Here is a 124,531-nt window from a genome sequence, read left to right as displayed (position 1 = left end):
AGTCCGAGAGTCCAAATGAGTGGGCTCACCAGAATTCAGAAGAGACAGGGAAGAAGATAGGAGAAACGGCTCAAGGAGGCGACCCCGGGTATTCGTCAGAACGTCACCCCAAAGAGAATGACGACAATTGAAGTCACCCAGCAGGAGCACAGGCTCCGGCAAGGAGTCTAGGAGGTGTTTCAAATCAGGAAGAGAGAGCGGGACACTCGGGGGGGATAAATGGAACAAACTGTGTACCATTTCCCCACAAAGATACGAGCTGCAGAACAATGGAGAGGCGAAGGAAAAAGTAAAGGAACAAAGGGAACATCTGCACGAATCAAGAGAGCAGAAGAATTAGAAGCCCCAGCAATGGCTGGGGGGGGGGGAGAGAAAGGAATAGCCACGAAAACGACCAGGACGAGCACCAAGCATTGGCTCCTGGAGACAGACACAAAGGGGCGAAAACCGCGAAATCAGAAGTTGGAGTTCGAGGAAATTGGCGTAATAACCTCGAACGTTCCATTGAAGAATGGACAACGACGAGAAGAGAAAGGACAAAAACAGAGAACAAGGAAGAAACAAAGGCGAAAGAGCAACAGAGCACGTTAAAGAATATCAGGGTCGGGATCAGGGTCAGCAAAGTCAGGGTTAGGGGGCATGGGTAAACTGAGCAAAGACGGAGGGAAGGAAACGGGAGAACAGATCAGAGGTGGGCGGGCGGGGTCCGGAGGAGGAGGAGGAAGGAGGAGGAGACAACGGAGAGGAGCAGGCAAGGACAGCAGTAGGAAGAGGCGGAGTAGAAAGAGGGGAGCGCACCCCAGCAAGAGCAGCAACCGAAAGGGAAGCAGGGGCCAAAGAAACCTCCATAGCAGGAACAGGGGGCGCAACCACTGAAATGGGAGGGGAAGGAGCAACAGAGCCAGAAGTAGGAGCTAAGGAAGAAAGCGAAGCCTTCTTACCCGCCGGGGAAGAGGAAGGAGAGGAGCCAGGCTTACGCTTCTGACTTAAAGAGACAGGTGTCCCAGCAACTACGTACCGGGCAACGGATTCCAGTGTCTCAACAGGAGAAGCCGAACGAGAGCACACACGACGGCCGTTAGGAGAGCGATGGACATCCGCCTGCACCGACAGGCGGCGGGGAGAGCCGATAGATGGAGGAAGAGGATGGGAAGGAGGATCGGAGGGGGACGAGGAAGAAGACACAGGAGACATGACAGACCGGGTTGAAAGAAGGGGAACCCCAGACAGAGGACCAGGAGGGGGACCCCTCGGGAAAGAACTCAAAGTAACAGAGGAGGGGGCAGTGGGCGTATCAGGGTCCAAGGTCCGGAAACGGTTGAGAGTCTGAGGAAGGGGGGAAGGACGAGGAGAGGAAGAGCGCAACACGTGAGCATAAGAGATGTTAGTATAAGGCGGGAGCCGGCGAACCTGGCGCCTCGCCTCAGGAAAAGACAAACGCTCCCGGTGCTTCAGGTTAAGGACGGCCGCCTCAAGCTTGTAATGGACACAGACACGGGAGAAGGTAGGATGGGCCTCACCGCAGTTGAGGCAGCGAGCTTGGGGAGAAGTGCACTCCGACTTAAGAGTTACCTTCACTCCCACACAAAGGACAGAGAGAGAGAGTCCCAGAGCAGCGGAGGGCACCATGCCCAAACCTCCAGCACTTGTTACAAAGTCGAGGAGAAGGAATACACTCCTTGACAAAGCACCTAGCACCAGCAAGAATGACAGAGGATGGAAGGGTCCTACCATCAAAGGTGATCTTCACAACGCGAAGGGGTTGACGGCGACGACCACGAGGGGGACGAGTAAACGAGTCAACCTGGAGGACAGAATAGCCTTGGGCATCAAGGATATGCCGTATATCATCGTGGCAATCCTGCAGATTCCGAACACCGGTTGCAACATGGGGTGGGAGGAGAATAGTGCCAACACTGGCATTTATCTGAACGTTCTTGGAGAGCCGAACAGGGATCTCGCCAAGGCAAGATAAGGCAGCCAAGCGGGAAGCCGCATCCTGAGAAGGAGCAGCAATGACACGTGTACCGAGACGAGTGGGGTTGAAAGTAACAGACGCATCCACGGAATCTAAAAGATGCCGATGGAGGGAGAAATCGTCAGGAGGCGCAGAATCAAGATGGAGGAGATCAAAGTATTTGGCCCATGAAGCAGGACCAAACAAGGCCTGATACGCATCAGCACGGGAAGGAATCGAGCAAGTGCGGTTGGGGCGCGAATGGCGGTGAGAACCCCTAGAGAGACAGGGGTCAAAAGGCGCAGTAGTCACAACGAAAGACTTGGCCACACCAGGGGACGAAGTGGTCACCACCGGGGGCTGGAGGCTCGACCCAACCACAGAGGAGGGAGGGGAGCTGGGGGAAGAAGTCAGGACGGTCAAAGGAGGAGCAAGGTCGGGGCCCAACGCAGCGGGAGCTACAGAGCCTGGTCTTCCAATACAGGCCGACTCGGGGGCTTGGTCGCCCACCCCACGAGCCTGAGAGGGTACAACGGAAACATTCAACGACAGAGACGAAAAGTGACAAATTCATCCACGAATGTGCCCCCATACCCACCATGGAGCCACAATTAGAGGCAGGACACCCAACAGGAAGCTATCGCCGATCATGCCGGGGCCCCCTAGGGGTGCGTCGTGAGTATACGCCCCACAAACGCCACCTTAAGAACCGTCAGTCCGTCGAGATCGGGTTCAGCGACGAAAGGGGGATTGACAATAAAAGGTTCCCCTCGCTCGAGACGTTGGGTACTACAGTTCTACGGGTGCAAGAGTATGCCTCCTCAAGCACCCGGGCGTCAAAATAGAAGTAGTCCAAAGAAAGAATCCAAAACAAGCAAAAGGTCAGCAGGAAACGACAAGCAGATAGGAGAAGAGGGGAGAGAAAAACGAAACATAAGGAAAAGGAAAAGCGATCCGGCACAATTGGAGAAGACAGCAGCAGGAGTGCAAGGCCAGAAAAGGACAGAGGACTGCCCAACGGAGCATCACACTCCGGCAGCCGTCCACCAAGCCCCCTCACGACGCCAACGGGCCGGATGGGGAGGGGGCAAGTGACCAGAAGACTGGCAAATGCTTTTTAATATATAAAAATGCAAGATCCTGCATGTAGGGCATAACATCCCAGCCACGACTACCAAATTAATAGCATTACAGAACAGCAGATTGATGAAGAAATGAACCTTAGAGTCAAAATCCATCACTCATTAATTGATGCACAACAGGTGGGTGCATCAGTTAGAAAAGCTTACCAAACACTTGGGATAATCAAGCGTACTTTTGACTACACGGAAAAGAAGGTAATGGTTCGGTTGTATAAATCTCTAGCGTGCCTCCATCTAGATTGCTGTATCCAAACATGGAGACCTCATTTCCAAATGGACATAGCTGCTGTTGGGGGTTTCAACCTCTCTATTATTCTCTACCCTTACTCTGGGGTGAGCAACAGTTATGCTCAAGATAACTCACCGTAGCCCTGCGGGTCTTCCCTCGATCCTCACGGCGCCACTGCACGCCAGGAGAATCTCCCAGTCAATCTTAACGGCCTCTAATTAAGAAAGAGTGAGAACACGACTCAGGTACTTGACTGTCGTGTGCCCTCCCCAACAATAGGGCTCTACGGTTAAACACAAGGTCGCCAACTGGTGTTTAAGGTGGCCAGTAACACCATCAGTGGACTGATGTATTCAGTGGTAGCCTTGGCAAGGTCACACTCAAAGATCAGGAATCAGGCAGGTACTTATTGTTATCACTATGTTTACCAGTATAATATAGCCACAAGATCAATGGAGGGGATGATATAAACACAAAGATAGTTTTGTATTTTACTTAAAATGTATGAAAGATGTCATAAAGGCCAAACAATAATTAATAAATCAACTGATCCTGACGCGGCCGATAATTCCCACGGTTAGTATGCGATCATGAGGCGGCAACATCTCCCTTCCTCATCAAGTGTCAAGAACAGCTGATCGCGTGCCATACGCGCGGAAGCTCTTTGCTTGTTTTCTGGATTCATGCGCGCTGTTTCTTTAAATTCTCCAATATTACTAGAAACTCGCACACTCGATATGGGCTACAATAGCACGCATCACTTGGTTACACTGTACTCCGGCTCAAACAGTCTTTTCTACAATCAATGCTATAATGATTCACTGTAATGGCTTTACATTGTTCTTCACTCAGCAATATATTATGAACTATTAACACTTGAGTTTTCAGTACTTTCTCTCCTTGGCGATAACGCAATAATTCACTGTACTCACAAATGATTATTCACTGAATGAACAGACATATATATGGTATATAAATCAATCATCAATACATGGAAAATAAATAGTTTCTGGGCACATAGCCTAACCTCCAAATACTGGCATAATCTTATATATAATTTACCACTATATGTTCATATCAAAATCTATAGAAAGATATACACAACACAGTAAATTTATCACTGGTTCCTGGTGCCTGTACACACCAATAATCAACATGAATATTACAAGTACTCTTGATAGTACTGTCTAGCACACTGGTGCTTTACCGTGACATGGGTGAGACTTGCTCACGACATATAAAATCCTCAGGCTAGATAATATAGCCAAATAATATAGCTAACTAAAGGGGAATGGGGAGGGAACTAGAAACACCTACTTCACCCTATCCTCCGATGAGAGTCGAGATGTAGCTCCTGGTCCTCGTGTCGGGAACGCCCCCACACTACCCGTCGTCGTGTCCTACCAGAGCCTCTCGTCGTCCCACCGTTTAGCGCGTCGTCTCCATGCCTCCTCACTGCAGGTCCGTCCTCCTTCTTGACTTCTTGAAGGTTGGAGTCGGTCTCCTGGCCGTCGTCTTCTCCCAGCAACGGCTGTCGCCTACGTCTCGGCTACAGTCGTCCGGTTTCCCCAAATAGTCCTCTCTTCCTCAGCTACCCAGTGGCTCTGTCTGCCACAACGCTGTCACGAACTGGTGAATTGCCATAGACGCCACATACGTCACTGCACGGCTTCACTGCTACTGGCACAGTACCTGACTGGAGCACTTGTTGCTCAAATAACCGTCAATTCCCTCTTCTGGTTCAACACATGAACTAGGGAAGACTTCTCAGAGTACTGGCGGACTTCAGGTGACGCGTAAATCCACGGGAGCGGGAACAACTGTCCTACTGACAGGACCAACCGTCGCACGTCCGACCTCTATGACGTGTCGTGTCTGACTGCTGGCGCCAGCCCGGCGCGCTGGCCGGACCCCCTTCCTTCGTGACGTCACTTTTGCTACGGGAAGTTTTCATTGGCTCCCGGTGCCACATTGCTGTCGGTGACCAATCCGGTGCCACTGACGTCACACGGTTTTGGCGGGAGATCAGGGAGGTAAGCGCCATCTTGGCTCCCTAAAGGGCCTAAACCACAGGCCAAAATATTACTATTTCACAAATTTCTCGGCTCTCCGAGAACACTTCACTCTCTCTCATATATCAAATTGTAGCCTGCAACGTAGAGAACGCTTGGGAAAAGTAGACATGACTCTTACTGCAGGCGTGGGAGAATTATAAGGGGGGGAACTCCGTCACACTGCTCTGGAGAAAGTGCAACACTGCCAACAAAATAATTCTAGAACCGAGTCATATCCCGTATCAGGAACACTTGAAGGCTACAGGGCTATCAACACTGCAAACCAGGCATGACAGGACTGATCTCAATTAAAATTTAAAAATACTGAAAAAGTTTGAGGATGTTGATCCAGATATTTTCTGCAGAAATTTAGATGTAACACAAACAAGGAGCAACGGTTTCGAGCTCAACAAGCCACAGTGTGGGGCTGAGAACAGGAGACGCTTTTTCACCCTCAAGGTTATTAACCCATGGAACTGCCTACCCGCTGAAGCCGTAACTGCCAAACTGTGTTGTTTTAAAATATTCTTAGCAAATATCAATACAAATGGGTGGGACCTTCGTTGGGCCGCCGGCCTCCTGTCTTCGTCGAGGCCACTAGGGTTAGTGACCCTCAGGTAAATCAGGTATACCCATCCTACAGATAGTAGTGAATTGTAGTGGACTCCATACCCACCCTGTAGGCGGTAGTGGACCCCATACCCATCCTGTAGGCGGTAGTGGACCCCAAACTCATCCTGCATACGGTACTGGGCCCCATACCCATCCTGTGGAAGGTGGTGGATCCCATACCCATCCTGTGGGCAGTAGTGGATCCGATACCCATCCTATGGGCAGTAGTGGACTCCATACCCATCCTGTGGGCAATAATGGACCCCATACCCATCCAAGAGGCGGCAGTGAACCAAATACTTGTCCATTTGGGTAATAGCCCGCCAAACATTTTCACGTTTTCTAAACATGCTAAAAATGCAAAATGAATTTCTAAAGACGAGTATAAAACGTGGGGGCATAACGTGTTAATAAAACGTGTTTTAGATATTATGGTATAACGTTGTGGAGCAAAGATTTTTAAAACGATAATTCTAATTATTATTATTGGATTACATTAGGTATAATTATCTTCATTGCATTTAGAAAGATAGAGACAGAGAGAGGAGAGAGAGAAGAGCGAGGAAAGAGGAGAGAGAGAGAGAGAGAAGACAGTGAGAAGAGAAAAAGAGAGGAGAGAGAAAGAGAGAGAGAGAGGGAGAGAGAAAGAAAGATAGGGAGACAGGGGGGAGAGGGAGAAAGAGTAAGAGAAGAAAAAGAGAATTAGAGAGAAGATGCGAGAAAGAAGCAGAATGAATGAGAAGAGAGAGAGAGAGAGAGGGTGAAGAAGAGGGAAAGAGAAGGAGAGAGACGAGGAAGAGGGGAAAAGAGAAGGAGAGAGACGAGGAAGAGAGGGAGAGAGAAGGGGAGAGAAGATGAAGAGAGAAGAAACAGATATATGAGAAGAAAAGAGAGAAGAAGCAGAGAGATACAAAAAGAAGAGTGAGAAGAGGAATGAAGAAAGAAGTGGAGAGAGAGGAGTGAAGAGAAGATAGAAGAAGAGAGTGAGAGAAGAGAAAGAAAAAGAAGAGTGAGAGAAGAGTGAGAGAAGATAGAGAGAGACAGAGAAGAGGAATGAGGAGAGAGAGAGAGGGAGAAGAGAGGGAGAAGAGAGGGAGAAGAGAGGGAGAAGAGAGGGAGAAGAAGAAGAGAAGAATCGAGAAAGAGAGAAGAGAGACAAGAGGAAGAGAGTGAGAGGAGAGAGAGAAGAAAAATAGATACAACGAGAGAAGAAGGGAGGGAAAGAAGAGAGATGGATAGAACGAGAGAGAGAGAGAAAGAGAGAGATGGCTGATGATGATATACCATGGTCAGGCTGGAGATACGATCCTGTGAGGCCTACAGCAGCCAGAGTGACACTGACTGCCAGCACAGCCTCGCCTTCCAACCGCTTGACCACAGACCTCGCAGTATCATATTACACTCCTGGCTGCAGGCACCATCTTATCCACACACAACACACAAAACAATGCTCACCTATAAGTACTTTTATTCCACACACACAAACACACACATTCACTCACACACACACACAAGGTATACCAGGTGAGTACTAGGTGAGTACACACACAACACACACACGCTTACACACCCACATACACGTACACACATATTGGACTAAAGAGCCAGAGCTCAACCCCCGCAAGCATAATTAGGCGAGTACACCCATACCATGTTAAGCACAGGACGAACCTTGAAAGAGATCAGAGGTATGCCACTAGGCTAGTCCCAGAACTAAGAGGCATGAGTTACGAGGAAAGTCTGCAGGAAGTGCACCTCACGACACTGGAAGACAGAAGAGTAAGGAATGACATGATCACTACCTATAAAATTCTCAGGGGAATTGACAGGGTAGAAAAGGATAAACTGTTTAACATGGGCGTTACACACGTAAGTAAGTAGTTATCAAAAAGAAGGTACCAAACTGGGAAGGCTATGTAGCACCATCATATGTGCGAGATAATCAGAGGGCGCTAAATATCACCAATACGAGAACAGAAACGCATAAGACGAACGATATCAAAAGTTTCAGAGTCACCAAGAATACTATCAAGAGACAAGCGACTGCGAGGGATGGTCGGAAAACAAGACACACGCTCGTCCTGGAAGGAAAGACATTCAACAAGGATATGCACGACCATAAGAGGGACAATGCAATTAGGACAATAAGGAACAGGGCGGCGCTCCTTCAAGTGACCATGTGTTAAGCGAGTACGGCCAATACGCAACCTCGCCAGAGCCGTTTCCGATCGCCGGTTACGGTGGTAGGAGGACGGCCACGAGGACACAACTTTCAAGAGAACGTAGTTTCTTACCAGTAACAGACAACCAACAAGCCTACCCACGGGTAAGGACGGAGGAATGGATAACTGCGCAAAAGTCGGAATAAGGAATACCTTTACGAGAGATGGGACAAGAGCGGACAGCTTCCCTCGTGGCAACATCTGCACACTCATTTAAAGAGACACCAATATGGATGGGAACCCAACAAAACTCAACCGACTTAAATTTATTGTGAACAAAAAACAGCCAATGCTGGATCTCGACATCCACTGGATGAACCGGATTAAAGGACCCGAGAGCCATGAGGGCACTATGAGAGTCAATAACAACTACAAAGGAAGATTGACAACGAGAGAGCAAGAGACGAAGAACATAGAGAATAGCATAAAGCTCTCCTGTGAAGATGCTAGTCTCCGGAGGTAAGCGACACATAAGTGCGATCAGGAAAAACAACAGAGTAGCCAACACCGTCCGCAGACTTAGACCCAGTGGTGAAGACGGAAACAGTGTGGGAGTGAGAAGAAAAGTGCTTAAGGAAAAGGCGTTTTAGAACCGTAGGAGGGGTAAAAGCTTTAGGGATGCGGGTCAAGGGTGTACAAAACTGCAGAAGCGGGACTTTCCATTGAGGAAAAGAAGGAACAACATGAGGAGAAATATTAGAAATACGAATGGAAAGAGAATCCTATAAGGGAGATAACTGGACAAATTGAGAGGTGGTGAAGAACAGGAACCGCAGGAGGGGTAAAAGTTAAAGCACGACAGAGACGAGAGGAAGGATTTTGCAAGGACCACGCAATCCAGCTGGGATCGCCCCATTGCCGACCAAGAAGCTGCGACTTTGCTAGAAGCTGCGACAACACCACATGACACTGCCCGACTTAGAGCTGTAGCAGCTCCTTATACAATGGATTTCCTATTAGCAACCCCAATGTCAGCAACCGGCACCCGTCTCACACCGCAGGCCCTCCGAATTGCTGTGGCTCTCCGCCTCGCTGCCCCAATCCACACCGAATACAGGTGTATTTGCAGCGAGGCAGAGGCTGACAGGTACGGACGGCATGGCCTTCTCTGCCAAAGGACAGGAAGATGGCATGCAAGACACGGCGAGGTGAATGACATTATTAAGAGAACCCTTACCACAGCCGGTTGTCCAGCAGAGAGAGAGCCCCGTTACCTAATGTCCCACAACTCTGATGAGCCTGTCGGTCGCCCTGACGGAATCACGGTGAACCCCTGGAAGAATGGTAGACAGTTGGTGTAGGACTGCACTTCTGTTTCAACTTTAGCCAATACCTATGTGTACTTCAGTGCTACACAAGCAGGAGAAACTGCCAATCACCAGGAAGCGGCCAAGTCACGTAAATACAGAGACCTTGAGCACCACTACAATTTTGTCTCCATTGCCTCAGACACACTTGGTGCCTGGGGTAAAAGTGCTTCTAGCTTTATGAAGGAGATGGGATCTAAGCTAATCGAAACTAGAGACCCTAGAGCTGCCAGTTTTCTTTTTCAGCGCTTTAGTGTGGCAATCCAAAGAGGAAACGCTCACTGCATCCATGGTTCCTGCCCGCCATCTGAGAAGCTGGAGGAGCTATTCAACTTGTGACAAGCAGTCGTGTACCCTGCATGTAATCAATATTGTAACTTTTTTATGTAATGACATTTTCAAATAAAGTTAGATAAATACACACACATACCAAAAGAATAGGGGTGGTAGGAGAAGAAAATATCAAAGTGTTCAGTGAGGATCCACAAGGTCTTCTCTGAGTACTCTATTTTCTTCTCCGAGGCTGTAGGTACCTACACTTGCACCAGAGGTGGCACCCCTTCTAGGGGTGGGTGAGTGTGGGTGTGGGTGTGGGTGTGTGTGTGTGTATGTATGTATGTATGTGTGTGTGTATGTATGTATATATATGTGTAATATATATATATATATATATTATATATATATACACACACACACACGTCGTACTTAGTAGCCAGAACGCACTTCTCAGCCTACTATGCAAGGCCCGATTTGCCTAATAAGCCAAGTTTTCATGAATTAATGTTTTTTCGACTACCTAACCTAACCTAACTTAACTTTTTCTACTACCTAACCCAACCTAACGTATAAAGATAGGTTAGGTTAGGTAGGGTTGGTTAGGTTTGGTCATATATCTACGTTAATTTTTACCCCATTAAAAAAAATTGACCTCATACATAATGAAATGGGTAGCTTTATCATTTCGTAAGAAAAAAAATAGAGAAAATATATTAATTCAGGAAAACTTGGCTTATTAGGCAAATCGGGGATTGCATAGTAGGCATAAAAGGGCGTTCTGGCTACTAGGTACGACATATATATATATATATATATATATATATATATATATATATATATATATATATATATATATATATATATATATATATATATATATATATATATATATATATATATATATATATGAGCTAGCTAGCTAGTATGCCAAAGAGATGTCATCCATAAGAGCACAAGGAATATTCTGAAGTGGATAGCTGGTCAGGCTCAGACGTCGATTCGTGTAGAGGGCGCTGAGGTGCTGTGTGCAGGTGCGCGGCTGGCGAGTCGCCAATCAGAGGCAGGCAAGCTGGTGAAGGGTAGGTAGCTGGTTTGATGAGCCGGCGCATGGAGGGTGTGTGGAGTTGGGGGATCTTGGATACGTTTTGCCTCCTGGTCAAAACGTTTTGTGCTACTGGTGACGTATCTTGAATGTAGCATCTTATACTTGTGTCTTTGGCGTAACTTAAATTAGGGAAGAGCAGGCTCAATCTCTCTTGAAAGAGATTATCGTCACAACTCCTCCCCCGAAGCCTGCAGTTCCGGTGAAGTTACGTCTTCAGGAGGTAGAGTGGTAGGAGGAGCAGCCTCTACCTCATTGACTGTGGAGAGGGTGTCTGCTATGATGATGTCAGACCCCTTGATGTAGAGATCTCCAGATTGAATTTCTGCAGATATCAAGCCCATCGTCGAAGCCGTCGATTGTTGAATTGGGCTTGCTACAGGAAGTGTAGGGTGTTGTGGTCCGCGTAGATGGTGATAGACCGAGCACTTTTCAGGTATGGTTCGAAGTGCTTCAAGTTCAGGACGATGAGTAACTCCCTGTCGATTGTGCGTTGGTTCCTTGTAGCTGTAGTCGCTAACAGGTAGATTCTCCTCGCCTCGTTGTTGCATTAGGTCACCCTCGATGCCAATACCACTGGCGTCGACATGGAGGATGAAAGGCTTCGTGATATCTGGCGAGGTGAGAATAGGATGAGAATATGGCAAAGGAGCACTATTATAGTCCTGTAAATTGGAATGAAGATCAGGTAGGATTTCCGATTTGGAAAGCACCAATTCAGTGTTAATGCTTTCGGGAGAAGCAGGGAAGGTTTCACTGTGGAGGTATGGACCTCTAGATGTAGAGATAGATGTCAGTACAGTAAGGGGAATACCTTGATACTGCTTCAGGAGGTTGACGTGGCACAACTGGGTCCTCCGCCGCCTATCTGGAGTCTCAAGAACGTAGTTGTTGTTCCTGCACTCCTTGATACGGTAGGGTCCTGAAAACTTGTTTTTCAATGGAGAACCTGGGATAGGAAGGTATGCCAATACGAAGTCTCCTGGTTTAAATTTCCTTAATTTGCTACTCTGGTCAAAATGAGTCTTCATCCTCTCCTGGGCTTTCACTAGGTTGTCATTAGCAAATTTACGGACTCTCTCTAGAATGTGTTTTAGGTTTTGAAGAAACCGAGGCACATTCTGATGGTCACTGAAGGTGGCATTACGTAGAGAGTCCTTGAAAGCTTTGAGAGGAGTATGGCACTTACGTCCGTAGAGCATCTCATAAGGAGATACTCCTAGTGACTCATTGGGGAGACTTCGAAAAATGCACATTATGAGATCAAGTTGTCTATCCCAGTCCTTCAAAGTCTCATTGCAGAATTTCTTTAGGAGTGCTTTAATTGTCTAATGACTACGTTCAAGAGAACCCTGTGAAGCAGGATGATAGGGGCTGGACAGTACCTGTGTGATGTTGAACTCCTCCAGAGTCTTCTTGAAAAGATCACTGGTGAAGTTGGTGCCACAGGCACTTTGAACCTCTTGGAAATCCATACTGAGTGAAGATCTTCAATAGGTGTTTCACCACAGTAGCAACCGTAATGTTCTTTACTGGAACTGCTATGGGAAACCTGGTGGTAGGACACATGATAGTTATTATATATGCGTTGCCAGAACTGGTCCGGGGTAAATGACCAACACAGTCTATGATGAGTCTGTGGAAAGGTTCCGCAGGCACCTGGATGGGTTTCAGAGGAGCCTGGGGAATAGAGATGTTAGGTTTACCTGCCATCTGACATATATGACACTCTTACGTATTTCTTTACGTCTTTTACCATACCTGGCCAGTAGTAGTCTTGTCTGATTCCGTGGTAGGTTTTGTTGAAGCCATAGTGAGAGAGCTCCGTGGGCCAGGTGTAGAATATCTGGCCGTATGCTGGTGGGAATCACTAGTTGTTCGACATTGGCCCAATCATCATCCTCCTTCAGCTTGCTGGGTCTGTATCTGCGGTAGAGCAATTCATTCTCAGGAAAACCCAGGGATTCTGTCAGGTTGAGTCTCTACCTGAAAGAATAATGGTGTTAATGCTTGATCTTCCCTCTGTAACTTACGGAACTCCAACTTGGTAAGATTTGGAGGTAGATTCTGAGGGTCTTGAGGGACAGCGGTAGCAGTAGAGTCAGCTGGTTGTGGTCGTGCAGCTTGTGCACGGGTGGTCACCAAAACCGGAGGAGAAACTTTATCACTCTCTTGAACCTCTGCTGGAACATATTCAAAGATGGGATTATCCATTACAGAAGTACACACCTGGGTTTTGTCCGTGATGATCATGTTGGGCGGTTGCAGATCTTCTGCCAAGTCGTTGCCAAGGAGAAGTTGCACTCCAGGCATGGGAAAAAGCTTTTCCCTGATGGCGACTTGGACTTCACCGGTCACGAAGGGACAATCCAGGTGGACTCTGGCGAGTGGATATGGAGTGGTAGCAGTGAGGTCAGTGATAAGGACGGTTTCCCCGGTGTAGGCGACGTTAGGCACAGCCGACTTTATGATAATGGATTGAAGAGCCGCTGTGTCCCTCAAGATCTTCAATTTGAAACTTCAATCCGAATCTGTACCGTTGGTAGAGACAGTTCCAGGATACAGGTGTTTACTGAAGAGAGAAAGATCATTAACATTAACACCAACATTCATTACAGGCTTACCGGACTTAGGAGGAGTCTGTTTGGGTTTAGTAGATTCATTGCTCTTGTATTGAGCCTTCACACATCTGTCTATGGTATGTCCATAGAGTTTGCAATACTTACAATACAATTGTGAGCTCGCTTGATCTGTACTCACTTTATCGTAACTGTACCAAGACTTCTTACTGGAAGGTGGTTCTGGTGTCAGCCGGTGGACGAGGCTGTAGGTGTCAGCCGACTTCGCACATTTGATGTAGTCTGTTTCTTCTTTATCTGCTAGATATAAACGGACGGAAGGGGGAACACGTCTCAAGAATTCCTCAACTAGCATGAGGTTGATGAGTTCTGCAAATGTAGAGACATGTGCTGCAAATGTATAGAAGGCCTTGGGGAGGCCTGACGGGGCTGGGGCAGAGGTCGACTGTGGTCGGTAGCGCTGTGACATGTGGTTTGGTGTCTTGGGGTCGGGGGGTCGGGGGTCGCAGTATCAGCTGATGACAGAATGATTGTCAGCCCACTGCTAACACGTTGCTTGATTTCAACTGCTGCAGAGATGAGGGCCTGTGTCACTTATCACTGATTGTGTAACCTGTGACTATAGGCGAAAAACACCATCTAATCTGTACCATAACATCTACGTTCCCTATACTGGAAAGAAAAGGAACTCTCAGGAGTAAGTGTCAAGTCATTATGACTATATAACTAATGAAAGAGAGATCACTATGTACACAAATATGACACTCACCACAGGGCGGGTATGGGGAGCATAATAATACAGTTGAGGGAGGCTGAGGCCACGAGTGGTTGGGTCCCTCCCCTCCCACCCCATGCGTCTCTATTACGTGCATCCACCATGGGCATCCCCCCCCCCCCTCATCCAACCATCCATCATCCAGCTCCGAGGATGGAGGCGAGTCTTTAGGGAACAGATTCACGCTTCGAGAGGGGGCAGGGCAACCGGAAAATCAATTCCCGCCTCATACACTCTTAGCATGTGATTAATCACGCTCATCCATCTTTCATCCATCTCAGCGATGGAGTGCTCGGTTTACTCCAGAATCACTCATCAAGAGGGGGACGGGTTAACCGGAAATCACGCCCGGGTAGCGAGATTATCACTCGCTCATCGATCAATCATCTGTCATCCATCTCACCGATGGAAGGGACAATCGTAGTCACATTTCTCCCTTCTACGATGCAATTGCTCCCTCACGCTCCCGCAGCTCCCCCACGCTCCTGCAGCTCCCTCACGCTCCTGCAGCTCCCTCACGCTCCTGCAGCTCCCTCACGTTCCTGCAGCTCCCTCACGCTCCTGCAGCTCCCTCACGCTCCTGCAGCTCCCTCACGCTCCTGCAACATATTGGCCCTTTTAAGTATGTTTTGAAAAAAATAACTAGTACATACAACTTTAAAATATCCATAAAAGAATTAGAATGCAGCTACCATCATCCCAAAAAATGTCTAAATATACTTAGGAAAGGAAATTGTCACTTTGGATCAACATGTATATTTTTTTCCATCTTGATATGTGTGAAACCTCACTCAAGGAAAGAAAATGCCATGACCTAAGCTGCCCATTCTTTCATGTGAAAGGCACAGAACGCTAAATAAAGAGTGAAACAATTTGGCTTCGCAGGAAAGGCATGTATATTTTTTTATAACCAGACGAAAGAGGTTTCAAAAGGTGGAACAGGATGTGTGTGTATGGAACTGGCTGAAAGACCCACATGCATACCAGAATCACACATACAATTACTCCATACAACTGTACTATTACAACAGGCAACAACCAGTAATTGTCAGAACAAAACCGACATGCCCATGCATAAAGGACGTGCCAGAAAAATCTTCATCAAATTACCCTAATAGAGCAACCTCATTCATCTTTGCCAAGATACAAGGACAGAAAACAGGAGCAAAGACAAAATACCATTCATAAATGGACTCCTCGCCGAGTCATGTGCAGTATTTGGAAAAGAAATCCATGCAGGTAACCCTTTGACAGCGAGATCGGCATACCAGAATATAATCTATATAGACATGATAGGGTAAATAGGTCACATGGAGGAGTAGGTTTGTTTATAAGAGAAGACCTTATGCTCTGAGTATCTTAACTCTACAAATGAGGTGGTAGTTAACTACCTGGAGTAAAAATATAAATACTTAGTTATTATTCGAATACACAAACTGCCAGATGCAAAGGCCTTGATAATCTGGTAAACCTAAAACCTGATATTGTCTTCCTAGGTGACTTCAACCAGCACCACTAATATGGAGAATATTATACAAAGAATAAACAAGATTTTAATATCAGGAAATCTATCCGGACATAAACCACAGATTAGAAAACTACTTAGATTGTGACGAAATTTCACTAAACCTGCAGATAAGAGTCAACTAGGAACGAAAATATTTAGATCTGAACTCCGCAAACAAAGAAGATATAATCAGGGACATTACAATCTCAGATTCCACATAATCAGATCACAAGCTCATTGAAGTGCAAACTAACTAATACAGTGGAACCTCGATTAATGAATTTAATCCTTTCTGGCACCGAACTCGGCATGTGAAACGCTAGTCTTTCAAAACAAATTTCCACATGTAAAATAATGGAAATAAAATTAATCCGTTCTATTGCCGGAAAACATCAATATGATATTCGATTTTTAAAATAATGGAGCAGCCTACCTGACACACACTGAACAAACCTTTATGGCTTTTTTTCATTTTTTTTTGTTTTTCCTTTTTATAGAAAAATGTTTGTTCAGTGTATGTCTGGTAGGCTGCTCCATTTTGTATAAATAAAAAAAAATGAAAAAAAGGAAAAATGTAAAAGGTTCGTTCAGTGTTTGTCAGGTAGGATGCTCCATATGACTTTCTATTTTTCATATTTGTTCAATTTGGTTTGTATTTTTCATTTGTTTATTAATATAACAACCTACCCTGGCACATACTGAACAAACCTTTATGACATTTTTCTTTTTTCCAAGTTTATTATTTGTTATTTTTCGTTTTTATTTTTTTTTTTATACAAAATGGAGCACCATTCCTGACACACTGAACGAACCTTTTGGACATTTATTCTTTTTTCAAATTTTTATTATTTTCTAATTTTGCCTAAAAACCAAAATCAATGCTTTGCAACATTACAGCAGTCACCCTTTTACATCCCAGCATCATAACAAAAAAAAAATGAGTTATTTGCATTGTCGGAGGTGTTTTTGCGAGAACCAACAGGAACTCTTGGAAGAACCATGTGCTTTTCTCGTTAATCAAGTGTAAGCTCGTGAATCAAGACGAATTTTCTCTGAGTGGGAAGCTCGTTATTCGAAATGAACTTAAAACTGTTTCCCCACTGAATGATTGTTAGTAGTAAAAATCCCACAAAAGAAATAGAACAACAGAGTTCCGAAGTATATAAAGTGCCCGAAATGTGTTCCTTTGTTAAAGGCCAAAAAGAGGACTAATGTAGAAAGCTAATGCATTCATCAATACAAAGTGAAAAAAATAAATGCTTAAGACACAACTATCCCTAAAACGAAGAAATAATTTAAACACGACGTTTGAAGAAATCTGGTAGAGACTGAAGCAGTCACATATATGATTGATGGAATGCACTAGAACAGTCATACATGATAGAAAAAACTAAAATATTTCTTTACACATGCAAAAAAAAAAAAATATCAAAAGCAAAAATCACTGTCAGTATTGGACCTATTCTTACAAGTGAATGGCCATACACAGGATGACAAAGAAATTAGGTGAATCCTAAAACAGCAGTTGGAGGACATATTTAGTACCCCATTAAACCCCATGAAAGTAGATGATCCGAAAAGTTTCTTTATGCATGATATCCAAACTTATAAATATAACCGATATCAACACGAATTTTGCAGATTTTGAAGGAAAAATTAATATGATGCCCATGCACTAAGCCCGGGGTCAAAACTTGTGTAATTCAGTATTTATAAATGATAAGTGCCAGCAGCAATGTGTGGAGAAAGAGCTTTGACACAGGAGATATACTATTGATTTAAGCGAATGTGGTATATCTATTCTTTACAAGGGAGGGAGCAAAGCATTGGCCAAGAATTATGGACCAGTTGCACTAACGTCCTACATAATAAAAGTAGTTGAGAGAGTGATCAGGAGTCAGGTCCTCTGTTTCATGGAGACCAGTGACCTCCACAACACAGGTCAGCATGGATTTAGAGCGAGATTATCATGCCTCTTGCAGCTACTTAACCACTACAGCAAAATCACTGAGGTATTGGAAGTAAAGCATTATTCAGGTGTGGTATTCATGGACTTCACAAAATCATTTCATAATTGTGATCATGGAGTGTGTAGTACACAAAATGAGGTTAATGGGAATATCAGGTGAAGTAGGATAGTGGATATTCAATTTTACTAAGCAAATAAGCAGGAAAAATGATTGGATCTATGAATTTGAATGTTCTCATAATTCATCCTATCAGAGTGAAGACTGTGTAGATTGTCTTGATAATGGTCCAGGACGGACCGAAGCTTTGTCATCATCTCATTTTCTGGTTTGTGGTTTAGTCTTCTTATCTTCAGCCACGTCATTGTGACTCTTCGTCTGCATCCCATCACAATTGTTGTACTATTCAAATCACTTCTGTTCTGTCTTGAGTACTGCTCTATACTCGCTTTCCCCTTCAGAGCTGATGAGATTAATGAAATAGAGGGAATACAAAGAATATATATGGCACACACACACTACAATGCATCTAAATAATTGGGATCGTCTCATAGCTCCCTAAAAGAAAATTCCTAGAAAGGAGACGAGTGAGGTATCAAATAACACACATGGAAAGTACTCCCATCCAGGTACATCCAGGCACAGTACTAAATTTGTAATATAAATAAAAGCTCTGGATTATGTAAATACGCTCTTGTCAAATTCTGTCATGTATTATTGTCTGGCTAGTAATTATTCTTTGAATAATGGCACACATACAATGACAATGTGTGCACTGCCTGAGGATTAGGGCAGAGATTGACAGGCTAATGAAGCAGGTGAAACCATAATGGAGGGGAAGGCATCTCCGCAAGGATGCAATGGAGAAGCTCCATTGAGATAACTCAATTTATCCACCACTCGCCAGCTAAGACGGCGAAAACGTCAAAGAAATCAAGAACACTAGTTAGAACGTTTAACCACTTCAGTTAAATGAGGGGAAGACCATTAGCGGTAACTAACCAGAGAAGCTGAGCATCACAACAAAAGCCTGGACATTTGATGGTGGCTTGGCACATACGCTGTTAGGCCAAACCTTCTGCTTCATAAATACAAGCGTTTAGGCATGTTCACCGCGGTCAAGGAATCAAGGTAATAAGAAATAGTGTGAAGCAATACTATCAAGTATTGATGACAAAGTAGTAAGACTGCAGACATTGTCTGCCTCTCGATAACAATATTCACCGAGCTAGAAGCAGAGAGGTATTTAAATAAAGTAACAATAACTTAAAAGTATTATTGAATAACTGGGAAGCTTGCATTAGCATGAAGATCATGTGAGTGACAAGATTCGCTTTTCATGGTTGGTGTGTGTGGCAGCTTCTGTAGACCGAGTTAAATGTGTAGGACTGTGGTAGGCACCACAGTAATAGTGATATGGTTATGACCAGTGGAAACTGCTGCTGCTGTTGTAGGCACCACAGTAAGAGGGATATGGTTATGACCAGTGGAAGCTGCGGCCGCTGTTGTAGGCACCACAGTAAGAGTGATATGGTTATGACCAGCGGAAACTGCGGCCACTGTGTAACACTGTAAAAGTGTTTGGTTTAGTTGTATTTAGTACATACATAGAGTACATGAGTCACAGACAGTAATTTGAGAAGGTGCCAGCTTGGTCGGCCTGAGTTTCACACTTCTAAGAGTTAATGACCCCAAGTGACCCGAGGTCAGATCATGCGAATTTCACCTTACTTCTACTAATCTTATAATTGGAGCCTGGTAGCCTTCAAGTAAGTAAGTAATTATCAAAAGAAGGCACCAAACCGGGAAGGCTATGTAGCACCATCAAATACGCAAAATAATCAGAGGGCGCTAAATATCACCAAGGATGCCAATACGAGAACAAAAACGCATAAGGCGAACGATATCAAAAGTATCCGAGGCACCAAGAATTCTATCGAGGGACAGGTGACCGCGAGGGGCGGTCGGAAAGCAAGACACACGCTCGTCCTGGAAGTCAGGACATTCAAGAAGGACATGCACGACCGTAAGAGGGACAATGCAACTAGGACAATAAGGAGCAGGGCGGCGCTCCATCAAGTGACCATGGGTTAAGCGAGTATGGCCAATACGCAACCTCGCTAGAGCTGTTTCCCACCGCCGGTTACGGTGGAAGGAGGACGGCCACGAGGAAACACAACATTTAAGAGTACGTAGCTTGTTACCAGTAACAGACAACCAAGAAGCCTGCCAACGGGTAAGGACTGAGGAATGGATAACCGGGTAAAAGTCGGAATACGGAATGCCTTTACGAGAGATGGGACAAGAGCGGACAGCTTCCTTAGCGGCAGCATCCGCACGCTCATTTAAAGACACGCCAATATGGCTGGGAACCCAACAAAACTCAACCGACTTAAATTTACTGTGAACGAGAAACAGCCAATGCTGGATCTCGACAACTACCGGATGAACTGGATTAAAGCACCCGAGAGCCATGAGGGCACTACGAGAGTCAACAACAACCACAAAGGAAGACTGACAACGAGAAAGCAGGAGACGAAGAGCATAGAGAATAGCATAAAGTTCCGCTGTAAAGATGCTAGTCTCCGGAGGCAAGCGACACATATAAGTGCGATCAGGAAAAACAACAGAGTAGCCAACACCGTCCGCTGACTTAGACCCATCGGTGAAGACAGAAACGGAGCGGGAGTGAGAAGAAAAGTGCTCGAGGAAAAGGCGTTTTAGAACTGTAGGAGGGGTAAAAGCTTTAGTGATACGAGTCAAGGATGTACAAAACCGCGGAAGAGGGACCCTCCACGGGGGCAAAGAAGGAACAACACGAGGAGAAACATCAGAAATACGAACTATAAGAGAATCCTGCAGGCGAGATAACCGGACAGAAAGAGGGAGGTGGTGAAGAGGAACAGGAACCGCAGGAGGGGTAAAAGTTAAAGCACGACAGAGACGAGAGGAAGGATGTTGCAAGGACCGCGCAAGATAGCGAAGACAGTAGCGATCACGGCGGTCCTGGAGAGACAGGAAGCCAGTGTCAACATACAAGCTAAGGACGGGAGTCGAACGAAAGGCACCAGAACTGAGGCGCAACCCAGTATGGTGCAAAGCATCAAGACGGCGAAGAGTAGAAGGAGAAGCAGACGAGTAAGCAGGGCAACCATAATCGAGCTTAGACAGGACGAGAGAGGAATGTAAAGCAAGGAGAGTGCGCCTATCTGCCCCCCAAGAAGTATGGGACAAGACCCGAAGGAGGGTAAGGGACTTGGAGCACTCAACACGGAGGTAAGAGATATGGGGAGACCAAGACAAACGAGTGTCAAGGAATAACCCCAAAAGCTTCGCGGAATCTTTGTATTCAAGGGGATGACCATAAAGTGACAAAGAGGGACGAAGAACAACCCGTTTCCGCGTAAAAGTCATGGCACAAGTCTTAGAAGTAGAGAACTTGAAGCCATGACCTGTGGCCCAAGACGACACGGCATCAATCGCAAGTTGAAGCCGGCGTTGAAGGAGAGGCGAATCATCACCCTGACAACAAAGGGTAAGATCATCGACATAGAGAGCGGAGAAGACACCAGAAGGAAGAGAGGAAAGAAGACCATTGAGGGCAACCAGAAAAAGAGTAGTGCTCAGAACACTACCCTGGGGCACAGCTTCGTATTGCTGAAAAGGGGGAGAGAGAGCGGTACCAAGGCGCACCCGAAAGGAACGACGAGAGAGGAAGCTGCGGAGAAAGAGAGGGAGATGACCACGAAGGCCAAAAGAATGAAGTTGAGATAGGATATGATAACGCCAAGTGGTGTCGTAAGCCTTTTCTAGGTCAAAAAGGACGGCAACAACGGAGGTCTTCGCAGCAAAAGCAGTACGTATATAGACCTCCAAGTTCACCAGGACATCTGTCGTGCTGCGGCACTTGCGGAAACCAAATTGAGAAGGGGAGAGGAGGTGATGGTGTTCCAGGAACCACATCAGACGAACGTTAACCATACGTTCAAAGAGTTTGCAGACACAACTTGTGAGAGCAATAGGGCGAAAGTCCTTAGGGGAAGTACCCAGAGACCCTGGTTTGCGAACAGGGAGGACAACGGCATCGAGCCAGTCCTCAGGGACTGACGACGACTCCCAGATCCGATTATACAGACTCAGTAAATACTGAGACGCGCTCGGAGGGAGATGGCGAAGCATCTCATAATGAATACCATCGGAGCCCGCCGCCTTAGAACCGCAGAGGGCCAGGGCTGAACGAAGTTCAGAGAGAGAGAAGGGATCATTATAGGGAAGCTGAAGATGAGTGCAGAAATCTAAAGGACGAGACTCAAGGACAGGTTTACGAAGAAGGAAAGATTGGGGAAGATGAAGACCAGAGCTAACAGAAGAAAAGTGGGAACCCAGTTCGGAAGCGACCTGCAACGGGTCCGCCACAAGAGTATCATGGAGGTGAAGGACCGGTGAAACATCGGGAACGAACTTACCCGCTGTCTTGCGGATACGCTTCCAGATCTGGGCCAGAGGGGTTTCGGACGTAATTGTCGAGACATAAGATGCCCAACATTCACGTTTAGCCGTACGGATGGCCCTACGGGCCACCGCACTCGCTTTCCGAAAGAAAAGAAAAGAATCGGTCGTCTGCCTACGGCGGTGCTTCTTCCAGGCTGCACGCTTACAGCGGACAGCCCGAGCACAGTCCGCATTCCACCAGGGAACGCACTTCCGTGGACCCCGAGAGGAAGAGCGAGGAATAGAGCGGAGGGCAGCGTCGAAGACAGTGTCATGAAAAAGGAGGAGAGCGCGAGAGAGGGGCAGAAGGGAGAGGTCAGAGAGAGTAGCACTGAGGGAAAACAGGGTCCAGTCCGCCTTAGCAAACTGCCACCTAGGGAAAGAGAGGGAAGGGCGAAAAGAGAAAAAGGAAACAAGGATGGGGAAATGATCACTTCCATGGAGGTCATCAAGAACCTGCCATGTGAAATCTAAGTAAAGAGAAGAAGAGCAGAGAGAAAGATCAAGACAAGAAAGGGTGCGAGTTCGAGAGTCCAAATGAGTGGGCTCACCAGAATTCAGAAGAGACAGGGAAGAAGAGAGGAGAAACGGCTCAAGGAGGCGACCCCGGGTATTCGTCAGAACGTCACCCCAAAGAGAATGACGACAATTGAAGTCACCCAGCAGGAGCACAGGCTCCGGCAAGGAGTCTAGGAGATGTTTCAAATCAGGAAGAGAGAGCGGGACACCCGGGGGGAGATAAATGGAACAAACTGTGTACCATTTCCCCACAAAGATACGAGCAGCAGAACAATGGAGAGGCGAAGGAAAAAGTAAAGGAACAAAGGGAACATCAGCCCGAATCAAGAGAGCAGATGAATTAGAAGCCCCAGCAATGGCTGGGGGGGGGGGAGAGAAAGGAATAGCCACGAAAACGACCAGGACGAGCACCAAGCATCGGCTCCTGGAGACAGACACAAAGGGGCGAAAACCGCGAAACCAGAAGTTGGAGTTCGAGGAAATTGGCGTAATAACCTCGAACGTTCCATTGAAGAATGGACAACGACGAGAAGAGAAAGGACAAAAACAGAGAACAAGGAAGAAACAAAGGCGAAAGACCAACAGAGCACGTTAAAGAATATCAGGGTCGGGATCAGGGTCAGCAAAGTCAGGGTTAGGGGGCATGGGTAAACTGAGCAAAGACGGAGGGAAGGAAACAGGAGAACAGATCAGAGGTGGGCGGGCAGGGTCCGGAGGAGGAGGAGGAGGAGGAGGAGACAACGGAGAGGAGCAGTCAAGGACAGCAGCAGGAAGAGGGGGAGTAGAAAGAGAGGAGCGCACCCCAGCAAGAGCAGCAACCGAAAGGGAAGCAGGGGCCAAAGAAACCTCCATAGCAGGAACAGGGGGCGCAAGCACTGAAACGGGAGTGGAAGGAGCAACAGAGCCAGGAGGAGGAGCTGAGGAAGAAAGCGAAGCCTTCTTACCCGCCGGGGAAGAGGAAGGAGAGGAGCCAGGCTTACGCTTCTGACTTAAAGAGACCGGTGTCCCAGCAACTACGTACCGGGCAACGGATTCCAGTGTCTCAACAGGAGAAGCCGAACGAGAGCACACACGACGGCCGTTAGGAGAGCGATGGACATCCGCCCGCACCGACAGGCGGCGGGGAGAGCCGATAGATGGAGGAAGAGGATGGGAAGGAGGATCGGAGGGGGACGAGGAAGGAGACACAGAAGACACGACAGACCGGGTAGAAGGAAGGGGAACCCCAGACAGAGGACCAGGAGGAGGATCCTTCGGGAGAGAACCCAAAGGGACAGAGGAGGGGGCAGTGGGCGCATCAGGGTCCAAGGCCTGGAAACGGTTGCGAGTCTGAGGAAGGCGGGAAGGACGAGGAGAGGAAGAGCGCAACACGCGAGCATAAGAGATATTAGCATAAGGCGGGAGCCGGCGAACCTGGCGCCTCGCCTCAGGAAAAGATAAACGCTCCCGGTGCTTCAAGTTGAGGACGGCTGCCTCAAGCTTGTAATGGACACACGCACGGGAGAAGGTAGGATGGGCCTCACCGCAGTTGAGGCAACGAGCCTGGGGAGAAGCGCACTCCGACTTAGAGTGACCCTCGCCACCACACAAAGGACAGAGAGAGACAGTCCCGGAGCAGCGGAGGGCACCATGCCCAAACCTCCAGCACTTGTTGCAGAGCCGAGGAGAAGGAATGTACTCCTGGACAGAGCACCTGGCACCAGCAAGAATGACAGAGGGTGGAAGGGTCCTACCATCAAAGGTAATCTTCACAACCCGGAGGGGTTGACGGCGACTACCACGAGGGGGACGAATAAACGTGTCCACCTGGAGAATAGAATGGCCCTGGGCAGCGAGGATATGTCGAATATCGTCGTGGCAGTCGCGTAGGTCCCGAACACCGGTCGCAACATGGGGCGGGAGCAAAATAGTGCCAACACTGGCATTCAACTGGACGTTCTTCGAGACCCGAACGGGGGTCTCGCCAAGGCAGGATAAGGCAGCCAAGCGGGAAGCAGCATCCTGAGAAGGAGCAGCAACGACACGCGTACCGAGACGAGTGGGGTTAAAAGTAATGGAGGCATCCACGGAATCAATGAGATGTCGATGAAGGGAGAAATCGTCAGGAGGCGCAGAATCAAGAGGGAGGAGATCAAAATATTTGGCCCACGAAGCGGGACCAAACAAGGCTTGATAGGTAGCAGAACTGGAAGGAATCGAGCGAGGGCGGCCGTGACGAGAACGGCGGTGAGAACCCCCAGAGAGAGAGGGGTTAAAAGGCGCAGTAGTAACAACTAGAGAAGGAGCCGCGCCAGGGGACGAGGTAGTCACCACTGGGGGCTTGGGGCTCGACCCAACCACAGAGGAGGGAGGGGAGCCAGGGGAAGGAGTCAGAGAGGCCAAAGGAGGAGCAAGGTCGGGGCCCAATGCAGCGGAGGCTACAGAGCCCGGTCTTCCAATACGGACCGACTCGGGGGCTTGGTCGCCCACCCCACGAGCCTGAAAAGGTAAGCCAGAAGCAGCCGAAACAGGGGTTATCATCTTGACGAAATTACGAATTCACTCACGAATGTGCCCCCACACCCACCATGGAGCCACAATTAGAGGCAGGACACCCAACAAGAAGCTATCGCCGATCTTGTCGGGGCCTCCTAGGGGTGCGTCGTGAGTATACGCCCCACAAACGCCACCTTAAGAAACCGACAGTCCGTCGAGATCGGGTTCAGTGACAAAGTGGGGATTGACAATAAAAGGTTCCCCTCGCTCTCGACGTCGGGTACTGCAGTTCTACGGGTGCAAGAGTATGCCTCCTCAAGCACCCGGGCGTCAAAGTAGAAGAAGTCCAAGGGAAGAACCAGAACGAGCAAAGGGTCGGCAGGAAACGGCAAGCAGATAGGAGAAGAGGGGGGAGAAAAACGAAACAGAAGGAAAAGGAAAAGATGCCCAGCAGAATTGGAGAGGACGGCAGCAGGAGCACAAGGCTAGAAAAGGACAGAGGACTGTCCCAAGGAGCATCACACTCCGGCAGCCGCCCACTAAGCCCCCAGACGGCGACAACGAGCTGAGCGGGGAGGGGGTGGTAGCCTTCAAACATGCCGACGTTTAAGGAGTGGCTTGGTAGAGAGCCGGAGGCTATCTACTTGTGGGCGGAGTTAGTTACTAGGTTCCCCAATATATACTCTGAGAACTATCGATTCGAGAGCATTAACGACAGAGAAGACAGAAGACCAGGCAGCAGAGCAGGACGACAACAGCCGAGACAGGCTGTTGGTCGGACGGGGGTGAAGCTGCCTGACAGCTGCAGACTCCCCCCCCCCCCTCTATCCAGCTATAGGCAGGCACTTGGTGAGTTGAACATTAAGGTGACTTGGTCGTGTTTTACAAGTGTTGTGTGATGATCAGGGGCAGTCAGTTGTGTTCAGATTCTTGGAGGATGACTCACTTTACATATATAGATCTTGAACATTGCTAAAATTATGATACTTAGTATGTGAAATATAATTGAATTTATTATTTAAATTGCCTTTGTGTCCCCTAGAGTTGAGTTGAGGTGAGAAAGCATCTGGGATTATTGGTTCCCTGATTTTACCGAGTACATGAAAGATGGGACATACTAACAATGACCTTGATAACATCTTTTGAGAATTGTGATACAGACAAGTTCCATTCCTTGTCTTGTATGTAATGATCATGAATGGATGGTGGCAGCTCTTCTACTTCTACTATCTACTCTTCTACTTCTACCTATCTACACCTCTCCCTCCACCCCTCTTGGAACTCTCACTCTCAACTAATGACCCTCCTTGCTCCTCCCCCCTCCCTACCTCTCACCCCAAACCCTCACTAATTACTTCACTATTCATTTCTTTCCTTTCGTTTTCTCTTAAACGTTTGTGGCAGTGAAATGTATTCCAGAGTTCTCTCTAGAGTTTCGGGTAGCTGATCCAGTTGCGGCGCCTTGTAGTCTTAGCACCTAGGTAGTCCAATACCTAGGTTACAAGGTGTTGAACGAGAGAGGCTGCCTTAGGAACTCTGGGAGTGCTCTAGAATAGTTAGCTAACTGGGGACGGGATAACGGACTAGAGAGAGCCGTTTCCCCCGGCCTCGTTAGTTAACTGGGGGGTGGAATAATGGACAAGATAGAGCTATTTCCCCCACCCCCCGTTATAACTGTTGAAGGCACCACAGTAACAGTGATATGGTTATGGCCAGTGGAAGCTGCGGCCGCAGTTGTAGGCGCTACAACGTGAATTATGTGGATGTACTGTTGCAATCCACAAGTTATGAGTAAAGTATTAGCTAGTGAATCAAACACAACAACACTTAACAAATGATGGTCGAAAGGATTGGTAGTACATGTGAGTAGCCGGACTGTTGTCACACTGAGGTAAGGTCTAGGAGATTAAGACAGCCTTAGCCCACCCAAGCCAATGTTACAGCCTTGAGGTCACAAAGGGTGATTCAATGTTCTTGGAAACGAGAAGATTTACATTTAAGATGATTATAACATCCTTGGGATGGTTGGTGTGGTGGTGAAGGCTATGACCGGCTAGACAGCAGTCTTGTGGAAGACGCCGTGTCATCAAGTACTCTACTTTACCTGCTTGTGGCAGCAACAGAGAGAAACCAGCCAACTCTGGGGACCCGATATGATCTTGTTGAGACGAGTCTGCAATGTGTATTATATGGGAGACTAACCGGGTAAGGAGTGTTTTAGTGATGTTTCGGGGTTAGGGACTTAAGTTGCGGTTATTAGTTGTATATGAGGGACAGCTAGGTCCAGTGCATTTATTGTCAATGGGTAGGCAATTTAACCCAAATTGGATGTTATATTAATTATTGTCAGTATTTTATATAATGAAATTAGAAAACCCGACGGCCTTTAATCACCTTCCATATGTTCTCATGTGATTTCCATTACAAACCTATTAGTATGCCTTAAGGATCTAGTTGGTGAAAATAATTTTTTTTATATATCAAAAACCAAGGTACAAAAACAGGGAATAAATGCAAAGCAACATAAAAACAAACCAATGGGCTTATACATGAAACAAAGCAAACACCATGAAACAGACATTAAATACATACAAGAGGTCACAGCATAGGACAGAGAACACAGACAACATAAATAAAGTACAAAGAAAATTACAAAAACGTACAAGAAAAAATGCACAAAATTACAACAAACTTATAGAAAACCAACCACCCTACAACAGAAAAGAGGAGTAAAGTAAAACAATCACGGACAGTCCGACTCCACACACAGAGGAGCATAACCGGACACAAATGAGGAGACCAACAACAAATAAACAGTAAATCCAAAAATTTCACAAGAACATAAATAACATAAAATACATACAAAGAATAAAGCAATGACAAGTATAAAATTACAAACACACACACACATTGGACCAACACACGGAACAGCAACACACACAACCACACCACATCCCCACACAACCACAGCACAAACACCCACACCGAACAAAGGCAAAGCACACAACAAATCGCAAATACAGCAAAACAGGCCACACAGGAGCCAAGAACAAACACCCACACCACTCGCACAAACAAGGACACCCACCAGTGCATGCAGGCACCGGGGAACAACCACACACAACACAGAAACCAACCACACAGATCACTTATACTTCTCCGGGTACTCCCGAGCCGGACATCATAAGCACTAAGCATCCCAAACAAGTTAGTCAGCGTCAGGAAGTGGACGTCCAGGATGCGCAGTAGGCCGAGGCATCAAATCCGGCACACCAATGATGAAACACCGCACCCGCGGAACCCAGATGGTAGAAGGGCACCAGGAAACAGGACACACACCCTCATCAATCTCAACCCACATAGGTATACCAGATCCGTCGCCCACCTCTCTGGACGGGAGGATGACAGGCAAGGGTTTCCCCCCTAGGAAGCCGGTCACAATGCCTCACATCGGGCTCCCCACTAGGGCGCGCACTTCGTTCCACGCCGGGCATCGCACCGAGCCCCGCGGAGGGCGGCATCACAGGTGCACCAGTGTCCCCACCACTCGCAACAGGAGCAGAGACCCCCGTCGCACATCCTTCGACAACACCACTACGATGTCGCAATCACCAGGGGCAACCGCCCACTGAGGAAAGGCACAAGCAGGGGGCACAGTGTCAGGCACCACAAGAGGCAACACAGCGACGTCCACAGCATCATCATCCACCTCCTCTGCCCACGTCTGGCGAGGCGACACATCCCGAGCAGAATGACGGCGCTTAGAAATAGGTTACTGATCGTCGGAACTGTCACCCCCTGCAAATGGTGTCCCAGAAAAACCATCGGCAAGCGGCCACAAAGCCGGGGCAGCACCATCACGAAGAACAACAGCCTAAACGACATGGGGCAAAAAGCCACCACCATTCAAAGAGACCGGAGTTGGAGAAGGAAAAGACAGAGCAGGCGGAAGGGAAGACTCCAGCACATGGGAGGAATCCTGCGAGGGCGACAGAACCGGCAGAGGAGAAGATGCACACGCCAATGAGGAAACTACCAGAGGCGACGAGGCAGAGGGCGTGGGCGGGGAGACACACCATCGCCCCGACAGCCCCGGGAAGCACATGTTCTTCAGCAGGAGATGCAGGCGCCACCCCTACAGCTCCATCCAAGGTCACCACGGAAGAAACCGGATGCGGATGCACCTCCACAACTACCGAACGGCGAAGGTCTGAAGCAGGCGCCCTAGGTCCTCAGAGCACACCGGTGGGGCAGACAGATGAGGCCCAGATGGAGCGACAGCCGGAACTGCTGCAGGAACTACACCAGGTCGAAAAAGTCTCCCATTCAAACTATCACTAATAGAGTAACCTCATTCATCTTTGCCAACATACAAGGACTGAAAACAAGAACAAACAACAAAGAACAGTTCATAAATGGCCTCCTCACGGAGTCAAATACAGTATTTGGAGCTTTCACAGAAACCCATGCAGGGGAATTGTTGGACAGTGAGATCTGGATTCCAGGATATAACCTATACAGGTGTGATAGGAAAATTAGGTCACATGGAGGAGTGGGTCTGTATATTAGGGAAGACCTTGTATGCTCGGAGCTCCTAAACGTTACAAATGAGGTGGTAGAGGTACTGGGATTAAAAATTGAGAAAATAAATTTAGTGATTATACTAATATACAAACCGCCAGATGCAACGGCTGAGGAATTCACAGAACATAAGCAAAATAGAGAATAGCCTTGATAATTTGGAGAACCCAATACCTGATATTATCTTCCTAGGTGACTTCAACTTGCCTAGTCTCAGGTGGAACATAGCAAACAATAATATTATACCAGGAAATCTATCAGGACCTAACCAACCACAGATTAGAGAACTACTTAAATTCTGTGACAAATTTTCACTCAATCAGCAGATATCGGAGCCAACGGGAAATGAAAATATTCTAGATCTGGTCTTTACGAACAATGAAGACATTATCAGAGACATTACGATATCAGATACCACATACTCAGATCACAAACTCATTGAAGTGCAAACGACCATCAATACTCAGAATAGACCTAAAACGTTGATAAAGCGAGAGGGGCTATTCAGTAAATTCAATTTTAATAATACAAGGATACTGGGAGATAATAAACAGGGAACTCACAAACATTCCATGGGGAACTGTTCTAAATAATACAAGTCCTACAGAAGGAATAGAAAAACTGACTTCAGAAGCGTATCAAGTCTGTCTGAAACATGTTCCTTTGAGGAAAGCCAGAAAGAGATCTAACTTAGAAAGAGAACGCAGACGACACTATAAACGCAGGAAAAAATAACGGAACTGCTTATGCAGACACGAATTTCCCGTCAAAGAAGGAATAATTTAAATAGGGAGATTGAAGAAATCGAGCGGAAATTGAAACACTCATATGAAACTGAAGAAAGGCAGTTAGAACAGAAAGCAATTCAGGAAATAAAGAAAAATCCAAAATATTTCTTCTCATATGCGAAATCAAAAGCAAAAACCACTGCCAGTATTGGACCTATTCGTACAAGTGAAGGCTCATACACGGAGGATGACAAAGAAATTAGTGAAATCCTAAAAAAGCAGTATGAGGACATGTTTAGCACTCCAATAAACAACATGAAGGTGGAAGATCCAGACAATTTCTTTATGCGGGATATTCAAACCCCTGTAAATATAACCGATATAAACACGAGCGCACTAAATTTTGAAAAAGAAATTGAAAACATGCCCATGCACTCGGCCCCAGGTCCAGACTCATGGAATTCAATATTTGTAAAGAAATGCAAAGTGCCGGTAGAACAGGCACTCAGTATAGTGTGGAGGAAGAGCTTGGACACGGGAGAGATACCAGGTGCACTTAAAGTAGCAGACATAGCCCCTCTACACAAGGGAGGGAGCAAAGCAATGGCAAAAAATTATAGACCAGTTGCACTAACATCGCACATCATAAAAGTATTTGAGAGAGTGATTAGGAGTCAGGTCACCAATTTCATGGAGACCAATGACCTTCTCAACCCAGGCCAACATGGATTTCGAGCGGGAAGATCGTGCTTCTCACAGCTACTTGAGCACTACGACAAAGTCACTGAGGCTTTAGAAGAGAAACAGAATGCTGATGTGATATACACGGACTTCGCAAAGGCTTTCGATAAATGTGACCATGGCGTGATAGCACACAAAATGAAGTCAATGGGAATAACCGGTAAAGTAGGACGCTGGATACTCAGTTTTCTGTCAAACAGGACTCAGCGAGTAACTGTCAACCATATAAAATCTAGTCCAAGTGCAGTGAAAAGCTCTGTACCTCAGGGTACAGTCCTTGCACCGCTGCTTTTCCTTATTCTCATATCAGATATAGACAAAAATACAAGTCACAGCTTCGTATCATCCTTTGCAGATGACACAAAAATCAGTATGAAAATTACCTCGGCTGAGGACATTGAAAAACTTCAAGCTGATATTAATAAAGTTTTCGACTGGGCATCAGAAAATAACATGATGTTTAACAGTGATAAATTCCAGGTACTCAGGTACGGTAAAAATGAGGACCTTAAACATAATACAGAGTACAAAACACAATCAAATGTACCCATTGTAGGAAAACAGCATGTAAAGGATTTGGGAATAATAATGTCTGACGACCTAACGTTTAAGGAGCATAACCAAGTAAATATTGCGACAGCCAGAAAAATGATAGGATGGATTACGAGAACTTTCAAATCCAGGGATCCCATCACAATGGTTGTACTCTTCAAGTCACTTGTGTTGTCCCGTCTTGATTACTGGTCAGTACTCACTTCCCCCTTCAGAGCAGGAGAGATTGCTGAAATAGAGGGAATACAGAGAACATATACGGCACGCATAGACGCAATAAAGCACCTAAATTATTGGGATCGTCTCAAAGCCCTCCAAATGTACTCACTAGAAAGAAGACGAAAGAGATATCAAATAATATACACCTGGAAGATACTGGAGGGCCAAGTACCAAATCTACACAGTAAAATAACAACGTACTGGAGTGAACGACATGGAAGAAAATGTAGAATAGAACCAGTGAAGAGCAGAGGTGCCATAAGCACAATCAGAGAACACTGTATAAACATCAGAGGTCCGCGGTTGTTCAACGTCCTCCCAGCAAGCATAAGAAATATTGCCAGAACAACCGTGGATATTTTCAAGAGGAAACTAGATTTATTCCTCCAAGGAGTGCCGGACCAACCGGGCTGTGGTGTGTATGTGGGCCTGCGGGCCGCTCCATGCAACAGCCTGGTGGACCAAACTCTCCCAAGTCGAGCCTGGCCTCGGGCCGGGCTTGGGGAGTAGAAGAATCTCCCAGAACCCCATCAACCAGGTATCAACCAGGTACCTGAAGAGCGAGGATACGCTGGGAAATCCCCATGCACAGAAACGGGGAAAATCGTCCAGGAAAATTGAAGGAGCCTCTGCACGAGGAGCGTCGCAACCGGCCGCTACGTGGCCCTCCACACCACACCAGACATGTGCGTGTTTGACCTTGATAAAACGTCCGCATAGAAAGGCCACGAAACGAAACCCTAGATGGTATCGGGCTCGTGAGCCGCATGACGAGTCTGCGTGTACCCAGCCGGACCCCCTTCAGGCAGCCCGCACTCAAAATGTTGAACCGGTGCTTCACCACCACACCAAACCGCGTAAACACTGACACAAGCTCTGCCTCAGGGAAGGTCACTGGCACACCGTGAACACTCACAAATGTCAAAGGCCCCCAGGGACCCGATATCTCCACAGTCACAGCCGAATCAGGAATAGGAAGCGAGTGTGCATCCCAGCACGCCACAAACTCCTGGTAAAGCAGCGACGTGGCAAACGATACCGCCACACGGGTAGGCGAGATCTTTTCAAGCCCCAGTAGTTCAGAGACGTCAACACGAAGCACGTCCAGGAGAGCAATCTCCACAATGGGCCAGTCCACTGCACCAGAAAAATCCAGCCAGACAGTATCAACCAACCTAACACGGGTACCTCCGGCTACCGCCATACTGCCAGCCAGCCCCCCCTGCTAGCGGGCGCTCCACACCTCAAACTGCACCCGCCCCCTCGCAACTCCAGGCAGCAACTGGCAGGTCAGGGGAGCACGCCCGACCCTCCTGGCGGCCAACGAGGCAATCCATGCATGAAAAATAGATTGGTTGTAGTAAACTATTTCATGAGGCTAATTATATACAGTGGGGTAAATTTTGTATTCAGAACTAATCTGGGTTTCTCCGTTCACGACCGTACACACAAAAGAGCAAACTACTACCAAACACCATTGTACGAGGAAAACACACAACAATTAACAATACAGTATTATAGGATACCAATTCTTTTACACAAATATTTTTCCGTCGAGGAGGGGGCAGTCGCAATACGTCAAAGTATTAGATGTAATGTGGGAGTGGGACTCAAAACTGAGCTACAAAAACTGTTTGGAGAGAATGTGGAAAATTATCTACCTAATGATAGGTGTTAAACATAATCCACTAAACTACGAAAGAAAACGGCTTTTATGAGAACTATTATCTATTGCTTCTAGGTCTAACACTGAACATTGTTACCAATTTTAGTACAATAAATTTTACTTGCCAAACAGGATTTTTTTGGTAATTTATGACCACTTTATTAAGCAAAATAATATTGTGCCAACACAGTAAGATAATATAGACTTGTTTAACAGGGAGACACTGATAAGTAGCATCTTAAAAGGGATGTACTACTTAGGGAACTGACCACAAGGAAATTACATTAAACAAGACTCAGACAAATTATTTGAGAGAAACGTAAGGTGCTAGATTATTCTCACATCAGATTCATATATTTTGGAGGTCTTTGGGAATTGTGGATTTGGCAGACTAACATGAAAGTTGGTCAGTTCTTGAGTCACTGGATCACAGGTGGTGGTCGCTGGATCACTATGTAATGTTTAAATTACAAATAAAGCTCGGGAACATGGTGCACTATAGATTGTTTAGATCAAATAGTAGTGACTCAGTTTGGGTAACCATGGCACTAAAGAACTTTATCAGAAAACAGAAGGCTTAATACAAACTAATTATGACAATTTTGATACATAACTTCCCGGCTTGGTGCCTTCTATTGATAATTATTATGACAAAATCTTTGTAAAAAATGAAACAACACACTATGTACACTTTTGCAGGGCAAGCAGAAAGCCTTCTGGGGTTTCACCAGATAGATGAAAGATTACAGACAACACCTGGACATTAACAAACAAGTCAAATAACAGATGACAAAGAAAATTTAAATTACTAAATTCTAAGAAAGTATCAAAGACCTTTATGAATATATCAGACCAAATCTATGTAGAATGTGAAGATGACCTTCTGACAAGTTTAGTGGTTACCAGAGAGGAAATTATTAAACAAATATAAAAGGATGCTATAGCCATCACAGAAGGAGGGGGGATAGAAAGCAGTCACAGCCACGAGGTCACTTCAAGGCAGCTAAATCCCAAGGGACATCAGAGTCAGACCTACCAGACATTTAAAATAATGTTTATAGGAAACCTACAAAACGTTTATAGGAAATTGTTAATTTTTACTATGATCATCAAAGTTAAGTAAGCAGTATTTATGGGAACGTTTCTTGCAGGCCTGAATTTTTGAACTCAAAACCATAATTTTAAAGACTGTCAATCGGCCATCAAAAAGTGTCTCAACTGTGAGGGAGCACACACCGCCGTCTCTATGGACTGTCCCATACAACTTTAAGAAATTACGAAATCGGCACCAGCCACACCAACAACCAATCAGCCGGCGAGCGTCAACACACAGGCAACGACGTTCCCTGTGCTACCCAACTCCTCTGCTACAACGACGTCCCCACCAGACCAGGCCGCTCACCCACTGGGGGACACTGCACTTCAATGCCACTGGCACCCCTTCCACTAATCATATCAAACATGCCAACACCAACAGCATCAAATTTCTCATTGCCTCAGAAGACGACCTTTTGCCTGTTTTAGGGAATCTGCTTTAAGTAAACTCGCCCAAGCTTCTCCGACTCCTGTCCGTACTATTGAACAAAAATCTAAATGCTCTGTCCTTGTACGAAATGTCGCCAGCTCTGTTCTATCAGCACCTAATACTATCAATCTCTCTCAGGACATTTCACACAGGAATGTTATTACTGTAATGGATATATACTCGGTGCCTAATACAAAACACCTTAAGATCCAAAGTTCTTCCTCTGCAGAAGCTCCAAAACTCTTGTATCAAGGTATCAAAATCTTCAATACCAGCACTCCTCCCTATCTCATTTGTTCAGTTGACTATCTTCCTTTGCTGCAATGTTTCAAATGTTACAAATGAAAATGTAAAAGCCCACAAATTTGCTCTAAATGCTCTACAGAAGGCCATTTTTATACTCGGTGCTCTGCCCCCACCCTAAAATGCACTAATTGCCAAGATGCTCATTCAGCAGTTTAAAAATCTTGCCCTCTGAGAAAAACTCTGAAAACTCTTCGTACTAACCACCCTCGCACTCATACACACCCTCATTCTTCTTTAATCACCCATAACCCATCCCATCACCAAACAGCATCTCCATATCCTATGCCAGTGTCCTTAATGCTTCCCCTCACCAGCAACATCACCACCCTACTAATGTACAACAAACTCAGTCCTCTCTACCTCTTTCCTCACCCACCACGTACACCCTACTCTCCTCTCCAGAACATGACATATGAGCGAGTCACAGCCTGCGTCCAAGCAGCATATCTGCAAGCTTAAGACTACGGCCGAGAGTTCGCCGACTACCTTCCCATCTTCCTCACTCACAATGGCCATCCTAGTATTTCTGTACCTCCTCCACACCTCTTGCACTCTTGTTCCTTTCTCCTCCCCACGGTGCATACTCCGACACAACATCTATATATTCGAACCTCTATTGGAATCAGACCCAACTATGGGATGGGTCAACCCAAGTATCGCATTTCCAAAAGGGTCGCCCTTGTTGGAATAGACGAACGCCGAAAGAATAGTGTTGAAAACATCTTGATAACTTATTAAACCAAAATTATTTATAAGTCAGAAAAAAGACAAATGGGATCTATATGCAAAACCTTTACCAGACAAACATTTTACGTGAAACTGAAGATATTTGTAGTTGTATAAAATTCGGTTTTCATCATTCGTCGAGCTCGAAACTCGCAGCATTCATCTCGGAACAATGCCTATTTCACGCAGATTCCTCAATAAACGTAAGAGTTTTATATGTCACAAGATAAAAAAATAAGCTTCATTTTAAATATCTTACTATGGGCATATTTAAATTTAAAAAGAGAAGATACGTGTACTTTTATAATAGCTGAGCTCCGACCCCGGACAGATCAATCGACGGAGCAGCTAACTTTCAGAACAATGTTTATTTCCTGTAAATTTGTAAATAATCGTAAATTTTTTATATGCCTCAAAAAAGATAGGAATATAAGGCTCATTTTAAACAGTTTATCATAGACATAATTAAAGTTCTAATGAAGATTCGCGTGTTTTAATAATTGCCGAGCTCCGACCCTCGCACAGACTGATCGAAAGAGCAACTCTCTCTCAGACCAATGTTTATTTCAAGTAAATTCGTTAATAAACACAAATGTTTTATATGTCTTAAGAAAGATAGAAATATAAGCTTCATTTTAAATACATTACAATGGACATATTTAAAGTTCACGTGAAAATACATGTTTTTATAGTGGCTTTCAGCAGCTCGTCGGGCATGGAGTGCAGACGCATACACACTTGCCGATATATTGTGTAATTAACACAGATACGCCAATAAAACAAAAAATCTTATATGCCTCCAGAAAGACTGAGCTATAATCGTTATTATGAGTGCACTAAAGGAAATATATCTTGGAGACCAAAGATAAAGTAATTTTAATTTATGTTTCGACTCTCGCCCGGGCGGGAGATGAGGCGACTCTCGCCCGGGCGGGAGATGAGGCGACTCTCGCCCGGGCGGGAGATGAGGCGACTCTCGCCCGGGCGGGAGATGAGGCGACTCTCGCCCGGGCGGGAGATGAGGCGACTCTCGCCCGGGCGGGAGATGAAGCGACTCTCGCCCGGGCGGGAGATGAAGCGACTCTCGCCCGGGCGGGAGATGAAGCGACTCTCGCCCGGGCGGGAGATGACGCGACTCTCGCCCGGGCGGGAGATGAGGCGACTCTCGCCCGGGCGGGAGATGAAGCGACTCTCGCCCGGGCGGGAGATGAGGCGACTCTCGCCCGGGCGGGAGATGAGGCGACTCTCGCCCGGGCGGGAGATGAGGCGACTCTCGCCCGGGCGGGAGATGAGGCGACTCTCGCCCGGGCGGGAGATGAGGCGACTCTCGCCCGGGCGGGAGATGAGGCGACTCTCGCCCGGGCGGGAGATGAGGCGACTCTCGCCCGGGCGGGAGATGAGGCGACTCTCGCCCGGGCGGGAGATGAGGCGACTCTCGCCCGGGCGGGAGATGAGGCGACTCTCGCCCGGGCGGGAGATGAGGCGACTCTCGCCCGGGCGGGAGATGAGGCGACTCTCGCCCGGGCGGGAGATGAGGCGACTCTCGCCCGGGCGGGAGATGAGGCGACTCTCGCCCGGGCGGGAGATGAGGCGACTCTCGCCCGGGCGGGAGATGAGGCGACTCTCGCCCGGGCGGGAGATGAGGCGACTCTCGCCCGGGCGGGAGATGAGGCGACTCTCGCCCGGGCGGGAGATGAGGCGACTCTCGCCCGGGCGGGAGATGAGGCGACTCTCGCCCGGGCGGGAGATGAGGCGACTCTCGCCCGGGCGGGAGATGAGGCGACTCTCGCCCGGGCGGGAGATGAGGCGACTCTCGCCCGGGCGGGAGATGAGGCGACTCTCGCCCGGGCGGGAGATGAGGCGACTCTCGCCCGGGCGGGAGATGAGGCGACTCTCGCCCGGGCGGGAGATGAGGCGACTCTCGCCCGGGCGGGAGATGAGGCGACTCTCGCCCGGGCGGGAGATGAGGCGACTCTCGCCCGGGCGGGAGATGAGGCGACTCTCGCCCGGGCGGGAGATGAGGCGACTCTCGCCCGGGCGGGAGATGAGGCGACTCTCGCCCGGGCGGGAGATGAGGCGACTCTCGCCCGGGCGGGAGATGAGGCGACTCTCGCCCGGGCGGGAGATGAGGCGACTCTCGCCCGGGCGGGAGATGAGGCGACTCTCGCCCGGGCGGGAGATGAGGCGACTCTCGCCCGGGCGGGAGATGAGGCGACTCTCGCCCGGGCGGGAGATGAGGCGACTCTCGCCCGGGCGGGAGATGAGGCGACTCTCGCCCGGGCGGGAGATGAGGCGACTCTCGCCCGGGCGGGAGATGAGGCGACTCTCGCCCGGGCGGGAGATGAGGCGACTCTCGCCCGGGCGGGAGATGAGGCGACTCTCGCCCGGGCGGGAGATGAGGCGACTCTCGCCCGGGCGGGAGATGAGGCGACTCTCGCCCGGGCGGGAGATGAGGCGACTCTCGCCCGGGCGGGAGATGAGGCGACTCTCGCCCGGGCGGGAGATGAGGCGACTCTCGCCCGGGCGGGAGATGAGGCGACTCTCGCCCGGGCGGGAGATGAGGCGACTCTCGCCCGGGCGGGAGATGAGGCGACTCTCGCCCGGGCGGGAGATGAGGCGACTCTCGCCCGGGCGGGAGATGAGGCGACTCTCGCCCGGGCGGGAGATGAGGCCCCATCTATTAGAGATTGTCCACCTAAAGACCCAAAGCTACTCAAACCCTCCTAGCATTATGTAGGTAATGAAGTAATATGGTATATATACTCACTATAATGTTGGTGCTTGATGCAGAACATGAGAAAACATAATTTTATTCTGAAAAAATATATCTTTTCATAACAAAATAAGATGTAAATATGTAATATCAAAGGAAGTCGATGGTCCAAGCAACAATGTCGTGAAGCGACTTATCCAAGATGTACTGTTGTCTGGAAAGTGCTGGCATATCAACCCTCTGTACACAGTGATCCAGTCGTCACACTTTTCTGCTCAAATTATCGCAAATTTAATTTATGATAAGTAGAATGCGTATTTTTAATCAAATCTAACAATCTTTAACGTTTTCTGGCTAGTTATTTAAAAATAAATAGCTGGAAGTTAAATCAACTCCATAGAACAATATTTTTGTTATAGATAATGACCGATATTTGTTGGTATGCGTTCGCTACATAAACTATCATGTACTGTACTTAAGTAAAATCTCCCCGTTTCTTCGCACATGGAACACACAACCTTACAGGCTCTCTGATTTACTGTTTAAGAGAGATTCACAAATAAAGCTTATAATTCTACATGTTATCAAAAAGGCAGTGACAAAGTCATTTTTGCGTTTTAATCACAGAGATTAGATCTTATTTAAATAGAAAAGATATTCATATTTTAAAGAAGGTTTCTTGACCGTCGCTCTCCCTATCGATAGGAACTAGTTTTTTGTTATTATTAACAAGCTTAGGTATACACAGCAATGTGCTGCTACCCTATTCTAAATGAAAGATTACACTGTGTGTATAAAAAACTAGCTATAAGTTCATCTAATATTCACATCTCACAGGATGGTTAGTTATACATGAAATCAGGGGATAAAATACCAGTCTCAATAAAAAAAAAAAATCAACTCTTACTAACAATCAGGTGGGAACATAAAATGTAAGGTTGATCTATTAGCCTCCATTAGCAAAATCTGGGTATAGCATAAGAATATCTTCCAATATTCCTACGTGTATGAAGTAATTACAGAGCTCAAAGTATCTCATACCATTTGATCTAAAGTCACTTATAACAGGGCAATCACAGATATAGTGTTGGTGAGTATGTCCCAGCTCTTGTTCACATAGTTTACAATTAGAATGTTCACCATTGGGGGCCATTCTTTACGTGCAGACACCTGCCATAGATATCGATATCCTAACCAAATTCTGGCAATTACAATGTCACACTATCTTTGTGACACTAGTGGATGTTTTATGCTGTCCGTTCATATAATTCTCGATTCTAAACATGTTTAGTTCCTTTATTATGCACCCCATACCCATCTTGTGGGCGGTAGTGGAAAGGGTTACAGAGGCACATAAACATGTCATAGCTCTTTATACTTTTGCTTTCTGGCTTTTGTTTGTCAGTGACTGCTCTTCTGTCTTCTCTAATTACCTAAAATATTGCGGCTTTTGCAGGAGAGATTGGAACACCTATATCCAACTCAATTTCAGGCTTATCATGTGCAGTTTTAGCTGCCTTGTTTGTGTCATCATGCTGGACAACAGTGACCAACAGTCAATTAAGGCAGTGTCTGGGATGCTTTTGGACGCAGGTTCGAATCCTCGTCACAGCCCTTGTGGGCTTGTTCATTTGATGCATCACGTTATTGTGATTTCCGTGTGTAACCTTGCATTCATATTCTCTACTCCAGCTGTTTTACACACTCTGCGAGTTAGAAAGGTTGCTATCATAATTCTGACATAAGGGCCCACTACGAATCCAGTAATCTATTGCTAGTATCATTATGTTCCATAGCCCCGGATGTCTCTTGGATTGCTAACTCCTTTACTGTTACAGATATGGGTATTTCCTCTTGTAAAATGTCACCAGCAGCAGCAACAGGCAATGATGATATGGCTGCTGAAACTGGATGATTGATAAACAGGAGTGGATGTAGATGTGGATGCTATATCTGAAGGAATGGTATGAGAGGCTGTCGTTGCACCTGTGTTGAGAGCCATGATGTTTATTTCGGAAGTTTTCCTATTTTCTTCTCATCAGAGCTCTCCCTCTTTTGTGCTCCATTCAGAACATTACGTTTAATTTTTGCTGAAAGGGTTATTCACTTGGAAATATATTTCTTAAATACTTAATCCAACACCAGGTTGTAGTGTTATACAAGTGTGCTTGCAACATGACCTTAATATTTTAACATCCTGCTTCCATAATGAACATGTCCTATGCTCGTGGCGCCCTCAGGCAAGTGCCCATCGGGCCCAGGCGGTAAGACGGCTCTGCTCTTCAGATACATATTTACATAAGAAAAAATTCATAACAAAATTACTAAGCCAATACTATTGTATTTAATTACGCATGTATTAGAGAAAACCTGCTCTCAAAATATACTAACAATTATATACATTCACATACACGGCAGGAGAGCTCGGGGAGAATGATCACTACCTACAAAATTCTAAGAATCGACAGGGAATAAAGATAAATTTTTAACACTGGTGGTATGTGAACAAGGGGACACAGGTAGAAGCCGAGTACCCAAATGAGTGACAAGGACGTCAGAAGGAACTTTTTCAGTGTCAGTAGTTAACAAATGGATTGCATCAGGCAGTGATGTGGTGGAGGCTGACTCCATACACAGTTACAAATGTAGATATGATAAGAGCCCAGTAAGCTCGGGAATTTGTACACTAGATGATTGTCAGTTGAGAGGCGGGACTAAATAACCAGAGCTCAACCCCCGCAAGCACAACTAGGCGAGTATACTGTTGAGGGTCCTCACACAGCTCTCGTACCCTTGTTGATGCCCCCGTTAAGAATTGTCATTATCTATTTCACACAAGGACAACAGGGACCCTAGCAAGTCCCCTGATGACTGCCGGAAACACTGTCCCCCGAGGGTGGAAGAGGTGAGGTGCAATGGGGCATGCATCCTCCATGATCACTACACACTGGGTTTTTATGCCTTTGGTTCTTGGTTGTTGGGGTACACATCTCTTCACCCAGTGCAACATTATACTCGCTCACCGCGGCTCCCCCCAGCTACTTCCTGTCGTTGCCGTCAAGCAAATTAGAGACTAGATTACCCCACAGTCCTACTCTGGATTAGGTTTCCCCTCAACAGCATCAACACTACTGCGAGCTTCTGGTTAACTATTGGCCTGAGTTTAGAACACACACAACCAGGCAGAAATGTCACGACTGTTTCTGATGAGTTTCGTCTTGAGCTGTAACTGTCAGGACGCTCGCCAACAGGTTCATCAAAATGGAGACCACAAGTAATGGAGGCACTGTCAGACTACTATCGTCACTAGGATCACCACCAGACAAACTGGCAATTATTGCTTTTGAGCTAGAGGGGTTGACTGATGCAGTCAAGGACGCAAAGGACGAGGCAGAACTACAAAACCACCTTAGAAGAGAAATGCCATCTGTCGAAAGGGTAGAATTAAAGCACAAACTGAAACGCACTATCTTGAGTTATCTTGAGATGATTTCGGGGCTTTTTAGTGTCCCCGCGGCCCGGTCCTCGACCAGGCCTCCACCCCCCAGGAAGCAGCCCGTGACAGCTGACTAACTCCCAGGTACCTATTTACTGCTAGGTAACAGAGGCATTCAGTGTGAAAGAAACTTTGCCCATTTGTTTCTGCCTCGTGCGGGAATCTTACCCGCGCCACAGAATTACGAGTCCTGCGCGCTATCCACCAGGCTACGAGGCCCCCACTAAGCACAAATTATTGCTCAAAACTAGAGCAGCTAACAAGTATGCCGTAGAACATGTTCCGTCTAGTGCAGATTCTAAACAATATATTTTCAATATGATTCATTGAGGAAGTTAAATAAATTTTTTGTTAGAAATTGTTAAAAATTGGTTAAAGTATGATTATAATTACATGTGTAATAAATAATAATTAAATGATAATTCATTAAAAAGAACACTGATCACAAGGTAACTTAGCCTGCATCTCCTCCTCCCTCTCGTGTGTTTTTAAAACATTGCTGCAGTGTTGGACATTCTTGAATAATTCTAATACTCAGTGGCGGCGCGAGTTCACCAACTCATAGCTGCTATGGTAAAGCATAATAGAGGCGAGAACGGAAAAAAATAACTAACATTTACCGAGAATAATAAATACAACACTGGTAGTACTAGCCTCATTTACCAAGTAGTAGTACTAGCCTCATTTACCAAGTATTTATTAGCCGCTCTCGGCCATGGTTCTCAGTTTTCACATTACAGAGATACTGGTAGTGACAAATAGTAATAATCCCCAATAATTACGAGATGTTGAGCCAAAATTTAATTTAATTTAAATTCTCTTGGTCAAAATTAAGCAGATGACCTAACCGCCACTAGGCTACAGCTCAAGTTTGATTATTATACCACATCAGTAATCAGCACACCTTAATATATGTAAATCAAAGCATATCCTGACAGTATTAGATTATAAAACTTGTTCTCTAAGGAGCTCCTTATCATAAGGGGATATTTCGGAAGCAGGGGGGGGGGGGTATTAACAGTTGACTAGTATCACTGAGGCGAAGAGCTGCTCCGGGCCCAAGTCTCGCCACTGCTTCAGATGCTGTCTCCAATGACGTCACTCCCTCACCAGTTATCCTCCGATGTTGGGTGCATCCTTGAATCCACTCCATATTTCTAATAGCCTCGGTGGGTATTCACTGGCTTCATATTGCAGCTTCCTCACATCCGAGCCCACCACTACTGGGCTTCCTCGTAAGTGTCACAGGTCGCGTTCCCGGGGGTCCTTCCTGAACCCTCTCGGGGCCCTTCCGGAACCCACTCGGGCTAAGCTGTTGAAAAAGCTCTTCGCTCTACTAGCCTACTCGCCATCCTCGTGTAGCTGTTGGGAAGTTGCTTCACACACTAACAAGTTACACCAGCGCAGAGAACCACATAACCACTGTCACTACTTGTTGGCCAATATTTAACACTAACCATCTCTGCTGACCAATAGTTTCTCGACTCGACAGCAAACTCCTCATTAATCACTGCCTTGCCGCATCAGTGTAATGTTTCCTGTCACTGCAATTTTCAGTCAAAAAATTGCAGTGACAGGAAACATTACACTGATGGAATTTTACATTACAATTTTTCAGTGAAAATTGTCACTGGCCACTTCCACACCGGCACTTCGTGTGCACTGACCAACTCCCTCACTTCTTCGGGACTGCGTTGAGGACCTGGAGGGTGACTACACTGCCTACAGTTACTCTTGGGGTTGTGGCTGATGTCCTTGGTCACTTCATTAAGCTGTGGAGCGACCCCTCACTAGGCCCTCCTGCACAGTCTCTTCCATCCCATATACCTCTTCAAAATGTCATCAGCCGCCCCTCACGTAAAGCAGAGGTCTATTGCTGGCTCTTTAAAGCTACACTTTACAGTACAAAGGTAATCCAGCAAAAATCTTTGAGCACTCACGTGTACGTCGTTCCTCGTCCTATGTCTGAGATAACAGTTACATCGTCAGGATCCTATGAGCTGTCTCGTAACTCGGCTCGCCCAAAACAATCGGAAGGTACAGCCCTGCACCTTTCCTATTGATTAGAGGAAGGTGCAGGGCTGTAGCCAATCACGTCTCTCGTTGCATCCCGGGTATGCCAGTGTCACCGCCCTAGATGGGAACCAACTCCCCTACAACTGTCACAGAAGCCAAATTTGGAGTACTAGGCTAATACCTTCCCTTGCGAATTCCTCAAAGCTGACGTTATAAACAAAATCGTGCGAACTCGCACATTCCCACAAACTTAAACATTCTCTGGGCCACCTAGCACATTTGTAGGGTGGATATCAATGACTGGGGGGAAGGCCTGAATGGGACAAATCAAAATATTCTACATGGTGCAATTTCAGAAGCTGTTTCATGTATCATTTTACCTCTGGCCTGCGTGTGCTGCTAAAGACCTTGTTTTCATAACCATATCTTTATATTTAAGTCATTGAAGGCTGGTGCAATCCCCGTTTTTCTATTACTCCCTTTCATCTAAGTAAGTGGCTCGTAGTTTTTTTTTTATTTATATTTTTACATGCAAGTATGCGATTTAAATTACAATAAAACATAAAATTAGAAACATAACAGAACAAAACAAGAAACCGCCGGCCAGAAGGACCGACAGAACAACAAGTACCAAAACTGGAAAGGGTACAAGAAATGCAGAATAAATACACAAAAGGTTACAAAATAGAGAACAAAACGGAAAACAATTCACAAACACGCATGCAATGCAAGCAAAACAAGAACTTAGCAACAAGTTAAATCATTTTAGTAGTACGAAACAAAACAATCCCCGGCCTGAAGGACCGACAACAAAGCACAACAGTATGAACAAATTGAAACAGTAATAAAAAATACAAGAAAATAACACACCACACAACCAGCCAATAACAAACAAAAAAATATAAAAAATATAAAAAAAGATACAAATAAAAGACAAACAATACATAAGCATAAAATAAAACACATAGGGCACGGGAATAACACAAACAAATACATGAAGACTAACACACACACACCAAAACACCCGCCTCGCCACAACCAAAGGGAGAGGCACGGGCACAAACTACCGAAAGGCAAACAAACAGCCAGAAGGGCACACAGCACAAAATTAAGCACAAAATTAGAAAATTATTAGACATACTTGCCCGGAAACACGTCCCGAGGGAATCGTACATGGAACGCCTCCCATCGTAACCACTGCCAAGGGCCCTGACCATCCACCGGGGACGCCATATCATCCGGGACATTGGCAACAAACACCCTCAAACAGGGCACCCAAATGGTATCACTCCTGATCCTAGTGACCGGCACACGCTCCCACACCAATGGAACTGCCCCACCCGTAAAGTCCAGCGCCTCCTCGCAGATCGGTAACAGAGCAATCCGCGCCCAGTGACCCAACGGCATCACAGACTCCGGTAACACAGTCCCCAAGTCCCCAACGGATATCCTCAGAGGAGGGAGCCGGACAGAAGGCACTACCACAGGGGCACCAGCGTCCACGGGCACACCACCGGACGACCGCCGGGATACCGAACTGCGCACATCCTTCCGCAAGGTCACCACCAGGCCACGCCCAACTCCTTCATCCCTGGCAGCGGAGGCCACCACTCCCCACCGCGGAGAGGCCCCCGGTGGAGAAGAAACATCAGGCACACCCGAGACACAGGCATCAACGTCAGCAGACACAATGACCTCCGCCACCACTAACTTCGGAGCCAACGACGCATCCGGAACCACTCCATCCATACCCGAAGACCCACAGTCACTAAATTCCCCAACATCAGTCCAGGCAGACGACGAACGCCGGGAACGTTTGGGCACCGGGCTGAGATCGTCAGAGCTGGAAGCTGACTCAGAAACACGGGCCCCACTAGCCGGACGAACTGACGCCCGCCGCAGAACAGCAGCAGCCTCGACCACAGGGGAAACTGGACCACACACATCAGGGGCCCCCACAGCCACCCCAGCACCCAGCACAGCCGGGACCCGAGGCGAGGATGCAGGGCCAGGCGCAGCAGCTGAAGTCGGGCGTGCACACGGCGATGCCTCACAGGGAGCAACAGGAAGGTCCACGGGCGCAACAGCGACAGGAGCAGGAGTAGCATCCGACGGCACTGCAACATCCGGAGGAGGGTCGGTGACAACCGGGGGAACGTCGGGCGACTCAGGGGGAGCCTCAGCAACGAACGGGACGCTTACCTCCTCACCCCCGAAGTCCTCGTCCAGAGGGAGCGGTGGGAAATCCTCTTCCCGGAACAAGTTGACCTGAGCAACCGGGGCCGCATCGCACCCGGCAGCCTGATGCCCCAACAGGCCACACCGGAAACAGGTACGAGGCTGCCGGGCAAAGTACACCCGGACGTAGTACCCCAGAAGCCGGACTGCAGATGGAATATCCGACCGCAGGCGCATCCCCAAGGTGCGAATGTTCGTTCGCCTACCTGCATACCTCCCAGAGAAGAGCTTGTTGACCAGCACACTGATGACTGCCCCAAACCGCTGAAAGTAACGCCGGAGAACGTCCTCGGGAAACTCCAGGGGCGCCCCATGCACACTGACATACGTCAGTGCACCACTACGGTCCGAGATGGTGACAGAGCCAGCACCACCTGGCAGCGACAACGAACGTCCCTCGTAACGACGGAGAAAACCACGGTACACCACCTCCGTCACGAACTTTATGACAACCCGGTGGGCAGTTACAAGCTCAACACCGTAAATGGCCATCACAGGGACATGGAGCATGTCGCACATGACCATTTCAATTGCCTCATATCCAGCACGACCAGTGAACTCCAGGCCCACGGAGTTCACGCGCTTAACAGGAGGAAGGGGACCACCCATGGCAAGCTCGCCACGTCAACACGCAGCCATCAACAACAGCAGGGGGGGGGGGGGGGGGGAGGCAGAGACGCCCACACCCCCTGGTGACGAAAACAGCAAACACCCCAAACTACCAGCGGCCAAACGACACGTCTGTACCTCACGACAGCTCCAGGTGGACTCCCAAATGGCTCGTAGTTGGTCAAATTCTTGAACCATCTCACCGATTCTGATGTTGCAGTTGCTGTGTTGTGGTCACTGTACGTCTTTGGCATTCCCCTCTCAATTATTTACTTAATCTGTGCTAAACTAGTATGTAAATGTCTAGATTTTTCTCTTTGTTGCAAGTTTGTTTAAGTATCCTACAATCTTAACTGTCGAGTGTTCACATTAATGCTATGACATTTGTAGTCAGATGGATGTTGCAATGTCTGTTCAACAAGAGCAGGTTCCAAAGCCTTTTGAATGGCCAACATTTTTGTAAGGTAGAACACCTGTTTGAGTCTCTCCAACTAGCTACAGAATTTACTGCCTTAACTGCAGCTCCGGATTCTTGTCCCTGCTGGTCTACTGATCCGTCAATGAAGTGAAGCTGTCAGGTAAGTTTGCTTCGTATTTATCTGTGCAATGAAACAACAGATCGGGATTAGGCCGATTATTTTTTTCTTAAAGAGCAATGATCTTAAAGTCTGCTGGTAGATGGATTACCAAGGAGCCTACATGAAGAAGTCTGCATGTATTTCGTCGACAACCCACTCAGCGATTGTATTTGTGACCTCTTATGTATGATGTGTTTATTGCACAATGGGTCCACGTGCTGGAGTCTGAAGCTCTTCGGTTCCGAGTTGGTGCTCCAGTGATTATAATTTCAAGTGAACCGATTATTTGTCTATTCATTATCTTGGTCATGTATGCATCAAGCCCATTTACCGTTATTTCAACCGATGTTAGTTTAAATTCTAGTCTTGGTGTTAATATTTTCGTTCATCTAGGCGCTCCTGTTATGTCTCACATTACATCGTTTTGAACAACCTCAACCTGTGCCCATTGGCCCAACCCGTCCTCGACTAAAGTCCATTACATCCAGCGGTCGACCCCATAGATGCACTCCAAAATTTTTACATGCTGTTCATTCAAAACGGAAATTCTCAAAGATAAATTAATATAATATAATAGCAAATTGTGCATATATAGGCATAGGTTAGGTTAGGTGTTTAGGTTCTGATTGATTGATGATTGATAAAGATTAAGCCACCCAAGAGGTGGCACGGGCATGAATAGCCCGTAAGTGGTACAATTTTTTTTTTTTTTTTCCAGTGTTCTGAGGTTGCATTTAACCATCAAGCTGTTATCGTGGGGGAGGATACTGCTTCACAGTCTTTATGAGGGTGTCCAGCTGCTGGACACCTTTGTTGACCAGGAGAGTGGCTGTGTTGATGGCTTCAGGGTGGCCACTGCATGATTCAGGAACTCTTAAAGCTCTTCTAAGGTCATTGGTTGCTTCACATTCCAGAAGATAGTGAAGTAATGGCTTTTCTGTGACAGTTTGGCAGAAGATGCACTCTCTCTGTCGGGGTTCACCAATCTCCCAGTTGCATCTGTAACCTAGACGTAGTCTATATAGCCTAACTGCTATTTCCCTGTGGATTCCTTTTGGGATATTTAACCTTTCTAATTTGGTTGCCTGAAGATACCATGTTGCAGATGGCGAACCTTCAGCTATTCTCTGGTGTAGTTAGGCTTTGTTGAGATGAGAGAGTTTTTTGGTGATGATGTTTTTTATGTTCTCTAGGCTGGGTTGAATTGTTTTATGTATCACTGGATGACGAGTTGCCAATTTACCAATTTCATCAGCTTTTTCAATTAATGGGATTCCAATATGGGATGGGATCCAGTTTAAAGTTATGTTGAGGCCTTTGCCTTTAGCGACTGCTCCTTGATACAAAATGGTAATTATTTCCACATTATCTTTCCACTGTTTTGTCCTAGTATTTGAAGTGCAGCTTTTGAGTCTGTGTGTATGATTGCATTTTGAGTGTTTTGTGCAATCTGTTTAGGTTCTGTTGATTATTTGTATATGTAGTACGTTGGTGAAGCATTTCAACCCGTCCTCGACTCAAGTCCATTACACCCAGCGGTCAACCCAACAGACGCATTCATAAATTTTAACATACTGTTCATTCAACACGGAAATTTTCTCAAGTATAAATTAATATTATAATATATTAGCATATTGTGTATATATAGGCATAGGATAGGTTAGGTTAGGTGTTTAGGTTCTGTTGGCGATTATTTGTATTTGTAGTACGTGGGTGAAGCATTTATAGCGTTGTGGTTCGAACAAAACTCGTCAGTGAAGCACTTGTTCCGGAAGTGTTCGAACGAAATCAGTTGTGAGTCGTGTGTAAACCGCTTTTCATTCATAAACAGGGGGTTTGGCGGGTGGATGGAATCACTTTTGGATCTTTGTTTGGAGGACGGGCTGAGCATTTACAGCGTTGTGGTTCGAACAAAATTCGTCAGTGAAGCACTTGTTCCGGAAGTGTTCGAATGAAATCGGTTGCGATTCGTGTGTATTCCGTTTTTCATTCATAAACAGAGGGGTTTGGCAGGTGCATGGAATCACTTTTGGGTCTGTTTGGAGGATCGGCTGATTGGCCAGGAGGAAGAATGATTAAGGAAAATGCTGCATAATCAACTAGGGAACGAACGACGCGTTTGTAAAACATTAATACTGTCCAGCTCCTAGACTGTGCCATGTGATTGCTCTTATTGTGGTGATAATGCTCAGTCGCCATGTACCATGTGATAATTGCTCAGTCGCAATTACGCCTTCTGATATTGAATTTACTGGCTGAATGTCATTTTAGAATTAATCCCCCGAAGATACCAGAGTTGTGTAACCCACTGAAGGTTAATGTCGGGAATGCGTAGGTGCCTGTCTGGAGTGTTGTCACCTTGTTTCATTGCCTTAGGTTTCTGTGCAGATATGTTTAGCCCTAAAATGCTGCATTCGGCCGTTACTTTATCTAGTGCTACTTGTGCTTTATTCGCGAGTGAAGGACCTTTGGCGACTAATGCTGTATCAGCATAGCTTTCTAATTTAACTCCTGCAAATGCCATGGTAACTTTTTATCATTATTAACATATTTAGGTACATCTGCATTTGTGCAGCTATTGTAGACAATATGAAGGAAGAGTACAGTGTGTCAAAAATTAGCTACGTGATGGTTAAATCCCCATCACACAGGATGGCTAGTTATTTGGGGCCACATGTGCAGTAGCCTGCACTGGCAAATTTTGGGTGCATTATTAGGATATCCTCAAGAACACGAGTGTGAATAAAGTTATTGCAAATCTCCAGGTACCTCATGCCAAAGGATCTGAATGGTCTGATAACGGGGCATTCGGTGATGTGTGCAAGATCATACCCCCAGTTCCTACTCACAGTTTGCATCTGGAGTGCTCAGGATTGGGAGATCTGTCACCTGTAGCCACCTGCCACAGTTAACCAACCCAACCTGATCCTGGCAACCACTGTGTCGCACAGTCTGGTGGATGTTTATTACTGCCCATAAGCATAGGTTTCAGTTTCAGATCTGAACAAATAACTTTTTATACTGGTGCTTTCAGGTTGTTGGGAGTAATTTCTCTCCTATCAGACCCGAGTGTTTGGAACAATATAGTTTTGACAGCAGAGATGGGGATACCCAGGTCTAATTTAACTTCATCTTTGTTACACGCTATTTTGGCTGCCATGTCATTATGATGGCTTATATTTATGTGAGCATTATGATGGCTTATATTTGTGTGATGGTATCCATGCAAAGTAGATTCGAAACCCTTTACTCTGTGCAGCGATTAGGTCATTTAAAAGTGGTAGTATGAGGCTCTTGCCGTCGACCTTCCAAAAGTTTTTGATTGCTGGAAGACCAGACTTTGAATCACTAAATATGTTTTTCCTCCTATGTTTTTTAATGTACTGGTAGCTAGTTCAAGTGCTGCTAGTTCTGCTTGTGTGGAGTACAGCCAGTTGTTTAACCGGACACCGACAGTCTGTGTGCATGTGTTATTTCTATAAAAGATTTATGCTGCGGCAATCCGTCCAGTAGAAGATTGGACAGTACCGTCGGGGTAGACAGTGCTCGTGAGATCTTAAGTTTTTTATGAAGGAGGAAATTGTTTCAAGTGTAACTTTTTTGAGAAGAGCAAGTTTCGCATTACCCTTCTTGGTGACTGGTGTGTATGACACCAGAATGGTGAGGTACAGATGAAGAGGAATATCGGAGACAAGTAGATTGAATGTAAAAGGAATGTCGAGTTTGATGAGATTGTAGGCATTTATGCTCAGCCATTAATCACAAAAGGCGTGAGTCTGTAAGTTGGCACCAGTCATTAGGGTGTTAACACTGAATAATGTCAGAGTAATGCAGGAGATGCAGGGTTTCTCATGACTAAGGCGAAAGTTAGGATGGCAAAAGGCCAAGGGCTGAGGAGGACTCCTCGAAGAGTTCCACTCATACAAGTGTTGCCTCGCACTTTGCCTTACAGCTTTACTAAAGCATGTGCGCCTGTGCCTAAGAGTCAATGTCTACAAAATAATTATAATTATTATATAATCAATGCAGTCCGATTCGCAATGTCTACTAGCGAAGGGGAGAATATGGAAGTCGATTCCATAGATAAGTTCTACTAAGACAGGTAACACCAACAGAAATTGATTATGCCGGTTTCTGGTGTTGTCTGAATGCATCTCTGCCATCCAGTATTTCGTTGTTGCTACATATCAAACTGCATCGATTGTTCATGTCTGTCTCTCTTGAATTACAAGATATCATTGATTCTGAGTGGCTACTGCTTCCTGCAGCTGCTTTTGTGGATCGTTATGGTCTGATGTCTTTACTACCAGACTCTTATTGGTAGTTTGTCCATGTCGTATTTGTCCTCTTGTGCTCCGTCTTTTCTCATACTGTTCCTTATGTAACTGTGGTCTAATGCACGACCGTGTCTATTATTACACGTGATTTATCGAGTCTTGTTGGTAGAGTCTGCGTTATCTGTAAGCACTTAATAATGGTCTTTAGCCATGATCTTCACAATGTTTCTCAGCTGGACCTCTGTAAAACTGTAAATCTTGTGTTGACTCAAAGTAAGCGTATTTTGACCAATCCACACTAGAAAATGAAGGAACGACGACGTTTCGGTCCGTTTTGGATCATTCTCAAGTCGATTGTCTTAACAATCGACTTGAGAATGGTCCAAAACAGACCTGAGTGTCGTCGTCCCTTCATTTTCTTGTGTATGGATTGGTCAAAATACTTCATTCCCGTTATTGTGAATCATCGCCTGCTAATTGTATTTTTTTACCATGTATTTCTGCAGTGTTTGTTTATTATCCTATTTGGAGTTGATTGAGTCGGGAGTCATGATTGAGTCATGTGTTCCGAGTACGCGTTTCTGTCGTGGCTGTGCACGAGTGTTCCAGACGTTGGTGTTTGTGTATGTTGTGCAACCCGTTCTCACACAAGACAGTACATATATGACTAGTGCTTAAAGTCAATATGTGGAATGTGATTTAGTACATATGTGATATATTCCCAGTTAACTTTTTTACCAAGGCTCAAACTCTTCCTCACGTACCAATTTACGTCTCACAGTACTCGTCCATCAACGTAGATAGCTGAATAGTCGTGATTGGTTCAATTATAACGAAAATTGTAATTTTCAGGTCCCACATGGGTTGTGAAATTCACCTACTATTGTCCATGCTCTTATAATATTACAGATCAGCTACATCCTATTGAAGGCTCGTAGTTTTGTTTTGAGAAATATTAGTTGTTCTTAGTAAATTATAATAAGCACAATAAATTATTACATAGAATAAGTGCTTCACCAATCAATATTATATACCATAGTTTGTGCTTTAGAAATCTTTAAAGAATGTTTTGTAGGAACGCTAACAGAAAACGATGTTATGTTGGAATGTATATAGGGTAAACTACTGCAAACAGGATGGTATGGTGTGGATTATTGGAAACTATAGGATTAGTATAGGGTCCACTACCACCTGTTAGGTGGGTAAGGGGTCCAATAACACCCGCAGGATGAGTATGGGGGTCACATCCACCCACAGGAATGGTATGGGGATCACTTCCACCCACAGGAAGGGTATGGGATCCAATACCATCCACTGGATGTGTATTGCGTCCACTACCACCGACAGGATGGGTATGGGCTCACAACCACCCACAGGATAGGTATGGGGTCCAATACCACCCACAGGATGAGTATGGGGTCCACTATAACCCACAGGATGGGTATGGGGCTCCAACCACCCACAGAATAAGTATGGGGTACAATAACACCCACTGGATATGTATGGCATCCATTGCCCCCACAGGATGACTATAGGGTACAGTATCGCCCACAGGATTAGTATATAGGGTTCACTGCCGCCCACAGAGTCGGTATGGGGTCCACCGCCACCCACAGGGTCGGTATGGGGTCCACTACCGCCCACAGGGTCGCTATGAAGTCAACTACCGTCCACAGGGTCGGTAGGGGTCCACTACCGCCCACAGGGTCGGCAGGGGGTCCACTGCCACCCACTGGGTCGGTAGGGGGTCCACTGCCGCCCACAGGATCGATAGGGGGTCCACTGCCGCCCACAGGGTCGATATGGGGGGGGTCCACTACCGCCCACAGGATCGATAGGGGGTCCACTGCCGCCCACAGGGTCGGTAGGGGGTCCACTGCCGCCCACACGTTCGGTAGGGGTCCACTGCCGCCCACAGGGTCGGTAGGGGGTCCACTGCCGCCCACAGGATCGATAGGGGGTCCACTGCCGCCCACAGGGTCGATAGGGGGTCCCTTACCGCCCACAGGGTCTCTATGAAGTCAACTACCGCCCATAGTGTTTGTATAGTGTCCACTATCGCCCATAGTGTTATTATGGGGTCCACTACCCCTCATAGGGTCGGTATGGGGGTCCATTACTACCCACAGGGTGTGTCTGGGGTCTATTTTGGCAATACTGCTTTTCCAATCTCATTTGTTGTTCAATGTAAAATATTTGTTGCTCGACTTGCAACAATTTATATATATATATATATATATATATATATATATAGTATAGTGCCTTTGCAATAATGTACCAATGTGTGTATTTTCATAACTCGTTTTAAATTGTTGAAAAATAAATAACTACATTGTGAATGCAAGTCAATGTTTACATGCTAAATCAGAGTTGCCAGATTCCGCTTAAAATAGCAAATTGTGCTTATTTTCAAAGCTTGAGAATTTAGCTTTAAAGTAGTTAAAAAACTACGAATTTCGCAATTTGCTATGTACTTTAGTGTACTATTTTAAAATAAGGTTGGTTTTTAAGCTGCAAGTCATATGAATCTCAAAAAAAGTATATTATTAACAATCTTATCTCCATAGTTCACTAGTTTCTGTAAATCAGATCTGGTAACTGTAGGCCAAGTACTGGAAGACTCAAGACACAATGTGTTGAAGCTATTCTCTTTGAAGAAGTCATCTCGACAGGATCTTCCAGCTCCAGCTATAAAACTTCACCAAACATGGATCTACCTAGTACATCAAATGGTAAGGAATTACTAAACTGTACAAAGTTTTATGCTAGAACATTTGTTACAGTCCCCTGTTCTATGTGTACTCCATCACATAGTGACGGAGTATGTGGGAATAATTTTGTTAACACTGTCCATTTGACATGGTGGTGGTGTATGGTGCTGGTGGTGTATGGTGCTGGTGGAGTATGATGCTGATGGTGTATGATGCTGATGGTGTATGATGCTGGTGTATGATGCTGGTGTATGGTGCTGGTGGTGTATGATGCTGGTGGTGTATGATTCTGGTGGAGTATGATGCTGATGGTGTATGATGCTGATGGTGTATGATGCTGATGGTGTATGATGCTGATGGTGTATGATGCTGGTGGTGTATGGTGCTGGTGGTGTATGATGCTGGTGGTGTATGGTGCTGGTGGTGTATGATGCTGGTGGTGTATGGTGCTGGTGGTGTATGGTGCTGGTGGTGTATGGTGTATGATGCTGGTGGTGTATTATGCTGATGGTGTATGATGCTGGTGATGTATGATGCTGATGGTGTATGATGCTGGTGGTGTATGATGCTGGTGGTGTATGATGCTGGTGGTGTATGATGCTGGTGGTGTATGGTGCTGTTGGTGTATGATGCTGGTGGTGTATGGTGCTGGTGGTGTTTGATGGTGGTGGTGAATCTGACACTGTCATATATATATATATATATATATATATATATATATATATATATATATATATATATATATATATATATATATATATATATATATATATATATATATATATATATATATATATGAGGGGTACCACCTCTGGTGCAAGTGTAGGGACCCATAGCCTCGGAGAAGAAAATAAAGAGTACTCAGAGAAGACCTTGTGGATCCTCACTGAACACTTTCATATTTTCTTCTCCTACCACCCTTATTCTTTTGGTATGTGTGTATATTTATCTAACTTTATTTGAAAACGTCATTACACAAAAAAAGTTACAATATTGATTAATATATATATATATATAATTTTTTTTTCTTCCAATAATATAGTATTCGCTTGAAATTAACAGCCTGGTCAATCAGGCTGTTGGATTCAACTCCTCTCAGTTTTGTTATACGAGTTACAGCATGGTTAATCACATCCAAAATTAAAGTTATTTCCAGATGCAGTCCTAAAATTTTTAACATTGCTCTCACTAGTGTTAATGTAGATTATTTCATAATTTAAATAATATATTTAATTACTGTAGTACATTTTAACAACAATTTAACTTATAATTTTTGCAGCATAGGTCATTTGAATATAAGTATTTTATTAGAAACTATTTCCTTCAGGTCTTCAGGGAAAATTCTTGAGGAGATGCACAAACTGCAAACAATGTGTGCATGTCCGAAGCAATGTTTGCAAGTTCTGCCAGTGTGACTTCCGAAACAGTAGAGAATTAATGAAGAAAGAAGAGGAAGCCCGTTTTCTACTTAAAGGCAAGAAGGCTTTAGAACGAAATACAGCAAGCCGGGTTCTACGAAGGATTGAAAATCAGGTATTGAAGTTTGTCTACATCTGTTGTATTCATTTGTATTCTTCTTATGCTGAACTTGCTTGATAAGGTATAGAATCAACATGAATAATGCTGTACAGTACTTACATACTATTTGTTTATTTATTTATATACAAGTTAGCACACTGGGATTATGAGAGTACATAGCATTGATGTTTTTACATTCTTGTAAAGCCACTAGCACACAGTGTTTTGGGCAGGTCCTTAATCTAACAGATAATTTTAAATAGGCAATTTAAAGCTTAAATGGAAAAAAATTGGCTGGTACATTGTAAGAAAGTATCACAAAGATTACTATGTACATTAAAGTAAAATTTGAGGGTTATCAACATATAAATTGTAGCATAATTTGAGGAATATTTCAAGGTATAATATAGTAAGATATGCATTCAATATAACAATCATGATATAAGGTGATAGCAATGATTACAATGGAAAAGTTGTATGGTTTAGGCACATATATTCTGGCATTGGATTTCATAAGATACAGTGCGAGTTTAATACACTAGTTAGGAAACTATCAAGAAAAAATTTAGGTACTTTTTGGTTTTATTTTTTAAAATGGCAGAAGTTGGACAGTTTTTAAATTTGTTAGCGAGTGAGTTCCATAGACAAGGTCCCTTTATTTGCATAGTGTATTTACACAGAATAACTTTGACTCTGGGGATATCAAAGATATTTATATATATATATATATATATATATATATATGTCGTACCTAGTAGCCAGAACGCACTTCTCAGCCTACTATGCAAGGCCCGATTTGCCTAATAAGCCAAGTTTTCATGAAATAATTGTTTTTCGATTACCTAACCTACCTAACCTAACCTAACCTAACTTTTTCGGCTACCTAACCCAACCTAACCTATAGAGATAGGTTAGGTTAGGTAGGGTTGGTTAGGTTCGGTCATATATCTACGTTAATTTTTACTCCAATAAAAAAAAATTGACCTCATACATAATGAAATGGGTAGCTTTATCATTTCATAAGAAAAAAATTAGAGAAAATATATTAATTCAGGAAAACTTGGCTTATTAGGCAAATCGGGCCTTGCATAGTAGGCCGAGAAGTGCGTTCTGGCTACTAGGTACGACATATATATATATATATATATATATATATATATATATATATATATATATATAATTTCAATTCAATCATCTCTGTCATTGATGTATATGGCAAAAAGTGTGTGGCCCAATACAGCACTATGTCTTAACGTAATGGGTCCAAGGGCCCATAAGGTCTCGACAGCATTAAGGGCCCTTTAGCAAACCAGTGTGCTGGGGCCCCTATGACACCCATGACGTCTTTGTATCATTTCAAGTTTGTACATGTACTTCTTAAGATATGGGCACCATACAACTGCTGCATATTCTAGCTTTTGTCTAAAAAAATCATGAACAATTTATTTATTATTTATCCATGAATGCCAGAACTAAACCCTGTGGTACTCCACTCGTGACATTTCTCCAGTCCAATACATTGCCTCTGATTACTGCCCTCATTTTTCTATCAGTTTGAAATTTTTTAATCCATGTTAGAAGCTTACCTGTCACCCCTCCAATATGTTCCAGTTTCCAGAACAAACTCTTATGTGGAATTCTGTTGAATGCCTCTTTTATGTCCAGATAGATGCAGTCAACCCAACCATATCTTTCCTGTAAAATTTCTGCGGCTCGATCATAGTAACTGATTAAATTTGTTACACAGGATCTTCCATTTCAAAATTTTTTATTTTTTATTTTTATTTTTTTTCCAGCACGCACAAGGAAGCTTGATGCAGATAAACTTACATTAGGATCAGAAGGTGATAGCGATAATGCCTTGGAAAAAAATCCTGACGAGCTACAAGTGCAGCAGGTGCATAAAGTCCAAAAAGTACCGCAGGTGCAAGAAATTCAACAAGTACAAAAAGTTCCGCAGGTGGAACATTTACAAAAAGTTCCGCAGGTGCAACAAGGGCTACCATTAGCAATCATTCAGAAACAGCAAGAAGTACAAGTAGTAAAATTTGAACCACAGGGAACTACACCAGGAAAACAGTGTAGTAACAACGGAATGGGAATTTTAAAATACCTGAGGAAACAGGTAAAAAAGGACAAACAATAGAAATGGTTCCTTACACCTTATTATTTGGTAGTTTATAGGTATTTTACTTATAATACTTTATATTATGTCTACAGTTTATAATTTAGTTTACAGTTAATTTACTTTTCAACTTCCATATCTTACATGAAGGATTTTTACTGTTTTTCATTTTTAAAACCTTATTAGTATCATTTATAGTTTAGTGTCAATTCACTTATAATACAATATATGGAATAATTTACTAAATTCATTTAACTATAATAAATTTAAATAAACATTTTTACCCCAGGATGAGTTTCAGTCACCCTACCCAAAAAATTAATGTTTCTTTATTACTAATCTTGTGAGAGGTAGCTTATTGTGCAGCCCATACTCATTCTGTGAGTGTTAGTTTATTGTGCACCCCATAGTCATCATGTCACCCAAGCCTGCTGCAGCTGCACCTGAGGGGTGGTGTAGGGAACCATTAGTGTACTATTATGATTTGAGAGAGAGAATGCTCTGTGGACAGAGCATCAATATGGCTTAAGGCATTGAGCTTTGCCTCAAGATGAAGCTTAGGCTGATCTCTGATTTGCTTCTTGGGAGTCTTCATTTACGTGCACCCCATACTCAACCACTTTGTAGTAATTAATTGTGCAACCCATACTCATCCTGTTACCAGTAGTTTGTGCAACCCATACTTATCCTGTGATCCCTATCCCTCTACTTCAAGTCCCTCAAGGGGCGCACGAATTCAGTTTGGCATACTGCATCCTGCCTTCCCATCCCTAGCTACTGACCCATCACAATATTTTATTTTATTTTATTTATATATATACAAGTAGGTACATTGGGGTTGTGAGAATACATTGAATAGTACAGTATTTACAATCTTGTAAAGCCACTAGTATGCGCAGCGTTTCAGGCAGGTCCTTAATCTAACAGATAATTTTAAGTAGGTAATTTCTATCAGAATTGATAAATGATAATAAATACATTGTTTACATACATACATTACAAATACATACATATAAGCTCAAAAGCTTCATTGAAGGTTGTAACAGAACCCATGAGCACCACACCAGAAATAAATACAGTTTTGATATTCCAAGAGTACGACTTAATCAAACTAGAAATGCTCTACAAATCAAGGGACCCAGAATGTGGAATGATCTTCCCAACCATGTTAAAGACTGTACCTCTCTCAACCAGTTTAAGATAAAAATTAAACACTACCTAATAAATTCACTAACCTACCTTACCCCTCTATTGTCAACCCATGTCTGTTATTTTTTTTTTTTTTTTAATCAACACTGTTTGTCAACCTATTGTATTTGTGCTGCTTTTTCAGTCATGTTCCCTCTTTTTTTTATCTTTATTTGTATTTGTTCTCAACACATTTTATTCTTTATGCTCAATTAGTATTAAGTTCTAGATATTAATGTTTTTCCTGCCCGAAACGCGTTGCGTAATAGTGGCTTTAGGCATTGTATGTACTAGCTCTATATATCGATCCATTAATGTAACATTACTTGTATGTATGTACCTTACCTGAATAAACATATTTATTTATTTATTTATTTATTTATACAAGTTTAACTCTGGGGATATGAAAGAGATATTTATTTCTGGTGTGGTGATAATGGGTCCTATTACATCTGTCCAGGAAGAGTTTCAGAGCAGGATTTGCATTTAAGAACAGAGTTTTGTAAATGTAGTTGACACAAGAGAATTTATGGAGTGAGATTATGTTTAGCATGTTTAGGGAGTTAAACAAGGGGGCTGAGTGTTGTCTGAAAGCAGAATTTGATATTATTCTGATAGCAGATTTTTGCTGGGTGATGATGGACTTGAGGTGGTTTGCAGTGGTTGAACCCCATGCACAGATACCATAGTTGAGATAGGGATAGATTAGTGTATAATATAGAGAGATGAGAGCAGGGTTAGGTACATAATATCTGATTTTGGAGAGTATACCAACTGTTTTAGAGACTTTCTTAGTTATGTGTTGTATGTGGGTACTGAAGTTGAGTCTCTTGTCTAAGAATAGACCAAGAAACTTTCCATCATTGTTATTGCTAATGTTTACATTGTCATCTGAAGCTGAATTGCATTTGTAGATTTGCTTCCAAATAAGATGTAGTAGGTCTTTTCTATGTTAAGTGTTAGTTTGTTGGTTGACATCCATAAGTGGACTTTTTTTAGTTCATTATTAACAACATTACAGTATTTAGTGTATGTGGGTTGGGGTTGGAGTAGATGAGTGTAGTATCATCAGCAAACAATATAGGTTTCAGAATGTTAAGAACATATACATCCTGCCTTCCCATCCCTAGCTACTGACCCATCACAATATACATCCTGCCTTCCCATCCCTAGCTACTGACCCATCACAATATACATGTAGTAGAGTGTTTTCTGTAGGCAATTTTCTAATTATACAATCATATGTTGCCCTCAGCTCTCCTATTTCATACATACTTTTTTCTTTTGCAAGGGAGTAATTACTACATCTACATTACAATCCTCCCATGGTGGTGTAAATTTTCTCTTGGGCACAGCAATACACTCTGAAATAACATCATACTTAATAACATTAGAACATAAGGTATTCATATATGCTCTTTTCTTCATCATACATTGTTCAGTACTTCCCACCTTTTGAACTGAGAGGACCAATTCATTAGCTCCCCCACCTCTCATTAATCTAATGGCAGAAGCTACATTTATCTCTGCAATTCTATCCCCAATACTCTGCAGATTCAACTCCATCCTGATTTTCTCAATCATAGCATTTCTTGGGCATCCTAAGATAATTCTCATGGCTTCATTTTGTACCTGTGGGAGGTTGGTGCTGGGGTTACTGTGGGAGGTGTACTGTGTGAGGTTGGTGTTGGGGTTACCTGTAGGAGGTGTACTGTGGGAGGTTGGTGCTGGGGTTACCTGTGGGAGGTGTACTGTGGGAGGTGTACTGTGGGAGGTTGGTGTTGTGTACTGTGGGAGGTTGGTGTTGGGGTTACTGTGGGAGGTGTACTGTGGGAGGTTGGTGTTGTGTACTGTGGGAGGTTGGTGCTGGGGTTACCTGTGGGATGTGTACTGTGGGAGGTTGGTGTTGTGTACTGTGGGAGGTTGGTGTTGGGGTTACTGTGGGAGGTTGGTGCTGGGGTTACCTGTGGGAGGTGTACTGTGGGAGGTTGGTGCTGGGGTTACCTGTGGGAGGTGTACTGTGGGAGGTTGGTGTTGGGGTTACCTGTGGGAGGTTGGTGTTGGGGTTACTGTGGGAGGTGTACTGTAGGAGGTTGGTGTTGGGGTATTCACCTAGTATATCTTGTTTCTGGGTGTACTAACCTAGTATATGTTGCGTGTGTGTGTGTATACTCACCTAGTCTCACCTAGAATATCTTGTGTGTAAGTACTCAACTAGTACTCACCTAGTATACCTTGTATGTGTGTATTCACCTAGTATATCTTGTTTCTGGGTGAACTAACTTAGTATATGTTGCGTGTGTGTGTATACTCACCTAGTCTCACCTAGAATATCTTGTGTGTAAGTACTCAACTAGTACTCACCTAGTATACCTTGTATGTGTGTATTCACCTAGTATATCTTGTTTCTGGGTGGGTCCGTGGGTTTATTACACTGTGAGTGAAAACAATCGCCTATTCTCTATTTTATATTGCGGCTTGTAGAGCTAGAAGCTGTTGCCTCTTGTGTGCGTTGCACAAGGGGATTAATATCTGGATTAATAGCTTTCAATATTTCCAGTATTTTTTAAGGTAACGCTTAAATACCGAAGATACTGCTATTGGACACCGCTTAATTGACAATGTCTCAACAACGCAGGCTAAAGATGTGCGTGGCTCCTGCTATTGCAATGATGCTCATTTGTTTTTCAATGATGGGCCTTAGTTGCCCCCTCTCTAACTTACCGTTCTAAATACCCCTTCTCCATCTTCCGCAAACATTTCCCCTCATACATCTCCCCCCTTTCCTCCTGTCCCCCTTGTCCATCTTTGTCCCCCTGTCCATCTTTGTCTCCTGTCCCTCACTTTGTCCCCTTGCCCACATTTTCTGTCCTCTGTCCCAGATCCCTTTCCCCCTCTCTGTCCCCCTCTCTGTCCCCCTGTCCCCCCTTTCCATCTCTCTGTCCCCCTGTCCCTCTCTATCCCATTGTCCCTGTCTCTGTCCCCCCTGTCTCTCTCTGTCCCCCTGTTCTTCTCTGTCCTCCTGTTCCTCTCTCTGTCCCCCTGTCACTCTCTGTCCCCCTGTTCCTCTATGTCCCCCTGTCCATCTCTGTCCCCTGTACCTCTCTGTCCCCCTGCTCACTCTTTCTGTCCGCTGTCCATCATCTGTCCCCCTCCCTTTCCTCCAGTCCCCCTATCCATCTCTGTCCCCTTGTCCCTGTCTCTCCTCTGTCCCCTCTCTCTTGGTCTCCTGCCCCCCTCTCCTCCCTCTGTCCCCCGGTCCCCCTCTCTGACCCTGTCCCTCTGTCTCTGTCTCTGTCCATGCCCCCCTCTCTGTCCCTGTCTCCCTCCCTGTCCCACTGCTCCCCCTCTGTTCCCCCGTCCCTCCTCTGGCCCTGTCCGTCTGTCCCTGTCCCTCAGCCTCTGCCTCTCCTCGTTTCTGACATTCTCTGTGTCAGCCTATCTCTCTGTCTCTTTCCTCGCTCTATCTCTGTCATTCTCTCACTGACTTTGCATATCCTTATCTATACGTCTCTGTGTCTAACATTCTCTCCCTGACTCTGTCTATATCTATTTCTCTGTCTCGATCTTCATCTCTTTCTCTCTCTCTCTCTCTCTCTCTCTCTCTCTCTCTCTCTCTCTCTCTCTCTCTCTCTCTCTCTCTCTCTCTCTCTCTCCTTACATACATACATACATACATACATACATACATACATACATACATACATACATACATACATACATACATACGTACATACATACATACATTTATTTAACACATGTGGTACACGCACAAGGGGACACAGGTGGAAGCTGAGTACCCAAATGAGCCACAGAGAGATTATAGAAAGAACTTTTCAGTGTCAGATTAGTTAATAAATGGAATGCTTTAGGCAGTAATGTGATGGAGGCTGATTCCATACACAGTTTCAAGTGTATGGAAAGTGTATGTATTCAAGTGGCGGGACCAAAGAGCCAAAGTTCAACCCTTGCAACCACAACTAGGTTAGTACATACATACATACATAAGATATAAAACAGTGGAGGATTCCCAGGTAGAACAATCAACCACAATGCCCATTACCCCTTTACCCTGATGTCCTTAACTACACAACTATACAAGAGTCATTAACACGTGTAATGGCTGATCCCCCATCACGATAGCATAAAGACCAATTGCTTGACCCGCAGTCTGTCTTGCTCCTCAAATAATTTTCGGGTTAACATGAAAACGTCTCTCGAGTTTATCTTTCTAATGTTGTTTTCCCATCTTTCATTTTATCAGCTTAGTTCCTTTATTATGCCCCAATTACTCATCCCTTGAGCGGTAGTTAAACTGAACCCAAATTTAAAAAAAGTTCCTTTTGCTAAGCAAGCTACAGTCTTGATAAGTCAGATATATTGTTTGTTAACACATTTCTCAACAATGAACAGTCAGTTTTATCAAGCTAACATATCCTAACACAACGAGTGAGAGTATTAACTGGTCTAATTATTTTATTAGACCAGTATATATTATTAGATTATACTGGTATAATTATATATATATATATATATATATATATATATATATATATATATATATATATATATATATATATATATATATATATATGTATATGCGAACAAGCCTGAATGGTCCCCAGGACTATATGCGAATATAGTCCTGGGGTGTGAGTTTTCATTCTCATATTCATATATGTATATATATACATATATATAGATATATATATATATGGGTGAGTTTTCATTCTCATATTCATATATGTATATATATAGATATATATAGATATATATATATATATATATATATATATATATATATATATATATATATATATATATATATATATATATATATATATATGTATGTATGAGTGTGTGTGTACATGTGTATACAACATTAATAATTTTGTAACTAGCGTCAAACATTGTTATTTGCTTAGCTAAACGAACTAGAGGGTTCAGGTCCTGAACCGATTATGTGCCTCTGTAATCCTTTACACCACGGCCCACGGGATGGGTATGGGGTGCGTAATAAAGAAAGCAATAGAAGAAATTGAAATTGCATAATACGGTTATTGACATTCAATAATAGTAAGATAAAGCAATGAGGACCAAATGGGAGACCAGTGATCAGTGTCTTGTATCCCCTGCAATACCTCAAATCCTACGTACCTCACTGACAGGCTCCAGTATGTTTCTGTGAATAATTCAATTTCTCCCACCCTACCCATCAACATTGGTGTTCCTCAGGGCAGCATACTTGGCATACTTGGGTATCCTTTGGAGGTGCTTATCCAGTTCTCACTTGAACACTGTGAGGGGATTGCCAGTTATGCCATGCAGTTATGCAATGTATGAATCTATCTATAAGTCCACCAATCTTTGTAAAAATTTCTTGTATGGATGTACCTTACCTAAATAAACATTTATTTATTTATTATTTATATTTAGGATTCATCAACTGCCAAAGATATTCACATGTCAGTATAATTCTGGCGAGAGAGAGGTTTGGGAAAAGCCGTTATACCAACTAGTCAGCAATAAGGGTGATATTTGTGGGGCACAGGCACGCTCGGCCTGGCCCATTAACCCCCAACTGACACTATAACTACTAGCTACTAGGTACATGAACATAATTACATAATTTACGTACATAATTTAAGGTACATAATTACTAGGTACATGAGGACTGGCCATTGTACTATATAGACCTGAAAAAGTGTAACTTAGCGACAACAAGAAAATATTGAATCACGAGACCACCGACGACCATTCCCTTACCCTGCCATAAACACTGAAATTTGACACCCTACCTCTGGAGCCACCCTGACCACAGGTCCACCAACTACATTTCCCTCCCTCCAACTCTGCCTCCACTTACATTGTACACACACATATTGTACACCACGCAAGTGTGGACTAGTGTGTAAATCTTACTGATACCACACTTAACCTTTATTCTTTCTCAATGTGTTGTATAAAAGGATCTGATTATACCGTTTCATTTCTAACTCCTTTTCTTGGAAGAATGCCACATATGATCGTACACACACACAAGGTCTGTATAGAGTATAGGCAAGGTCTGACAAGGTATACTAGGTGAGTACTAGTTGAGTACTTACACACAAGATATTCTAGGTGAGACTAGGTGAGTATACACACACACGCAACATATACTAAGTTAGTACACCCAGAAACAAGATATACTAGGTGAATACACACATACAAGGTATACTAGGTGAGTACTAGTTGAGTACTTACACACAAGATATTCTAGGTGAGACTAGGTGAGTATACACACACACACGCAACATATACTAGGTTAGTACACCCAGAAACAAGATATACTAGGTGAATACACACATACAAGATATACTAGGTGAGTACTAGTTGAGTACTTACACACAAGATATTCTAGGTGAGACTAGGTGAGTATACACACACACACGCAACATATACTAGGTTAGTACACCCAGAAACAAGATATACTAGGTGAATACACACATACAAGATATACTAGGTGAGTACTAGTTGAGTACTTACACACAAGATATTCTAGGTGAGACTAGGTGAGTATACACACACACGCAACATATACTAAGTTAGTTCACCCAGAAACAAGATATACTAGGTGAATACACACATACAAGGTATACTAGGTGAGTACTAGTTGAGTACTTACACACAAGATATTCTAGGTGAGACTAGGTGAGTATACACACACACACGCAACATATACTAGGTTAGTACACCCAGAAACAAGATATACTAGGTGAATACCCCAACACCAACCTCCTACAGTACACCTCCCACAGTAACCCCAACACCAACCTCCCACAGGTAACCCCAACACCAACCTCCCACAGTACACCTCCCACAGGTAACCCCAGCACCAACCTCCCACAGTACACCTCCCACAGGTAACCCCAGCACCAACCTCCCACAGTACACCTCCCACAGGTAACCCCAGCACCAACCTCCCACAGTAACCCCAACACCAACCTCCCACAGTACACAACACCAACCTCCCACAGTACACATCCCACAGGTAACCCCAGCACCAACCTCCCACAGTACACAACACCAACCTCCCACAGTACACCTCCCACAGTAACCCCAACACCAACCTCCCACAGTACACAACACCAACCTCCCACAGTACACCTCCCACAGTACACCTCCCACAGGTAACCCCAGCACCAACCTCCCACAGTACACCTCCTACAGGTAACCCCAACACCAACCTCACACAGTACACCTCCCACAGTAACCCCAGCACCAACCTCCCACAGGTACAAAATGAAGCCATGAGAATTATCTTAGGATGCCCAAGAAATGCTATGATTGAGAAAATCAGGATGGAGTTGAATCTGCAGAGTATTGGGGATAGAATTGCAGAGATAAATGTAGCTTCTGCCATTAGATTAATGAGAGGTGGGGGAGCTAATGAATTGGTCCTCTCAGTTCAAAAGGTGGGAAGTACTGAACAATGTATGATGAAGAAAAGAGCATATATGAATACCTTATGTTCTAATGTTATTAAGTATGATGTTATTTCAGAGTGTATTGCTGTGCCCAAGAGAAAATTTACACCACCATGGGAGGATTGTAATGTAGATGTAGTAATTACTCCCTTGCAAAAGAAAAAAAGTATGTATGAAATAGGAGAGCTGAGGGCAACATATGATTGTATAATTAGAAAATTGCCTACAGAAAACACTCTACTACATGTATATTGTGATGGGTCAGTAGCTAGGGATGGGAAGGCAGGATGTATATTGTGATGGGTCAGTAGCTAGGGATGGGAAGGCAGGATGTATATGTTCTTAACATTCTGAAACCTATATTGTTTGCTGATGATACTACACTCATCTACTCCAACCCCAACCCACATACACTAAATACTGTAATGTTGTTAATAATGAACTAAAAAAAGTCCACTTATGGATGTCAACCAACAAACTAACACTTAACATAGAAAAGACCTACTACATCTTATTTGGAAGCAAATCTACAAATGCAATTCAGCTTCAGATGACAATGTAAACATTAGCAATAACAATGATGGAAAGTTTCTTGGTCTATTCTTAGACAAGAGACTCAACTTCAGTACCCACATACAACACATAACTAAGAAAGTCTCTAAAACAGTTGGTATACTCTCCAAAATCAGATATTATGTACCTAACCCTGCTCTCATCTCTCTATATTATACACTAATCTATCCCTATCTCAACTATGGTATCTGTGCATGGGGTTCAACCACTGCAAACCACCTCAAGTCCATCATCACCCAGCAAAAATCTGCTATCAGAATAATATCAAATTCTGCTTTCAGACAACACTCAGCCCCCTTGTTTAACTCCCTAAACATGCTAAACATAATCTCACTCCATAAATTCTCTTGTGTCAACTACATTTACAAAACTCTGTTCTTAAATGCAAATCCTGCTCTGAAACTCTTCCTGGACAGATGTAATAGGACCCATTATCACCACACCAGAAATAAATATCTCTTTCATATCCCCAGAGTTAAACTTGTATAAATAAATAAATAAATAAATAAATATGTTTATTCAGGTAAGGTACATACATACAAGTAATGTTACATTAATGGATCGATATATAGAGCTAGTACATACAATGCCTAAAGCCACTATTACGCAACGCGTTTCGGGCAGGAAAAACATTAATATCTAGAACTTAATACTAATTGAGCATAAAGAATAAAATGTGTTGAGAACAAATACAAATAAAGATAAAAAAAAGAGGGAACATGACTGAAAAAGCAGCACAAATACAATAGGTTGACAAACAGTGTTGATTAAAAAAAAAAAAAAAATAACAGACATGGGTTGACAATAGAGGGGTAAGGTAGGTTAGTGAATTTATTAGGTAGTGTTTAATTTTTATCTTAAACTGGTTGAGAGAGGTACAGTCTTTAACATGGTTGGGAAGATCATTCCACATTCTGGGTCCCTTGATTTGTAGAGCATTTCTAGTTTGATTAAGTCGTACTCTTGGAATATCAAAACTGTATTTATTTCTGGTGTGGTGCTCATGGGTTCTGTTACAACCTTCAATGAAGCTTTTGAGCTTATATGTATGTATTTGTAATGTATGTATGTAAACAATGTATTTATTATCATTTATCAATTCTGATAGAAATTACCTACTTAAAATTATCTGTTAGATTAAGGACCTGCCTGAAACGCTGCGCATACTAGTGGCTTTACAAGATTGTAAATACTGTACTATTCAATGTATTCTCACAACCCCAATGTACCTACTTGTATATATATAAATAAAATAAAATAAAATATTGTGATGGGTCAGTAGCTAGGGATGGGAAGGCAGGATGCAGTATGCCAAACTGAATTCGTGCGCCCCTTGAGGGACTTGAAGTAGAGGGATAGGGATCACAGGATAAGTATGGGTTGCACAAACTACTGGTAACAGGATGAGTATGGGTTGCACAATTAATTACTACAAAGTGGTTGAGTATGGGGTGCACGTAAATGAAGACTCCCAAGAAGCAAATCAGAGATCAGCCTAAGCTTCATCTTGAGGCAAAGCTCAATGCCTTAAGCCATATTGATGCTCTGTCCACAGAGCATTCTCTCTCTCAAATCATAATAGTACACTAATGGTTCCCTACACCACCCCTCAGGTGCAGCTGCAGCAGGCTTGGGTGACATGATGACTATGGGGTGCACAATAAACTAACACTCACAGAATGAGTATGGGCTGCACAATAAGCTACCTCTCACAAGATTAGTAATAAAGAAACATTAATTTTTTGGGTAGGGTGACTGAAACTCATCCTGGGGTAAAAATGTTTATTTAAATTTATTATAGTTAAATGAATTTAGTAAATTATTCCATATATTGTATTATAAGTGAATTGACACTAAACTATAAATGATACTAATAAGGTTTTAAAAATGAAAAACAGTAAAAATCCTTCATGTAAGATATGGAAGTTGAAAAGTAAATTAACTGTAAACTAAATTATAAACTGTAGACATAATATAAAGTATTATAAGTAAAATACCTATAAACTACCAAATAATAAGGTGTAAGGAACCATTTCTATTGTTTGTCCTTTTTTACCTGTTTCCTCAGGTATTTTAAAATTCCCATTCCGTTGTTACTACACTGTTTTCCTGGTGTAGTTCCCTGTGGTTCAAATTTTACTACTTGTACTTCTTGCTGTTTCTGAATGATTGCTAATGGTAGCCCTTGTTGCACCTGCGGAACTTTTTGTAAATGTTCCACCTGCGGAACTTTTTGTACTTGTTGAATTTCTTGCACCTGCGGTACTTTTTGGACTTTATGCACCTGCTGCACTTGTAGCTCGTCAGGATTTTTTTCCAAGGCATTATCGCTATCACCTTCTGATCCTAATGTAAGTTTATCTGCATCAAGCTTCCTTGTGCGTGCTGGAAAAAAAATAAAAATAAAAAATAAAAAATTTTGAAATGGAAGATCCTGTGTAACAAATTTAATCAGTTACTATGATCGAGCCGCAGAAATTTTACAGGAAAGATATGGTTGGGTTGACTGCATCTATCTGGACCTAAAAGAGGCATTCAACAGAATTCCACATAAGAGTTTGTTCTGGAAACTGGAACATATTGGAGGGGTGACAGGTAAGCTTCTAACATGGATTAAAAAATTTCAAACTGATAGAAAAATGAGGGCAGTAATCAGAGGCAATGTATTGGACTGGAGAAATGTCACGAGTGGAGTACCACAGGGTTTAGTTCTGGCATTCATGGATAAATAATAAATAAATTGTTCATGATTTTTTTAGACAAAAGCTAGAATATGCAGCAGTTGTATGGTGCCCATATCTTAAGAAGTACATGTACAAACTTGAAATGATACAAAGACGTCATGGGTGTCATAGGGGCCCCAGCACACTGGTTTGCTAAAGGGCCCTTAATGCTGTCGAGACCTTATGGGCCCTTGGACCCATTACGTTAAGACATAGTGCTGTATTGGGCCACACACTTTTTGCCATATACATCAATGACAGAGATGATTGAATTGAAATTATATATATATATATATATATATATATATATATATATATATATATATATATATATATATATATATATATATATATATATATATATATAAATATCTTTGATATCCCCAGAGTCAAAGTTATTCTGTGTAAATACACTATGCAAATAAAGGGACCTTGTCTATGGAACTCACTCGCTAACAAATTTAAAAACTGTCCAACTTCTGCCATTTTAAAAAATAAAACCAAAAAGTACCTAAATTTTTTCTTGATAGTTTCCTAACTAGTGTATTAAACTCGCACTGTATCTTATGAAATCCAATGCCAGAATATATGTGCCTAAACCATACAACTTTTCCATTGTAATCATTGCTATCACCTTATATCATGATTGTTATATTGAATGCATATCTTACTATATTATACCTTGAAATATTCCTCAAATTATGCTACAATTTATATGTTGATAACCCTCAAATTTTACTTTAATGTACATAGTAATCTTTGTGATACTTTCTTACAATGTACCAGCCAATTTTTTTCCATTTAAGCTTTAAATTGCCTATTTAAAATTATCTGTTAGATTAAGGACCTGCCCAAAACACTGTGTGCTAGTGGCTTTACAAGAATGTAAAAACATCAATGCTATGTACTCTCATAATCCCAGTGTGCTAACTTGTATATAAATAAATAAACAAATAGTATGTAAGTACTGTACAGCATTATTCATGTTGATTCTATACCTTATCAAGCAAGTTCAGCATAAGAAGAATACAAATGAATACAACAGATGTAGACAAACTTCAATACCTGATTTTCAATCCTTCGTAGAACCCGGCTTGCTGTATTTCGTTCTAAAGCCTTCTTGCCTTTAAGTAGAAAACGGGCTTCCTCTTCTTTCTTCATTAATTCTCTACTGTTTCGGAAGTCACACTGGCAGAACTTGCAAACATTGCTTCGGACATGCACACATTGTTTGCAGTTTGTGCATCTCCTCAAGAATTTTCCCTGAAGACCTGAAGGAAATAGTTTCTAATAAAATACTTATATTCAAATGACCTATGCTGCAAAAATTATAAGTTAAATTGTTGTTAAAATGTACTACAGTAATTAAATATATTATTTAAATTATGAAATAATCTACATTAACACTAGTGAGAGCAATGTTAAAAATTTTAGGACTGCATCTGGAAATAACTTTAATTTTGGATGTGATTAACCATGCTGTAACTCGTATAACAAAACTGAGAGGAGTTGAATCCAACAGCCTGATTGACCAGGCTGTTAATTTCAAGCGAATACTATATTATTGGAAGAAAAAAAAATTATATATATATATATATTAATCAATATTGTAACTTTTTTTGTGTAATGACGTTTTCAAATAAAGTTAGATAAATATACACACATACCAAAAGAATAAGGGTGGTAGGAGAAGAAAATATGAAAGTGTTCAGTGAGGATCCACAAGGTCTTCTCTGAGTACTCTTTATTTTCTTCTCCGAGGCTATGGGTCCCTACACTTGCACCAGAGGTGGTACCCCTCATATATATATATATATATATATATATATATATATATATATATATATATATATATATATATATATATATATATATATATATATATATATATATGACAGTGTCAGATTCACCACCACCATCAAACACCACCAGCACCATACACCACCAGCATCATACACCAACAGCACCATACACCACCAGCATCATACACCACCAGCATCATACACCACCAGCATCATACACCATCAGCATCATACATCACCAGCATCATACACCATCAGCATAATACACCACCAGCATCATACACCATACACCACCAGCACCATACACCACCAGCACCATACACCACCAGCACCATACACCACCAGCATCATACACCACCAGCACCATACACCACCAGCACCATACACCACCAGCATCATACACCATCAGCATCATACACCATCAGCATCATACTCCACCAGAATCATACACCACCAGCATCATACACCACCAGCATCATACACCATCAGCATCATACACCATCAGCATCATACACCATCAGCATCATACACCATCAGCATCATACTCCACCAGCACCATACACCACCAGCACCATACACCACCACCATGTCAAATGGACAGTGTTAACAAAATTATTCCCACATACTCCGTCACTATGTGATGGAGTACACATAGAACAGGGGACTGTAACAAATGTTCTAGCATAAAACTTTGTACAGTTTAGTAATTCCTTACCATTTGATGTACTAGGTAGATCCATGTTTGGTGAAGTTTTATAGCTGGAGCTGGAAGATCCTGTCGAGATGACTTCTTCAAAGAGAATAGCTTCAACACATTGTGTCTTGAGTCTTCCAGTACTTGGCCTACAGTTACCAGATCTGATTTACAGAAACTAGTGAACTATGGAGATAAGATTGTTAATAATATACTTTTTTTGAGATTCATATGACTTGCAGCTTAAAAACCAACCTTATTTTAAAATAGTACACTAAAGTACATAGCAAATTGCGAAATTCGTAGTTTTTTAACTACTTTAAAGCTAAATTCTCAAGCTTTGAAAATAAGCACAATTTGCTATTTTAAGCGGAATCTGGCAACTCTGATTTAGCATGTAAACATTGACTTGCATTCACAATGTAGTTATTTATTTTTCAACAATTTAAAACGAGTTATGAAAATACACACATTGGTACATTATTGCAAAGGCACTATACTATATATATATATATATATATATATATATATATATATATAAATTGTTGCAAGTCGAGCAACAAATATTTTACATTGAACAACAAATGAGATTGGAAAAGCAGTATTGCCAAAATAGACCCCAGACACACCCTGTGGGTAGTAATGGACCCCCATACCGACCCTATGAGGGGTAGTGGACCCCATAATAACACTATGGGCGATAGTGGACACTATACAAACACTATGGGCGGTAGTTGACTTCATAGAGACCCTGTGGGCGGTAAGGGACCCCCTATCGACCCTGTGGGCGGCAGTGGACCCCCTATCGATCCTGTGGGCGGCAGTGGACCCCCTACCGACCCTGTGGGCGGCAGTGGACCCCTACCGAACGTGTGGGCGGCAGTGGACCCCCTACCGACCCTGTGGGCGGCAGTGGACCCCCTATCGATCCTGTGGGCGGTAGTGGACCCCCCCCATATCGACCCTGTGGGCGGCAGTGGACCCCCTATCGATCCTGTGGGCGGCAGTGGACCCCCTACCGACCCAGTGGGTGGCAGTGGACCCCCTGCCGACCCTGTGGGCGGTAGTGGACCCCTACCGACCCTGTGGACGGTAGTTGACTTCATAACGACCCTGTGGGCGGTAGTGGACCCCATACCGACCCTGTGGGTGGCGGTGGACCCCATACCGACTCTGTGGGCGGCAGTGAACCCTATATACTAATCCTGTGGGCGATACTGTACCCTATAGTCATCCTGTGGGGGCAATGGATGCCATACATATCCAGTGGGTGTTATTGTACCCCATACTTATTCTGTGGGTGGTTGGAGCCCCATACCCATCCTGTGGGTTATAGTGGACCCCATACTCATCCTGTGGGTGGTATTGGACCCCATACCTATCCTGTGGGTGGTTGTGAGCCCATACCCATCCTGTCGGTGGTAGTGGACGCAATACACATCCAGTGGATGGTATTGGATCCCATACCCTTCCTGTGGGTGGAAGTGATCCCCATACCATTCCTGTGGGTGGATGTGACCCCCATACTCATCCTGCGGGTGTTATTGGACCCCTTACCCACCTAACAGGTGGTAGTGGACCCTATACTAATCCTATAGTTTCCAATAATCCACACCATACCATCCTGTTTGCAGTAGTTTACCCTATATACATTCCAACATAACATCGTTTTCTGTTAGCGTTCCTACAAAACATTCTTTAAAGATTTCTAAAGCACAAACTATGGTATATAATATTGATTGGTGAAGCACTTATTCTATGTAATAATTTATTGTGCTTATTATAATTTACTAAGAACAACTAATATTTCTCAAAACAAAACTACGAGCCTTCAATAGGATGTAGCTGATCTGTAATATTATAAGAGCATGGACAATAGTAGGTGAATTTCACAACCCATGTGGGACCTGAAAACTACAATTTTCGTTATAATTGAACCAATCACGACTATTCAGCTATCTACGTTGATGGACGAGTACTGTGAGACGTAAATTGGTACGTGAGGAAGAGTTTGAGCCTTGGTAAAAAAGTTAACTGGGAATATATCACATATGTACTAAATCACATTCCACATATTGACTTTAAGCACTAGTCATATATGTACTGTCTTGTGTGAGAACGGGTTGATGTTGTGCTGGTCTGATTATCCTGACCTCAGCCGTCTGTACTTTTTCTTTCCGTGTGGCTCAGGTTGTCCTCCATACACGATGTTTGCCACCATAACTTGGACATTTGGCTGCTGTGGTCTGGGTTGCCTTGTGCTTTGCTATAATGTCTTTGGTTGGATGCCTCAGGCTGTACACTCCACATCTCTCCTCCTCGGTGCAGCGTGTTTGATGTAGGCCGTATTTCTGACATCTGAAGCCGCGCAGGGGTTCCGAGACGTATGGTCTCTGTACATTCTCCAACTTCCATGACCGAATGTTTCTGGCACATATCCCATGACGGTCACAAGAACCTGACGTGTAGCTGCTTTTGTATATTTTTGTGAGCCATCATTCTGCATTCCAGATTTGCTTGTGTTTTAGTATTGGATCTAGTGTTACGTCGACTGGGTATCCCAACAGCACGACTCGTGCGCGTCTTTCTGAAGGGTCCAGCTTGAGCAAGCACACAGATTTTCCTTGCAGGAATATTACCATTTCTAGATAAATTGCAGTCTTTTGGTCTGGTTGTGTCATTATAATTTATCCTTTTAGGTTGACTGAGATGGGAATTTTGAGCTTTGGTTGCCTCTTCCATTGCCGTTACTACTCCACATGTTATAGAAAAGTTAACTGTGCATTATCTTGAATTTGGGAAAATGTGCCGAGTCTGACAGTGGATGGTGTATGACTGGTGTTATCCTCTCTAGGTTCATTATATCTGGTGTCTTGCTGGTAGAAATACTTTGTGTAGCCTTGATAGCAGTTTCCTTCTCTACTTGCTGTACCTCGGTGCACTGTCCCTCGTTACCAGGAAAAGGCTTCCATTTCCCCTTTCTCCTGAACTTCTCCATGTCGTTTCCCCATAGTGAGGACAGATTCACTGCCCACCCTAATCTCAAAGTCACTCGTAGGTCTGGAGAAATTCATTTCACTCCAATGGAGGTCTAAAGTGATTTTAACATTGTAATCAGGGATACCTAACACCTAATTGAGCTGTTTGGTCTACCTTTCACAGGCAAGCTCAGTGCACCTTGTAAAATGCCCCTTTGTGGCACTACCCACAGGGTATTGCCTCGCCCTTCAGGGTATGACTAAGTGACCTGGTCAGTGGTAATGCCCTCACACAAAATAATAGGTCATGGGAGCTGAGCTACCAGACCACTGTGGTAACTGTGGGTCTCCTGCATAAGGTGCAAACAGCAAATAGTCAACAACTGTATTTATAAAAGAATTGCAGACGAAATCTTCAACGTTCCTTCCAAACAAGATATGATCAGAGTTTGGGTACTAATTGGTTGTTCCTCACAAAACAGCGAGGATTTGATCTCATAACTGCTCAAAGTCTGAAGTTTTCCATAGAACAAACCCGTGTGTGTCCTCTGCTGTACCAGTGGCGAGTCTCACGGCTTGTGATAGGCTCATCCTAGTAATGTAGGTCATTATGAGCTTTAGCCACAGCCTATAGTTCTTAGTTACCTCTATCTCTCGCCTGATGCTTCACTACTCGTAATTTGTATTATAGCTGCACTCAATTCTTAATGGATAGACCAAGTTATGGTATACTTTTATTAGCGTCTTGGCCTTGACACATACCAAACATCCATGATCCCTCCCAATTATTAAAGATTCTAGAACATCACGCACTTCCGGCGGCACGCCCTCCGGGACCCACGCACTCCGGGAGGCCCGACACACATGCAGTCAACATGTTACATCAACAGCTGTGCAAGTTCACTTCCTCGTATCACTGGAGATTGCTGCGAACCCAAAATGTTTCGTCTGAGAACATTTAATACAAGAACATTAAGTCCAACAGGTGCTATGTAGTGATTGTCTACAAGAAGACCTCATCCAGCAGACGACCCCGTCGTCATAACCTCTGAGAGCTCAAGAGGTTCCTGCTCATGCTAACACCGCCAGGTGATGAACATTCCTTGACATGAGCGCTATGTGATGAGCATTCCTTCACATGAGCGCTATGTGATGAGCAACTGCAGCCGTCGTGTTGGGTTTGAGTGTTGTGAGTGGTGAGCGGGACTACGGTGCTCGGTGCTCACATGGCCACGTGTGCTCTTCGCCCCACAACCAACAACACTGCTCAAATAATGGAGAGAAAAAGGCCTCCAGAGACAACCTATTCTCCCTTGCCAAGCTCTCCAGTAATTCACTAAAAATGCCTAAATGACCACAGAAGAAAAATTATCGACTGTGTGCTCACTTCAACCCAATTACCGGACTGGAATTGGAATTACAATGGACCTGAGTCCATACTTTCCCCAAGTACTTGTCTGCAGACAGTACCAAGAAGGTGGAATTTGCTGACATTGGATATAGCTATGGAGGAGTGTTGGTTGTCCTTGCCCAGATTTTTCCTGACACGCTTATGTTAGGCATGGAAATACGGGTGAAGGTGCCAGACTTTGTTGTTGACCGCATTCATGGCTTGAGAGATGATAAGAAGGATGTGCCTGGCGGATATCAAAATGTAGCTTGTATTCGTACTAATGCAATGAAGTACCTTCCAAATTTCTTTGAGAAAGGCCATTTAAGCAAAATGTTCCTGTTTCGTCATCCACACTTCAAAGGAGCCAAGTACAAATGGAGAATTATCAATGCATCACTTCTGGCAGTATATGGGTACGTTCTGCGTGAACGGGGGCCTTGTGTACACTGTGACGGATGTGAAGGACCATAATGAGTGGATGGTTCATCTTTTTACAGAACATCCTTTATTTATTCGTGTGGATGAGAATAATTTGGCTAATGATCCAGTGGCACAGTGCCTATTTGAGAGCACCAAGGAGGGTCAGAAGGTATCCCGCAATAGTGGAGACAAGTTCCTGGCTGTTTTGTCGCAGCATGTCAGATCCAAGACAACTTAGCATTTTGGAAGTGTGTGTACAGTAACAACCTGTATCAGACGACAGACGAGTGGGCGCCTGACAGCTGAGTGGACAGCGCTTCGGATTCGTAGTCCTGAGGTTCCGGGTTCGATCCCCGGGGCGGCGGAGACATATGGGCAAAAAGTTTTTCACTCTGATGTCCCCTGTTACCTAGCAGTAAATAGGTACCTGGGAGGAAGACAGCTGCTACGGGCTGCTTCATGGGTGTGTGTAACAAAAAGGAGGCCTGGTCGAGGACCGGGCCGCGGGGACGCTAAGCCCCAAAATCATCTCAAGATAACCTCAAGAGAAGAGTAGCGAGGGCAGCCAAGTAACATTCTTACACATGTCCCCCACTGTGTACACTACCAACAATCTCTTGCAGCTTCACGCTCCAGTACTACAGGTACACATGTCCACCACTGTGTACACCACCAACAATCTCTTGCAGCTTCACGCCTCAGTACTACAGGTACACATGTCCACCACTGTGTACACCACCAACAATCTCTTGCAGCTTCACGCCTCAGTACTACAGGTACACATGTCCCCCACTGTGTACACCACCAACAATCTCTAGCAGCTTCACGCCTCAGTACTACAGGTACACATGTCCCCCACTGTGTACACCACCAACAATCTCTAGCAGCTTCACGTCTCAGTACTACAGGTACACATGTCCACCACTGTGTACACCACCAAAAATCTCTAGCAGCTTCACGCCTCAGTACTACAGGTACACATGTCCACCACTGTGTACACCACCAACAATCTCTAGCAGCTTCACGTCTCAGTACTACAGGTACACATGTCCACCACTGTGTACACCACCAACAATCTCTAGCAGCTTCACGCCCCAGTACTACAGGTACACATGTCCACCACTGTGTACACCACCAACAATCTCTAGCAGCTTCACGTCTCAGTACTACAGGTACACATGTCCACCACTGTGTACACCACCAACAATCTCTAGCAGCTTCACGCCTCAGTACTACAGGTACACATGTCCACCACTGTGTACACCACCAACAATCTCTAGCAGCTTCACGTCCCAGTACTACAGGTACACATGTCCCCTACTGTGTACACTACCAACAATCTCTTGCAGCTTCACGCCTCAGTACTACAGGTACACATGTCCACCACTGTGTACACCACCAACAATCTCTAGCAGCTTCACGTCCCAGTACTACAGGTACACATGTCCACCACTGTGTACACTACCAACAATCTCTTGCAGCTTCACGCCTCAGTACTACAGGTACACATGTCCACCACTGTGTACACCACCAACAATCTCTAGCAGCTTCACGTCCCAGTACTACAGGTACACATGTCCCCTACTGTGTACACTACCAACAATCTCTAGCGCTTCACGCCTCAGTACTACAGGTATAAACGTTACCATCATCCTCCTGGTGGTTCCTGAACCTCAAGCAGCTGTAAGTGCTTGACCACAGTGGTCACCCATCTGTGGTCACAGCCACCATCTTGTGTAAATAAGGTCACCTGGGTGTGGTCACAGCCACCATCTTGTGCAAATAAGGTCACCTAGGTGTGGTCACAGCCACCATCTTGTGTAAATAAGGTCACCTGGATGTGGATTTGATTTTCACGAACTTATTATTTGTGTGTTGAATTGTCTTCCACTGACGTGTCCATGTCCACAGCCATTAGCCTGTCAGTGCCAGAACAGGTGAAGGCCGAGTCTTGGAGACGAAGATTACCTGACCATCCCTGGCGTGTCCAGCACTGGGCGAGGTGTCCTCAGGTGAGTGGGTAAGTATAGCGGAAATATCTTATTTAACAACTCACTTTTCAACACTTTGTAGAGATTATTTAATGTATCAACTATGCATAACAAAGAACAATTATCTTGATTGGAACGTGTCTAAACCTTTTAAATTTGGGGAGAGTAGCCATATTTGTGAGGCAGGTCAAAGGGTTAAGGAAAGATTTCCCTCGAGAGGGTTGAGTACCCATCCAGTTGTATTGTTATGTGCCTCAGATATACAGAGCAATCGCAGCATATTGCATTATGCTTAATACACTGGATGACGAACACATCACAGTTATGTTAGGTTGATTAACGATCCAACACAACCTTGCAGGTTAGGTTGGGTTGGTTCGTTATTGCAAGATTCTCAACTAATTAAAAAATAAACATTGGGGCTATCACTATAGGTCAGTGTTAGAGGAGCTGGTAGGCGGTGGACAATGGTGTGACCCGTTAGATGAATGGTGGATTAACAAGGAGATGGTTCACTGGTAGATGAATGGTGAATAAACAGGACGATGGATCACTGGTAGATGAATGGTGCATTAATAGGACGATGGATCACTGGTAGATGAATGGTGGATTAACAGGACGATGGTTCACTGGTAGATGAATGGTGCATTAATAGGACGATGGATCACTGGTAGATGATTGGTGGATTAACAGGACGATGGTTCACTGGTAGATGATTGGTGGATTAACAGGACGATGGATCACTGGTAGATGAATGGTGCATTAATAGGACAATGGATCACTGGTAGATGAATGGTGGAATAACAATACTGTTAGATCAATGAGCTTTAAGAGGGGGCACCGAGGGATGATGGTGTTTATATCACACACTTCGTTCCTGTACACAATAAGACTATTTAGGTTAGGTCAGGACAGTTAGTGATGCATCGACATTATTTACACGTTAAATGTGTAGTGGGAGGAGGCGGTTCAGACAGTCGGGACTGTCAGCCGACGAACGGAAGGGCAGACAGTCGGGACTGTCAGCCGACGAACGGAAGGGCAGACAGTCGGGACTGTCGGCCGACGAACGGAAGGGCAGACAGTCGGGACTGTCGGCCGACGAACGGAAGGGCAGACAGTCACCACAGTCGGCCGACGAACGGAAGGGCAGACAGTCACCACAGTCGGCCGACGAACGGAAGGGCAGACAGTCACCACAGTCGGCCGACGAACGGAAGGGCAGACAGTCACCACAGTCGGCCGACGAACGGAAGGGCAGACAGTCGGGACAGCCAGCCGACGAACGGCAGGGCAGACAGTCGGGACAGCCAGCCGACGAACGGAAGGGCAGACAGTCGGGACAGTCAGCCGACGAACGGAAGGGCAGACAGTCACCACAGTCAGCCGACGAACGGAAGGGCAGACAGTCACCACAGTCAGCCGACGAACGGAAGGGCAGACAGTCACCACAGTCAGCCGACGAACGGAAGGGCAGACAGTCACGACTGGGTGTTACTCTTGTATGGGAAGTAATCATTGCTAACAGGTATTGTATCTCACACCCCCTAAACCTTCCTTCATGCTGACACTAACCTGGTAATGCTTATCTCCTCACTCTAAACCTTAATGGCATCACACAATCTACTTTAAATGTTCCTTGAAGCGACCTTGAAAAATGTTTTTTTCCTCTGTGAATCCTTATTTGCCTAATTGCTGCAAAGGGACCTGACGGCTGAGTGGACAGCTTTTATTATTCCTAGTCTTAAGGTTCCGAGTTCAATCCCCGCCGGAGGCGGAAACAAATGGGTAGCGTTTCTTTCACCCTGATTATCCTGTCTTTGATTACCCAGAGCCGAGATTCGAATCCTGCTCACAAGCACCTAATTTTCTCATTGATACATCACAATGTGATTTCTTGGAGCCTTCAGACCCATCTCTGACATCCTGTAAGTTTAAAGTTCTTGAAAACATTATACACGACAGGCGAATGATTCAAATTAGATTCCAACTTGCTACTAACCTGTATGGTTTACTTCCTGAAAGAAGCATTCAGACTTGCTTTACTGAATATTTTATTTGACAGGGACCATGTTCTCGGGCGACATTTATTGACCTCCAAACTGCTTTTGATTCATCAAAAAGGGGAATTAATCTTAGAACAATTAACCTCTTTTGGAGATAATGTTATACTTGACATACCTCAAGGGGTACCCTTGTATCACAACTGCCTCAGTTCTTTCAAGGGGGCTCATAAGTAAACTTTCTGCACCATTTGAGTCGAGTTCGTCGCAAGGAGGCGTGCTTAGCCCATCATTGTTCAATGTGCTAAAAAAACAAATAACTGATAATTCCACACTAGCTGATGAAGCTGTCATCTGTTATGTCTGACATTTGTATTGTTTCGAATACCCAAACGTGACTGCAAGCTCTACGCGATTCACTCGCTGCTAAAAGCATCGAATTCAGTTTTGTATATAATTTAATCCATCGCTCTTTTCCCTAAAATGAATCAATGTCCCTCAAGCTTTCAAAGTCAACAACCAAAACAAATATAGGCAGCACAAATATCTTTGAGTAGGTATCAGTGACAATGTAAACGACCTTCAACTTAGGTTAAAAGACAAATCACTGAAAATACTTTCTGGTAAGAAAATTGGTATTAATGTTAAATATGGTAAACTATTCAACACTTGTTAGTTGATTGCATTTATCTTCCTCGCCTGTTTGAACAAATTGGAAGTAATACATAATGAAGCCATGAGGGTAATTCTTGGTACCCCAAGATGCACATGAATCATTAACTTGAGGGAAGAACTGAAGCTTCCAACTATACTAGAGAATCATACAAGTCAACTCAACCTTTTCCCTTAAAGTCATGAGACCCTACATCTCCAGCCTTGCTCGGCGACAAAGTATTCTGTACCGTTAACACCGTATTAAGTGGTGCAACATACCAACTCACTCCTTGTATGATAAATGACCGAGTAAAATCCCAACAATCTAATCAAACTGAACATTCCTTTTAAATGCAATATACCTGCAACTGATATTCCTCTTCATCTGTTCCCACAATTCAAGTACCATATACACTTGCCACTAAGGAAGATAATGAGAATCTGCTCTTTCCAAAGTTGTCACACTAAATAATTGCCTCTCGTCATAACTTTCAAGATCCCATGAGTACTGTCTACACCGATGACCCAGTCCAATCATCTACAGGACGGACTGCAGCAGTATGCAGGTACAGGAACAATACTTCCACACAGTAAGTGCCAGGTTAAACAACTGGCTGACCTCTGTACAAACTGCTGCTGCACTACAACTAGCTCTCAGTATATATAAAGTCACAGGAGGTGGTGACAATTGTGTTTCAAAGTCTGCTCTTCAAAACTTTTCCAGCATGATCGACAGTAAGAGCTTCATAATTGCACTTATAAATAGTCGCAGAATAAAGGGTTCAGAATCTCATGTATGGATACCATCTCACAAATATAACCCACCATAATGACTGACTGTAGCCAAATTTGCGTGTAACAAGGAGAAGTTGAATTAGACCTAGGTGTCCATCTCTTGTCAAGACTATATTGTTTAACACTGGTAAAAGAGAAATTACCGACTCCCAACGGTCTGAAAACACCAGCATATAAACCTGTGATTTATTTAGATCAGAAACCTATGTATATGGGCAGCACAAAACGTTCCCAAGACTGGGCGACGCTACTGAAAATCCGAGTCAGGCCAAACCGACCTGCATAAGACATTAACATACTGAGAAGCTGCACATTTACCACACAATATATCATAACACTTGACTGACTGAAAAAGCCATCGACACACTGGCTTTACTACTAGATGTAAAATATGAATGACCTTCCACGTCCGATAAAATACTTCTTTGACAACTACAAAATAAAAGATTCCTCCAACAATACACTGACTATTTGGACCCTAATGCTGGAGTGCCACAAGGCTGTGTACTCGCGCCAACATTACACCTCACACTACAGAGGGAAGGAAGGAGAGGAGTCGCGGCCCTGCTGATAAAGGATTAGGGTTTCAGGAGATTGATATCCCAGGCTGCGAGGAGTTCAAAGACTACATAACAGTCACCATGACGATGGCAGGACCAAAGACAGTAGCTGTGATATATACCCCCCATTAAATGACAACCATTGCAGTTCCTACCATAACTGAAAGGGCAGACTGTCGCCTGTTAAAAATCGATTCCGACTTCCAATCATAGGGACTCCACCCATTGAAAGATACAAGAACCATATGGTGGCACAGCGAGCGAGCTAAACTATTGGACATGACAAACGTTTTAATCCAACATGTAATCAACACGTAATGATTAACCAGCTTGACTTTACCTCGAATTCACTGAACGATTCACATGCATGGGAAATAAAGTTCGAAGACCCATGGGAATGAGTGAACACTGTCTTTACGTTTAAATATATGGTGAAAGAAGGGATAATTTGCTCAGGGAAGGGACCAGAAAGCCAAAGCCTGCAATATCTAAATTGAAATTACAAGGAAACAAAATTTATAATATATAATCACAGGTAGCAAAGCTCAAAAAGTAAGACTGCACAGACATTATTGATTACATCACCCAGAAGAGCAAGGAGGTGGCACAAGTTTGTCCTGGTATGAGAGAAAGGATTTTCACTTGTGTTAAGTTGAGTGAGTGAGTATGACCAGATGTATATCAGCGTGGAATCTACAGGAGTGCACATCCATCCGTGCACTCCTGTATTCTCTGGTCTGGGACCAAGGTCTGCCTTTGCTGGGTATCTATGGGCTGGACTCTGGCTGGGCTGGCTAAGGATATTGCAAGAGTTGTTGCACGCCCAGATCACCAGAGGAGACTATGCAAGTCATCGGTGGCACTCAGTTGTTCCAATCATAGGTAGAGAACGTAGAGGGTTAGTTTTGTGCACCCAGGTCTGAAGGGTTCACTCACACTAAGGCAGGTCTAACCTTCCTTGTTACTAGTCCACGACACCATGAAACCTTGACATTACTTTATGGAATTGTCATTTGTCACGGTAAAATCTCTAGGAACAGATTCGGCCTACTCCATTATCACCTATTCTACTCATTCATATCTATTTAATCAAGAACTGCAGCCAAGAACAACTACTACTTCCAGACGTCTAGACAATACCACCAGTCTACCTACCCCATCGACCCTCACCCCACCTTGCACCTGGGTTGCTGGGAGACCACGCCTTCCGAAACAAGCAGTTTAACAGCCGGTTAATAGTTAAAGAAGTCACCAGCGCCATCTGCCCGGCTGATATTCTGTATAAATTGGGCGTTCTTGCTCAACATGAGTTAGATTACTCCTGTGTGCTCAACTGAGTAGACCTGTTAACATTGTGTGGTAACGGATTTAGTCAGTCTAGCCCATAGTATTCTGCACCATATTTTGCACCTTAACGTAACGTAAATTTGATTGTTCATCCTGTTTTGCACACTTTGTATTAGAGCCAAGCCTGGATATTTTTGTAATTTGTTTAAAAATAAATTAAAGTAAATTATTTTTTAAATGTTTTTTTTTCCCTCTGCTTTATCCTACAGTTTACCTAACTGTGAAGACACCTTTGCAGTTTATTTTTTTTTTTAATATTTTGTGACTGGTATTAGAGACTGCACGACCACCAACGTTTCCCGTCACATTCGTTTACGCATTTGTCTGCTATTTGTCTATTAGGTCACTAGATAATTAGGCAAAGCGAAACTAGACCAAATTATGGATTTTTCTTTCACAGCCAGGATTGTGCAGCAAGCACTACTGACAGAACTCATCAATGGCATCAACTGAGAGAAAACATGAAACCAGGAAGTCTGTTCTATCCTTGTTTGTATGTGATAATGATGGAACTAGTACTCTGAGCAGACCTAGATGAATTGTGGACTTTGACTAAGGATTTCAAAGAGTACACAGGACTATGATTCCTACAGCAGGCACCCAGAACACGGCAGAAAAATTATATTTCTGTCGATTGAAAGAATAAAAGATTGAATAAAAGATTCTGTCGATTGAACAGAAATAATTCATATGGCAAACAAGCTGGAGACAACGATAGGCACAGACAAAGAGGCTAAGAAGAGGAGACGCCTGGTCACCAGGACCAGTTACACTACAAAGCAGCTATAGCTGTAACAGACCATGTAATGTCCTGCGGGTACTTGGTAAAAGGGGCCACCCCCTCCCCCAGAGAAGGCTGTGGTTCTCCCCCCAGAATAGGAACCAGGTCAACTGATTCAATAATGTTTGACAACCCATGGAATGACCGCCAATTGTAACATTGGCCTCAGAGGGCCATTACATTTTTGAAGACTCACTACGAATAAAGGAATTAGAGATACGAGAGCTACACAAGAGACAACGACTATGGGTACAACGGAGAAGAGATATTGGTACAACAAAATGAGGTATAGTCCCATACAAAAGATTTGGTTCCTTAGAAGATTCTCTGGTGCAAGTGTTACAACCTGGTTGGTCTATGTGATAAGCAGTATATAATAAGAAATACATAAAAAATATTGTTATACAATTAGTAAACGGTACATATTTAGGCATTGGTTAGGTTAGGTGTTTATTATGTTGGCGATTATTTGTATTTGTAGTACGTGGGTGAAGCATTTACAGCATTGTGGTTCAAACAAAAGTCGTCAACGAATCAGTGTTAAAGATATGTTTGAACGTCATCAGTTGTGACCTATCTGATCAACCAGGTTGTGATACCAGATCAACCAAGCTGTGATTCGTACGTCAAGACTGCGAGCAGCCGCGTCCAAGGGGCTGGTTGACGAGTCCAGCCACCAGGAGGCCTGGTCGATGACCGGGCCGCGGTGATGCTAAGCCCCGAAAACACCTCAAGGCGAGACATTTAAAAACAGGTTTTTCATTCATAAACCTTCGGGGGCAGGGGGTTAGCAGGTGTATGGAATGTACTTTAGCCTTTGTTTACGAGGACGAGCTTTTACACTTGACTCAATAGATCGTGTGCAAACTTCTCAGTGCTTAGCTGGCGACCTCTATTAGAATTCGAAAGCTCTTTCACTTCACGTACTAATAATATATAAGTAATAGCCAACAGAATCTTAACACCTAATCCCCCCTCCCCGCTCAGCTCGTTGTCGCCGTGTGGGGGCTTCGTGGGCGGCTGCCGGAGTGTGATGCTCCTTAGGACAGTCCTCTGTCCTTTTCTAGCCTTGTGCTCCTGCTGCCGTCCTCTCCAATTCTGCTGGGCACCTTTTCCTTTTCCTTCTGTTTCGTTTTTCTCCCCCCTCTTCTCCTATCTGCTTGCCGTTTCCTGCCGACCTTTTGCTCGTTCTGGTTCTTCCATGGACTTCTTCTATTTTGACGCCCGGGTGCTTGAGGAGGCATACTCATGCACCCGTAGAACTGCAGCACCCGACGTCGAGAGCGAGGGGAACCTTTTATTGTCAATCCCCACTTCGTCACTGAACCCGATCTCGACGGACTGTCGGTTTCTTAAGGTGGCGTTTGTGGGGCGTATACTCACGACGCACCCCTAGGAGGCCCCGACAAGATCGGCGATAGCTTTTTGTTGGGTGTCCTGCCTCTAATTGTGGCTCCATGGTGGGTGTGGGGGCACATTCGTTAGTGAATTCTTCTTTTCGTCAAGATGATAACCCCTGTTTCGGCTGCTTCTGGCTTACCTTCTCAGGCTCGTGGGGTGGGCGACCAAGCCCCCGAGTCGGTCCGTATTGGAAGACCGGGCTCTGTAGCCTCCGCTGCATTGGGCCCCGACCTTGCTCCTCCTTTGGCCTCTCTGACTCCTTCCTCTGGCTCCCCTCCCTCCTCTGTGGTTGGGTCGAGCCCCAAGCCCCTAGTGGTGACTACCTCGTCCCCTGGCGCGGCTCCTTCTCTAGTTGTAACTACTGCGCCTTTTAACCCCTCTCTCTCTGGGGGTTCTCACCGCCGTCCTCGTCACGGCCGCCCTCGCTCGATTCCTTCCAGTTCTGCTACCTATCAAGCCTTGTTTGGTCCCGCTTCGTGGGCCAAATATTTTGATCTCCTCCCTCTTGATTCTGCGCCTCCTGACGATTTCTCCCTTCATCGACATCTCATTGATTACGTGGATGCCTCCATTACTTTCAACCCCACTCGTCTCGGTACACGTGTCGTTGCTGCTCCTTCTCAGGATGCTGCTTCCCGCTTGGCTGCCTTATCCTGCCTTGGCGAGACCCCCGTTCGGGTCTCGAAGAACGATCAGTTGAATGCCAGTGTTGGCACTATTTTGCTCCCGCCCCATGTTGCAACCGGTGTTCGGGACCTGCGCGACTGCCACGACGATATTCGACATATACTCGCTGCCCAGGGCCATTCTATTCTCCAGGTGGACACGTTTACTCGTCCCCCTCGTGGTGGTCGCCGTCAACCCCTCCGGGTTGTGAAGATTACCTTTGATGGTAGGACCCTTCCACCCTCTGTCATTCTGGCTGGTGCCAGGTGCTCTGTCCAGGAGTACATTCCTTCTCCTCGGCTCTGCAACAAGTGCTGGAGGTTTGGGCATGGTGCCCTCCGCTGCTCCGGGACTGTCTTTCTCTGTCCTTTGTGTGGTGGCGAAGGTCACTCTAAGTCGGAGTGCACTTCTCCCCAGGCTCGTTGCCTCAACTGCGGTGAGGCCCATCCTACCTTCTCCCGTGCGTGTGTCCATTACAAGCTTGAGGCAGCCGTCCTCAACCTGAAGCACCGGGAGCGTTTATCTTTTCCTGAGGCGAGGCGCCAGGTTCGCCGGCTCCCGCCTTATGCTAATATCTCTTATGCTCGCGTGTTGCGCTCTTCCTCTCCTCGTCCTTCCCGCCTTCCTCAGACTCACAACCGTTTCCGGGCCTTGGACCCTGATGCGCCCACTGCCCCCTCCTCTGTCCCTTTGGGTTCTCTCCTGAAGGATCCTCCTCCTGGTCCTCTGTCTGGGGTTCCCCTTCCTTCTACCCGGTCTGTCGTGTCTTCTGTGTCTTCTTCCTCGTCCCCCTCCGATCCTCCTTCCCATCCTCTTCCTCCATCTATCGGCTCTCCCCACCGCCTGTCGGTGCGGGCGGATGTCCATCGCTCTCCTAACGGCCGTCGTGTGTGCTCTCGTTCGGCTTCTCCTGTTGAGACACTGGAATCCGTTGCCCGGTACGTAGTTGCTGGGACACCGGTCTCTTCAAGTCAGAAGCGTAAGCCTGGCTCCTCTCCTTCCTCTTCCCCGGCGGGTAAGAAGGCTTCGCTTTCTTCCTCAGCTCCTCCTTCTGGCTCTGTTGCTCCTTCCCCTCCCGTTTCAGTGCTTGCGCCCCCTGTTCCTGCTATGGAGGTTTCTTTGGCCCCTGCTTCCCTTTCGGTTGCTGCTCTTGCTGGGGTGCACTCCCCTCTTTCTACTCCCCCTCCTCCTGCTGCTGTCCTTGCCGGCTCCTCTCCGTTGTCTCCTCCCCTTCCTCCTCCTCCTCCGGACCCTGCCCGCCCACCTCTGATCTGTTCTCCCGTTTCCTTCCCTCCGTCTTTGCTCAATTTACCCATGCCCCCTAACCCTGACTTTGCTGACCCTGATCCCGACCCTGATATTCTTTAACGTGCTCTGTTGCTCTTTCGCCTTTGTTTCTTCCTTGTTCTCTGTTTTTGTCCTTTCTCTTCTCGTCGTTGTCCATTCTTCAATGGAACGTTCGAGGTTATTACGCCAATTTCCTCGAACTCCAACTTCTGATTTCGCGGTTTTCGCCCCTTTGTGTCTGTCTCCAGGAGCCAATGCTTGGTGCTCGTCCCCCCCTCCCAGCTCAGCTCGTTGTCGCCGTGTGGGGGCTTAGTGGGCGGCTGCCGGAGTGTGATGCTCCTTGGGACAGTCCTCTGTCCTTTTCTAGCCTTGTGCTCCTGCTGCCGTCCTCTCCAATTCTGCTGGGCATCTTTTCCTTTTCCTTCTGTTTCTTTTTTCTCCCCCCTCTTCTCCTATCTGCTTGCCGTTTCCTGCCGACCTTTTGCTCGTTCTGGTTCTTCCCTTGGCCTTCTTCTATTTTGACGCCCGGGTGCTTGAGGAGGCATACTCTTGCACCCGTAGAACTGCAGTACCCGACGTCAAGAGCGAGGGGAACCTTTTATTGTCAATCCCCACTTCGTCACTGAACCCGATCTCGACGGACTGTCGGTTTCTTAAGGTGGCGTTTGTGGGGCGTATACTCACGACGCACCCCTAGGAGGCCCCGACAAGATCGGCGATAGCTTCTTGTTGGGTGTCCTGCCTCTAATTGTGGCTCCATGGTGGGTGTGGGGGCACATTCGTGAGTGAATTCTTCTTTCGTCAAGATGATTACCCCTGCTTCGGCTTCTTCTGGTTTACCTTCTCAGGCTCGTGGGGTGGGCGACCAAGCCCCCGAGTCGGTCCGTATTGGAAGACCGGGCTCTGTAGCCTCCGCTGCATTGGGCCCAGACCTTGCTCCTCCTTTGGCCTCTCTGACTCGTTCCTCTGGCTCCCCTCCCTCCTCTGTGGTTGGGTCGAGCCCCAAGCCCCCAGTGGTGACTACCTCGTCCCCTGGCGCGGCTCCTTCTCTGGTTGTAACTACTGCACCTTTTAACCCCTCTCTCTCTGGGGGTTCTCACCGCCGTCCTCGTCACGGCCGCCCTCGCTCGATTCCTTCCAGTTCTGCTACCTATCAAGCCTTGTTTGGTCCCCATTCGTGGGCCAAATATTTTGATCTCCTCCCTCTTGATTCTGCGCCTCCTGACGATTTCTCCCTCCATCGACATCTCATTGATTCCGTGGATGCCTCCATTACTTTCAACCCCACTCGTCTCGGTACACGTGTCGTTGCTGCTCCTTCTCAGGATGCTGCTTCCCGCTTGGCTGCCTTATCCTGCCTTGGCGAGACCCCCGTTCGGGTCTCGAAGAACGCTCAGTTGAATGCCAGTGTTGGCACTATTTTGCTCCCGCCCCATGTTGCAACCGGTGTTCGGGACCTGCGCGACTGCCACGACGATATTCGACATATACTCGCTGCCCAGGGCCATTCTATTCTCCAGGTGGACACGTTTACTCGTCCCCCTCGTGGTGGTCGCCGTCAACCCCTCCGGGTTGTGAAGATTACCTTTGATGGTAGGACCCTTCCACCCTCTGTCATTCTGGCTGGTGCCAGGTGCTCTGTCCAGGAGTACATTCCTTCTCCTCGGCTCTGCAACAAGTGCTGGAGGTTTGGGCATGGTGCCCTCCGCTGCTCCGGGACTGTCTCTCTCTGTCCTTTGTGTGGTGGCGAAGGTCACTCTAAGTCGGAGTGCACTTCTCCCTAGGCTCGTTGCCTCAACTGCGGTGAGGCCCATCCTACCTTCTCCCGTGCGTGTGTCCATTACAAGCTTGAGGCAGCCGTCCTCAACCTGAAGCACCGGGAGCGTTTATCTTTTCCTGAGGCGAGGCGCCAGGTTCGCCGGCTCCCGCCTTATGCTAATATCTCTTATGCTCGCGTGTTGCGCTCTTCCTCTCCTCGTCCTTCCCGCCTTCCTCAGACTCACAACCGTTTCCGGGCCTTGGACCCTGATGCGCCCACTGCCCCCTCCTCTGTTCCTTTGGGTTCTCTCCCGAAGGATCCTCCTCCTGGTCCTCTGTCTGGGGTTCCCCTTCCTTCTACCCGGTCTGTCGTGTCTTCTGTGTCTTCTTCCTCGTCCCCCTCCGATCCTCCTTCCCATCCTCTTCCTCCATCTATCGGCTCTCCCCACCGCCTGTCGGTGCGGGCGGATGTCCATCGCTCTCCTAACGGCCGTCGTGTGTGCTCTCGTTCGGCTTCTCCTGTTGAGACACTGGAATCCGTTGCCCGGTACGTAGTTGCTGGGACACCGGTCTCTTCAAGTCAGAAGCGTAAGCCTGGCTCCTCTCCTTCCTCTTCCCCGGCGGGTAAGAAGGCTTCGCTTTCTTCCTCAGCTCCTCCTTCTGGCTCTGTTGCTCCTTCCCCTCCCGTTTCAGTGCTTGCGCCCCCTGTTCCTGCTATGGAGGTTTCTTTGGCCCCTGCTTCCCTTTCGGTTGCTGCTCTTGCTGGGGTGCACTCCCCTCTTTCTACTCCCCCTCCTCCTGCTGCTGTCCTTGCCGGCTCCTCTCCGTTGTCTCCTCCCCTTCCTCCTCCTCCTCTGGACCCTGCCCGCCCACCTCTGATCTGTTCTCCCGTTTCCTTCCCTCCGTCTTTGCTCAGTTTACCCATGCCCCCTAACCCTGACTTTGCTGACCCTGATCCCGACCCTGATATTCTTTAACGTGCTCTGTTGCTCTTTCGCCTTTGTTTCTTCCTTGTTCTCTGTTTTTGTCCTTTCTCTTCTCGTCGTTGTCCATTCTTCAATGGAACGTTCGAGGTTATTACGCCAATTTCCTCGAACTCCAACTTCTGATTTCGCGGTTTTCGCCCCTTTGTGTCTGTCTCCAGGAGCCAATGCTTGGTGCTCGTCCCCCCCTCCCAGCTCAGCTCGTTGTCGCCGTGTGGGGGCTTAGTGGGCGGCTGCCGGAGTGTGATGCTCCTTGGGACAGTCCTCTGTCCTTTTCTAGCCTTGTGCTCCTGCTGCCGTCCTCTCCAATTCTGCTGGGCATCTTTTCCTTTTCCTTCTGTTTCTTTTTTCTCCCCCCTCTTCTCCTATCTGCTTGCCGTTTCCTGCCGACCTTTTGCTCGTTCTGGTTCTTCCCTTGGCCTTCTTCTATTTTGACGCCCGGGTGCTTGAGGAGGCATACTCTTGCACCCGTAGAACTGCAGTACCCGACGTCAAGAGCGAGGGGAACCTTTTATTGTCAATCCCCACTTCGTCACTGAACCCGATCTCGACGGACTGTCGGTTTCTTAAGGTGGCGTTTGTGGGGCGTATACTCACGACGCACCCCTAGGAGGCCCCGACAAGATCGGCGATAGCTTCTTGTTGGGTGTCCTGCCTCTAATTGTGGCTCCATGGTGGGTGTGGGGGCACATTCGTGAGTGAATTCTTCTTTCGTCAAGATGATTACCCCTGCTTCGGCTTCTTCTGGTTTACCTTCTCAGGCTCGTGGGGTGGGCGACCAAGCCCCCGAGTCGGTCCGTATTGGAAGACCGGGCTCTGTAGCCTCCGCTGCATTGGGCCCAGACCTTGCTCCTCCTTTGGCCTCTCTGACTCGTTCCTCTGGCTCCCCTCCCTCCTCTGTGGTTGGGTCGAGCCCCAAGCCCCCAGTGGTGACTACCTCGTCCCCTGGCGCGGCTCCTTCTCTGGTTGTAACTACTGCACCTTTTAACCCCTCTCTCTCTGGGGGTTCTCACCGCCGTCCTCGTCACGGCCGCCCTCGCTCGATTCCTTCCAGTTCTGCTACCTATCAAGCCTTGTTTGGTCCCCATTCGTGGGCCAAATATTTTGATCTCCTCCCTCTTGATTCTGCGCCTCCTGACGATTTCTCCCTCCATCGACATCTCATTGATTCCGTGGATGCCTCCATTACTTTCAACCCCACTCGTCTCGGTACACGTGTCGTTGCTGCTCCTTCTCAGGATGCTGCTTCCCGCTTGGCTGCCTTATCCTGCCTTGGCGAGACCCCCGTTCGGGTCTCGAAGAACGCTTAGTTGAATGCCAGTGTTGGCACTATTTTGCTCCCGCCCCATGTTGCGACCGGTGTTCGGGACCTGCGCGACTGCCACGACGATATTCGACATATACTCGCTGCCCAGGGCCATTCTATTCTCCAGGTGGACACGTTTACTCGTCCCCCTCGTGGTGGTCGCCGTCAACCCCTCCGGGTTGTGAAGATTACCTTTGATGGTAGGACCCTTCCACCCTCTGTCATTCTGGCTGGTGCCAGGTGCTCTGTCCAGGAGTACATTCCTTCTCCTCGGCTCTGCAACAAGTGCTGGAGGTTTGGGCATGGTGCCCTCCGCTGCTCCGGGACTGTCTCTCTCTGTCCTTTGTGTGGTGGCGAAGGTCACTCTAAGTCGGAGTGCACTTCTCCCCAGGCTCGTTGCCTCAACTGCGGTGAGGCCCATCCTACCTTCTCCCGTGCGTGTGTCCATTACAAGCTTGAGGCAGCCGTCCTCAACCTGAAGCACCGGGAGCGTTTATCTTTTCCTGAGGCGAGGCGCCAGGTTCGCCGGCTCCCGCCTTATGCTAATATCTCTTATGCTCGCGTGTTGCGCTCTTCCTCTCCTCGTCCTTCCCGCCTTCCTCAGACTCACAACCGTTTCCGGGCCTTGGACCCTGATGCGCCCACTGCCCCCTCCTCTGTTCCTTTGGGTTCTCTCCCGAAGGATCCTCCTCCTGGTCCTCTGTCTGGGGTTCCCCTTCCTTCTACCCGGTCTGTCGTGTCTTCTGTGTCTTCTTCCTCGTCCCCCTCCGATCCTCCTTCCCATCCTCTTCCTCCATCTATCGGCTCTCCCCACCGCCTGTCGGTGCGGGTGGATGTCCATCGCTCTCCTAACGGCCGTCGTGTGTGCTCTCGTTCGGCTTCTCCTGTTGAGACACTGGAATCCGTTGCCCGGTACATAGTTGCTGGGACACCGGTCTCTTCAAGTCAGAAGCGTAAGCCTGGCTCCTCTCCTTCCTCTTCCCCGGCGGGTAAGAAGGCTTCGCTTTCTTCCTCAGCTCCTCCTTCTGGCTCTGTTGCTCCTTCCCCTCCCGTTTCAGTGCTTGCGCCCCCTGTTCCTGCTATGGAGGTTTCTTTGGCCCCTGCTTCCCTTTCGGTTGCTGCTCTTGCTGGGGTGCACTCCCCTCTTTCTACTCCCCCTCCTCCTGCTGCTGTCCTTGCCGGCTCCTCTCCGTTGTCTCCTCCCCTTCCTCCTCCTCCTCCGGACCCTGCCCGCCCACCTCTGATCTGTTCTCCCGTTTCCTTCCCTCCGTCTTTGCTCAGTTTACCCATGCCCCCTAACCCTGACTTTGCTGACCCTGATCCCGACCCTGATATTCTTTAACGTGCTCTGTTGCTCTTTCGCCTTTGTTTCTTCCTTGTTCTCTGTTTTTGTCCTTTCTCTTCTCGTCGTTGTCCATTCTTCAATGGAACGTTCGAGGTTATTACGCCAATTTCCTCGAACTCCATCTTCTGATTTCGCGGTTTTCGCCCCTTTGTGTCTGTCTCCAGGAGCCAATGCTTGGTGCTCGTCCCCCCCCTCCCAGCTCAGCTCGTTGTCGCCGTGTGGGGGCTTAGTGGGCGGCTGCCGGAGTGTGATGCTCCTTGGGACAGTCCTCTGTCCTTTTCTAGCCTTGTGCTCCTGCTGCCGTCCTCTCCAATTCTGCTGGGCATCTTTTCCTTTTCCTTCTGTTTCTTTTTTCTCCCCCCTCTTCTCCTATCTGCTTGCCGTTTCCTGCCGACCTTTTGCTCGTTCTGGTTCTTCCCTTGGCCTTCTTCTATTTTGACGCCCGGGTGCTTGAGGAGGCATACTCTTGCACCCGTAGAACTGCAGTACCCGACGTCAAGAGCGAGGGGAACCTTTTATTGTCAATCCCCACTTCGTCACTGAACCCGATCTCGACGGACTGTCGGTTTCTTAAGGTGGCGTTTGTGGGGCGTATACTCACGACGCACCCCTAGGAGGCCCCGACAAGATCGGCGATAGCTTCTTGTTGGGTGTCCTGCCTCTAATTGTGGCTCCATGGTGGGTGTGGGGGCACATTCGTGAGTGAATTCTTCTTTCGTCAAGATGATTACCCCTGCTTCGGCTTCTTCTGGTTTACCTTCTCAGGCTCGTGGGGTGGGCGACCAAGCCCCCGAGTCGGTCCGTATTGGAAGACCGGGCTCTGTAGCCTCCGCTGCATTGGGCCCAGACCTTGCTCCTCCTTTGGCCTCTCTGACTCGTTCCTCTGGCTCCCCTCCCTCCTCTGTGGTTGGGTCGAGCCCCAAGCCCCCAGTGGTGACTACCTCGTCCCCTGGCGCGGCTCCTTCTCTGGTTGTAACTACTGCACCTTTTAACCCCTCTCTCTCTGGGGGTTCTCACCGCCGTCCTCGTCACGGCCGCCCTCGCTCGATTCCTTCCAGTTCTGCTACCTATCAAGCCTTGTTTGGTCCCCATTCGTGGGCCAAATATTTTGATCTCCTCCCTCTTGATTCTGCGCCTCCTGACGATTTCTCCCTCCATCGACATCTCATTGATTCCGTGGATGCCTCCATTACTTTCAACCCCACTCGTCTCGGTACACGTGTCGTTGCTGCTCCTTCTCAGGATGCTGCTTCCCGCTTGGCTGCCTTATCCTGCCTTGGCGAGACCCCCGTTCGGGTCTCGAAGAACGCTTAGTTGAATGCCAGTGTTGGCACTATTTTGCTCCCGCCCCATGTTGCGACCGGTGTTCGGGACCTGCGCGACTGCCACGACGATATTCGCCATATCCTCGCTGCCCAGGGCCATTCTATTCTCCAGGTGGACACGTTTACTCGTCCCCCTCGTGGTAGTCGCCGTCAACCCCTCCGGGTTGTGAAGATTACCTTTGATGGTAGGACCCTTCCACCCTCTTTCATTCTTGCTGGTGCCAGGTGCTCTGTCCAGGAGTACATTCCTTCTCCTCGGCTCTGCAACAAGTGCTGGAGGTTTGGGCATGGTGCCCTCCGCTGCTCCGGGACTGTCTCTCTCTGTCCTTTGTGTGGTGGCGAAGGTCACTCTAAGTCGGAGTGCGCTTCTCCCCAGGCTCGTTGCCTCAACTGCGGTGAGGCCCATCCTACCTTCTCCCGTGCGTGTGTCCATTACAAGCTTGAGGCAGCTGTCCTCAACTTGAAGCACCGGGAGAGTTTATCTTTTCCTGAGGCGAGGCGCCAGGTTCGCCGGCTCCCGCCTTATGCTAATATCTCTTATGCTCGCGTGTTGCGCTCTTCCTCTCCTCGTCCTTCCCGCCTTCCACAGACTCACAACCGTTTCCGGGCCTTGGACCCTGATGCGCCCACTGCCCCCTCCTCTGTCCCTTTGGGTTCTCTCCTGAAGGATCCTCCTCCTGGTCCTCTGTCTGGGGTGCCCCTTCCTTCTACCCGGTCTGTCGTGTCTTCTGTGTCTTCTTCCTCGTCCCCCTCCGATCCTCCTTCCCATCCTCTTCCTCCATCTATCGGCTCTCCCCACCGCCTGTCGGTGCGGGCGGATGTCCATCGCTCTCCTAACGGCCGTCGTGTGTGCTCTCGTTCGGCTTCTCCTGTTGAGACACTGGAATCCGTTGCCCGGTACGTAGTTGCTGGGACACCGGTCTCTTGAAGTCAGAAGCGTAAGCCTGGCTTCTCTCCTTCCTCTTCCCCGGCGGGTAAGAAGGCTTCGCTTTCTTCCTCAGCTCCTCCTTCTGGCTCTGTTGCTCCTTCCCCTCCCGTTTCAGTGCTTGCGCCCCCTGTTCCTGCTATGGAGGTTTCTTTGGCCCCTGCTTCCCTTTCGGTTGCTGCTCTTGCTGGGGTGCGCTCCCCTCTTTCTACTCCCCCTCTTCCTGCTGCTGTCCTTGACTGCTCCTCTCCGTTGTCTCCTCCTCTTCCTCCTCCTCCTCCTCCTCCTCCTCCGGACCCTGCCCGCCCACCTCTGATCTGTTCTCCCGTTTCCTTCCCTCCGTCTTTGCTCAGTTTACCCATGCCCCCTAACCCTGACTTTGCTGACCCTGATCCCGACCCTGATATTCTTTAACGCGCTCTGTTGCTCTTTCGCCTTTGTTTCTTCCTTGTTCTCTGTTTTTGTCCTTTCTCTTCTCGTCGTTGTCCATTCTTCAATGGAACGTTCGAGGTTATTACGCCAATTTCCTCGAACTCCAACTTCTGATTTCGCGGTTTTCGCCCCTTTGTGTCTGTCTCCAGGAGCCAATGCTTGGTGCTCGTCCTGGTCGTTTTCGTGGCTATTCCTTTCTCTCCCCCCCCCCAGCCATTGCTGGGGCTTCTAATTCTTCTGCTCTCTTGATTCGGGCTGATGTTCCCTTTGTTCCTTTACTTTTCCCTTCGCCTCTCCATTGTTCTGCTGCTCGTATCTTTGTGGGGAAATGGTACACAGTTTGTTCCATTTATCTCCCCCCGAGTGTCCCGCTCTCTCTTCCTGATTTGAAACACCTCCTAGACTCCTTGCCGGAGCCTGTGCTCCTGCTGGGTAACTTCAATTGTCGTCATTCTCTTTGGGGTGACGTTCTGACGAATACCCGGGGTCGCCTCCTTGAACCGTTTCTCCTCTCTTCTTCCCTGTCTCTTCTGAATTCTGGTGAGCCCACTCATTTGGACTCTCGAACTCGCACCCTTTCTTGTCTTGATCTTTCTCTCTGCTCTTCTTCTCTTTACTTAAATTTCACGTGGCAGGTTCTTGATGACCTCCATGGAAGTGATCATTTCCCCATCCTTGTTTCCTTTTTCTCTTTTCGCCCTTCCCTCTCTTTCCCTAGGTGGCAGTTTGCTAAGGCGGACTGGACCCTATTTTCCCTCAGTGCTACTCTCTCTGACCTCTCCCTTCTGCCCCTCTCTCGCGCTCTCCTCCTTTTTCATGACACTGTCTTCAACGCTGCCCTCCGCTCTATTCCTCGCTCTTCCTCTCGGGGTCCACGGAAGTGCGTTCCCTGGTGGAATGCGGACTGTGCTCGGGCTGTCCGCTGTAAGCGTGCAGCCTGGAAGAGGCACCGCCGTAGGCAGACGACCGATTCTTTTCTTTTCTTTCGGAAAGCGAGTGCGGTGGCCCGTAGGGCCATCCGTACGGCTAAGCGTGAATGTTGGGCATCTTATGTCTCAACAATTACGTCCGAAACCCCTCTGGCCCAGATCTGGAAGCGTATCCGCAAGATAGCGGGTAAATTCGTTCCCGATGTTTCTCCGGTCTTTCACCTCCATGATACTCTTGTGGCGGACCCGTTGCAGGTCGCTTCCGACCTGGGTTCCCACTTTTCTTCTGTTAGCTCTGGTCTTCATCTTCCCCAATCTTTCCTTCTTCGTAAACCTGTCCTTGAGTCTCGTCCTTTAGATTTCTGCACTCATCTTCAGCTTCCCTATAATGATCCCTTCTCTCTCTCTGAACTTCGTTCTGCCCTGGCCCTCTGCGGTTCTACGGCGGCGGGCTCCGATGGTATTCATTATGAGATGCTTCGCCATCTCCCTCCGAGCACGTCTCAGTATTTACTGAGTCTGTATAATCGGATCTGGGAGTCGTCGTCAGTCCCTGAGGACTGGCTCGATGCCGTTGTCCTCCCTGTTCGCAAACCGGGGTCTCTGGGTACTTCCCCTAAGGACTTTCGCCCTATTGCTCTCACAAGTTGTGTCTGCAAACTCTTTGAACGAATGGTTAACGTTCGTCTGATGTGGTTCCTGGAACACCATCACCTCCTCTCCCCTTCTCAATTTGGTTTCCACAAGTGCCGCAGCACGACAGATGTCCTGGTGAACTTGGAGGTCTATATTCGTACTTCTTTTGCTGCGAAGACCTCCGTTGTTGCCGTCCTTTTTGACCTAGAAAAGGCTTATGACACCACTTGGCGTTATCATATCCTATCTCAACTCCATTCTTTTGGCCTTCGTGGTCATCTCCCTCTCTTTCTCCGCAGCTTCCTCTCTCGTCGTTCCTTTCGGGTGCGCCTTGGTACCGCTCTCTCTCCCTCTTTTCAGCAATACGAAGGTGTGCCCCAGGGTAGTGTTCTGAGCACTACTCTTTTTCTGGTTGCCCTCAATGGTCTTCTTTCCTCTCTTCCTTCTGGTGTCTTCTCCGCTCTCTATGTCGATGATCTTACCCTTTGTTGTCAGAGTGATGATTCGCCTCTCCTTCAACGCCGGCTTCAACTTGCCATTGATGCCGTGTCGTCTTGGGCCACAGGTCATGGCTTCAAGTTCTCTACTTCTAAGACTTGTGCCATGACTTTTACGCGGAAACGGGTTGTTCTTCGTCCCTCTTTGTCACTTTATGGTCATCCCCTTGAATACAAAGATTCCGCGAAGCTTTTGGGGTTATTTCTTGACACTCGTTTGTCTTGGTCTCCCCATATCTCTTACTTCCGTGTTGAGTGCTCTAAGGCCCTTACCCTCCTTCGGGTCTTGTCCCATACTTCTTGGGGGGCAGATAGGCGCACTCTCCTTGCTTTACATTCCTCTCTCGTCCTGTCTAAGCTCGATTATGGTTGCCCCGCTTACTCGTCTGCTTCTCCTTCTACTCTTCGCCGTCTTGATGCTTTGCACCATACTGGGTTGCGCCTCAGTTCTGGTGCCTTTCGTTCGACTCCCATCCTTAGCTTATATGTTGACACTGGCTTCCTGTCTCTCCAGGACCGCCGTGATCGCTACTGTCTTCGCTATCTTGCGCGGTCCTTGCAACATCCTTCCTCTCGCCTCTGTCGTGCTTTAACTTTTACCCCTCCTGCGGTTCCTGTTCCTCTTCACCACCTCCCTCTTTCTGTCCGGTTATCTCGCCTACAGGATTCTCTCTCCGTTCGTATTTCTGATGTTTCTCCTCGTGTTGTTCCTTCTTTGCCCCCGTGGAGGGTCCCTCTTCCGCGGTTTTGTACTTCCTTGACCCGTATCACTAAAGCTTTTACTCCTCCTACGGTTCTAAAACGCCTTTTCCTCGAGCACTTTTCTTCTCACTCCCGCTCCGTTTCTGTCTTCACCGATGGGTCTAAGTCAGCGGACGGTGTTGGCTACTATGTTGTTTTTCCTGATCGCACTTATATGTGTCGCTTGCCTCCGGAGACTAGCATCTTTACAGCGGAACTTTATGCTATTCTCTATGCTCTTCGTCTCCTCCTTTCTCGTTGTCAGTCTTCCTTTGTGGTTGTTGTTGACTCTCGTAGTGCCCTCATGGCTCTCGGGTCCTTTAATCCGGTTCATCCAGTAGTTGTCGAGATCCAGCATTGGCTGTTTCTCGTTCACAGTAAATTTAAGTCGGTTGAGTTTTGTTGGGTTCCCAGCCATATTGGTGTGTCTTTAAATGAGCGTGCGGATGCTGCCGCTAAGGAAGCTGTCCGCTCTTGTCCCATCTCTCGTAAAGGCATTCCGTATTCCGACTTTTACCCGGTTATCCATTCCTCAGTCCTTACCCGTTGGCAGGCTTCTTGGTTGTCTGTTACTGGTAACAAGCTCCGTACTCTTAAATGTTGTGTTTCCTCGTGGCCGTCCTCCTTCCACCGTAACCGGCGGTGGGAAACAGCTCTGGCGAGGTTGCGTATTGGCCATACTCGCTTAACCCATGGTCACTTGATGGAGCGCCGCCCTGCTCCTTATTGTCCTAGTTGCATTGTCCTTCTTACGGTCGTGCATGTCCTTCTTGAATGTCCTGACTTCCAGGACGAGCGTGTGTCTTGCTTTCCGACCGCCCCTCGCGGTCACCTGTCCCTCGATAGAATTCTTGGTGACTCGGATACTTTTGATATCGTTTGCCTTATGCGTTTTTGTTCTCGTATTGGCATGCTTGGTGATATTTAGCGCCCTCTGATTATTTTGCGTATTTGTTGGTGCTACATAGCCTTCCCGGTTTGGTGCCTTCTTTTGATAATTACTTACTTATTTAACACCTAATCTAACCTACCCCCTAACTTTACATTGAAATTGAAATTATAATATTAACTCATGACAACCAATTGTTTACACAATGTTAAACCGGATGAATACATTTGACCGGGAGCTAACGAGAGGGGAAGGGGGGGGGGACGGTCACCACTAATGAGCCTGGCCTGAGGACGGGGATGCTGGAAACGAGCATTTGACCTTTGTCGAAAAAGAGAGGTTGGTTTACTACAGTTCAACCCATCCATGAATTGGCTAAGTTCATCCAAACCTGAAATTTACCATTTGGAGGAGCTGCCCTTCCTAGGTACCTGCGTATGTATATATATAGATGGAGAAAGAGGCCCATAAAGGTTTATTACAAAGTCTGAAACCTTCACATTTATAAACATCCTGCCACCCGGTTTCTCAAGAGATCTACCTTTCTCCCTGGGAACCCGAGTCAAAGGTATAACTAGTGATCAGAGTAATCTGTAGAAAGGCTTGGAGGAGCTCTGGGGCAGTCAAGTGACTGCCCAGAATCTCTAATAGGAAAAGCTGCCAAGAAACTGGCCCCTCTCCAGTGACATTTTGTACGGGAACACACATCCAGTCTATAGAGGAAGGTTCTACCCAATTTACTCATTCCGACAACTTCAGGAAGCATCCGAAAGGAAGTTAACACGCTCTAGTCTTGGATGAAGGAAACCTTCGGTAAACATCTGGCCTGGAACTCGCTTCCTTCGGAGCCTTTTTTGTTAGCTTGGACAAAGGGAACATCCCCCAGTGACATTAGTATGCTTCATTCCCAGCAAAACCATAGACCCCTTGAGTAGTCTAGTGTCCCTGCTTTAAAACCTTTTATCCTGTGGCCATAGGAGCTCTGCCAATTATATAGTCTCTTCTCGCAATAATGAGGGACACTTAGCACTAACAACAAACCAGGTAAACTACGTTACACAGTTCTGGAGACCCAGAAACGTTTACCTATAACACTTCACAGGGCCTGCCACCTGACCACAATATCTGTTGATCTGTAGAATTGCTGCAGCGTTCCAGAGCTACCAATACCTTGTACAAGATGCGGATGATGGCCACGTAGCTGCCAAGTGGTCAGCCTCCCGAAACTGTCCCCGACGGTATATTCAGCTTGTTAGGTTTTGCCCCGATACTTTACCCTCATTCTACAACTTTCCTCTCACAGGACAGTCTTCTAACCCCAGCTGAAGCATCACCCTCTTGGGTAATTTTTGTCTATAATTGATTCGACTGGTGGGATAGAAGAGACTGACAGAAGGATGGATGGAGAGGGGAGGCAAGAGAATTGAAATGTACCCAAAAATGTTTGATTAACATTAACCATGTTACACTACCTACCACTAAATGGTCAAATTACTGGCCAAAAAAATGGTTTACCACTTAAGTGGTTGATGCACAAATTACATTAAACTATACCTATTACAAGATCACTGCTTCATGGTATAGCGAGTTAAATGATTAAAATTATTAAACACTTCACTTATTGTTCTTGTGGGACCATTATGACCACTGCAATTCAAGAGAAGTTTTTCAAAGTAACTTTAATCCCTCCATACCTGCAGTGCCGTTGTGCGAGACCAATTTCTTGGGTCTGGTTGACCATTACTGCAGTGCCGTTGTACTGATGCACTCTCTTACATATATCTGAAATTACAAATAATATTAAATACCTCAAAATAATAAAATGAACACATCTTCATGTAAAGTTTGAGAAATATCCCGCTAAACAATCGATCAGGTCAGACCTAAAAATCAAGATTTCCCTCCCCCTGCAATCGATCAGGTTGATCTAAAAAGCCGACTTACCACAATAGCGAAACCCAACCTCAGACTTGACTCATCCACAGACCGTTCTCAACAACAGCCAAGTGGTCTTTAACCCGGGCAGCCAATCATGACCGTTCTTAAAAACGGCCAAGTGGTCGTTAACCCGGGCAGCCAATCATGACCGTTCTCAACAACGGCCAAGTGGTCGTTAACCCGGGCAGCCAAACATGACCGTTCTCAACAACGGCCAAGTGGTCGTTAACCCTGCAGCCAAACATGACCGTTCTCAACGGCCAAGTGATCGTTAACGCTGGCAGCCAAACATGACCGTTCTCAACAACGGCAAAGTGATCGTTAACCCGGCAGCCAAACATGAACGTGAAGAACGCTTCACACATAACTTGTCCTCAGTCTATGCTCCTCCGTGCCCTGACCCACAACAGTTCATACATTTTAACACTAGATTCATTTAAAATAGTTTTTCATACGTGAACTAGTATTATACATAGTTATTTATTACGCGAGGGAGACTGGTTGGAATACACTCGGGAGCTATAATGTCCAACAACTATCAGACCTATACACTATATAAATATACATTAATATTTACTTGTATTGGACAAAATATAGTGCTTAGTTACACAGGAGGTTAATGTTAATTTTGGCGTCTCTGGTGTTGGCTGCAGCGTGGACGACACTGAGTCAGGATGGCTAGTTGCATTCACATAGGATGGACGGGGGGGGGGGGAGGGGGGTGAAGAGTGACACTTGCTAAATTAAAAGTCTTTGGTCCGAATTTCAAAGCCTGAAGTCTGATAATTCACAAGAAACACCTTGTAACTGCCAGAATTAAATTATAATTGTAAACTTTTTCCACCTGCTTTTGGTCGAAGGTTCAGTTTCACTATAAAGTTAACACGCCGCTGTTATGGAACAGTTAATCACGTAGCAGTCGTTTTAGAATTTAATTTTGTTTTAATAAGCTTCATGAAAAGTCTTGAGCAAGGTAAAAGTTTCTACTAATAGACAAAGGCATATTACACTATCATATTTACTAACAAATAAACCAGAGTTAATTGAATTATTTTGAATAAAGTTTTATAGCCATGCTTATTTAGAAAATCATCAAATATTGTTCTACCAACAGAAAACAATGTGATAAAATAACTAAACATCTAGAGTAACTTGCCTGTAAGCCTGGTGCAGGTAACTTCATCTACAGGATTGTTCAGGGGACTAATTAGTAACACTAGTGAGGCGGGCGGTGAGCAGCACCTCTCCCCACTCAACACTGCCCGCCACGCCTCTTGACTACCTTGGCCTGTGGTGGGCGGTGAGCAGCACCTCTCCCCACGACGTCCCGCGCCACACTGCCCGCAGCGCCTTTTGACTACCTTGGCCTGATGGGTCAGTAGTAGGGATGACATGCCACAGAGGATTTTTTTTTCTGGGGGAAAAAATCCTCTGTAGCATGTCGGGGTTTTCAGGATCCAATATCCCCTGTGGCGTGTCGGGGTTTTCAGGTTCCAATATCCCCTGTAGCGTGTCAGGTTTTTCAGGTAAATTTGGGGAATCACAGATTTGGAAGTAAGGAATTCTTATGAGGAAAATAATTTCTGAGATTTTAGAAGTTTGTTCAAAGTTGTTATTATAAAAATAATGTCATACGAGTTTGTTAAAAAGTTCTTATGGGAGAATTTTTTTCAGAGTTCCTACCGATAATAAAACAGATATTTAGGCTGTATATGTTTAAGTTGGATTCTTACTTAGAAACTAGTATATCTAATTCATTTCCCTGCCATCCCCCCTCCCTCACCTTTCCCTCCCCCTGCATCTCCCACTCATATACCTCACACCCCCCTCCCTCCCCCCTTACCTCGCAATCTATCGTCGCACCTGTATTTACCTTACACCGGCCAGCCAGGACGTCGCATACAGGTTACCTCTTATCTTATCTTATCTTCTCCATAATATCTGGACCGTCCCTCTCTCTCTCTCCTTCATATTGTTCATTCATAGTTCCTTTCATTAAACTATTCAGTTTTACATATATAAAACAAAGTCAGGGACTAGCTCACGTTCCCACCTTAGTTTTACTAATACATCTTCTTTAATATCCAATCATTTTCTTCGAGATTTAAAACACAGCTATTTCAAACGTATTAAAATACAATAATTTGGTATCGAGCTCCAGCTCCTATCCCCGCCTTAGTCCCCAGCTTAGTTCATTTGTACAAGATCGTTAGTAACAGACCAATTTTCCCCGAAATTTAAAGCAGACATACTTCAAAGTTAGTAAATAAGATCAAGTCAGTTACTGAGCTCCAGCTCTCGTCCCCACCTTAGTTCTCTTTCGTATCTTTGTAAATAACCCATCAATTTCCCTGAAATTTTTACCCTCTGTATTTCAGACATAGTAAATATGATGTAAACAATTATAAAACTCTAGCTCTTGTCCTCTGTCCAAGTTCACTCCTGTAAATTCATTACTATCAGTCCAAATTCCCCAGAGATTTTCAGTTATCAAGTTTCAACTCTTGTCCCCCAGCTTAGTTCATTTTGTACAAGTTCTTTATTTTCCAACTAAATCTTCTGAGATTTAAGATCACCTTATTTCTAACGTAGTAAAATTAATCTGGACATTAGCCAAGCTCCATTTCCTCGGCCTTAGATCATCGAACATAAATATATCCGATCAAGTCCCTCTCCAGCCTATCTGTTTATCAGAGTAATTACTTTACCCTTCTCATCCCCAACGTATCGAAACCTTCAATAATCATACTGTATTTGCATATTTTCTCTATATTCAGCTGTGTTCTTCACATTTTGTCCATGTTTTCTGTGTTCATTCCATGTTCTACAAATGTTCACAGCATGCTCAGTTCAATTCTTTTCACCTGTTTTTTCTCATTTTTTCTGTTTTCTACCATTTTCCCCATATGTTCACTATGTTCTTTGTCATGTTTTCATGTACATCATATGTTCTCTGTATAACTTTTATACTCAATATTCATGTTCTCAATGTTCTTAGCTTGTTCTTCACATGTTCAGTGTTCATTCTTTGTATTCCCTATGTTCCTTATCATGTCTTCATATTCTCTATAAGTTCATATTCCCTGCATGTTCACTCCATTCATCAACTTTTTCTTACATGTTTTCTGTGTTCACCATATGTTCGCTGTGTTCATTCCCCTACATAACCTCAATTTTTTATGTTCTTTGTTTCTTTAAACCAATTTGTTTTCTTCCATTCACTAACTAGTTCTTTGTCAAATAATATTATACTGCATTACAGTTCCCTCAACAATTTTAGTCACCCAGTTTTATTTTCAAAACTATGTCAAAGTAATTCTCGTTGTCAACTGAATAGTTCTACCAACCCCGTTCTTAAACAAATCTACACTCTAATCAGTTCCAAATATACAAAGACAAACCTTTCTTGTAACTTCTTAACTAAAAATCTTTCGCCAATCAACTAAAACATAGTCACTTTCCTCATTTCTCAACTAAACTTATTATCCAATCAACCAAAAAATAGTCAGGAATAATCTCGTTCAACTCCGTTCTTAACTAAAACAACCTTTCTCTTAGCTAAAAATTGTCAAAGGAATCTTTCCAGCACTGTTCATAACTAAACTTATTCCCTAGTCATCAGAAAATAACCGTGTTCTTCATGTTTCATTGTCATTTCATAACTAAAATTATCCATCAATCAACAGAAAAAGTCATATTCATCATTGTTCCTAACTAAAATTATGTTTTCGTTAAGTAAGAAAATATAGTCAAAGATATCTATCATCGTCGTTCTTAACTGACATTTATACTTTGTGGAGCACTAAAATAGTCACTGTCGTCATATTTTTTTCTTGTCTTTCCTCAACTAAAATAGTCAATGTAACTTTTTCAACACTTTCGTAACTAAAATTATATGTCGCTAAGTAAGAAAAATAGTCAAATGTAACTTTTTCAGCACTTTCGTAAAAATTATATGTCGTTAAGTAAGAAAAATAGTCAAAGGTGCTCTCCGTAACACCAAAGTTACTCTTCGAGATAACAAAAGACACTCTCAAACACTCAAAAATTTACTCGCATCCTCAAAGTTATTCTCAGAGTCATCAAAAAGTTAATCTCAGTCATCAAAATGCTATTCTCTAAGTAACCTTTCGTTCATCAGAGAATCATTATAAGACATCTTCGTTCATTAAAGTTAATCTCAGAGGCATAAAAGTCATTCTCAGAGCTATCAAAATTATTCTCGATGCCATCAAAAAGTATTTTCTCGTTCATCAAAGTTAATCTCAGAGTTAACAAAGGTAATCTCTAACTCACTTTCGTACATCAAAGTTGTTTCAAAGACATCAAAGTTATTCTCAGAGTTATCCAAAGATATTCTCATGTCCACAAAAGTTATTCTGAGCTATCAAAGTTAATCTCAGACATCTTCGTTCATAAAAGTTATTCTCAGTCATGAAATGTTATTCTCTAAGTAACTTTCCGTTCATCAAAGATATTCTCTCTAAGCCATCAATGTTCTTCTCTAAGACATAAAAGTTATTCTCTATGTCATCAAAAAGTTATTCTCTGATCTAATAAAATACTACTCATGTTCTCAAAAGACATTCTCAAAGTCATCGAAGTTATTCAAAGAGCTAACAAAGTTATTCTCAGAGTCACCTTCGTTCTTCAGAGAAACTTTCCAAAACATCTTTGTTCATCAAAGTTATTCTCGGAGTCATCAAAGTTATTCTCTAACTCACTTTTGTTCATTAAAGTTAATTTCTATGTTATAAAAGTTTGTCTCAGAGGTATCTAAAGTTAATCTTAGAGTTATCAAATGTAATCTCTAACTCACTTTGTTCATCAAAGTTGATCTCGGAGTTAACAAAGGTAATCTCTAACTCACTCTCGTTCATCAAAGTTGTTTCAAAGACATCAAAGTTAATCTCAGAGTTATCCAAAGATAATCTCATGTCCACAAAAGTTATTCTAAGAGCTATCAAACTTGTTCTCAAAGTCATCAAAGTTAATCACAGAGTCATCAAAGTTATTTTGTAACTCACTTTTGTTCATTAAAGTTTATTTCTATGTTATAAAGTTATTCTCAGAGACATCTAAAGTTAATCTTGCTCATCAAAGTTGTTCTCTAAGACATAAAAGTTATTCTCAGAGACCTCTAAAGTTATTATGTAAGACATAAAAGTTATTCTCAGAGTCATCAAATGTTGTTCTCTAAGACATCAAAGATGTTCTCTAAATCATAAAAGTTAATCTTATCCTCTCCACCCAATGTTACTTAGTTAACGTAACGTTCCTAAACCTAACTTTACCTATCCTAACTTAACTTACCTTACCTTTACCTATCTTACCTAACTTAACCTGCATAACCTAACTTTACCTCTCCTAACATAACTTACCTTACCTTACCTATCTTACCTAACTTTACCTATCTTACCTAACTTAACCTGCATAACCTAACTCTACCTATCCTAACATAACTTACCTTACCTTACCTATCTTACCTAACTTTACCTATCCTAACATAACTTACCATACCTTACCTATCATACCTAACTTACCTAACCTTACCTAACTTATCTTGCTTAACCTAACTTACCTACATTTACCTAACTTATCCTGCTTAACCTAACTTACATAACTTAACCTAACCTAACCTGCATAACCTAACTTTACCTGTCCTAACTTAACTTACATTACCTTACCTAACTTACCTAACTTACCTGCTAAACCTAACTTTACCTATCCTAACATGGCTTACCTTACATTACCTATCTTACTTAACTTAACCTGCTTAACCTAACTTTACCTATCTTACCTAACTTACATAACCTAACCTAACTTATCCTGCTTAACCTAACTTACCTAACGTACCTAACTTAACCTGTATAACCTAACATGCTTAACCTAACTTACATAACTTAACCTAACTTACCTACATTTACCTAACTTAACCTGCTTAACCTAACTTACCTAACTTAACCTGTATAACCTAACCTGCTTAACCTAACTTACATAACTTAACCTAACTTACCTAACTTAACCTAACTTACCTACATTTACCTAACTTAACCTGCTTAACCTAACTTTACCTATCCTAACTTACATAACTTAACCTAACTTACCTAACTTAACCTAACTTACCTATATTTACCTAACTTAACCTGCTTAACCTAACTTTACCTTATCCTAACTTAACTTACCTAACTTACCTACATTTACCTAACTTAACCTGCTTAACCTAACTTTACCTAACTTAACCTGCTTAACCTAACTTTACCTATCCTAACTTAACTTACCTAACTTATCCTGCTTAACCTAACTTACCTACATTACCTAACTTAACCTAACTTACATAATTTAACCTAACTTTACATATCTTACCTAACTTAACATTCATAACCTAACTTTACCTATCCTAACATAACTTACCTTACATTACCTATCTTACCTAACTTTACCTAACTTACATAACTTAACCTGCTTAACCTAACTTATTTAACTTATCTTACCTATCCTAACGTAACCTAACTTGCTTTACCTAACTTAATCTTACATTCACAAACTGATGTATCCTAACTTATCTAGTCCAACCAGACATGATCTAACTTACATAATTATTCCTGCTTTTCTTTGTGTTTCGTCAATCATTGTCTCATATTCATTTACTCATTTCAAGGGCTAATTTCTCAAATTGTCATTTTTGCATTTCAAGTGTTATTTGTTTAAGATTGAGTGTTTAACCATTTCAAAGGATTTTTGTTATATATGGGAATTTACTCGTTTCAAGGGCAAATTTCTCAAATGGTGATTTTTGCAGATCAAGGGTTATTTGTTAAAGTTCATCAAGTTGCCCATAAGTTGTATTTATTATGTTTGTTATCATTTATTCTTATTCCCCCACCCTTTAACCTAACCTTTCAGATGTAGTTTAATTGTGTTTTTTGACGTATTTGTTGAATATATTATCCTTTTCCTAACCTTTCAGATGTAGTTTTGTTTCTCCTTTTTGTATATTTTTACCCAAACCCACCATCCCACTTAACATTCTTTCCTTCTTTTACTTTGTTTTCACATATAAGTTTATTCTTTATCATAGTAATAATAAAATTACAATAGTAAAGAATCAGATCTACTAAGACTTGAAATTGAGAAACAAGAGCTCAAGGGAGTGAGAGCATGGAAGAGGAGCAAGGAGTAAGAGAGAGGGGGCGGAAGAAAATGGGACCAAAGAAGAGAGAATGAGAGAGAGAGTGTGGGCATGGGGGAACTAAGACTTGAATTTGAGAAAAAAAGAAAAACTAAGTGAATGAGAGTGAGGGTGAGAGAATGGGAGCATTAAGACTTGAATTTGAGAAACAAGAGAGCATTTGAGCAAATGAGTGAGAGAGGGGGAGGAAGAGAGAGAATAAGGGAGAGATAGAAAAGGAGGATTAGAAGGAGTAGGAGAAACAAAGTAAAAGAAGGAAAGAATGTTAAGTGGGATGGTGGGTTTGGGTAAAAATATACAAAAAGGAGAAACAAAACTACATCTTAGTCTTAGCCTAATTATTCTTTCAAGTATTTTGCTTGGGATGCTTGTCAGTGATACGGGTCTGTAGTTAAGTGCCTCCTCCGTATCACCTTTCTTGAAAATCGGTACGACATTTGCCGCCTTCCAGCAACTGGGCAATTCTCCCGACATAAGTGACTCAATAAAGATCATTGCCAGAGGCACGCTGAGAGCCTGCGCTGCCTCTTTAAGTATCCATGGTGATACTTTGTCTGGTCCAACAGCATTATTTGCATCCAATGTTGTCAACTGTTTCATTACCTCCTTTGCTGTCACCTCTATATCTGATAGTCTTTCATCTAGGGTAATCGCTTCTAACAATGGGAGCTGCTCAGGCTCGGTTGTGAACACTCCATGGAAATTTGCATTCAGTACCTCGCAGATTTCCTTGTCGCTTTCGGTATATGCCCCTTCTGTTATCCTCAGTCTTGTCACTTGGTCATTTACCGACATCTTCCTTCTTATATGGCTATGTAATAATTTAGGTTGCTTTTTCGCTTTGACTGCAATATCATTCTCATAATTTCTTTCCGACACTCGTCTTATGTTAATGTAATCATTCCTAGCTCTGTTACATCTAATCCTGTTGTCCTCTGTCCTTTGTCTTCTGTACTTCCTCCACTCCCTCCTGCTTCTCACCTTTGCTTCCTGACACTGTCTATTAAACCATAGGTTATTATATTCCCTCCTGCTTTTTTCCTTTATTGTTGGAATAAATCTCTCTCCAGCCTCCTTGCATTTCAATATGATTTGGTTCATCATACCTTGCACTGTTTTTCCTCTAAGTTCTTCCTCCCACTGCACTTCTCCCAGGTAGTCCCTTATCCTTCTGTAGTCCCCTTTTCTGTAATCAAGTCTCCTTTCCCGGACCTCTTGTCCTTTGGTCACAATTTTAAGCTCCATCATGGAGTCAAAGACTAGGACACAATGGTCACTAGCTCCTAGTGGTATTTCATGTTCCAACTGCTCGATGTCTTCTATATTCTGGGTGAAAATGAGATCTAATAGGCTGGGCGTATCCCCTCCTCTTTCCCTTTTATCTTACTTCACATGCTGTGTTAGGAAATTTCTTTCAATAACGTCTACCACCTTCGCTCCCAAGGTCTCCTCCCCGCCATGGGGATTCCTTGTTTCCCAATCTATCTCTCCGTGATTTAGGTCCCCCATGACCAGCAGCTTCGCTCTCATTCTATGCGCTATAGTTGCTGCCCTCTGCAGTTCATCTATACATGTCTTGTTGCTGTCCTCATACTCCTGCCTGGGCCTTCTACTGTTTGGTGGGGGATTGTAGAGTATCAAGATTACAATCTTCTTCCTATCCACTGTCAGAGTTCCATGTATGAAGCTCGTGCTTTCAGTGGTACCTGGATTTTCCAGCTCATCAAACTTCCATATCTGCTTTATTAGGAGTGCCACTCCTCCTCCTGTGTGTGTGTGTGTGTGTGTGTGTGTGTGTGTGTGTGTGTGTGTGTGTGTGTGTGTGTGTGTGTGTGTGTGTGTGTGTGTGTGTGTGTGTGTGTGTGTATGTGTGTGTGTTGGGTCGAGGCCAAGGGCCAGGTACAGTAACCGGTTATGGTGTTCAGCCTCGTACTCACCTAGTTGTACTCACCTAGTTGTGTTTGCGGGGGTTGAGCTCTGGCTCTTTCGTCCCGCCTGTCAACCGTCAATCAACAGGTGTACAGATTCCTGAGCCTATCGGGCTCTATCATATCTTCACTTGAAACTGTGTATGGAGTCAGCCTCCACCACATCACTTCCTAATGCATTCCATTTGTCAACCACTCTGACACTAAAAAAGTTCTTTCTAATATCTCTGTAGCTCATTTGGGCACTCAGTTTCCACCTGTGTCCCCTTGTGCGTGTTCCCCTTGTGTTAAAGAGACTGTCTTTATCTACCCTATCAATTCCCTTCAGAATCTTGAATGTGGTGATCATGTCCCCCCTAACTCTTCTGTCTTCCAGCGAAGTGAGATTTAATTCCCGTAGTCTTTCCTCGTAGCTCATACCTCTCAGCTCGGATACTAGTCTGGTGGCAAACCTTTGAACCTTTTCCAGTTTAGTCTTATCCTTGACTAGATATGGACTCCATGCTGGGGTGTATACTCCAGGATTGGCCTGACATATGTGGTATACAAAGTTCTGAATGATTCTTTACACAAGTTTCTGAATGCCGTTCGTATGTTGGCCAGCCTGGCATAAGCCGCTTATGTTATCCACTTGATATGTGCTGCAGGAGACAGGTCTGGCGTGATATCAACCCCCAAGTCTTTTTCCTTCTCTGACTCCTGAAGAATTTCCTCTCCCAGATGATACCTTGTATCTGGCCTCCTGCTCCCTACACCTATCTTCATTACATTATATTTGGTTGGGTTAAACTCTAACAACCATTTGTTCGACCATTCCTTCAGCTTGTCTAGGTCATCTTGAAGCCTCAAACAGTCCTCTTCTGTTTTAATCCTTCTCATAATTTTAGCATCGTCCGCAAACATTGAGAGAAATGAATCGATACCCTCTGGGAGATCATTTACATATATCAGAAACAAGATAGGACCGAGTACAGAGCCCTGTGGGACTCCACTGGTGACCTCACCCCTCACCGTAACTCTCTGTTTCCTATTGCTTAGATACTCCCTTATCCACTGGAGCACCTTTCCAGCTACACCTGCCTGTCTCTCCAGCTTATGTACCAGCCTCTTATCCGGTACTGTGTCAAAGGCTTTCCGACAATCCAAGAAAATGCAGTCCGCTCAGCCCTCTCTTTCTTGCTTAATCTTTGTCACCTGATCGTAGAATTCTATCAAGCCTGTATGGCAAGATTTACCCTCCCTGAACCTATGTTGGCGATTTGTCACGAAGTCCCTTCTCTCCAGATGTGTTACCAGGTTTTTTCTCACGATCTTCTCCATCACCTTGCATGGTATACAAGTCAAGGACACTGGCCTGTCGTTCATTGCCTCTTGCCTGTCGTCCTTTTTGTATATTGGGAGCACATTCGCCGTCTTCCATATTTCTGGTAGGTCTCCCGTCTCCAGTGACTTACTATACACAATGGAGAGTGGCAAGCAAAGTGCCTCTGCACACTCTTTCAGTATCCATGGTGAGATTCCTTCTGGACCAAGAGCCTTTCTAACATCTAGATCCAGCAGGTGTCTCTTGACCTCCTCTCTCGTAATTTCGAACTCTTCCAAGGCCACCTGGTTTACCTCCATTTCTCCCAGCACAGTGACCTCACCTTGTTCTATTGTGAAGACCTCCTGGAACCTTTTGTTGAGTTCTTCACACACCTCTCTGTCATTCTCTGTATACCTGTCATCGCCTGTTCGAAGTTTCAGTACCTGTTCTTTCACTGTTGTTTTCCTTCTGATGTGACTGTGGAGTAGCTTTGGTTCGCTCTTGGCTTTGTTTGCCATATTATTTTCAAAACTTTTCTCTGCTTCTCTTCTCACCCTGACGTACTCATTCCTGGTTCTCTGGTATCTGTCTCTCTGCTTTCTGGTGTTCTGTTATTCCGGAAGTTCCTCCACGCCCTTTTGTTCAGTTTCTTCGCTTCCATACATGCCCTATTATACCATGGATTCTTCTGTTGCTTCTCGGATTTTTCCCTTTGGGCCGGGATGAACCTGTTTACTGCCTCCTGACACTTTTGGGTAACATAGTCCATCATACCCTGTACAGACTTATCTCTGAGGTCTGTGTCATAAGGTATTTCACTTAGGAAACTTCTCTTCTGTTCATAATTTCCCTTTCGGTATGCCAGCCTTTTGATTCCTAGTTCTTTTTTGGGGGAGATAAGTCCTAGCTCTACCAGGTACTCAAAGTTCAATACACTGTGGTCACTCATTCCCAAGGGCGCTTCCATCTTGACTTCTCTTATATCCCACTCATTTAGGGTAAATATCAAATCAAGCATTGCTGGTTCATCTTCTCCTCTCATTCTTGTTGGTTCTTTGATGTGCTGGCATAGAAAGTTTCTTGTTGCCATGTTCAGCAACTTAGCTCTCCATGTTTCTGGTCCTCCATGCGGGTCTCTGTTCTTCCAATCTATCTTCCCATGGTTGAAGTCTCTCATAATTAGTAGTCCACATCCATTCCTGCTAGCAACAGAAGCTGCTCTTTCTATTATGTTAATGGTGGCCATGTTGTTTGTATCATATTCCTGTCTAGTTCTTCTGTCATTTGGTGGTGGATTATATATGACTACGACTATAATTTTTTTCCCTCCATTTGTTACGGTACCTGCTATTTAGTCACTGAAACCTTCACAGCCCTGAATATCCATCTCCTCAAAATCCCAGCCTTTTCTTACCAGCAGAGCTACACCATCCCCACCTCTTCCTTCCCTCTCTTTCCTCATAACATAATAGTCCTGTGGGAACACTGCGTTTGTTATCGTTTTCGTGATCTTTGTTTCTGTGAGGGCTATTATGTCTGGGTTTTCCTCTAGTACCCGTTCTCCAAGCTCATTTGCTTTATTTGTAATTCCATCTATGTTAGTGTACATCGCTTTGAGGCTCACTTTCTTCTGTCCCTTCTCAAATCGCCTCCTTGGTGAGTGTTCTGCTGGTGGGGGAGGCTGTTCCATAGGTGTGAGGACCTGTGAGGTGGATAACAGGGTCTCAGAGGATACTGGGATGAGGGGCGGGGGATCCAGTGAAGGGGGAGGGACAGGGAGGGTATGGGGTAAAAGGGGAGGGAGGACGGGAAGGATAGGGGGGGAGGTGTGTGTGTGTGTGTATGTGTGTGTGTGTGTGTGTGTGTGTGTGTGTGTGTGTGTGTGTGTGTGTGTGTGTGTGTGTGTGTGTGTGTGTGTGTGTGTGTGAGTGTGTGTGTGTGTGTGTGTGTGTGTGAGTGTGTGTGTGTGTGTGTGTGTGTGTGTGTGTGTGTGTGTTGGGGTCTAAGCCAGGGGCCAGGTACAGTAACCGGTTATGGTGTTCAGTCTCGTGTGTGTGTGTGTGTGTGTATGTGTGTGTGTGTGTGTGTGTGTGTGTGTGTGTGTGTGTGTGTGTGTGTGTGTGTGTGTGTGTGTGTGTGTGTGTGTGTGTGTGTGTGTGTATGTTGGGGTCTAGGCCAGGGGCCAGGTACAGCAACCGGTTATGGTGTTCAGCCTCGTGTGTGTGTGTATGTGTGTGTGTGTGTGTGTGTGTGTGTGTGTGTGTGTGTGTGTGTGTGTGTGTGTGTGTGTGTGTGTGTGTGTGTGTGTGTGTGTGTGTGTGTATGTTGGGGTCTAGGCCAGGGGCCAGGTACAGTAACCGGTTATGGTGTTCAGTCTCGTGTGTGTGTGTGTGTGTGTGTGTGTGTGTGTGTGTGTGTGTGTGTGTGTGTGTGTGTGTGTGTGTGTGCTTGGGTCTAAGCCAGGGGCCAGGTACAGTAACCGGTTATGGTGTTCAGTCTCGTGTGTGTGTGTGTGTGTGTATGTGTGTGTGTGTGTGTGTGTGTGTGTTACGGCCCTCTCGGGACGCAACGGGGTTCTTACTCTGATGTAGTTAGAGGAAGATATATATCCGGCCCCAAGCCAGTAGAGGCTATCAAGGGATGCGATCCGTGACGCAAGTAACTTAAAGGGAGTAGGGAAAGAAAGCTAAGAACTTAATATAATATAATGTTCACCTTCAACACAGTGGTCCCAGGTCGGCTCTGTAAGCAGACACGTCATTAATAACCGGGACACTAATACACCACACTCACAGGCTCAGATACAAACGCTCGTCATATCCACCCCATAGATGGCGCTGTCGTCGGAGCACCACCTCACCAGAGGTCAGGAGCGGCGGTGTTGAGCGCTGAACCAGACTGGAAACTGGTCCTCGAGGCCAGTACACGCTGTCCTCACTAGGTGTCGTCGTTCGTTTGGCGGGGGTTTCGGGAGCTGACCCACAGATGGCGTGTTTGTCATTGCTCCAGGCACGGACGCTGGATCCGGGTTCGTAACACCTCCCCACCAAAAAGAATTTGGTTTGGGGTTCTATAAAAAACACAAACCAAATTAGCAGGGCGACACAACTCCAAATGGACTTACTTATACTATGAACTGGAGTGATGAGGCTGTCTTGTCCACAGAACTTTTCTACTAAGAAACCCTGGCACAAAGGGAGCTTGAAAATGGCAGGCGATGACCTGCCTGACGTAATCTTCCACACCTCCTCTGCGATAGCAAACAGGGGCATCATCTCACCTCTCTCGAGTAAGGATCGGTGTAGACACGATCTGGGGCGACTCGACACTTCCCTGTGTAGTGGCACCGATGATGGCTGACCACAGACGGCATTTCTGGTGCCGGTCCGATGATCCTTCAGGGAGACAGGAACCTGGAATACAGGGGTCTGATAATTCAGAGTGATCGCGACAGTGGGTAAGTCAATACTTACAGCATACCCTACTAGGTTCACACCTAGTCCCAACAGGGCTGCTTGTACGTCGCAGATGGCATTCACTCTGCCACCGTCAGGTCGACCAACATTCCGCATAACGCTGTGTTGAGGCTCAGTGGTCACGCGGGGGGTGTCAACCTGTCGGAAACAGTCACTCATATTATCATTTCTCGTACCTCCTGTATCTACCATTACCTTCCAGGTCCTTTCTTCAACTGCAACACTTGCAGTACAAATCTTCAATCCCTGGGACCTTTTCGCGATGTTCATGGGGGCCATCATTCGTCGGGTCGTCCACCGGTCCTTACTGAGAACACATAGAATACATAGGAGAATAAAACAAAATATCGCTAAGAAACATGAGGCCAATTGGGGGGTAAGTTTCCTGAGCTTGTCATGTCCATAGCCGGCACCATCCACTAGCCTGGCTTGGACCAAAGAGGGCACTAGACCTTTTGAACGCACCTCACATACCTCTGACGTCTGGGGAATCTCTGGCTGGTCCACTACACGCTGTAACTTGCCATACCGCAAGCACACATCCGCCTTCGCTCCAGACTCTTTGGTATCCGTGGGTGCCTGCACACAAGTCCTCTCTTCAAGCTCAGGTACTTCTGCCTTCTTAACTTCATGTTCCTCGTCGAGAGAATCAGGAGACACTGCTAGATCATTCTTAATCTGTAGGCGAGAGGACAAATTAAACATAGTTACATCCGGGTCTGTCTTTACCTGGACATTACCATTGCCTGTTACCTCAGACCGTGCTGTTCTGGTAGACTCGTCCGCAACCTTGGGAAGATTGATGCTCCAATCTGTCACCAAGTCGTTGGCTAGTACCACGTCAATCCCAGCCACAGGGAGGGTATCGACTACTGCCAACACACATGTGCCGCTGAAATAAGGCGTGTCGAGATGTACTGGCACTAAGGGGGCGATGTACTGCGTCCTAGGAAACCCAACCAGGATCACCTCTGGTCTCCCATCCACACTTACTCCCTCGGGTAACGAGCTCTTCACGATCAGGGATGGGCTGCTCCACTATCTCTGAGCACTACAATTGATCTACCAGTATGATCACTCGTTACATACCCGGTTGAAGTGTGAGGGGCCAACAAACTTGGTCCTTCCTGCGTCGTCGCAGACTGGTTTCCTACTGGTGATGTAACACAGCTCACCAACATCACCTCCCTTCGTGCGCTGCCACCTCTTCTACCTCGGCACCTAGCAGCTATGTGCCCTTTCTGCCCACAAGTCCAGCACACCATGTTCCTCCTCGGACTACGGTGTTTCGGACTACTAGGACTTGTTCTTCGGGGGCTACTTGGGGGCGTCTTCTTAACACTTTGTGGGACGGGTCTTTCTTCTTCGTCGTGAGGTCTGTCAAACCGGCGCTGGTAATTCCTCGGGACGTACTTAGCAGACGGCCTATGAGTCAGGATATACTCTTCAGCCATGGTGGCTGCTGCACTCAAGGTCTCCACCTGCTGCTCTTCTAAATATGTCTTGAGGTCTCCAGACAAACAATCCTTGAAGTCCTCGAGCAGAATCAGCTGTTCGAGGTCTTCCCTGGTCTCCACCTTCCGAGAGGCACACCATTCCTGGAAAAGTCGCTCCTTGATCGTGGCGAATTCGGTAAAAGTGTGCTCTGAGGTCTTCTTCAGGTTTCTGAACTTTTGCCTATAAGCCTCAGGTACCAATTGGTACGCCATGAGCACCACTTTCTTCACCATATCGTAATCGCCGGAGTCGTCAAGGGATAACGTAGAGTAGGCAATTTGGGCCTTCCCAGTCAAGACTGACTGTATCATGATGGCCCAATTCTCCCTTGGCCACTCCAAAGAGGCAGCGACTTTCTCCAAGGCTGCAAAGAATTTTGACACTTCCTTCTCATGGAATTTGGGGACCATTTTAATGTTTCTTACCGGATCGAAACCACTGGTGTCCGTCGTTTGCCTCCGACCACCGCCTAATCGCAAAACTTCTAGTTCATGTTGTCTCTCTCTTTCCTCTTTGTCTCGTTGTTCTTGTCTGTCTCGTTCCTCTCTTTCTCGCTCTCGTTCTTCTCTCTCTCGTTCTCGTTCTTCTCTCTCTCGTCTCTCTTCTCTTTCTCGTTCTTCTCTCTCTCGTTCTCGTTCTTCTTTCTCCCGTCTCTCTTCTCTTTCTCGTTCTTCTCTCTCTCTTTCTCGTTCTTCTCTCTCTCGTTTCTCTTCTCTTTCTCGTTCTTCTCTTCTTTCTTCTCTTTCTAATTCTAAACGCCTCATCGCCAATTCTTTCTCTTTCATCTCCATTTCTTTATCTTGTCTCTCTCGTTCCATTTCTAATTTCTTCCATTCTATTTCACGATTGATCTCTAGGGCACGCATTTTGACTGTTAGGAAGCTGATATTAAGCTCGCCGGCATCACTGTCAACGTCGCTGCCCTTATCTTCCTTTTCCGTGGAAGCTATGTCTGCACTTTCCTTTGTACTAGGAGTCTCGCCTTCCTGTTTCTCTTCTGCCTTCAAGTGCCGGTGAACCTTGGACAATATTTCCACACGGGAATCACTGGCACGGATCTTTATCTCCAGGTAGGCGCTCACTAGTACAAGCTCTGGTTTACTCAGATATTTTAATCTGGCAAGACAATCTTCTCTGTTCAGAAAAGCCTGAACCTCGTCCAGATCATCGATGGTAGCTTTGTCTGCCATTGTCACAGATGGAACACTTAGCACTTAACACACTGAGCACTGTTCTACGCCAATATTGTACTTTATCGCACCAAACACTGCACTTGCCAATATTGCACGTAATCACTCCGGGCACCGCACTACCCAATATTGCACTGAGTCCAAGCGAACACTTCGCTCTACAATATTACACTAAATCACTGAGCACCGCACTAGTCAATATTGCACTTAATCGCTTAATCACAGCGAGCACCGCACTGCACAATATCGCACTTAGTCACTCTGAGCACCGCACAGGACGTATAACGTCACAATCGTCACACAGGGGGAATTATATACAGGGATTACGCCACTTCACCACCCCTGTCAAACATACTTAACAAGGGGACGGATCCCGCTGGGGATGCCAATTATGTTACGGCCCTCTCGGGACGCAACGGGGTTCTTACTCTGATGTAGTTAGAGGAAGATATATATCCGGCCCCAAGCCAGTAGAGGCTATCAAGGGATGCGATCCGTGACGCAAGTAACTTAAAGGGAGTAGGGAAAGAAAGCTAAGAACTTAATATAATATAATGTTCACCTTCAACACAGTGGTCCCAGGTCGGCTCTGTAAGCAGACACGTCATTAATAACCGGGACACTAATACACCACACTCACAGGCTCAGATACAAACGCTCGTCATATCCACCCCATAGATGGCGCTGTCGTCGGAGCACCACCTCACCAGAGGTCAGGAGCGGCGGTGTTGAGCGCTGAACCAGACTGGAAACTGGTCCTCGAGGCCAGTACACGCTGTCCTCACTAGGTGTCGTCGTTCGTTTGGCGGGGGTTTCGGGAGCTGACCCACAGATGGCGTGTTTGTCATTGCTCCAGGCACGGACGCTGGATCCGGGTTCGTAACAGTGTGTGTGTGTGTGTGTGTGTGTGTGTGTGTGTGTGTGTGTGTGTGTGTGTGTGTGTATGTTGGGGTCTAGGCCAGGGGCCAGGTACAGTAACCGGTTATGGTGTTCAGTCTCGTGTGTGTGTGTGTGTGTGTGTGTGTGTGTGTGTGTGTGTGTGTGTGTGTGTGTGTGTGTGTGTGTGTGTGTGTGTGTGTGTGCTTGGGTCTAAGCCAGGGGCCAGGTACAGTAACCGGTTATGGTGTTCAGCCTCGTGTGTGTATGTATGTGTGTGTGTGTGTGTGTGTGTGTGTGTGTGTGTGTGTGTGTGTGTGTGTGTGTGTGTGTGTGTGTGTGTGTGTGTGTATGTTGGGGTCTAGGCCAGGGGCCAGGTACAGTAACCGGTTATGGTGTTCAGTCTCGTGTGTGTGTGTGTGTGTGTGTGTGTGTGTGTGTGTGTGTGTGTGTGTGTGTGTGTGCTTGGGTCTAAGCCAGGGGCCAGGTACAGTAACCGGTTATGGTGTTCAGCCTCGTGTGTGCGTGTATGTGTGTGTGTGTGTGTGTGTGTGTGTGTGTGTGTGTGTGTGTGTGTGTGTGTGTGTGTGTGTGTGTGTGTGTGTGTGTGTGTGTGTGTGTGTGTGTGTGTGTGTGTGTGTGTGTGTGTGTGTGTGTGTTGGGGTCTAGGCCAAGGGCCAGGTACAGTAACCGGTTATGGTGTTCAGCCTCTTGTGTGTGTGTGTGTGTGTGTGTGTACTTACCTAGTTGTACTCACCTAGTTGTGTCTGCAGGATTGAGCACTGACTCTTGGATCCCGCCTTTCGAGCATCGGTTGTTTACAGCAATGACTCCTGTCCCATTTCCCTATCATACCAGGTTTTAAAATTATGAATAGTATTTGCTTCCACAGCCTGTTCCTGACGTGCATTCCATTTTCCCACTACTCTCACGCTAAAAGAAAACTTCCTAACATCTCTGTGACTCATCTGAGTTTCAAGCTTCCATCCAAGTCCCCTCGTTCTGTTACTATTCCGTGTGAACATTTCGTCTATGTCCACTCTGTCAATCCCTCTGAGTATCTTATACGTTCCTATCATGTCCCCCCTCTCCCTTCTTCTTTCTAGTGTCGTAAGGTAAAGTTCCCTCAGGCGCTCCTCATACCCCATCCCTCGTAGCTCTGGGACGAATCTCGTTGCAAACCTCTGAACCTTTTCCAGTTTCATTATATGCTTCTTCAGATGGGGACTCCATGATGAGGCGGCATACTCTAAGACTGGCCTCACGTAGGCAGTGTAAAGCGCCCTAATTGCCTCCTTACTTAGGTTTCTGAATGATGTTCTAACTTTTGCCAGTGTAGAGTACGCTGCTGTCGTTATTCTATTTATATGTGCCTCAGGAGATAGATTAGGTGTTACGTCCACCCCCAGGTCTCTTTCGCACGTCGTCACAGGTAGGCTGTTCGCCTTCATTGTTTACTGTCCCTTTGGTCTCCTATCTCCTAGTCCCATTTCCATAACTTTACATTTGCTCGTGTTGAATTCCAGTAGCCATTTCTCTAACCATCTCTGCAACCTGTTCAGGTCCTCTTGGAGGATCCTGCAATCCTCATCTGTCACAACTCTTCTCATCAACTTTGCGTCATCCGCAAACATCGAAATGTAGGACTCTACGCCTGTAAACATGTCGTTAACATATACAAGAAATAGAATTGGTCCTTGCACCGATCCTTGTGGTACTCCACTTGTTACTGTTCGCCAGTCCGACTTCTCGCCCCTTACCATAACTCTTTGGCTCCTTCCTGTTAGGTAGTTCCTTATCCATACTAGGACCTTTCCCCCCACCCCCGCCTGCCTCTCGAGCTTGAACAGCAGTCTCATGTGCGGTACTGTATCAAAGGCTTTTTGGCAGTCCAGAAATATGCAGTCTGCCCAGCCATCTCTGTCCTGTCTTATCCTCGTTATTTTATCATAGAATTCCAGAAGGTTTGTTAGGCACGATTTCCCTGTCTAGAACCCATGTTGATGTTTGTTCACAAACCTAATGTTCTCCAGGTGTGCAACCAGTCGTAGCCTAATTATTCTTTCCAGTATTTTACAGGGGATGCTTGTCAGTGATACAGGGTCTATAGTTAAGTGCCTCCTCCCTATCACCTTTTTTCGAAGATCAGCACGACATTTGCCTTCTTCCAGCATCTGGGCAATTCTCTCGACATAAGTGACTCATTAAAGATCATTGCCAGAGGCACGCTGAGGGTCTGCGCTGCTTCTTTTAGTATCTACGGTGATACTTTGTCTGGTCCAACTGCTTTAGTTGCATCTAGAGTTGTCAACTGTTCCATTACCTCCTCTGCTGTCACCTCTATATCTGATAGTCTTTCATCTAGGGTAACCCCTTCCAACAATGGGAGCTGCTCAGGCTCGGTAGTGAACACTCCATGGGAACTGGCATTCAGTGCCTCGCAGATTTCCTTGTCACTTTCAGTATATGCCCTCTCTGTCTTCCTTAGTCCTGTCACTTGGTCGTTCACCGTCATTTTTCTTCTTATATGACTGTGTAGTAACTTAGGTTGTTTTTTCGCTTTGATTGCAATATCGTTCTCATAGTCCCTTTTCGATGTTCGTCTTATGTTAATGTAATCGTTCCTAGCTCTGTTGTATCTAATCATGTTGTCCTCTGTCCTTTGTCTTCTGTACTTCCTCCACTCCCGCCTGCTGGCCATTTTTGTTTCCTGACACTGTATATTAAACCATGGGTTATTATATTCCTTCTTATTTTTTCCCTTTACTGTTGGTATAAATCTCTCTTCGGCCTCTTGGCATTTCTGTATGACTATGTCCATCATATCTTGGACTGTTTTTCCTCTAATTTCTTCCTTCCACTGCACTTCACCCAGATAGTCCCGTATCCTCTTATAGTCCCCTTTCCTGTAGTCAACTCTCCTTTCCCAGATCTCTTGTCCCATGGTCATAAGTTTGAATTCCATCATGTAGTCAAAGACTAGGACACAATGGTCACTGGCCCCTAGAGGTATTTCATGCTCTAAATTCTCGATATCTTCAACGTTCTAGGTGAAAACCAGGTCTAATAGGCTCGGTGCATCTCCTCCTCTTTCCCTTGTGTCTTCCTTCACATGTTGTGTTAGGAAATTCAGGTCTATAACATCTACTAATTTTGCTCCCCACGTTTCGTCCCCTCCATGGGGGATTCCTTGATTCCCAATTTATCTTTCCATGATTTAGGTCCCCCATGATCAGCAGCTTCACTCTCATTCTGTGGGCTAGTGTTGCTGCCTTCTGCAGTTCATCTATACATGCCTTGTTGTTGTCATCATACTCCTGCCTGGGTCTTCTACTGTTTGGTGGGGGAATGTAGATTACCAAGATCACAATCTTCCTCCCATCTACTGTCAGCGTTCCATGTATGAAGCTTGTGCACTCATTGGTAACTCGATTTCCCAGGTCTTCAAACTTCCATTTCCGCTTTATGTGTGTGTGTGTGTGTGTGTGTGTGTGTGTGTGTGTGTGTGTGTGTGTGTGTGTGTGTGTGTGTGTGTGTGTGTGTGTGTGTGTGTGTGTGTGTGTGTGTGTGTGAGTGTGTGTGTGTGTGTGTTTGTGTGTGTACTCACCTAGTTGTACTCACCTAGTTGTACTTGCGGGGGTTGAGCTCTGGCTCTTTGGTCCCGCCTCTCAACTGTCAATCAACAGGTGTACAGGTTCCTGAGCCTATTGGGCTCTATCATATCTACACTTGAAACTGTGTATGGAGTCAGCCTCCACCACATCACTTCCTAATGCATTCCATTTGTCAACCACTCTGACACTAAAAAAGTTCTTTCTAATATCTCTGTGGCTCATTTGGGCACTCAGTTTCCACCTGTGTCCCCTAGTGCGTGTGCCCCTTGTGTTAAACAGCCTGTCTTTATCAACCCTGTCAATTCCCTTGAGGATCTTGAAAGTGGTGATCATGTCCCCCCTAACTCTTCTGTCTTCCAACGAAGTGAGGTTTAATTCCCGTAGTCTCTCCTCGTAGCTCATACCTCTCAGCTCGGGTACTAGTCTGGTGGCAAACCTTTGAACCTTTTCCATTTTAGTCTTATGCTTGACTAGATATGGACTC

At 45.3% G+C, this 124,531-nt stretch overlaps 1 long non-coding RNA gene and 1 pseudogene across 2 annotated transcripts; one reads left to right on the top strand and one right to left on the bottom strand.

Annotated features, from left to right (window-relative positions):
- Positions 1 to 13,846: 13,846 nt before the first annotated feature.
- On the bottom strand, positions 13,847 to 102,818 carry LOC138370852 (uncharacterized). 2 transcript variants are annotated; one of them, XR_011230226.1, is made up of 2 exons: positions 102,725 to 102,818; positions 13,847 to 14,854 (listed from the first exon to the last, which is right to left on the bottom strand). It is a non-coding gene; the product is annotated as an uncharacterized lncRNA (long non-coding RNA). The 2 variants fall into 2 exon arrangements; XR_011230225.1 differs by lacking the exon at positions 102,725 to 102,818 and adding an exon at positions 33,211 to 37,486.
- Positions 77,193 to 78,017, top strand: LOC138370658 (tRNA (guanine-N(7)-)-methyltransferase-like; annotated as a pseudogene).
- Positions 102,819 to 124,531: the final 21,713 nt, after the last annotated feature.

This window comes from Procambarus clarkii, chromosome 33 (genome assembly GCF_040958095.1).
Source record: "Procambarus clarkii isolate CNS0578487 chromosome 33, FALCON_Pclarkii_2.0, whole genome shotgun sequence".
Classification (NCBI taxonomy): domain Eukaryota; kingdom Metazoa; phylum Arthropoda; class Malacostraca; order Decapoda; family Cambaridae; genus Procambarus; species Procambarus clarkii.
Note: the sequence above shows the minus strand (reverse complement) of the source record. Positions and strands in the feature narration are given on the sequence as shown.